At 41.4% G+C, this 103,836-nt stretch overlaps 3 protein-coding genes and 1 pseudogene across 8 annotated transcripts; all 4 read right to left on the bottom strand.

Annotated features, from left to right (window-relative positions):
* Positions 1-20,745: 20,745 nt before the first annotated feature.
* NAAA (N-acylethanolamine acid amidase) lies at positions 20,746-50,254 on the bottom strand. Of its 4 annotated transcripts, none has more exons than XM_082653613.1 (11): positions 50,029-50,254; positions 49,217-49,381; positions 46,399-46,525; positions 43,011-43,101; positions 38,917-38,993; positions 36,232-36,404; positions 36,013-36,075; positions 35,195-35,261; positions 33,838-33,866; positions 30,019-30,127; positions 20,746-21,002 (listed from the first exon to the last, which is right to left on the bottom strand). In XM_082653613.1, exons 1-10 carry the CDS (start codon positions 50,226-50,228, stop codon positions 30,052-30,054), a joined length of 1,068 nt encoding a protein of 355 aa, XP_082509739.1. In that variant the 5' UTR covers positions 50,229-50,254; the 3' UTR covers positions 20,746-21,002; positions 30,019-30,051. The 4 variants fall into 4 exon arrangements, 2 of the variants coding, with proteins under 2 accessions (XP_082509739.1, XP_082509738.1); XM_082653612.1 differs by lacking the exon at positions 20,746-21,002 and adding an exon at positions 29,302-29,391; XR_014296678.1 differs by lacking the exon at positions 33,838-33,866.
* Positions 50,255-55,428: 5,174 nt separating this feature from the next.
* LOC309821955 (mitochondrial import inner membrane translocase subunit Tim17-B-like) lies at positions 55,429-55,944 on the bottom strand (annotated as a pseudogene). The gene has a single exon. The product of its transcript is annotated as a mitochondrial import inner membrane translocase subunit Tim17-B-like (transcript).
* A 3,779-nt stretch (positions 55,945-59,723) lies between these two features.
* SDAD1 (SDA1 domain containing 1) lies at positions 59,724-84,633 on the bottom strand. 2 transcript variants are annotated; one of them, XM_082653467.1, is made up of 22 exons: positions 84,423-84,633; positions 82,054-82,158; positions 81,487-81,585; positions 79,387-79,497; positions 77,356-77,427; positions 77,167-77,267; positions 76,153-76,210; positions 75,549-75,623; positions 74,267-74,368; positions 72,967-73,036; positions 71,861-71,964; positions 70,183-70,240; positions 69,016-69,074; positions 68,328-68,404; positions 66,986-67,083; positions 66,803-66,879; positions 65,864-65,993; positions 64,285-64,379; positions 64,003-64,193; positions 63,811-63,895; positions 62,447-62,608; positions 59,724-60,616 (listed from the first exon to the last, which is right to left on the bottom strand). In XM_082653467.1, exons 1-22 carry the CDS (start codon positions 84,510-84,512, stop codon positions 60,569-60,571), a joined length of 2,067 nt encoding a protein of 688 aa, XP_082509593.1. In that variant the 5' UTR covers positions 84,513-84,633; the 3' UTR covers positions 59,724-60,568. The 2 variants fall into 2 exon arrangements, 1 of the variants encoding a protein (XP_082509593.1); XR_014296663.1 differs by having other exon boundaries at positions 60,589-60,616; positions 62,447-62,546.
* Positions 84,634-98,564: 13,931 nt separating this feature from the next.
* On the bottom strand, positions 98,565-103,312 carry CXCL9 (C-X-C motif chemokine ligand 9). Its single transcript, XM_082652961.1, has 4 exons — positions 103,166-103,312; positions 101,932-102,058; positions 100,579-100,663; positions 98,565-99,331 (listed from the first exon to the last, which is right to left on the bottom strand). The coding sequence occupies exons 1-4, from the start codon at positions 103,227-103,229 to the stop codon at positions 99,227-99,229; spliced, it is 381 nt and encodes a 126-aa protein (XP_082509087.1). The 5' UTR covers positions 103,230-103,312; the 3' UTR covers positions 98,565-99,226.
* Between the last annotated feature and the right edge of the window lie 524 nt (positions 103,313-103,836).

Here is a 103,836-nt window from a genome sequence, read left to right as displayed (position 1 = left end):
CTTCCCCATCTCTCTCTGCCTGTGACCAGCCAACCTCAGTGTTCTCTCCTGTGGCCCTGCATAGTGGCTGTGGTGTACCTCCCTCCTTTTGGGAACTGTGAGTAATCAGCTACCTTTTCAATGGCAATCCTGATCTGTTGGCCTCACCATACCTGAATAAAAATCATATCTACATAAAACATAAATACATAAAAAGTCTTAATGAATATAGACAGAAGTTATCTCTAGAGGAGAGGGCTATCTCTGAGTGGGGAGGAGAAGCAATGGATTACGCTGTTGACTGTCTGGTTCATTTATTGTTATTTTTTTAATATATTTTTTTTGTGGCCATGCTGCACAGTTTGCAGGATCTTAATTCCCCGACCAGGGATTGAACCCGGGCCCCTAGCAGTGGAAGCATGGAGTCCTAACCACTGGACTGTCAGGGAATTCTCTGTCTGGCTTATTTTTATAATACTATGTTACTTGTGTACTTTAAAAGATAGAGCATTTTAAAAAAGTCAGCTCTCTCCATCTTCTATACGATTGCCATAAGCCAAGCTTTCTTCTTTTTTATTAAAACAATTCTTTTTTTTTTTTGCTTTTTTATGTGATAAGAACACTTAATATGAGCTCTATCCTCTTGAAAAATTTAAGTGTATAATTGTTAACTGTGAGCACAGTGTTGTACAACAGGTCTCTAAAACCTATTCCTCTTGCAGAACTGAAACTTTATACCCCTTGGCTAGCAACTTCCCATTTCCCCTTCTTCCTAGCCCCTGGATTCTACGACTCTGACTATTTTAGATACCTTACAATGGAGGAAAAATCTTTTCTTGGCCCTTTTAAGGTCACTGGCTGGGTCTGAAAATTAAACTGACAAAGATGGATTAAGAGGGGGAAAGTATACAAATTTATTCAATGTAGTTGTACATGACATAGGAGCCTTCATACGAAAATGAAGATCCAAAGAAACAGTTAGACCTGAGTATTTTATGCTGGATTTGACGAAGAGTGTATCACGGTGGAGGAATGTCAGAGGTTCAGGAGGGTGAGGGAATTGTAGTAAAGTGGGGGAAACTTCGCACATGAGCATTTTATGACATGTTTCAGGGAAGAAGGGCAAGGACGGGAGGTGGGCAGAGTGGTCTTCCTGCTTCTGACATTTTTTCAAACTCCTTTAGCTTAAAATATTCAATATGTCAAGGTGTGGTATTTTGGGGTCACATGTCCTAAACCCCATCAACTCACTTAAGTGGAATCATGCAGTATTTTTTCCTCTGTGATTGGCTTATTTCACTTAGCATAATGTCTTCAAGGCGTATCCATGTTGTCACATATGGCAGGATTTCCTTCTTTTTGAAGGCTGGATAATATTCCATTGTTAGGTACATATCACATTTTCTTTATCCATTCATGTGTCAATGGACATTTAGGTTGTATACACACCTGCGATCCCTCTGTATTTCTTATCTGTTCTATTATAATGTTAACCTGTTTTTCACTTTTCCATTATCGGCCCCGTCCAACTCACTCTTCATACCAGACACAGAGTGAACTTTAAAAAATAAAAATTGCTCATACAGCTCTTTCATTTCTGGACATTTTGGAGGGATAGATATCTTGAAAAAACATTCCCACTACAAAGCTAGGCACGATAAAGAAATATCTTCCTAGATGCATAATGCTTAGCTGAGCTTGCAAGTGAGGAAGTAAAATCAGAGAGAATAAAGGGAGTAAAGGAGAATAGGAAATAGAGAGGAAACTTGGGAGGTAAGGAGGCATTGATGCCATGGTGGTTCTGAGGACATCTGCTAGTCCTAGTAAGCTTGAACCTTTGGTTCTGTGACAATTGCCTTGAGAGGTGGAGGATAAAGGGACAAAGCCTTGGGTACCTACAAGATGAAGAGTTGAAATGTCTCATCAGGGAGCAGGGCTTATCTCTGGGAATTTGTAACCACAGGCTCGCCCTCAAACAATATAAATTGAGGCTTCAATTTATACTACCTGAGTGTTCTACGAAACCACAAGCTGAGAAATTAACAAACACACATCCTCTCTGGAGGGCACAACATCAACCCAGGCCTTCCGGATTTCCAGAGGAACAAAAGTTCACAATCCAAAATTACAAAACACCACAGAAACCGTCAAGAGGGAGAGTCAGAAAAACAAACAGTAAAATCAGACACCCAAGGACTTGATGGAATTTAGAAGCAGAATATAAAATAAGTATACGGGTTAAGAAGCTTAACAAAAGATATCAAAGCGAGGAACAAAATGTTATCAAAAAAGATCCTGGCAAGTTTGAAAAAGTAGACCATCTAAATAGACCATCTAAAATAAAAAATTTGGGAATTACCTGGTGGTCCAGTGGTTAGGACTCAGCGCTTCCACTGCTGGGGGCCCGGGTTCAATCTCTGGTCGGGGAACTAAGATCCTGCAAGCCACGAGGCACAGCCAAAAAACTAAAACAAAATAAAATTAAAAATTTAAACTCAATGTTAAAAAAAATAAGTCCACTGAAAAAAAATCTGACTTATAGGAAAAAAATCTTTTAAATTACCTGGAATATATCATTGAGAGAGAAATCCACTCCTCTCATTTTTCCCCGCAAAACACTAGAAGGACTAAGAGACAAAAAGGATAGAAGAAGGTGTAACACACATACTTAGAGTTCAGGAGAAAAGACAAGAGGATGTAGTAAAACAGTTCTTAGAGGGATAATAACTGAGTATTCTCCATTGAATAAAAGACATAAATGTGGAATTTGGAGAGCACAACAAATCCCAGGCAGGATAAATATACAGAAATCTGCATCTAGACACATAAGAGTCAAACCACGAGGCACAACGGACAAAGATCTTAAAAGCCACCAGAAATTTAGATTCCCTAAATCACTTTCCTGCTTAAAAGTCCTCAATGACTTGCCTTTGCCTGGTTAAACTTAGGGTATTCTCCAAATTCTCATCCAAAGATCATGGTATATTTTCAAGAACACAAGAATGGAATGTGACTAATGAGTAGCAATTTCTAGTCTCAATTGCAGTGTGCCTGGCAAGAAAGGTAAAACTACTTTTGATATTTGATTTTTAAATTTTTAAAAGGGCATTGGATGATGGATTTTTTTTTTTTTTTTTTTGGCCACACCGTGCAGCATGCGGGATCTTAGTTCACTGACCAGGGATCGAACCCAAGCGCCCTGCAGTGGAAGCTCAGAGTCTCAACCACTGGACCACCATGGAAGTCCCCGGATAATGGAAATTTAACAACGCTGACCCAACACAATCTGATAAGAAACATGAATATTCTGGTCCACTAGAGAGGTGTGCAGTATGGTGGGGCAGGGACGATCTGTACCCAGCTAACATTTTCCTCTAGACATTCCATTTTCCAAATTTGTTCCACTGGCACACTGACACAAGAACATACAATCAAAACTCTTTTGTTCATGCTTTTAACCTTTTCTGACTCCATCCTCAAAGAAGTTTCTGACATGTTTGTGTGAAAAATATCAAATTCTACAAAGCAGTTCTGCACTCCTTTGAATCCTGATACTTAATAACATCCCATGTATGAGAGCTGCTTCCTCAGGACAGTTGTTCAGAACCATACAACTTCAGGGATAAGAAATAGGGAGAATATCACACTGAGTATCTTGGGAAAAAATTTTAATCTCCTTTCCAACATCTCTTTCAGCATTTTGTTAACTATAAGTGACAATCAGAAATAATTTGGCTTCATATTGCTTTCAAAAAGCAGTAAGAAAGTAGCTACTTGGGCTTCCCTGGTGGCGCAGTGGTTGAGAGTCCACCTGCCGATGCAGGGGACACGGGTTCGTGCCCCGGTCCAGGAGGATCCCACGTGCCACGGAATGGCTGGGCCCGTGAGCCATGGCCACTGAGCCTGTGTGTCCGGAGCCTGTGCTCCGCAATGGGAGAGGCCGCAACAGTGAGAGGCCTGCGTACCACAAAAAAAAAAGAAAAAAAAGAAAAAAAAAGAAAATAGCTACTTAAGAAAAAAAGAAGTAGCTACTTAGAAAAAAGGTCTAACAGTTTTTTCAATTAGAAACATTATTAAAAATTGAGTACAGCAGAAACTAACACAACATTGTAAAGCAATTATACTCCAATAAAGATAAAAAAATTAAAAATAAATAAAAATATAAATTGAGAATTCCATCACATAGAAATACATGATCAAAGGTCAGACTAACAAACATTCAAACAGGCTCTATTCAAACGACAGTTCTCCATTTCTTTTAGAAGAATCTTTTTTCTCAGACTTGTTTAACTGGATAATGGAACCCTAATTTAAAATGGTTTCGGGGAACTTCCCTGGTGGCGCAGTGGTTAAGAATCCGCCTGCCAATGCAGGGGACATGGGTTCGAGCCCTGGTCCAGGAAGATCCCGCATGCCGTGGAGCAACTAAGCCCATGAGCCACAACTACTGAGCCTGCCCTCTAGAGCCTGCAAGTCACAACTACTGAAGCCCACACGCCTACAGCCCATGCTCTGCAACAAGAGAAGCCACGACGATGAGAGGCCCGCACACTGCAATGAAGAGTAGCCCCCGCTCGCCGCAACTAGAGAAAGCCCGTGCGCAGCAACGAAGACCCAACACAGCCAAATATAATAAATAAATTTATTAAAAAAAATAAATGAAATAAAATAAAATGGAGTCGGAAAATCATGAAGGAAGAGCTCTCACCCCTCCTATCAACTTACACAGCCAGCAGAAAGATTTCCACATTCCTCAGTAACAGCAAACTGCCAACAACTTGAAACCAATGTCAAACCACCACAAGCCCAAACTCTCATTCTCCTCTAATGGACTTCTGTTCAAAACAACACTCCCCAATTTCCTCCCAGATTCTAATAAAAGCTAACCTCCACTTTGTCTCCTCGGACTTGCTTATGGTTCACCATACTTCTCCGGCGCCAAATTGCAATTCTTCTGCTATTCCCAAATAAACTCATCTTTGCTTAATAAGAACCGCTGTTTCAGGTTGACATTATATGGTGTCAGAGATGGGGTTCAACGCAACTGAACTCCTGAGGAACTAACAATCCTTGGAACCGTGTGTAGTACCCACTTGAGCCCCTGTAATCTCTGCTTCTGTTAGGGAGCCACTGACTGAAACCACCCGCCCTGGCCAGGCATCATAGTAACCACTTGCATGAGTTATTTTAAACAGGAGGTCCTGGTAAGGAATGCAAAACTAACAAGCTACCACCAACCGGAAGAATCCAGGAAAGGTCAAAAGGAGAGAGGAGAATCCAGTCCATATGTCCTATCAACCTCCCAGAATCCTTCACACTGTAATCCATCTTTGTTGAGTGATGCGCATGCCACCAAGAAGGACCCTGAGTCAGAGTGATTAGCCAGAGACAACCCAGAAACTAACCCCATTCCCATAAAACCCAAGACTGTGAGCCACGTGGCAGAGTTCTCCTGGGTTCCCTTCCCCTGCTGCTCACCACCCAGGCACCCCTTCCCCATAGTCTCTTGCTTTGTCAGCATGTGTGTCTCCTCAAACAATTCTTTTCTGAGTGTTAGACAAGGGACTGCTCTCATGCCCTGGAAGGGGTCCCCCTTCCTGCAACACTTCCATGAGTCATCTTCTTCCTTTCAGCTAAGTAAGTGTGCTCTTGGATTTGAGCTCCCTCCTTTTGGTCCAGCCCTCCAAATTTACTCACAGTGTTTTCATAAAGGCATCATCCTCTTTGATGAATACTCAATTTTCTTCTACAATGTCTCTGTTTTTGAGCTACGGGATCCCAGTCCTTGAAAGAATCTTAGGATGGTTCTCTTTCTGTGATCCTGGCCAGTTTTATGTTTAAAAACTACAGTCCCTGCTCCTGCTCAACTTTTTTTAACATCTTTACTGGAGTATAATTGCTTTACAGTGTTGTTAGTTTCTGCTGTATAACAAAGTGAATCAGCTATACATATACATATATCCCCAAATCCTCTCCCTCTTGCATCTCCCTCCCACCCTCCCTCTCCTAACCCTCTAGGTGGTCACAAAGCACCGAGCTGATCTCCCTGTGCCATGCAGCTACTTCCCACTAGCTATCTATTTTACCTTTGGTAGTGTATATACATCAGTGATACTCTCTCACTTCGTCCGAGCTTACCCTTCCCCCCCCCCGTGTCCTCAAGTCGATTCTCTACAACTGTGTCTTTATTCCTCGCATGCTCCTACGTTCATTAGAACCATTTTTTTTTTTTTAAGATACCATATGTATGGGTTAGCATACGGTATTTGTTTTTCTCTTTCTGGCTTACTTCACTCTGTATGACAGATTCTAGGTCCATCCACCTCACTACAAATAACTCAATTGTGTTTCTTTTCATGGCTAATATTCCACTGTATATATGTGCCACATCTTCTTTATCCATTCATGTGTCAATGGACACTTAGGTGGCTTCCATGTCCTGGCTATTGTAAATAGAGCTGCAATGAACACTGTAGTACATGACTCTTTCTGAATTATGGTTTTCTTAGGGTATATGCCCAGTAGTGGGATTGCTGGCTCATATGGTAGTTCTATTTTTAATTTTTTAAGAAACCTCCATACTGTTCTCCATAGTAACTGTAACAATTTACATTCCCACCAACACTGCAAGAGGGTTCCCTTTTCTCCACACCCTCTCCAGGATTTATTTTTTGATGATGGCCATTCTGACTGGTGTGAGGTGATACCTCATTGTAGTTTTGATTTGCATTTCCCTAATGATTGGTGATGGTGAGCATCTTTTCATGTGTTTGTTGGCCATCTGTATATCTTCTCTGGAGAAATATCTGTTTAGGTCTTCTGTCCATTTCTGGATTGAGTTGTATGTTTTTTTGATATTGAGCTGCTTGTATATTTTGGAGATTAATCCTTTGTCAGTTGCTTCATTTGCAAATATTTTCTCCCATTCTGAGGGTTGTCTTTTCGTCTTGTTTATGGTTTCCTTTGCTGTGCAAAAGCTTTTAAGTTTCATTAGGTCCCATTTGTTTATTTTTGTTTTTATTTCCATTTCTCTGGGAGGTGGGTCAAAAAGGATCTTGCTGTGATTTATGTCATAGAGTATTCGGCCTATGTTTTCCTCTAAGAGTTTTAGAGTGTCTGGCCTTACATTTAGGTCTTTAATCCATTTTGAGTTTATTTTTGTTTATGGTGTCAGGGAGTGTTCTACTTTCATTCTTTTATATGCAGCTGTCCAGTTTTCCCAGAACCACTTATTGAACAGGCTGTCTTTTCTCCACTGTATATTTTTGCCTCCTTTATCAAAGATAAGGTGACCATATGTGCATGGGTTTATCTCTGGGCTTTCTATCCTGTTCCATTGATCTATCTTTCTGTTTCTGTGCCAGTACCATAGTGTCTTGATTACTGTAGCTCTGTAGTATAGTCTGAGGTCCGGGAGTCTGATTCCTCCAGCTCCATTTTTCTTTCTCAAGATTGTTTGGCTATTGGGGGTCTTTTCTGTTTCCATACAGATTGTGCAATTTTTTGTTCTAGTTCTGGGAAAAAACGCCATTGGTAGTTTCATAGGGATTGCATTGAATCTGTAGATGGCTTTGGATAGTATAGTCATTTTCACAATGTTGATTCTTCCAATCCAAGAACATGGTATAACTCTCCATCTGTTTGTATCATCTTTGATTTCTTTCATCACTGTCTTAGAGTTTTCTGCATACAGGTTTTTTGTCTCCTTAGGTAGGTTTATTCCTAGGTATTTTATCTTTTTGTTGCAATGGTAAATGGGAGTGTTTCCTTAGTTTCTCTTTCAGATTTTTCATCATTAGTGTATAGGAATGCAAGAGATTTCTGTACATTAATTTTGTATCCTGCTACTTTACCAAATTCATTGATTAGCTCTAGTAATTTTCTGGTAGCATCTTTAGGATTCTCAATGTATAGTATCATGTCATCTGCAAACAGTGACAGTTTTCCTTCTTTTCCGATTTGGATTCCTTTTTATTTCTTTTTCTTCTCTGATCGCTGTGGCTAAAACTTCCAAAACTATGTTGAATAACAATGGTGAGACTGGGCATGCTTGTCTTGTTCCTGATCTTAGAGGAAGTGGTTTCAGTTTTTCACCACTGAGGACGATGTTGGCTGTGGGTTTGTCATATATGGCCTTTATTATGTTGAGGTAGGTTCCCTCTATGCCTACTTTCTGGAGAGTTTTATCATAAATGGGTGTTGAATTTTGTCGAAAGCTTTTTCTGCATCTATTGAGATGATCATATGGTTTTTCTCCTTCAATTTGTTAATATGGTGTATCACGTTGATTGATTTGCGTATATTGAAGAATCCTTGCATCCCTGGGATAAACCCCACTTGATCATGGTGTATGACCCTTTAATGTGCTGTTGGATTCTGTTTGCTAGTATTTTGTTGAGGATTTTTGCATCTATCTTCATCAGTGATATTGGCTTGCAGTTTTCCTTCTTTGTGACATCTTTGTCTGGTTTTGGTATCAGGGTGATGGTGGCCTTGTAGAATGAGTTTGGGAGTCTTCCCCCCTCTGCTCTATTTTGGAAGAGTTTGAGAAGGATAAGTGTTAGATCTTCTCTAAATGTTTGACAAAATTCGCCTGTGAAGCCATCTGGTCCTGGACTTTTGTTTGTTGGAAGATCTTAATCAGAGTTTCAATTTCAGTGCTTGTGATTGGTCTGTTTATATCTTCTATTTCTTCCTGGTGCAGTCTTGGAAGGTTGGGCTTTCCTAAGAATTTGTCCATTTCTTCCAGGTTGTCTATTTTATCAGCATATAGTTGCTTGTAGTAATCTCTCATGATCCTTTGTATTTCTGCAGGGTCAGTTGTTACTTCAACTTTTTCATTTCTAATTTTGTTGATTTGAGTCTCTTCCCTTTTTTTCTTGGTGAGTCTGGCTAATGGTTTATCAATTTTGTGTATCTTCTCAAAGAACCAGCTTTTAGTTTTATTGATCTTTGCTATTGTTTCCTTCATTTCTTTTTCATTTATTTCTGATCTGATCTTTATGATTTCTTTCCCTCTGCTAACTTTGGGGTTTCTTTGTTCTTCTTTCTCTAATTGCTTTAGGTGTAAGGTTAGGTTGTTTATTTGAGATGTTTCTTGTTTCTTAAGGTAGGATTGTATTGCTATAAACTTCTCTTAGAACTGCTTGTGCTGCATCCCATAGGTTTTGGGTCGTCGTGTTTCCATCGTCATTTGTTTCTAGGTATTTTTTAATTTCGTCTTTGATTTTTTCAGTGACCTCTTGGTTATTTAGTAGTGTATTGTATAGCCTCCATGTGTTTGTATTTTTTCAGATTTTTTCCTGTAATTGATATCTATTCTCATAGCATTGTGGCTGGAAAAGATACTTGATACGTTTTCAATTTTCTTAAATTTACCAAGGCTTGATTTGTGACCCAAGATACGATCTATCCTGGAGAATGTTCCATGAGCACTTGAGAAAAATGTGTATTCTGTTGTTTTTGGATGGAATGTCCTATAAATATCAATTAAGTCCATCTTGTTTAATGTATCATTTAAAGCTTGTGTTTCCTTATTTATATTCATTTTGGATGATCTTTCCATTGGTGAAAGTAGGGTGTTAAAGTCCCCTACTATGAATGTGTTACTGTCAATTTCCCCTTTTATGGCTGTTAGTATTTGCCTTATGTATTGAGGTGCTCCTATGTTGGGTGCATAAATGTTTACAATTGTTATATCTTCTTCTTGGATCGATCCCTTGATCAGTATGTAGTGTCCTTCTTTGTCTCTTGTAATAGTCTTTATTTTAAAGTCTATTTTGTCTGATATGAGAATGGCTATTCCAGCTTTCTTTTGATTTCCATTTGCATGGAATATCTTTTTCCATCCCGTCACTTTCAGTCTGTATGAGTCCCTAGGTATGAAATGGGTCTCTTGTGACAGCATATGTACAGGTCTTGTTTTTGTATCCATTCAGCCAGTCTATGTCTTTTGGTTGGAGCATTTAATCCATTTACATTTAAGATAATTATCAATATGTATGTTCTTATTACTATTTTCTTAATTGTGTTGGGTTTGTTTTTGTAGCTCTTTTCCTTCTTTTGTGTTTCCTGCCTAGAGAAGTTCCTTTAGCATTTGTTGTAAAGCTGGCTTGGTGGTGCTGAATTCTCTTAACTTTTGCTTATCTGTAAAGGTTTTAATTTCTCCATTGAATCTGAATGAGATCCTTGCTGGATAATCTTGGTTTTAGGTTTTTGCCTTTGATCACTTTAAATATGTCCTGCCACTCCCTTCTGACTTGCAGAGTTTCTGCTGAAAACTCAGCTGTTAATCTTATGGGGATTCCCTTGTATGTTATTTGTTGCTTTCCCCTTGCTGCTTTTAATATTTTTTCTTTGTATTTAATTTTTGATAGTTTGATTAACATGTGTCTCGGCATGTTTCTCTTTGGGTTTAACCTGTGTAGTACTCTCTGTGCTTCTTGGACTTGATTGACTATTTCCTTTCCCATGTTAGGTAAGTTTTCAACTATAATCTCTTCAAATACTTTCTCAGGCCCTTTCTTTTTCTCTTCTTCTTCTGGGACCCTATAATTTGAATGTTGGTGTGTTTAGTGTTGTCCCAGAGGTCTCTGAGACTGTCTTCAATTCTTTTCATTCTTTTTTCTTTATTATGCTCCCTGGCCATTATTTCCACCATTTTATCTTCCAGCTCACTTATCCGTTCTTCTGCCTCAGTTATTCTGTTATTGATTCCTTCTAGAGTATTTTTAATTTCAGTAATTGTGTGGTTCATCACTGTTTGTTTGCTCTTTAGTTCTTCTAGATCCTTGTTAAATGTTTCTTGTATTTTCTCCATTCTGTTTCCGAAACTTTGGATCATCTATATTATCACTACTCTGAATTCTTTTTCAGGTAGGTTGCCTATTTCGTTTTCATTTATTTCATATTATAGGTTTTTACCTTGCTCCTTTGTCTGTAACATACTTTTTTTGTTGTTTCTTTTTTCTTTTTTTTTTTTTTTGATGGGTGGTGCTGTATTCCTGTCTTACTGGTTGTTTGGCCTGAGACGTCCAGCACTGGAGTCTGCAGGCAGTTGGATACAACTGTGTCTTGGTGCTGAGATGAGGACCTCTGGGAGGCCTCACTCCGATCGATATTCCCTGGGGTCTGAGGTTCTCTGTTAGTCCAGCATTTTGGACTTGGAGCTCCCACCACAGGAGCTCAGTCCCAACCTCTGGCCTGGCAACCAAGATGCCACAATCTTTGTGAAGTTGTTAAAAAAAAGGAAGAAAGAAAGAAAAACAGGGTGGCTTCCCTGGTGGTGCAGTGGTTAAGAATCCGCCTGCCATGCAGGGCACACGGGTTCGAGCCCTGGTCTGGGAAGATCCCACATGCCGCGGAGCAACTAAGCCCATGCACCACAACTACTGAGCCTGCGCTCTAGAGCCCGCGAGCCACAACTACTGAGTCCCAGTGCCACAACTACTGAGCCTGCATGCTGCAACTACTGAAGCCTGCATGCCTAGAGCCCATGCTCCGCAACAGGAGAAGCCACCGCAATGAGAAGCCTGCACACCAAAACAAAGAGTAGCCCCCCCTCACCGCAAGTAGAGAAAGCCCACGCGCAGCAACGAAGACCCAATGCAGCCAAAAATAAATAAATAAATAAAAAAATTTTTTAAAAAAGAGAAAAAAAGGAGCAGTACAATATCAAAGAATAAAAAACAAAATAAAATTAGAAAGATAAAAAATATATTAGGAAAAATGGAACTGTAAATGAAACAACTGCAACAAGGTAAAATAAAACCACATCAGAGAAAGAAAAAAAAAGGGGGGGAGGCAGGGGCAACAAGCCAAAAGGAAAGATCCCTAACAAAATATAAAGAATAAAATTAGAAAAATACAAGATTTATTAGGAAAAATAAAAATATAAAAGAATCAACAACAATGAATCAACAAGGTAAAACCGAACCCCAATCTAAAAGAGGAAAAAAGAAAAGAAAAAAAAAAGCCTTGGCTCTGGGGGTGGAACTTAGGCAGGGCTGGGGTTTAGGGTGGGGTGGGACCTAGGCGGGTGGGGGGGTGACGTTCAAGCATGGGGGTGCAGGGGGCCTCTGCTTAGGATCTACGTGGAAGGGGAGAGGCAGCACGTGGAAAGGAGGGCCTCTGGAGTGTGGAGTTCCAGAGTTTGGAGGTAGGGCCCTGGGTGAGGGTGTATGGGTGGGGTTTAGGCCCAGCTGGTTGGAGGGGGTCTCAGAGGGGTCTCCAAGTATAGAGGTAGGGCCCTGGGTTGGGGTGTAGGGGCGGGGTTGGGCTCTGCACGGCAGGAGGGAGGCTCCGAGGGCAGAGGGTTAGGCCCCGGAGCCCAACAGGCTCCCCGGTGCCTAAGTAGACAGGGAACGCACTGGCCCTCTTCCCTTCCATTCCTTCGCACTCCTCCCCCACCGTCTCCCCCAGGGTCTCCTCCATCGCTGCTGGACCCCTAACCGTGCGTGGGTCCCACTGGGTAGAGGAACTCCTCCCCTCTCCCAGCCACCCCTCAGGGGTGCCGGTCCCGGAGGTCCGGCCTTTACTTTTGCTCCCCCTTCCCCCCTCCCACTCCCTCAGGACCCATGCTGCTGGAGGGGGCCTAGGTGGGCAGAAGATCAGGCCTGGGATCTCAACAGGTTCCTGAGGGTCCAAGTGGGCAGGGGAAACCTGGCCACACTCCTCCTTTGACCCTCTGCCCTCCCAATGGTTCCCCAATTTCCCCCTTCGGGTGTGGGACCTCTTCCCCTCCCCCAGCCGCCCCTCAGGGGCACCAGTCCTGTCCCGCCTCCACTTCTCCTCCCCCCTCACTCCCCCCATGCCCCACGTCCTACTCAGTCCCTGGGGGTTCCTCCCGTCACCTTAGGTGTCCGTGGTCCCCCACCAGTGCCTCGTAGGTGCCCTAGTTGTGAGGAGACGCGAATTCCGCATCCTCCTAGTACGCCATCTTGACCCTCATGCTCATTTTTAACTAAATGGAAGAGCCTAACCAAAGATCGTTTAGAACTTCAGCGGCCATTGTGGGGAACTTTTGACCTCCCCAAACCTGTTTTTCTCAGAACTAAAACAAAAGACCATGGTTCTAAAGCACAACAAAGTGAATGGGATGCCTATTTTGCAGAAGTTTTTAGTGTCGGTTTGCTATTACATGATGAACATCAACGCAAATTTTAATATCTGTCCTGATTTAAAGGTTTAAGTTAGAATTGTATTTGCATACCTTCAAGGGGGTCCACTGCCGATTTCCACAGTGGGTCGTGATCTCTGCAGTGTTCTTTCTGCCATCTCATCAGAAGCTTGGCCCCAGGGCTTTTACACAGAAGAGCAGCTATGAGAGGTTCAGCTGGTATGACGGAGTAGGCCTTTCTGCAGATGGTCTGGAAACCTCCAGCTGGTGGCCCTCTATTTTGAGTTTTGGCTAACAACCATAGGAGTTCTGTTTTTTGTTTTTTATAAATTTATTTATTTAAAAAAAGAAAACAAGGTACCTCAAGGCTTCCAAGTGCAATCAGGACTCTAAAGCTGCCTCTTTACAGAATACTACTTATGATTGAGGCAAATAAAAAATTAAAAGAATGTAAAAAAAGCATCAGAGTCCTCTTCTCCCTTTTCACTTCCTGTGCTAACTTCTCCTTTTCCTACTGTGCCTGTTCTTTCCTCTTTGTACCCTCCTCTTTTTCATTTCAACCCTATCATTGAACTTCCCTTGTTCTCTGAACCTCTCCCTACTTCCTCCTCATCTCAGCCCATTAAAACCTGCACCTTTAAAAATCAAACCTTCCTAGGATCCTAATGCTAAGCTCCTAATTTCCTATGTTCCCTGAACTAAGACTGAACTACAAACCATAGTCAAAGGTTTTCCTAAAGTTACTGAAGCTCCTCATAAATTCACTGAGGAATTTAATATAATTGTCCAGACTTTTCAACCTGGTTTCTCAGACTTAATATCAACTAGTCCACATGCTTTTTGGCAAAGGTGGAACCCAACAATGGATGAAGACTGCTAATTGGTCACGTCTTGAAAAATCTCTAGAATAACAAGTGGGAGATTAACCTCCTGCCTTATTTTGTGACCAGGCTCAGGCAATTGCTAAGGGACTCCACTTAGCAATCCTTAGAGCTTTCCTGAAAGCTGCTGATTGGAACAAAATTCAGGCCTGCATTAAAAAACCCAATGAGGTCCCATTTGTTTGTTTTTATTTTCATTACCCTAGGAGATGGGTCAAAAAAGATCTTGCTGCAATTTATGTCAAAGAGTGTTCTGCCTATGTTTTCCTCTAAGAGTTTTATAATGTCTGGCCTTATATTCAGATCTTTAATCCATTTTGAGCTTATTTTTGTGTATGATATTACGGAGTGTTCTAGTGTTATTCTTTTACATGAAGCTGTCCAGTTTTCCCAGCACCATTTATTGAAGAGGTTGTCTTTTCTCCACTGTATATTCTTCCCTCCTTTGTCATAGATTAGGTGACCATAGGTGCGTGGGTTTATCTCTAAATGTCCATCAACAGAGGAATGGAGGGACTTCCCCGGTGGCACAGTGGTTAAGGATCCACTTGCCAAGGCAGGGAACACGGGTTCAATCCCTGGTCCAGGAAGATCCCACATGCCGTGGAGCAGCTAAGCCCATGTGCCACAACTAAGCATGCATAGAGCCCAAAAGCCACAAGTACTGAGCCCACGCACTACAACTACTGAAGCCTGTGCACCTAGAGCCTGTGCTCCGCAACAAGAGAAGCCACCGCAATGAGAAGCCCGCGCACCATGAAGAAGAGTAGTCCCCACTCACCACAACTAGAGAAAGTCCACGTGCAGCAATGAAGACCCAACACAGCTAAAAATATAAATTAAAAAAACAACAACAACAGAGGAAAGGATAAAGGAGATGTGGTACATATATACAATGGAATATTACTCAGCCATAAAAAGGAACAAATTGGGTCATTTGTAGAGATGTGGATGGATTTAGAGACTGTTATACAGAGTGAAGTCAGAAAGTGAAAAACAAATATTGTATATTAATGCGTATGTGTGGAATCTAGAAAAGTGGTATAGATGATCCTACTTGCAAAGCAGAAATAGAGACACAGACGTAGAGAACAAATGTTTGGATACCAAGGGGAAAAAGAGGGGGGTGGGAGGAACTGGGAGATTGGGATTGACACATACACACAATTGATACTACGCATAAAATAGATAACTAATGAGAACATACTGTATAGCACAGGGAATCTACTTAATACACTGTGCTGACCTGAATGGGAAGGAAGTCCAAAAGGGAGGGGATATATGTATATGTATGGCTGATTCATTTTGCTGTACAGTAGAAACTAACACAACATTGTAAAGAAACTATACTCCAATAAAAATTAAAAAAAAAAATGAACCCATGCATGATTATCATAGTCTACTCCAGATTATTTTTAAGGAAAATTCTGGTCTCCCCATGGATGTCGAATCCACATGGGCGGCCTTTAACTCTATGTTCACTAATGAGCTAAACTGAGACCTCTCTCTTTTGGCAAAGAGAATTAGAATAAGATGGGAAACTATGTGCTTAATAGACGTGGTTAATTTAGCAAACTGGCTAACCCACACCCACAAAAAGTACTAGGTATAAAATAAGCTACAAGGATATATTGTACAACATGGGGAATAGAGCCAGTATTTTATAATAACTATAAATGGCATATAACCTTTAAAAATTGTGAATCACTATGTTATATACCTAAAACGTATACAACGTTGTAAATCAACTATAACTTAATTAAAAAATAAAGTGATGGCCAAAAAAAAACCACCCAAATTGTTCCCTCAAAGCCTTTCCCCAGAATTAATCAATACCCTACAAATAAAGAGTGCTTACAGGGAATCAGACCAATCACAGAGGATTATAAAGCCCAGGGGGTTATAGTCCCTTGTATCAGTCCCTGCAACATCCTTATTTCACCTACCAGGAAACCCAATGGCTGCAGACAGATTTGTCCAAGACCTCCATACTGTAAACAATATTGTTATCCCTCTTCACCTTGCTGTTCCCAACCTTCATACCTTATCAGCTCCCATCCCTACTGAAAGTAAGCTTCTCACCGTGATTGCTTTGTGTAGTGCCTTCTCTAGCATCCCTGTGGATAAGGCCCATCAATATCTCTTTGCCTTTACTTGGGAAGGACAACAATACGTCTGAACAGTAATGCCCCAGGGTTTAAGTAAAAGTCCTTCTTGTTTCTCACAAACACTAAAAGCTTATTTAGACGATGTAAACTCTCCTAGAGGTTCTAAACTATTACAATATGTAGATGAGTTGCTTCTCTGCTCCCCTTCCCAGGCCTCCTCACGGGAAGACAGCATCCATCTGCTAAAGCTTTTAGCCTCAAAGAGACATAGGGTCTCTAAGGAGAAGCTACAGTTTGTTCAAACTCCAGTTTGCTTTTTAGGACATCTGATTTCAGAACAAGGACTATACATAGATCCAGAAAGGCTCCACGGCATCCTGAATTTCCTAAAGCCCCAAACTAAATGCCAATTACGAGGCTTTCTTGGGTTAGCTGGCGATTATCGTAACAGGGTTTCATATTTTTCTCTCATGGTTCAGCCCCTATATACATCTTGTTGAAAAACACTAAGCCTGATCCTGTTATTTGGGAAGATCAGGATGATCTAGGTTTTAAAATCCTAAAGGAAAGCTTAATGAACCTCTCTGCCCTTGGACACTAATTATCAACTCCCCCTTTTCCTCTAGGTCTATGAAAAGGAAGAAAATGCCCTCAGGGCGCTTATTTAGAAACACAGAGATCACCATCACCAATAGGGTATCACAGTCAGCAGCTGGACCCTGTGGCCTAAGGATACTCCCTTGCCTCTGAGCCATTCCTGCCACTGCCCTTTTAGTAAAGGCCAACCAAGAAATACTCATGGGTTCCTCTCTGACCATCTTTGTTCCTCATGCTATTGAAAGCCCTTCTGAACCATATCCAACATCTTTCAGCAACACGTCTTACTCCCTATGAAATGCTCCTGTTGACTGCACCCCATATCACTCTTGCTCACTGTAATACCCCTAACCTTGCCACCCTTCTTCCCTCCTCTATGGACTAAACTCCTCATGACTAACTCTGACAGACAATCTCTTGACTCCCTATTACAGCTTTCAAGAAACCCCTTTAACAAATGTTGATTCTTCATGGTTTACGGATGGTTCTTATTTAAAAGATGAAAATGGTGAATACTGTGCTGGATATGCAACTGCAACTTCTTTGGAAGTTATCAAGGCAGCACCTTTGCCTTTGGCTACCTCAGCACAACAGGCTGAATGATACGCTCTTACTCAAGCCTATAGTTCAGCCATGGGCAAAACAAGCCTATAGTTCAGCCATGGGCAAAATTGCAAATATTCATACAGACAGTAGAAACACTTTTGGAGTAGCTCATAACTTTGGAATGTTATGGAAGCAGAGAGATTTCCTTACGTCTTCCTTATGTCTAACGGGGATAAAACTTAAAATGGCCCATATATTCAAGATTTATTAGATGCCATACTTCTACCAGCCACTCTGGCTATTATTAAAGTTCTGGGCATTCTAAACTTGACGCCCTGGAAGCTAAAGAGAACCACCTCACTGATATCTCCACTAAAAATGCTGCTCTGGGCTTCCCTTGTGGCACAGTGGTTGAGAATCCGCCTGCCAATGCAGGGGACACGGGTTCGAGCCCTGGTCTGGGAAGATCCCACACGGCACAGAGCAACTAAACCCATGAGCCACAACTACTGAGCCTGCGCGCGAGCCTGTGCTCCGCAACAAGAAAGGCCGCGACAGTGAGAGGCCTGTGCACCGCGATGAAGAGTGGCCCCCGCTCGCTACAACTAGAGAAGGCCCTCGCACAGAAACGAAGACCCAACACACCCAAAAATAAATAAATAAATTTACTTTTTTAAAAAAATGCTGCTCTCACAGGAAACAATAACCAAACCTCTGTCATGCTCCAAAAAGATGTTCCCCCAAATGATAATCTAGACAAGTTGACTAGAGATACCCAACAACTGGCCACAGAAAAGGAAAAACAATATTGGAAGTCTAATTACTGTTGGTTTGATAAAAAGGAAGAGCTCTGGTTTGGGCCGAATGACGATCCAGTCCTGCCAGAGACTCTAAAATTCCCATTACTGACTACAGTTGACCCTTGAACCACACAGGATTGAACAGCAAGGGTCCACTTATATGTGGATTTTTTCCAATAAATACATACTACAGTACTACATGATCTGCAGTTGGCTGATGCAGAATCTCGGATACGGAGGGCCAACTGTAAAGTTATAAGCAGATGTTCAGCTGTGCAGGGGGATCAGTGCCCTCACCCCTGTGTTGTTCAAGAGTCAACTATACTGTATATGCATCGAATCACTGATCTACTGATAAAATGATAAACTTTATGAATCAGTACTGGTGGGAAAATATTAATAAAGCCACTAAAAGCACTTTATTTACCACACGCATCCAAAATACAATGCTGGGGAACCTATCCACCACCCAGCACCACCCCACAACTTTAAATTACCCAACAGAGCATCTGAGGTTTGGCAACGGATTTCCTACAGCTTCCCCCATCTCATGGACACAAATATGTTTTGGCAATGGTTGTATATTTTCTCACTGATCTGAAGCTTTCCCTCGTAGATGGGCCACTGCCTCTCCTGTGGCTAAAATTCTATTAGAAAAGATTATCCCTGGCTTCCCTGGTAGCGCGGTGGTTAAGAATCCACCTGCCAATGCAGGGGACATGGTTCAAGCCCTGGTCTGGGAAGATCCCACATGCCGTGGAGCAACTAAGCCCGTGCGCCACAACTACTGAGCCTGTGCTCTAGAGCCCGCGAGCCACAACTACTGAGCCCAAGTGCCACAACTACTGAAGCCCCCGTGCCTGGAGCCCGTGCTCCGAAACAGGAGAAGACACCGCAATGAGAAGCCCGCACACCGCAACGAAGAGTAGCCCCCGCTCGCTCCAACCAGAGAATAGCCTGCACGCAACAAAGACTCAACACAGCCAAAAATAAAATTAAAAAAAAGAAAAAAGCCATTAAAAAAAAATTATCCCTACCCAGCGAACCCCACCTCTAACTTCATGGTGACTGGGGAATCCACTTCACCAGCCAGGTGCTTGGACAAGTCTGTGCTGTCTGGCCAGTTCTACAACACTTTCCCTGTGCTTACCAGCCAAAATCCCCAGGGCCAGTCGAACACACGAATGGCACCATTAAGAGTGTATCGACAAAATTTGTAGAGACTCTTCAAACACCCTGGCCAAAGTCACTGCCACTGGTCCTTCTAAATCTTAGGTTTATCTACCCTTTTTGCAACCCATAAACTCTCACACTTTGAGATAATCAGAGGGTTCTCAATGCTGCTAGCTCCTGCTTCTTTTGATCTACAGCTAATAAGAGAGTATATACTTGAATATTTTAACGACTTCATTGTTTCTGTTGAAAATAACCATGACTTAGTAGAACAATCTTTTCACAGCTCCTGGGAGACAAAGGTCTTCAGCATCGTCCCTTACAACCTACAGATTTCGTCTCCTGGAAGAGACATCTTCAAAGACATCCCTCTAACCTTGGTGGAAGGGCCCTTACCAACTGTTGTTAACCAGTCTGCGTACTGCCAAGATCCAGGAAACAGACTCTCAGATCATGTACCACATCTAAAGAAAGCACCAAACCCTGACTGGACCTGTGTACCAACTGATGACCTAAAAGTAAAGGTTTCCAGGAATTGAAACAGATGACAGGTAAAGGAGACAGCTTTCCCAAGATGACCAGACCAGGCCTGTATACCGTTTCCCCATTGTTTCTTACCTTATTTCCCCCCTTTCTTTCTTGGAAAGACAATGATCTTCCCTGCACTTCTGAATCTGTTTGCAACAGAGGGAAACATCTGATGGTTGGGTTTGCCACCAGAAACTCAAATCTGTACACAACAGCAGTAACTCTCTAGTCCATCCTGTGACCAATTTTTCATTTGTCCCTAATGCCACTGCTAATTTCACTCCATTTCCCCTCAATGTTAACTCCAGAGTGAAACTTCTGTCAGCATCCCTCCCGACGCCGTTTCATCCTGAACACCCCCACTGACTGTAGCAATGATGGTACCACTCCCAATAAACTTAAAATTACGCTACTACAATCACCCCACTCACGCCCTTACTTTCATAGTCTTTGTCCCCAAAACACCTTAAACCCAATTACCCTGTGCCATCACGTTAGAGAATGGACTTCTCGGCTTGGAGGAATCCTCTCCGAATGCTCTCAAAACATCACTGACCCCTGGTTGACGAATGCCAATAGCTCCATTCCCACAAATTCACCACTGAACAATGCCACTTCAGCTGGAGTCCTCTGTGCTCATCCGGTTTCATCTTCGTTTGTGAACGAGGGCATCATCCCTGGGCTTATAAATGTCTGGATAGTTGGCGAATGGGAGGACAATTCTCGTTAGGATATCCAGTTGTTCCGATCTGAAACCAATCTCTGGGCCAACCCCTTAAACCCACTTCAAAGAACCTACTGTTAACTGCCCAACAGGGTCCATAACTCTGGGTCTGTCTCCTTGGCAGATCTTTCCTCCCTTCCTGGTTTGGAGTACACATCAATGAGCACATGATTAGAAATCTATCCATTACCCTAGGTTACACAGCTGATTCCACCCCTAAAGCAATAGCTACCCAACAAAAGGCTTAGATTCCGTCAACTTTAGTAATAGAAGAGCCAGTTGTTTCGCCAGCAAAAGCAAGTTTATTTGGGAATAGCCACAGGAATTACAATTCAGGATATGCAAACTATGGCAGACCATAGGCGAATCCAGAAAACAGGAAAGAGGAGTTTGCTTTCATAGGGAAAAGAGGGAGTTGGGATGGAATGTAATAATGAAAGAGTTCACTGGAGGAGGCTAAGGGTCCAAAGTATGGAGGCTTCTCATTGGTTGGGCAGCTACAGTCTGATTGGCTGCGCTGTCATCAGATGGCGAGTTTTCTTCTTCCTGCTGGATAGTAGAGTAGGCAACACCTTCCTGTCTGAGATATAGGCGCATATCTCTTCCTGTTTGGAGTAATCGATGATGCACTGGTCGGGGGACTCCCCCTACAGGTCTTCCTCTGCTCCAATTTTAGCTGAGGTTTCTTTAATTAATTCCACAATTCCTTAGCTAAGGTGGTATTAGACAAATTGCCCTTAGCTAACTCCTAGCAAAACAAGGTAGTATATGCTGGCAGCAAGAACAACTTGTGGCACATGGATAATTTCCTTTCGGGAAGGAGAAACTCAATTACATGAAATCAGGGAACAAGTACACTGATTACAAGTTTCAACTGATTCCCCATGGTCCTTCAATCTTTAGGACAATTATACAAACTGGATTTGTCATATTATTTTTAATTTTGACTTGTATAATCATTTTAAAACTTTGTACCGGAGGAGAGGGGATTAAGAGTGCTGCTTAAAGGAGCTCCAGAGACGGGTGCGAGCCGCGGCTATCAGCACGGATCCCAGAGACGGGCATGAGACGCCAGGGCTGCTGCTGCCGCCACCAAGAAGCCTGTGTGCGGGCACAGGTCACTATCCACACCTCCCCTCCCGGGAGCCTGTGCAGCCCGCCACTGCCAGGGTCCCGGGAACCAGGGACAACTTCCCCGAGAGAACGCACGGTGCGCCTCAGGCTGGTGCAACGTCACGTCGGCCTCTGCCGCCGCAGGCCCGCCCCGCACTCTGTACCCCACCCTCCCCCCGGCCTGAGTGAGCCAGAGCCCCCAAAGCAGCTGCTCCTTTAACCCAGTCCTGTCTGAGCTAAGAAGAGACGCCCTCCGGCGACCTACACGCAGAGGCGGGGCCAAATCCAAAGCTGAGCCCCGGGAGATGTGCTAACAAAGAAGAGAAAGGGAAATCTCTCCCAGCCTCAGGAGCAGCGAATTAAAGCTCCACAATCAACTTGATGTACCCTGCATCTGTGGAATACATGAATAGACAACGAATCATCCCAAATTGAGGAGGTGGGCTTTGAGAGCAAGATTTATTATTTTTTCCCCTTTTTCTCTTTTTGTGAGTGTGTATGTGTATGCTTCTGTGTGAGATTTTGTCTGTATAGCTTTGCTTTCACCATTTGTCCTAGGGTTCTGTCCGTCCTTTTTTTTTTTTTACTTTAAAAAAAATTTTTTTCTTAATAATTATTTTTCATTCTTTATTTTAATAACTTTATTTTATTTTACCTTACTTTATTTTTTTATCCTTTCTTTCTCTTTCTTTTTCTTTCTTTCCTTCCCTTCCTTCCTTCCTTCCTTCCTCCCTCCATCCCTCCCCTCCTTTCTTTCTTTCTACTTTTTCTCCCTTTTATTCTGAGCCATGTGGATGAAAGGCTCTTGGTGCTGCAGCCAGGAGTCAGGGCTCTGCCTCTGAGGTGGGAGAGCCAACTTCAGGACACTGGTCCACAAGAGACCTCCCAGCTCCATGTAATATCAAATGGCGAAAATTGCCCAGAGATCTCCATCTCAACATCAACACCCAGCTTCACTCAATGACCAGCAAGCTACAGTGCTGGACACCCTATGCCAAACAACTAGCAAGACAGGAACACAACCCCACCCATTAGCAGAGAGGCTGCCTAAAATCATAAGGCCACAGACACCCCAAAACACACCACCAGACATGGACCTGCCCACCAGAAAGACAAGATCCAGCCTCATCTACCAGAACACAGGCACTAGTCCCCTCCACCACAAAGCCTACACAACCCACTGACCAACTTTAGCCACTAGGGACAGACACCAAAAACAACGGGAACTACAAACCTGCAGCCTGCAAAAAGGAGATCCCAAACACAGTAAGATAAGCAAAATGAGAAGACAGAAAAACACACAGCAGATGAAGGAACAAGATAAAAACCCACCAGACCTAACAAATGAAGAGGAAATAGGCAGTCTACCTGAAAAAGAATTCAGAATAACGATAGTAAAGATAATCCAAAATCTTGGAAATAGAATAGAGAAAATGCAAGAAACATTTAATAAGGACCTAGAAGAACTAAAGATGAAAGAAATAATGATGAACAACACAATAAATGAAATTAAAAATACTCTAGAAGGGAGCAATAGCAGAATAACTGAGGCAGAAGAATGGATAAGTGACCTGGAAGATAAAAGAGTGGAAATAACGACTGCAGAGCAGAATAAAGAAAACAGAATGAAAAGAACTGAGGACAGTCTCAGAGACCTCTGGCACAACATTAAATGCACCAACATTCGAATTATAGGGGTCCCAGAAGAAGAAGAGAAAAATAAAGTGACTGAGAAAATATCTGAAGAGATTATAGAGGAAAACTTCTCTAATATGGGAAAGGAAATAGTTAATCAAGTCCAGGAAGCACAGAGTCCCATACAGGATAAATCCAAGGAGAAACATGCTAAGACAAATATTAAACTGTCAAAAATTAAATACAAAGAAAACATATTAAAAGCAGCAAGGGAAAAATAACAAATAACACACAAGGGAATCCCCATAAGGTTAACAGCTAATCTTTGAGCAGAAACTGCAAGCCAGAAGGGAATGGCAGGACATATATAAAGTAATGAAGGAGAAAAACCTACAACCAAGATTACTCTACCCAGCAAGGATCTCATTCAGATTTGATGGAGAAATTAAAACCTTTACAGACAAGCAAAAGCTGAGAGAGTTCAGCACCACCAAACCAGCTTTACAACAAATGCTAAAGGAACGTCTCTAGGCAAGAAACACAAGAGAAGGAAAAGACCTACAATAACAAACCCAGAACAATGAAGAAAATGGGAATAGGAACGTACGTATCAATAATTACCTTAAATGTAAATGGATTAAATGCTCCCACCAAAAGACACAGACTGGCTGAATGGATACAAAAACAAGACCCATATATATGCTGTCTACAAGAAACCCACTTCAGACCTAGGGACGTATACAGACTGAAAGTGAGGGGATGGAAAAAGATATCCCATGCAAATGGAAATCAAAAAAAAGCTGGAGTAGCAATTCTCATATCAGACAAATAGACTTTAATATAAAGACTATTACAAGAGACAAAGAAGGACACTACATACTGATCAAGGGATCGATCCAAGAAGAAGATATAACAATTGTAAACATTTATGCACCCAACACAGGAGCACCTCAATACATAAGGCAAATACTAACAGCCATAAAAGGGGAAATTGACAGTAACACATTCATAGTAGGGGACTTTAACACCCTACTTTCACCAATGGAAAGATCATCCAAAATGAATATAAATAAGGAAACACAAGCTTTAAATGATACATTAAACAAGATGGACTTAATTGATATTTATAGGACATTCCATCCAAAAACAACAGAATACACATTTTTCTCAAGTGCTCATGGAACATTCTCCAGGATAGATCGTATCTTGGGTCACAAATCAAGCCTTGGTAAATTTAAGAAAATTGAAGTTGTATCAAGTATCTTTTCCGACCACAACGCTATGAGACTAGATATCAATTACAGGAAAAGACCTGTAAAAAATACAAACACATGGGGGCTAAACAATATACTACTTAATAACGAAGTGATCACTGAAGAAATCAGAGAGGAAATCAAAAAATACCTAGAAACAAATGACAATGGAGACACGACGACCCAAAACCTATGGGATGCAGCAAAAGCAGTTCTAAGAGGGAAATTTATAGCAATACAATCCTACCTTAAGAAACAGGAAACATCTCAAATAAACAACCTAACCTTACACCTAAAGCAATTAGAGAAAGAAGAACAAAAAAACCCCCAAAGTTAGCAGAAGGAAAGAAATCATAAAGATCAGATCAGAAATAAATGAAAAAGAAATGAAGGAAACAATAGCAAAAATCAATAAAACTAAAAGCTGGTTCTTTGAAAAGATAAACAAAATTGATAAACCATTAGCCAGACTCATCAAGAAAATAAGGGAGAAGACTCAAATCAATAGAATTAGAAATGAAAAAGGAGAAGTAACAACTGACACTGCAGACATACAAAAGATCATGAGAGATTACTACAAGCAACTCTATGCCAATAAAATGGACAATCTGGAAGAAATGGACAAATTCTTAGAAATGCACAACCTGCCAAGACTGAATCAGGAAGAAACAGAAAATATGAACAGACCAATCACAAGCACTGAAATTGAAACTCTGATTAAAAATCTTCCCACAAACAAAAGCCCAGGACCAGATGGCTTCACAGGTGAATTCTATCAAGCATTTAGAGAAGAGCTAACACCTAACCTTCTCAAACTCTTCCAAAATATAGCAGAGGGAGGAACACTCCCAAACTCATTCTACGAGGCCACCATCACCCTGATACCAAAACCAGACAAAGATGTCACAAAGAAAGAAAACTACAGGCCAATAACACTGATTCAGATAGATGCAAAAATCCTCAACAAAATACTAGCAAACAGAATCCAACAGCACATTAAAAGGATCATACACTGTGATCTAGTGGGATTTATCCCAGGGATGCAAGGATTCTTCAATATATGCAAATCAATCAACATGATACACCATATTAACAAATTGAAGGAGAAAAACCATATGATCATCTCAATAGATGCAGAGATAGTTTTCGACAAAATTCACCACCCATTTATGATAAAAACCCTGCAGAAAGTAGGCACAGAGGGAACTTTCCTCAACATAATAAAGGCCATATATGACAAACCCACAGCCACCATCGTCCTCAATGGTGAAAAACTGAAACCACTTCCACTAAGATCAGGAACAAGACAAGGTTGCCCACTCCCACCACACTTATTCAACATAGTTTTGGAAGTTTTAGCCACAGCAATCAGAGAACAAACGGAAATAAAAGGAATCCAAATCGGAAAAGAAGAAGTAAAGCTGTCACTGTTTGCAGATGACATGATACAATACATAGAGAATCCTAAAGATGCTACCAGAAAACTACTAGAGCTAATCAATGAATTTGGTAAAGTAGCAGGATACAAAATTAATGCACAGAAATCTCTGGCATTCATATACACTGATGATGAAAAATCTGAAAGTGAAATTAAGAAAACACTCCCATTTACCATTGCAACAGAAAGAATAAAATATCTAGGAATAAACCTACTTAAGGAGACAAAAGACCTGTATGCAGAAAATTATAAGACACTGATGAAAGAAATTAAAGATGATACAAATACATGGAGAGATATACCATGTTCTTGGATTGGAAGAATCAACATTGTGAAAATCACTCTACTACCCAAAGCAATCTACAGATTCAATGCAATCCCTATCAAACTACCACTGGCATTTTTCACAGAACTAGAACAAAAAATTTCACAATTTGTATGGAAACACAAAAGACCCCGAATAGCCAAAGCAATCTTGAGAACGAAAAATGGAGCTGGAAGAATCAGGCTCCCTGACTTCAGACTATACTACAAAGCTACAGTAATCAAGACAGTATGGTAATGGTACCAAAACAGAAAGATAGATCAATGGAACAGGACAGAAAGCCCAGAGATAAACCCACACACATATGGTCACCTTATCTTTGATAAAGGAGGCAGGAATGTACACTGGAGAAAGGACAGCGTCTTCAATAAGTGGTGCTGGGAAAACTGGACAGGTACATGTAAAAGTATGAGATTAGATCACTCCCTAACACCATACACAAAAATAAGCTCAAAATGGATTAAAGACCTAAATATAAGGCCAGAAATTATCAAACTCTTAGAGGAAAACATAGGCAGAACACTCTGACATAAATCACAGCAAGATCCTTTTTGACCCACCTCCTACAGAAATGGAAATAAAAACAAAAATAAACAAATGGGACCTAATGAAACTTCAAAGCTTTTGCACAGCAAAGGAAACCATAAACAAGACCAAAAGACAACCCTCAGAATGGGAGAAAATATTTGCAAATGAAGCAACTGACAAAGGATTACTCTCCAAAATTTACAAGCAGCTCATGCAGCTCAATAAAAAAAAAAAAAAAAACCCAATCCTAAAATGGGCAGAAGACCTAAATAGACACTTCTCCAACGAAGATATACAGACTGCCAACAAACACATGAAAGAATGCTCAACATCATTAATCATTAGAGAAATGCAAATCAAAACTACAATGAGATATCATCTCACACCGGTCAGCATGGCCATCATTAAAAAATCTAGAAACAATAAATGCTGGAGAGGGTGTGGAGAAAAGGGAACACTCTTGCACTGCTGGTGGGAATGTGAATTGGTACAGCCACTATGGAGAACAGTATGGAGCTTCCTTAAGAAACTACAAATAGAACTACCATATGACCCAGCAATCCCACTACTGGGCATATACCCTGAGAAAACCGTAATTCAAAAAGAGTCATGTACCAAAATGTTCATTGCAGCTCTATTTACAATAGCCAGGACATGGAAGCAACCTAAGTGTCCATCATCGGATGAATGGATAAAGAAGATGTGGCACATATATACAATGGAATATTACTCAGCCATAAAAAGAAACGAAATTGAGTTATTTGTAGTGAGGTGGATGGGCCTAGAGTCTGTCATACAGAGTGAAGTAAGTCAGAAAGAGAAAGACAAATACCGTATGCTAACACATATATACGGAATCTAAGAAAAAAAAAAATGTCATGAAGAACCTAGGGGTAAGAGGGGAATAAAGACACAGACCTACTAGAGAATGGACTTGAGGATATGGGGAGGGGGAAGGGTAAGCTGTGACAAAGTGAGAGAGTGGCGTGGACATATACACACTACCAAACGTAAAATAGATTGCTAGTGGGAAGCAGCCGCATAGCACAGGGAGATCAGCTCAGTGCTTTGTGACCACCTAGAGGGGTGGGATAGGGAGGGTGGGAGGGAGGGAGATTCAACAGGGAAGAGATATGGGAACATATGTATAACTGATTCACTTTGTTGTAAAGCGGAAACACACCATTGTAAAGCAATTATACTCCAATAAAGATGTAAAAAGAAAAAAAAAAAAAGAAAAAAACCCTTTGTACCTGTTGCCTGTCAAACATCTGCAGAAATGATGCACCGAACAGTATTATGTCAACTCAGTGCTTTGAGATGATCTCAAGGCTTAGAACCTCGATAAGACATAATTTAAGAATGGGAGATGCCTGAGAGCTCCTCCTTGTACCTTCCGTGTGGCTCAAATGTGGCCCTGCGGTTTCCAAATGCTACTTGCTCTTTCTTCCCAACAAAACTCCCAGGAAAGGTCCTTTCCAGCAATGAGGGACACAGACAAAAATATTTCAAGCAAAAGAAAAAAAATCAACCTGATGCTGCATCAGTTATGCTTTCAGAGAAAGATCTTGATCAAAGAGGAGAAATGTGAGAATGGATAAAGCACTTGATTTTAAATGGAGTGGGAAAGCCACAGAAGGAGAGTTCTTACGCTTGGTTTCAACTTACACAGCCAGCAGGAAGAAAGAGTTTTGTTTTTTTGTTTGTTACTAGAGCAATGCTGTTTATTTGTTTTCTTTAATTTTTAAAAAAAATTTATTTTGTATTTTTTTACATCTTTATTGGAGTATAATTGCTTTACAATGGTGTGTTAGTTTCTGCTTTATAACAAAGTGAATCAGTTATACATATACATATGTTCCCATATCTCTTCCCTCTTGCGTCTCCCTCCCTCCCACCCCTCTAGGTGGTCACAAAGCACCGAGTTAATCTCCCTGGGCTATGCGGCTTCTTCCCACTAGCTATCTATTTTACGTTTGCATTTCTCAGTAACAGCAAAGGGACCATCACTTGCAACCAATGTGAAACTGCAACAACCCTGAACTCTTGTTCTCCTCTAATGAACTTTTGTTCAAAACAACACTCGCAGGTTTCCTCCCAGATTCCAATAAAAGCTAACCTTCCCTTTGTTCCTCAGATTTGCCTATGGTTCGCCATGGTTTGCTTGTCCCGAATTGTAATTCGTCTGCTATTCCCTCTGCTAAACTCATCTTTGCTTAATAATAACTGTGGTTAATTTTATTTAAGTTTGGCAGACTCTTCCAGAAGCACTTCATAATGAACAAAGAGGTCTTGCCCGCTCATTTCTTTATAAACTCAGGTATGACAAAATAGCTGTTAAGTAATGGTGAGAAACTGGGAATAAAGCCCGAGGATATGGCTCGCCCTCTGAGACCGATTATCTTTGAGTTGTTAAAGCCAGAACAGAAGAAGCTAAGAGACGGCCAAGACAAGCCCTGAAGGAAGGTGAATGAGGACAGCTATCACCCCACTTTACCACAACACGCTCCAAACTCATCCTCCTGCTCCCACTTCACAATGTTGAAAAGTTTAATGAGGAAAGAGCCTGTATCGGTCATAAAATATAATCTTTTCACTTTATTTTTTAAAGTGCAGCTCTTCAAAAATTTCATTTAAAAAGATCATCTGTAAGGGAAAAAAAAGCGCTTAATTTAAACACTGATTTTAAACATCCCCGTAAGTGAATGAACAAAACATCAGGCTAGGTTTATAAACTCCAGGCGATCCCTGCAATAGGAAAAGGTGGCCTGTCAATAGGTGGCTGCCAAGATGATTTGATTTCAGGGACAGCAGAAGGGACTCCTGCTTTTTTCCTCATGTCTTTCCTCTCACCTATGGCCTCACTGATGCCTGAAATAAATTTTGAGTGTCCTGGGTCCTTCATTGTCTGTCTGATCCTGCAAAGGAGCTGGGCCTGCCTCACTGTGACTTTGGAGACACGTAAGTCTTACCAGATATTTGCCCCTCTGCGTAAGTGAAGAGGTAACGCTTTGCCCTGAAAGCAGGTTTTAATCAGGGGCAAAGCGCACTGAGCACCAGAAGACTAGCTTTCATACGAACAATTCAAAATAAATACTTAAGAGTGACATTAACATGACACAAATAACAACCATACACTCAATGCCTGTCAGAAAATATTACCTATGTATAAATGTTAAGGATGCTACTATCTTCTAGGAGAAATACCAGCCTATGTCCTCCTTCCCCCATCCCTAACCGCTGCCCTCCCCCGCAAAAAAAACTTTAGCAAACCTTCACAGCATAGGTGAATTCGCTCTTCTGCTTTTAACTCGGGTTTCTGATCCTAGTCATGTACTTGTCTGGGCTGGCAGCACTCATTACCGTAGTATAAATTGTGTAGCTGAAAATGAGAGGAATTTTAACATATACATCATTTTCTCTAATATTCCAAAGAGGGGAAGAAAAATCCCAAGCTCTTTTCCTAATACTTGGGACCCAGGACAAGAATACAGACAGACACCCACCTATGTCAGGCTATTTAAAAGTTATAATTCAAGCAACCACACTAAGTGTTCTTTCCTATTTTGACAACACTGTGGAAGGCCAAGTTCAAAATTCTCAGACTCCCCAGAGTTTCACACTGTGGCAATGAGGGAGAGCTAGCCTTAGCCTGCAGTCCTGCTCTGCCTACCCCACAAATGGCACATATGTGGACGCTCATCTAGGCTTCATGCACCACCCCCAGCAAACAGCCATCCCTTGGCCACCACCAGGCACAGGACGTCCATGAAGGCTGCACACCGCCACCAGGAGAACACCACCCAGGGAAGTGGACCACGCAGGCCCTGGAAATGGCTTGGGCGCTGTTCAGGACGAGAATTCCAGGGTTCTGGGTACTTGGGCCAGACTCTGAGTGGATTCCTTATATCATGGGAGAGTCAGAGGAAGGCCAGAGTGGGGACCTGAAAGCTCAGGGATCAAGACAGGGGGTCCACTGGCCCAGATCTAAGGATGAAAAGTACAATGTCACTTACTCAACATTCTGCAGAGCAAGAGACCCAAATAACTTGGGCACATGCACATACGCATGCACATACACACTGAGGCTCCTACCCTTCACTCCCTTTTGCCCCAGACACCAGCTGGGATGCCTGCTCAAAGCATTGGGAGTGGGGCAGTTTAGGAATAGGCACTGGCACCCCACAGCTGAATCAAACACTGGGCTGAAGACAGCACTATGAGAACATGCAAAGCTTGTCAAGGGGAACGAAGGTTCCCTGAACAGGACCTCAGCTGCTTATTTAATTTAGTCATAATTCTTTTTTAAACTTTTAAAAAATGTATTATTTTTGGCTGCGTTGGGTCTTCATTGCTGCGGGCGGGCTTTCTGTAGTTGCGGCGAGCGTGGGCTACTCTTCGTTGCCAGCTTCTCATTGCGGTGGCTTCTCTTGTTGTGAAGCATGGGCTCTAGGTGTGCGGGCTTCAGTAGTTGTGGCTCGCAGGCTCTAGAGTGCAGGCTCAGTATTTGTGGTGCAGGAGTTTAGTTGCTCCGTGGCATGTGGGATCTTCCTGGACCAGGGCTGAAACCGGTGTCCCTTGCATTGGCAGGCGGATTCTTAACCACTGCACCACCAGGGAAGCCCTTTAGTCATAATTCTGTTCTCCATCACTGTTTTAATACTGTCTCTGCTTATAGCCACAGCAGAGGATGGAGCTCCACTGCAGGGGACTGTAATTTTGTAGCACAGCACAAGGGGGCAGCATAGAGATCCTTGCTTCTGTTCAGACATTTCTAAATATTAGCCTCACACACTGAACAGACGTAGCTGATGGTAATCATTACATGCAAAAGGCCTGAGAGTCAGGGATCTGTGTTATTTCTGGTTCACTGGTGATAATCATTTAAATGTAGATCCTGTTGGGTTTTCAATTATACAATAAAGAAAAATGCTTCTTGGTAAACTGTTTATAACTTCTGACAATTCTATTTCGACAAAACATTTGCCATTTAAACATATGGCCTTTAACTCAGTAATCCTACTTCTGTGAATTCAGCCAAGGAAAATAATACAAAAAGAGGGGGGAAATGTACAAATATATTTATTTCAGAGTTTTAATAGAGGAAAAACTAACAACTGGAGAATGTTTAATCCAATTATACTACATTCAATTGGTTATGATGCAGCTATTTAAAATTATAAGGGCTGTTCACAGCATGGAAAATGCTTTATTAAAATAAATATTAAAAAACGATTTGATTATACTATTAATCTTTAAATGAAATATTGATCATTTATATAACTATTTAAAAAACTATAAGAACACAAAAATAGGTTAACTTTTTTTTTTTTTTTTTTTTTTTTTTTTGCAGTACATGGGCCTCTCACTGTTGTGGCCTCTCCCGTTGCGGAGCACAGGCTCCAGACATGCAGGCTCAGCGGCCATGGCTCACGGGCCCAGCCACTCCGTGGCATGTGGGATCTTCCCGGACCGGGGCACGGACCCGTGTACCCTGCATCGGCAGGCGGACTCTCAACCACTGCGCCACCAGGGAAGCCCTAACTATTTTTTAAATGATTATTAAAAAGGCAAAATTGTGCCCATCTGTAAAGGGTAATGGTGAGTTGGAGCTAACTCCTACAGGCTGGTGAGAGTCAATGGTTAAATATGCAGGAAGTTTATGAGCCAACTGTAAGCTTGAAATAGGCCATGGTGAGTATTTACACCAAGGAAATCAATAAATGCTACAAATCAGGAGTCTTTTGTTTTTGCTCTCTCTGCCCTCAAAGAACTAGTTCACTGGCATAGTGCTAGGTATCATTTGTGACCCAACTAGCTCATTTGTTAGAGTGGGAAAATACTGATTTGCTTTTCTGTAGAAGACTGTTTTAGCTGTTAGAATATCGTTTATGGAATTAATTATTTAGCAATAATCTTTTTATCTGGACATACTTAAAAAAAATTCAAAGAGATATATTCCTATTACAGTGCAAAGTGAACAGAGTAACACCAGTTTTGAAAATGTCATTGTACCTAAGGAATCTTAGAGCACCCAAATATACAAAAGGTAATCTAGAGGCCGTCAGGAAAACTACTGTTTTATATTTGTGTGAAAGAGGATCATTTCAAAGAAAAAAATCAATTGGGTATTTGAAACTAAAAATCCCTTTACAAGTTTTATCCATATTAGGCTATTTCTTGAAGAATACCATTTTTGATATTCTTGCCTTGAAGAAAGAAGGAAGGATGATGAGAAAGTAGGAAATGCTGGGTTTTGGAATTTATGGAGGTAAGAGAAGGAGATAAGACTCTGTGATGACTTGCTACCTCTTCTATTTTAGGCCCTACCTCACTGAGCTGGTCGTGGGCACAGAGAAGGCAATCAGGCAACACCTTGAGGGGTATGAGGCCACGAAGTGCGGGCTCTTGGCCTATTCAGCCGTGCTGTGATGGTGACGGCGGACCTTCAGAGCTTCCTGTACAAGTTTGGTGGGGTCTGCATCTCAAGTTTAACTAACCGCTTCCTATGGTAGTGGCAGTGGCAGCCCGGCCCAGCGGTTCACCTCATAAAAAAGGGGGTGGGTAACATCCCAGGCTGTGGACCCGAGAAGCCATTGCTCACAGAATGCTGCTATCAAGGACACAGGCTAAAAGAGAAACATTACCTTAGGCACTGAATCAGCTGTGAAATGAGCACGGGGGTAGCAGAAACTCCCCGGGAAGATAAAGGAAAGCCAAAGGTATCTAAAGCTTAGTACTAACAGTGAAATTAGGGAGCTCCCAAGGGGCGAAGGTGGTCCCCAGCTAGCAGACGGATTTAGGATGAGCATGTCATGCCCTCCTCCTTCCAGATCACTCTATCCTCCTCACCTTTGTTTTTCTCCATGGACTCCTCACCTGACTTTTGCTACATTTGTTTATCTGTCCCTCCCTGCCAGTAGAATGCTGGTCCCAGGAGAGCAAAGAGTCTGTTTTGTCACAGCCGGCGCCACGGCACCTAGAAAACCTGCTCTGTGGGAGCCCTCAGATCCCTGCTGAGCCAAAGAGTGCAGGGGAGAGTCTACTGTGCCAGGGTGATGTAGGAACAGACGTGCTTAACATGTCACTTACTTGTTATAAACCGGAAACACTGACAAAACCTGCACAGGAGAAATCATATTAAAAATGATTAGAAATTTGAAAAGGTTCATGCACCCCAATGTTCATAGCAGCACTATTCACAATAGCCAAGATACGGAAGCAACCTAAGTGTCCATCAACAGATGAATGGATAAAGAAGATGTGGTGTACATGTACAATGGAATATTACTCAGCCACAAAAAAGAATGAAATTTTGCCATTTACACAACATGGATGGACTTGGAGGGCAATATGCTTAGTGAAGTAAGTCAGACAGAAAGACAAATGCTGTATGCTATCACTTATATGTGGAATCTAAAAAACAATACAAATGAATGTATACAGCAAACAGAAACAGACTCACAGATATAGAGAACAAACTAGTGGGAGAGAAAGAGGAGGGGAGGGGCAAATTAGGGGTATGGGATTAAGAGATACAAACTACTATGTATAGGGACTTCCCTGGTGGTGCTGTGGTGAAGAATCTGCCTGCCACTGCAGGGGACACGGGTTCAAGCCCCAGTCCGGGAAGATCCCACATGCCACGGAGCAACTAAGCCCATGCACCACAACTACTAAGCCTGCGCTCTAGAGCCTGTGAGCCACAACTACTGAGCCTGCGTGCCACAACTACTGAAGCCCATGTGCCCTAGAGCCTGTGCTCCGCAACAAGAGAAGCCACTGCAATGAGAAGCCCGCGCACCACAACGAAGAGTAGCCCCCGCTCGCCGCAACTAGAGAAAGCCCGTGCACAGCAACAAAGACCCAACGCAGCGGGAAAAAAACCAAAACCAAAAACAAAACTACTATGTATAAAATTAGCTACAAATATATTATATGGTACAACACAGGAAATACAGCCAATATCTTATAATAATTATAAATGGAATATAACCTTTAAAAATTGTAGATCACTATGTTGTACACCTGAAATTTATGTAACGTTGTACGCCAACTATACCTCAGTAAAATAATAATAATAAATAAAAGACTATTAAAAGATAGGAGAAATACATGCAGAATATCAATAGGAATAAAATAACCACTGAACACTTTGGTGTATCTTGGGGTGACAGAGTTAGACTTTTGAAACCTTTTTTTTCTTTTAAACAAATGAACACGTTACAACTATGCTTTTTTTTTAACATGCAGAAAAACTCAGGTGAAGATGATACTTTAACCTAAATGGTTACAAGTTCAGAAAATGTTTTCCTTTTAAATGTTTTCAACCAGGTAAAACCTACTTTAATATTGCTTGATTTCGGAAGAATTTTTTTTTTTTTTTAATCACTATTGAGAAAGACACCAAACATCCTGGGTAAAAGCTGGACATCGTGACACAAGTTACCTGAAAGAGCGTCTCCAGGCTGAGGTTTGCCTGGCCCGTGGCATTAAGAGCTTTGATGGCAGGTGTTCTGTAAGGACAATGGTCAAAGGTCACTCGGTACTTCAGGAAACTCCGAATCCCACAAGCTCTCATTTTGGCAGGCTCAATGCAAGGCCTAGCCTCATTATCTCCCTTTCCCCCAAACAGATTCTGGCCCCCATGCATGTTTGCTACCTTGTCTCAAACCACCATGGTGGAATTAATTCAACCCCGTCTGCTCAAGGAAGCCAGGATGATGAAAATGTTTTCTGTGAATTGAACAGTTGCCACCAAACACACGGGTCAGTAAAGCCAAGGAAAAATATATAACTACTTGCCTTTTGGGGACGCACTGACTTATAATTATAGAATTTTCAAAATTAGAAGGGAAATTAAAGCCCCCCCAAAGTTTATTTATTTAAGTGCAGGGAAATGTTTTCCTTCCCAAAAAGTCTTACATAGAAAACCATGAACCTTGTTCCATCTTTTCCTTTTACAGATGGGTGAACAGAGGCCCAAGAGGCCACCCAGTGAGTCATCAGCAGAGCTAGTGCTGGAATCTAGAACTCCTGACCCTGAAGGCCAGAACCAACCTTGTCTTCCCAACACCCAGCCATCTGCCAAGAAGCTCCTTGCCATGCTCTCCACCACATACCACACTCTCCCATCCTGGCCAAGGGCTAAGGTACATTTTCTGGGAGGGGACAGCACCTATAGTCCTCTCCAGTTCCCGTAGCAAGAGGGGCACATTCTCCTGACAGCAAGAAAACACTGCAAACCAGAAAGTGTTTAGAGACTACCTTCGGTCATCTCTCTTAGGCACTGGCTTCCAATGGTCATAATTTGTCTCAACTCGGAACCACCTGCAACACAGCACATCATCTTGTCTTAGCCAAGGTCATTTGGGACATAGCTAAAGAAAAAGTTAGAAAAATAAAAAAATACCTCTAGTTTCACCAATTAAAGAAAAAAAAAAAGATTATTGATACAAAATGACCAGAGCCTTTAATTCTACTCACGCTCCATTTAAAGGATCTAGAGGCCATATGTCTGCTGGGCCATCTCTGTTCCTTGTGATGACCACTCCCTCCTGGGGGAATGTGCCACCAACAATGTAATAAACATCAGCCATAAGGGGAGTCTTGGCCAATTCGTAAACAGCTGCTTCAAAGTTTTCTGATTCACTCAGGGTCTGAACAAAAAAAAACAAACAAACCTGCATTAGCATCATTATACGCGGCAGTTATCCACACCAACTGATGGACAGCTGGTCCAAAGCACATTCTCCTGCTCTATTAAGCCATGGCTATAATCTTGAACTGCTCTGACCGCATTCTCTTGTCATCAGGGCTCCTGAGATGGAAGAAGCCTCGATGGAAAGCCAACAGCAGCAGGGTTTTTCTCACAAAAGAAGAGAACTTTGACAAGTTCTCTTTGGTGAAGAGACCCGGCTCACCAAACACAGCCTGCATGATTTCGAGGCAGATCACCCTCGCAAAGATCTCCCCATGTTTCTTCATTCATTTGTTCTTTTAGCAGATATTTCCTGAATGCCTGTTATGTGCCAGGCACTGTGCTGCTGTGGGAACAGAGCCATGAATATGATGGACCCAGTCCTTGCTCTCCCCAGACTTCCAAAGATGAAAATCAAGCCAACAGGCAATAGTGACACAATGTGATAAGTGTCAACACAGGAGAAGGAGATGCTGTGGAAGTCACAGCAGGGGACCCATCCTTACCCAGGCCATTGAGAAGGTCCCTCAGGGAGGTATCGCATGAGCTGAGGTCAGAGAGACAAACAGAAGTCAGACCAGAGAAAACGGCGGTTGTGGGGTTGGGAGTGGGCATGGGGAAGAGAGTTGTAGCTCAATGGGATAGACTGGCAAAGGGCTGGAGATGAAAGACGGCGTGCTGCATTAGAACATCGAGCTGAACTGGGCTTCATCAACACCTCCATAGGTCTGCAGCATGGATGGTTAAGGGGATCACTTTCCAAATATTCAGCTTCAAAAAAAAAAAAAAAAAACACTGAGGGCTTTCCTGGTGGCACAGTGGTTGAGAGTCCGCCTGCCGATGCAGGGGACACAGGTTCGTGCCCCAGTCCGGGAAGATCCCACATGCCGCAAAGCGGCTGGGCCCGTGAGCCATGGCCGCTGAGCCTGTGCGTCCGGAGCCTGTGCTCCACAACGGGAGAGGCCACAACAGTGAAAAGCCCACGTACCACAGAAAAAAAAAAAGAAAGAAAGAAAAATATGTGAAAGATGCATAGTTTGTCAACATCTTTAGGGAATATTTAAGTAAAATGTTTAGGAGAGGGCTTCCCTGGTGGCACAGTGGTTGAGAATCTGCCTGCCAATGCAGGGGACAAGGGTTCGAGCCCTGGTCCAGGAAGATCCCACATGCCGCGGAGCAACTAAGCCTGTGCGCCACAACTACTGAGCCTGCACTCTAGAGGCCACGAGCCACAACTACTGAGTCCGTGTGCTGCAACTACTGAAGCCCATGCGCTGCAACTACTGAAGCCCATGCGCCTAGAGCCCGTGCTCCGCAACAAGAAAAGCCACCATGATGAGAAGTCCATGCACCGCAACGAAGAGTAGCCCCCCCCCGCTCGTCGCAACTAGAGAAAGCCCGTACGCAGCAACGAAGACCCAACACAGCCAAAAGTAAATAAATAAAAAAATTTATATAAGAAAAAAAGTTTAGGAGAATTTCAAGTCCACAGGGTCTTGATCATTTAGAGCAGGACAAGGAAGGGCCAAAAAGGCTAAACCCAGGCAGGGCCAGATCCTTTCACCAGAGATGTGCTCCTGAAAATGTGCTTTCTGTGGTCAGATTACAAGTTATATGTGGCCTGGAACCTAAAGCTGATGTTCCTTTTGTTGTGTGTAGAGCTACCTTCTAACGCATTTGTTTTGCTAATTCAGATACTTGCAAATGGAGATTAAGATATCTGCAACTGGAGATTCTAAAAGGAGGGCACATCTATATCTGCAGAAAAATATATGTCTTTTATCTCAATTAGCTGTTGTGGAAAACTCTAGCCTATGACAAAGATTCTCTTCTTGACCGAACTCTATCCAGGCTCCTGGAGCCCTCTTCTCAACTATGCCTTAACCTCAGCCTATAAAGACTTGGACAAACACTATCACAGCTTCTGACAGCTCAAGGCCACGTTCTTACGATGACTGTAGCCCCCTTATAGTGCCTGCCTGAAAAAACTCAAGGCTTCCCAAAGACTTTACAGCTAATACCTGAAGATAGGGCCCCTATGTCACAGTCTCTGCGGGAGGGTAGGAGGCTGACTTACTTCACATGGACAACTCCCTCCTTTCTACTTTTGCTAATTTCTCACTTCTGTGACTCTACTGTGCTCCCCTCACCCCCTCCCCATTCCCTCATTCTCCCTTTAAAATACTCAGTCAAGTAGAAGTTAAGTTCCATTCACGCTGGACACTTTTCCCTATTGCAATATTGTACTACTGATAAAAATCTGTCCTTAACACTTTAACTAGTGTCCCACTTTATCTTTGGTACTTATTATCAAAAAAGGTGACAGGCATTTTGTAAACCTTTAAATGCTTATTCTTGTCAGGAGCTTCTTACGTTAGAAACAACATTGTTAAATGACACAGCATCACAACATGAACACAGTTTAGAACATGACATTAGGGTGAGGTGGGCTCGACAGGAAAAATACTCACAGTGCGGATAAGCCAGCTGACCGGTGAGTGTCTCTGAAAAAGGGCGGCAATCATATTCTCCCACCACGAGCCTTTATCTGCCAAGGATGGAACAATAAGTATATGCTCGAGTTGCTGCCCCAGAGCCACGTTTTAAAATTCCTAAATCTTGTTTCTTTCCCACAGTACAAGTTGATGTGGGAGAAATGGTGGTGGATGAAGAGTGATTTTATTAGCAACCAATTTTCAAAGATGAAGCCCAAATTGTATGGCAACATATAAACATGTATATGTATATGTGTGAGTGTATATGTGTGTATATATGTATTTCATATGTGTGTATGTGTGTGTATATAGTCTTTTACCTGGAAACAATGATAATTATGTTAAAGGAAATCATTCTATTATATTACTTCATGCAAAATGAAATTATGTAGCTAATAAGAAAAGTGACCCAACAGTATTTGGAAGGGCTTCCCTGGTGGCGCAGTGGTTAAGAATCCACCTGCCAATGCAGGGGACACAGGTTTGAGTCCTGGTCCGGGAAGATCCCACCTGCAGTGGAGCAACTAAGCCTGTGCGCCACAACTACTGAGCCTGCGCTAGAGCCCGTGAGCCACAACTGCTGAAGCCTGTGCGCCTAGAGCCTGTGCACTGCAACGAAGAGTAGCCCCCGCTCGCCACAACTAGAGAAAGCCCAGGCGCAGCAACAAAGACCCAAATCAGTCAAAAATAAATAAAAATAAAAAAAATAAATTTATAAAAAAAACACAGTATTTGGAAGACTGTAGAGCACATATATATTTCATAACTTTAAGTAAGATTTGGGCTCATTTATTTATTTTTTTTTTGCAGTACACGGGCCTCTCACTGTTGTGGCCTCTCCCGTTGAGGAGCACAGGCTACGGACGCGCATGCCCAGTGGCCATGGCTCACGGGCCCAGCCGCTCCGCGGCATGTGGGATCTTCCCGGACCGGGGCACGAACCCATGTCCCCTGCATCGGCAGGCGGACTCTCAACCACTGCGCCACCAGAGAAGCCCCTATTTTTTTTAATACTTTTTAACATCTTTAAAATTATCTGTAGGGGATTTACTTCCAAAGAAAAATTTTCATTCAAGGAATAAGCATTTCATTCAAGAAATAAGCATCTACTAGCCACCATATCCAGACTTGGTCCAGACCCTTGGAATTTAACAGTAACCAGAAGAAACTAGTGTACCATGAAATAACAAGGTTTTGATAACCATCATAAAGTAAAACAAGAATGTAATCATGAGTGACAAGAGAGGACTCCTCTGAGAGGAGAGTAAGGATAGCCCCTCTGAGTTGTGGACATCTAGCTAAGGTGGGCAGAGCATTCCAGACAGAAGGCATAGGTGTCAAGCCTAAGGCAGGGCAGCTGTCAAGAAAAGAAAGAACGCCAGTGAGGTCCAGGTGGAGTGAGGGAGAAGGAGAAGCAGAAAATGAGGTGCCGGAGGTGATCACGTAGAGTTTTGAGGTGAGAGTCAGGGCTCTGGATTTGTCACGTGAAATAAAAAGTCAGGGACTTCCCTGGTGGTCCAGTGGTTGAGAATCCGCCTTGCAATGCGGGAGACACCAGTTTGATCCCTGGTCGGGGAACTAAGATCCCACACGCCGTGGGGGAACTAAGATCCCACGTGCCGTGGGGAAACTAAGCCCGTGCGCTGCAACTACTGAGCCCGTGGGCTCTGGAGCCCGTGCATCACAACTAGAGAGGAGCCCACGTACCACAACCAAGAGCCCACGCACTGCAACAAAAGATCCCGTGTGCCTCAACTACGCAGCCAATAAATAAATAAATAAATTTTTTTTAAAAAAGAAGAAGAAATGGCAAGTCATGGTAGGTTTTAAGCAAGGGAACAACCTGACCATGCAGCTGCAGGGTGGAGAAAGTACAGGAGGGTGAGAACAGTAGTGGGGAGATCAGATGGACAGCGAGGCAGCAACACAGGTGTGAGAGCCTAGCAGGGAAGGTGGAGAGAACAGACAGGGAGAGTCTCGTTTTGGTGGTAGAGCTGACAAAACTTAGGGACCAAGGGGTCAAAGAATTCTCCTGGTAGCAATTGGTTGAGGAGAAGTGCAATTCCCTGAGACACGGAAAATTAGGAGAGGTGTAACTTTGGGTGGAGGAGGTTACTAAGGGCAGGAAAAAGGGAAAAGAAAAGAGCAAGAGATGTGCTTGAACATGTTAAGTTTGGGATGCCTAGGAGACATCAGCGTGGAGATGCTGAGCAGGTAGTTGGACACTTCAATCTGGGGCTCAGAAGAGGACCAGCCCAGAGATGTGACAACAACGACAAATACGTCTATGGCCCTTGCTCTGTGCCAGACATTGCTCTAGATACCTTACATACACGGACTCATTTCATCCTACAGTGGTTATTATCGTCTCTGTTTTTCAGATGAAGAAACTGAAGCACAGAAAGGTTAAGCACCTTGGTCGTGATCACCAGCTAGCAAGTGATAGCACCGAGGTATAAACCCAGGCAGCCTGGTTCTGGGGTCTGAGATCTTATCCGCAGGTGGTTAGGTCTCCCACACTCTATGCCATGTGTTAGTCCTCCTCCTTTTCTTATCCTTATTCATATACTAAAGGCACTGTTGGCCCTCTCCATAATATCCAGAAACTTAACTGAGGATCTTAATTATTGCTATTAAAGAAGAGATGTTATTTTATTGTTCAGGCATTTTAACTCAGTCTTCGCAGACTAAAGATATAACTAGCTTTCATTAGCTTAAGGTTAAAAAAATTTTTTTTAAGAAATTCGAAAGTATTTAATTAAATGTGTATGTAAAAGAATAACTCAGTTACTTTTAAACTGCTCATACCATAGCTATCAGTTAAATAATTTTGTTTACACATGTTTACGGTCATTCTCTGTAAAACTTCAGGAACTGTCATGCTGTGGTTTGGGTACCATGGTTGAGAATTAGTCTCACTCATAGCTGACATTTGAGAAAATGATGAAGAAATACATGAGGATAAAGAACTGAGTCCCTTGTACAATGATATATCCTTAACCAGCATCTTCCTGGTCCAGCCTATGTAAAAAGATAAGAAGACATCAAAGGAAACAACAAGTTGGTCAGGGGTTCATCAGATGACCGACACTACACTTTAAGAGACTCCATGTACCTGTCTTTCTCCTTTATTCAGTTGCAATTCCTGAAGACAGAGACCAGAGCTGGCTTATCTCAGGGTTTCCCACATATTGGGAAACTGAGTGGTGTCCCCTGAGATTTAGGGGATGGCAGTGGGGTTATTTAATAGAGCAACCAGGCAAGGACCCAGGAGATCAATTTGAGAACCATCTCTCCCATCAACCAGCTGTCCTTTTATCTTGCAGCCTTAGTTTCCTCCTTTGCATAATGATGTAGTTAATAATATCAACCCAGCCTATCTAATAGGACTGTTGTGAAGGTCTAATGAGAAAACTTAGGAGTAAGTGCACAGAAAACCTTAAAGTGTTTTACTTGTGTAATGCCACCATATATCCTCTGATTACTGCAATAGTTTCCAGTCTTCTGCTTCCATCTTAACCCAACATGATCTAGTCTCTACAAAGCAGCCAATGATAGTTAAGAATATAAAGGTAAAACAGATCTGTTCACTCCCTGGCCTAAACTCTTCCTAGGGCTTCCATTTGGCTTAAAACCCAAACTCCCCCTCATGACCCTGCACCAAGGCCTCAGCCTTCCTCTCTGTCTCTACTGTCACTCCCCACTTACTCCATCCTGTAACCACGTTACACAGTCTTTTGTTTCTGGAATGCACCAGGGATGGTCCTCCCCCAGCTTCTGCACACCTGGGTCATGTGGGTCAGGCCTTCCCTGACCTCATACCTGCAGTACCTGCTGCACGCCCTCCTTCATTCTCTATCACATCTTCCTGTTTTACTTTCTTGGTAGCATTTATCACTAGCCGAAATAATCTTCATTGCTTACTTGCACACTGCCCACCTTCCCCCACTAGAATGGAAGCATGTAGCGTGGGAGGTGTTCCATATGTTCTGCTGGGTGAGTGAATGAAGTACTTGGATAAAACTGAACAGGGATAGGGCTGAAAGTGCTCAGGAGTTTGTTTTGATTACCTCGTTCGTCGCCAGAAACAGTAAACTTGTGTGGGCTCTGACCGGTCCACAATCCTACATAGCCAATAAAGGTGGTTCCCGTGAAAGCAATCTGGAATCAAGAGATAAGGCATCATCTCAACACGCCAACCCAATGTACATTGAAATCACCTGTTTTGTCCCACAATCTCATGGATTGTTTTTTCTTACAAGTTCCAACATAATAGAATAAAAACTCTGAAATAGCCTTCTAGAAGATTTAACTTTGGGGGTCCATGGATAGAAGTCAAGTGGATCTGTGACCTCAGATGAAAAAAAAAAAGGTACATCTTTATTTTCACTAGCCTCTAACTGAAATTTTACTCCCTCTGTAAGTGCCTGTGACTCACGTATTTTCACATACATGATGGCATCATCCCTGTGTTGATATGGTATACATACATATCTTGAAATATCATTCATACTTACCACTACTCTGAATTTATGGTAGTTTCTAGACCCACTGCTAAGTGTTACCAGTTAATGTGTTAAGAAAAAGTATAATATTGAAATGGCTGTATTTCAACGTAACTGGTTTCTTCGCAATCTCGTAACTTTATTTGATGTATTTACGAAACATTATTTTGAGAAGGGATCAATAAGCTCGCAGAAAAAAGAAGCCCATCCTAGAAGTAGCAAATGGGCTTGCATTTAAAAACTCACGTTGACTCGATTATAAGAGATTAATATCATGCATCTCACAAACTCTGTGAAGTAAGGGGAAACAAGTGAGACTGTTTGTTCGGTAATAATCAAATTTAAATTTTAAATATTAAAAAATTCTTTTACATACATCTTTCATTTAATCCTCATGGTTATTCCATGAGTTGTAGGGCTCACACCCACTTTTTTTTTTTCTTTCTTTCTTTTTTTGGCTTTGCTCCCACTTTAAATGAAGGAAATGAACTCTAATGATTACAAGACACCACTATATCCCTGAGGAGAAAAACAAACTCTATCAGTTATTTCAGATACCAGACACCCAGCTCACATGGTTCAGTAAAGATGAACTAATACTTTCGTATTTTGAGAAATGAACAGGCCTAGCTTACTTTTTTCCTAGAAAGCTGAATTTTAAGTCAGTAACTTTTCATTTAATTGTTTATTTCTACCTCGTCTGGTTGTAAAATAAAGTGGCTAAATTACAAGGGGAAAATGCAATGGTCTTAATTTCATAAATGACCTCTTCCCCGAGACTCAATGAGGGTCTTCCATGAATTCTCCCCATTTCCATTCATGGCAGTAAAACAGAAATAAGTCTACCTCACTACTAAAGCCCTTATAAAACATAACTATAGGGGAAAAAGTAATCACACAGTCACTTCAGTCACATGGCACACCAACCCTCACATCAGTGTTACTCTTGAAGAACCAGCAAATTAAAGTTACAAAAATCAAAATCCCTGGTAGCTTCCACGATATTTTATAACACGTAACTACAAATAATTATATTATTTGTAAGATATTGTATCTTGTAGCTCTGAAAAACTGTATTTCTAAATGTCTATGCTTTCCAACCGTCTGTGCCAGGTCAGTTAACATAAACAAAGCCCTAGGTGGGGCGGGAGACTGTGATTTACAATCTGAGTTTTGGGGAGACAGCTACTTGAAGGCTGAAGGCCTGGGTTTTGTCCCACCTCTGCCTCATCTCCTCCTGTGACAGTGGAGCAAGTTAGTCTCTGTAAGTCTCAGCCCTTTCATCTGAAAAATGAGGATAGAAATGTTGACTTAAGCCTGCCTCGCAGGGCTATCCTGAAGATCAAAGGAGGTCCTGTATCTGAAAATACTTTTAAAACGATGAACGCTAGATAAGAATAAGGGCTTCATTATTGGATGAATAACCTGTTCTTAATTTAGCAAAGCAATTTATTAGCCAGGAGCCCTCAGCAGAAAGACAATACCCAAGTGTAAACTGTTAAATTCGGTAATAATAGCCTAAGCACTGAGATAAGCCACACCAATAGACCATTTCCCATGAGAGCTCCAGGAGCAACAGAAACAAATGAAGCAACACCTGTTAGTTAGGGCGAGTCTAGCAGGAACAGGTGAAATTACTTTTATTGCATTTAACCTTTTGCCGATTTTTAAGAATTTTTGCTCATTGTAGAATAATGGAGAAAAGCATAAAGTAGTAAAAATAATTGTTGTCCCCTATTATTATTCAGTAATAATTACGAACATTTTAGCAGATGTCCTTTCAGAACTTATTTTCACGGATATTCTGTCATTGCTACCACTTAAAACCATTTTTGAAGTAAATCTTCAACCACAAATTAAATTGGTAACAGTGGTGAAGTAAATCTTCAACTACAAATTAAATTGGTAACAGTGGTGAAGTAAAATTGGACGCAGTGTGACAAAGGAATGAAATTGAGAAAGTAGAAACTTTCACCTTAAATATTTCTGTACCGTTTGAATGTTTTATGAGAAAGGTTTTGTTTGTAAACGCAGACGACCATCTGAGTATTTCGTAAATGAGTTTCTAGTATTTGTGACTCAACCCCTAAATGCAAAGAACAAACTAAATAAAGTCCTTAAACAGTGTCCCCCCAAAGCCAAGATCTGACTTTTGCATTCTCTGTTCTGTTTCATGCAATGACATGCTTTGTGTACACAATGAACATTGATTACTGCTATCTCTCTAGATATTTACACAGAAATGTGACAACAGTACATACTAGGCTGTACGTTTAAAGGAACTATGATGAAAATAAAATGATGTATATGTATAATTGCTTAAAGATCAAAAATAAGAGTAAAAAAAAAATAAGAGCAGTGTGGGTCAATTATACTTTTAGAGTGAAGGACTATTTATTATTTGGCCACTATTTATCAAGCATCTACCATATGCTTTGCATCGATTACTTCATTTAACCTTTATAACTATCTCCATAAAGTAGTTATTAACCTCTCTGGGCTGTAATCTGCAAAATGGGTTGAAGTAATTTCCCAAGTTCACAAAGGAAGGGACAGAAGCAAACTTCAAAGCCAGGACTGTCAGATCCCCAAATTAGGTGTTCCTAGACATTTACACGACCCAGCCCCTCTATTCTAGAAGCAGCCTGAACGTGGGAAAGCAAAGGAAAGAGCTGATTTAGCATCATAAATGGAGACCAATCATACACCCATAGAAATTTCCCTAGGGAAAAGTGATTGACCTCTGTAAGTAGATTCTCAATAATAATAAATGACCCTTGTTTCTACAAGCATAATTGATGTAAATCTCCCTTGTGGTTTTGTTTTCCCAGGAGGGTGACGTTTTTTGTATCTTAAATTGAAAATACAGTTAAGCTGCAGACCATCCAAGTGACGGCTAACTTGGGTTAGCAAGTCTCTCTGATTTCTGAATCTTACACTGTACAGATTATACCTGCCCATTCTTTATGAACTGCACATCCACTGTCAACTTGCGTAAGAAATTTCCAAAAGAGTAATCCAGGTTCCGGCCATGATAAATGTTGCCTTTGGAGTCCTGAGCCACAATACTGGTGCAGAATCTGGGAAAACGGAAAAATTCAACATAAGTGAACAAGAAAAAGGAAATGAGTTTTTCATTTTAAAAATAAGTCCTCGGGCTTCCCTGGTGGCGTAGTGGTTGAGAGTCCGCATGCCAATGCAGGGGACACGGGTTCGTGCCCCGGTCCGGGAAGATCCCACATGCCGCAGAGCGGCTGGGCCCGTGAGCCGTGGCCGCTGAGCCTGCGCGTCCGGAGCCTGTGCTCCTCAACGGGAGAGGCCACAACAGTGAGAGGCCCGCGTACCGCAAAAAAATAAATAAATAAAAAATAAAAATAAGTCCTCAAAGTAAAACAGTTTTCTTCCTTATAACAGACACATATGCTATATAATCCCTGTGGATCATAATTCAAGATGAAAAAGACAACTGGACACAACAGCGTTCGTTCAGTATTACTAGACCTCTGCCCTCAGCACACAGGACGTTGAAAACATACTGAATGCAAATTTCATCCTAAATCTAAATCTGAAACGGACTCATTCTGGGCTCAGCGAGTTCACTGAACTTTGCTTAGTCCTCTGCTTGGCAGTATGTAGTCTATTTAATACACCATTCAAGGTTGGTTCAAGCTCAACTCTCTCTTCTCTGGATTTCTCAGAGCAAACACCATGGCAGCTAACTATTTTGCTCCACAAATTGTTTCACTTTGTCTCCTTGGAAAAAGGGTGAACTATTTAGGAGCTTGCCACTTTTCCTGTCCCCCTTAAAGCTCCCTGCAGAGAGCTAATAAGAGAAAAGGATCTTTTAAGAACTCCCAGCCAGACAGATATATTTTGAGGAAAAGACGAAGAGGTTTGTTAAGAGGTCTAAAGGTCCATATTCTCTGTGAATATGTAATGTTATGTAAAAAGTACTTGAATATATCATGTCCAATTCTGGGACAGGGGAAAGATATGTATATACACACACACACACACACACGAAATATCCTGAAGGATGGATAGTCATTTCTGAGTAACAGGATTGTGGTTAATTTTCTTTATACTTTTCTGTATTTACTAATTTTCTATGATTACATATTGTCTTTATAATTAAGAGAAAACAAATGTTACCTCCTTTTCTGTTTGTTTAAAAAAGGAAGCTTGGTCACGTTTTAATTTTTTCCAAGGTCTCTGATTTTCAAAGAGTTCACGTCAAGAAGCAAACTGATCAAACACTGGAAGTAGCTAAAGCAAAGTCTGTAGACTCTCAAAGGTGATTTTTCAAAATTGGAGAGACAACAATTCTTTCATGTCATGCCCAAATGTTTTGGTGTGAGGTGGCCCACAGCACAGGGAACAACTAGGGAGCCAGGCTCTGCTTTGGGATATGCACTGCACTGTGCTGGGGACATGTGCTTTTAGCAGCAACTCTGACCACTCACCATGCATCTGACTTTCAGCAAATTGTCCCCTCTGAGGCTTGGTTTCCACATCACAAAAGGCAATACAATCTCCAGTGCCTCATACCCAGTAGGCTCAATAAAGCGTCGCTAGTCTTACTTAACCTGATTCAAAAAGCCTTATACCAGAAATGAGGACAAAACATTTCCTTTGTTAATGCTAGTGGAGTCTGATGGTGCTTTTTCTTGCCAGGCGATTCAGTATATACCTTAATATCAAATCCAAAAGTTAGAATGTTTTTTTACTAGAATTTTTGCTCTAGTTGATTTGAATACAGTGACTCCAACAAAGGAAGAGGAAAATGAAAATAAATTGATTTTTTCACTGAGAAAACCACATGTCAGAATAGGAAAAAGATGGGGTAGGAGACGAGGAATGGCAAAATTAACTTAGGTCAATTGAAGGGCCCTTTAATACATCTGTGTCTTAAAACATTTCCCTGAAGAGGAAGGCAGTCACAGTGCTTCTTAACCTACTCTACCTAGATGTTCTGGGAAGATGGCAGCAGGCAGTAAAGTTTCATTATCCACAGGAAAAAAAATTTTTTAAACATCTTTCGGCAGGGAGAAGCTATTAAGTATCTACAAGATGTTACTAATGAGTCTGGTCTGGTGGCAAAACAGTAAGTCCTGAAGACAGAAACCAAGTCAAAGCTCTCTTAATTCCAGGACCTGTTACTGAGCCAACAGAGGCCCTCCCTGCACTTTGCCTGGGATCAACCACACACTCCGTATTGCTTTCCCCTGTGTGTGCCACAGCTGATCATGTCCACTCCGGGTACCATATACTGGCTTGCCCCTACTAGCCAGAACAGTGTAGCCTGTGACCCCAGCACTGGAGGCAACAGGCTGAGAAAGAGGAATCATGATCGCTAGCCATGATGAACATGGAAAGTTAAATGCAGTGTGACAAATGAATGCTGGGACAGCCCCCTGCATTATAAGGCTGGGCATTAACGTGAGTGGGATTATTCCAAGACCTTCCTGGGAAAGTACATGTCGAGCAGAGTTTCAAAAGTGGGATGCTACCTGGATTGGTGAAGGGAGAAAAGGGGACTTCAGGTAGAGGAACAGTTCAGTGTTGAGGTCAGAGAAGCTGCTTTCCTTCTCGAAGCTTATAATCTGCTGCTCAGTTTTACCCAGAGAAGCAAAGAGGAAGCACTGGAGGTTTCTGGGCAGCCCGGTCACCACCCTGCTTTTATTACACTGAAAACATGTCTCCTCCCACTCAGATGTGGCAGGAATCCGCGTCAAGTCTCAAATTAATCCGCGCTAGCGCGGGGCACTCACGCTGTGGACTCGTAGGCCAGGTTAAGGAGGATGCAGTCGGCCAGGGTGAAGTTCAGAGCGTCGCACTGGCCGCGGATCTCGTCGGTGAAGGGCTGGGGCAGGAAGAGCTCCAGCTCCCAGACCGCCTTTCGGATCAATGCGAGGACCCACTTGGGGACAGTATTCCTAGAAATGAAGAACCACGAGTGTCTGATCTGCTCAGAGGTTCGGAGGGGTGCGTGTGTGTGTACTGGGGGAGAGGGTACCTAAAGCTCTCTCATTCTTAGGGGTGAGTTCTAGGTGCCTCGCTTACCCAGAGAGCTCACAGTCCAGGTCCAGCCGGCATCACCCAAAACGCAGCGTCCCGAAGAGAAAAGAACACTCCGAGAGAGGGAAGTAGGGCGACGGAGAGTGGTCCCCAAAGGGGTGGGCCTGGGGGCCCATGAGGCCTGCTAGGGGTGCGGGGCTGCGTCCCCTACTCGGTAACTGAGCAGCCAGCCGGGAAGACAGCCCGGGCGACAACCCGCGCGGCACCCTGATCCAGAATGGCTGGTGGACTGGCGTGCCACTGGAGACACCGAACTTGAAAGTCAAACCAGCTGTGCGGGATCATCCCCAGCCCCGGCGCTGCCTGGGGCACTAGCAAATGCCAGCTCTGGTCCCCGCCACCCCTGCACACGCCAGACGCCCGGGGTGAGCGGCATGGGGTGGAGGGCAAGGCTGTCCGAGAGGGAGGGGAGGATCACAAATCTCAGTCTGACGCACGTTGGGCAGCAAGCGTCCGGGCTTTGCCGCTCTCCGACCCCCGCCCGCTCCCCCTGTCCTGCACTCACCCGATGATACGCGCCATAGAGGCGCGCAAGAAGTCGCGGTCGAAGTGCTGCAGCACTGGCAGCCAGCGCAGCTCGGGGGCCGCGTCCAGGCTCACGTTGAAGAGCGGCGGGGCGGAGGACGAGGCGGCGGCCGACACCCCGGCCCCGGCCAGCAGCAGCAGAGCCAGCGCCATGCGCGCACTCGGACCGGCGGCTCTCATAACTCGGTCGGCCTCAATTGGACCGCTGCCCGCGCCCTGGGGAAGCGCTGGAGGACGAGGAGGAGGCGGAGCCTGGGCGGAGCCGGGAGGGCTGGAGGCGGAGCCCGCGCGCCGCTTGGCCCGGCTAGTCACGCGGGACCCGTAATGGTGAGGGGAGCCGCCTCCCCAAGTCTAGTATCTGCGCTTCTCGCCCCAGTGGCTCCGTGCCGCGACCCCGCCCCCGGCCAAGGGTGCCGCCCTGCTCCAGGTGCCCCGAGGGCGTTAAATGCGGCCGCTAGCTTCTGGCCTCCCAGTTTCCGCCCCATCCCACCCACGTGGTCGGAGAGAGCGTAATCTGCGGCCTGGAGGGCGTTTACGAAAATGGTTTTCAGCGGCCAAGGGGGAGCCAGCAGAGTCCTATTGCGGTAGGAAGGGCCTTCCCACCCCCGCCTCATTTGCTCTTAATTTAAATTCTTCAAAGGTTTATCTGGATTTTATAAGGAGAAGGAGAGCTTTTTCAGTTCAGCAGTCCCACTTCTTTTCAGTTACTTTAAAAAAGCTAAAAAGGTAGCTAACATTTATGTGCAAAGTGTTTTGCCCACTCTGTCTCATTTGACCATCAAAACAAGCCAGAAGATTCGTTCTCCTGACTCATCCCTGTTTTCCTGATGAGGAGTGTTATGTAATTTGCCCGAGGTCACATCGCTGGTGAGCTAGCCTCAAAGCCAGACTGTCAGAATCCAAATTCCACCTTCACAATCACTAACCTGAAGCAGCCTCACCTTTTCGCGTTCCCAGTTTGGGAGACAAAAGGTGTTAGGCTCAGGAAAACCACCAGACTTAATAAGGGTGGAACATTCTTTAATGGTTAGCACGGTCGTCCGTAGGTAGAGTAAGTGTGTAGGGGAAACTTGGAAAGTTTGCTTTTTTCAGCCCCCTCCCCCAACTAGAATACACCATCGCTACCTTTGGTTTTTTCCCATTTTTTAAATTGAAGTATAGTTGATTTATAATGTGTTAATTTATGCTGTACAGCAAAGTGATTCAGTTATACACGTATACATATGCTTTTTTATATTCCTTTCCATTATGGTTTATCACAGGATATTGAATATAGTTCCCTGTGCTATACGGTAGGACCTTGTTGTTTATCCATCCTGTATATAATAGTTTGCATCTGCTAATCCCAAACTCCCAATCCATCCTTCCTGCACCCTCCTCCTCCTGGCAACCACAAATCTGTTCTCTAGTTGTTTCGTAGATAGGTTCATTTGTATTATATTTTAGATTCCACTGACTTTTCCCATTTTTGTGGCTTACATGTCACTGGGCTAAAGTTTCAAGCCTCTGTTCCCATTTCTTCCTGGTCTTTCTGTAAAATTTAAGACCCAGGTGTTAATTTGCTCATTTGCAAAGCCTGAGTAACAGCAGTTGCAAGACCACCAAATAAGGAATACCTTGCGCCCTCCCAGATTCACCACACCCCTTCCCCTTCTTCCCCTATAAAATCTTGCCCAACCCTCGCCCGGGTGCGACTTCTCTGGCCCCTTTCTCTGGACCAGTGAACCTCAGCCGGGAGCGCTCCCTAATAAAGCTCACTTGAAGCTTTCCTCTGTTTCACGGTACCGTTTGTTAAGATCCGACCTTACAAATATAATTTCATATAATCTATTCCTCTATTACTAAAAAGTTATACATATGTTATAGGACAGTTTAAAACAAAGATTAAAGGGAGATCTGGAATTACAAAACTATGAGCCCTCTCCCTTCTGCTGCTTCCATGCTGTGCAGATTTCAGAGATACTGTACACTGATTTCATGGTTTATTTATGGAACTGAATCTACAGTTTAAAAAATACTTCTGTGGAGCGTGCAAGAAGGTAGATGATATATCAGAAACATGGGATATAATGTTTTTATAGCTGGCATCTCATTTTGTTCAGTTTAAAAGTAGTGTGAGGACTTCCCTGGTGGTCCAGTGGTTGAGTCTTCGCGCTCCCAATGCAGAGGGCCCGGGTTCAATCCCTGATCAGGGAACTAGATCCTGCATGCCACAACTAAGGCCCGGCACAGCCAAATAAATAAATTAAATTAAATTTAAAAAAAGTAGTATGGTAGTTTTAAAATAGATCTACATATTCTTCAATACCCTTCCCTGCCAGTGGTGGAGCCTAATTCCCCTCCTCTTGACTGTGGGTTACATTTAGTGACTTGCTTCTAACATGTAGAATATAGCCAAAGAAGTAATGGTGTCTGATTCCAAGATTAGGTCACAAAAGACATTTTGGACTCCTTGCATTCTCTCTTGGATAGTTCACCCTGAAGGAAGCCAGCTGTCATGTTCTGAGGACACTAAAGAAGTCTTATGAAAAGGTCCCTAACTTGAGGAACTGAGACCACCTACTAAGAGCTGGAGAGGAACTGAGCCTTCTTACTAACGGTCGTATGAATAAGCCGTTTGGGAGTGGATTCTCTAGCCCCAGCTAAGCCACCTGAAATTCCTGACTCACAGAAACTGTGCAATGATGTTCATTGCTTTAAGCCGCTAAATTTTGTGGTGTTTTGTTATGCAGCAATAGATAACTAGTACAGATCTGGGTAATGCAAGTGGAGTGATACGAAATACCTAGAACCGTGGGTGTGGCTTTGGAACTGGGAAGCTAGAAGGAAGATAGTTTGGTGATTTCTTACAAAACTTAACATACTTTTACCATATGATTTAGCAATCATTCTCTTTGGTATTTACCCACAGGAGTTGAAAACTCAGGCCCACACAAAAACTTGCACATGGATATTTATAGCAGGATTTTTAAATGGCAAAAAAAGTGAAAAAACCTAACTGCTCTTCGGTAGGGTAATGATAAATTGTGGATTTATGGATAAATAATGGAAAACTATTACAACAGTTAAAAGATAGAATCTTCATTTATCCAGAATCTAATGTTGAGTTATAGTCAGCAAAAGGATATATACAATGATACTATATATGTAAAATTTTAAGATACTCAATGATACTTTTATTACACACACACACACATACATATACATGCACAAATATAGTAAAAAAAAAAAAACTAAAGGAATAATAGGCATCAACTGCAAAATAGTAGATATCCCTGAGAAAGGGAGAAAATGGCTGAGTGGGGCTTCAGTTATACTCTTAACATTCTATTTCTTTAAAACAAACCAAAAAAGGTAAAAATTAATATTGAATAAATCTAGGAAATGGATATGTTTCATTACTTTCTATATGTTTAAAAATATCACAATTAAAATGGTAAAAGAGGAAGATTCAAGTAGCCTTAAAGTAAGTTGTGAAGTATCATAATTCGTTCTTAGTTTTCATGTCATCCTTTTATACTTCCTCTCCTGTAACACTTTCCACAATTAGGTTCCCACGTCGTCTTAATTTTCCTTTACCCCTTAGCCAAATCCCCTCTTAAAGCACTCCTGGATCTGATCTTACTATCTAAGTAATAGGAATACTAGGTATACCAAAATTGGATCTTGCTGTAAGAATGGGACTAGAGGTGTTTTATATTAAAAAAAAAAAAAAAAAAGGGCCATTGGCACTCCTGATTCTCAGGCCTTCAGATTTGGACTGAATTACACCACTGGCTTCCCCAGTTCTCCACCTTAGAGACAGCTGATTGCAGGATTTCTCGGCCTCTATAATCTCCTGAACCAATTCCTATGATAAAATCTCCTCATATACATAGGATATATGAGATATATATATCTCCTATTGGTTCTGTTTCTCTGGAGAACCCTAATACATGCTTAATACATAGAGAAAAGAAAACCCAGTCAGCTATATTCACACCACACTATTTTCATATTGCATATTATACTTACAAAATTGTAAGTTGTAAGAAGCACCATTATTTTATGTATCTTAAAGAGAAACTTGCTGACATTTAAACTACAACACAATGCTTTCTTATTAGAATTTTAAAATGTGTATGTATTGAAAGAATTCTAAGTCTTTTGTCACAGAGATTTAAAGATAAAATACCTGCTCTTGTACATGTTTGAGGAAGCGAAACAAATTGGTTAACATATTGCACAAGCTTCTTTGCATTCAAAATCAGACTCTTGTGAGTCTGACTTGGCTGGCATCCTAGATGCCCGTGTTTTTCCATAGCACACTTGTGTCATTAAGAACCTTGGTGTTGCAGCATTTCTTGAGTTCTCCACTCAAAAGGGGACTTCTGGGCTTCCCTGGTGGCACAGTGGTTGAGAGTCCGCCTGCCGATGCAGGGGACACGGGTTCGTGCCCCGGTCCGGGAAGATCCCAGATGCCGCGGAGCGGCTGGGCCCGTGAGCCATGGCCGCTGAGCCTGCGCGTCCGGAGCCTGTGCTCCACAACGGGAGAGGCCACAACAGTGAGAGGCCCGCATACCGCAAAAAAAAAAGAAAAAAAAGAGGACTTCTGAGGTGTTGGTAATATTGTTTCTTTATCTGGTTGCTGATAACCAGGGATGTATTATTCAACTTGTGAAAATTCATTGAGCTTAAGTACACTTAACGATACTTGCACTTTTCTTCATGTATATATTATACATCAATAAAGAACTGAAAATTTTAGAAAAATGTTCCACTGTTTTTTTTCTGGAATTTTCTTACCAGCTACTGACTCCCCTTCTGCAAGTTTTGATGCTGGTCCTTGCTTGATCTAAGCAAATGTCAACTTAAGATTTTCAGACCAAGTTCATGAATGTGCATGAATGTACAATTATGTCAAGACTGTCATTTGGCTGCAAAAAATTTTAAGACACATCCCAATTTCATGAATTAAAAATGTGAAAAATGTTTGTCTTAAAATCACGTTACACTGATACTTTGCTTTTGAAAATAATGGCATAGTATTTTTCACATTGCTGTAGTGTTCATACCTTATTATTTTTTTTTTTGGCATTTCAAAACTGGCTTTATTTAATTTATTTATTTTTTAAACTGGCTTTAAATACTCATCAGGGTGCCATGCAAAGGGTCTGGGGTGAGAGCTTGTTACATATGAATGGGGGCTGGGGTGCCTGAGAGAGAAGGGACCCATCCATCAGGGCAGCTAGGGTGCTCCACCCCAAACCTGGGATAAGGCAACAGAGTAGAGGCCCTCTCTGGAGGGTCCCAGGACCAACTGGGAGCCAGCCCTCCCTTTGAGGTAGATCATCAGGGAAGGAACCGAGGAGGAGCTCCCACGGTGGTGGTGACAGGAGGTCACTTCCTCAGTGGTACTGCTGATAGCTGGGGTAGCCTGGGGCCGGGGTACCCTCCTTAGGGGGCAGCTGGCTGGGGTCCTCCAGGAATGGGGGTGCAGTGCGGAACTGCTGCAAGTGAGGAGGATGCCAACATCCTCGATGAGGGCCAACAGAATGCCTCCCATTATTGCCGAGCCCACCATGGCCAATGGGCCACTGCAGGCAGCCAGCACAGCCCCGGTCAATGCTCCACTGGTGATGGAGTTCCAGGGATCTTCCTTGCCCCGCAGCCGCACCAGACCGCAGTCGATGGGGGAGAACAGGCTCCCCCGCACCGCGAAGCTACCTCCATTCTGAGGGGCTCGGATCCTCACAGCGTTGACACCGCCTCTCATTCAGTGCCGAATTCCGACAGGGGCATTGCGGAAGCCCTTAATGGCCTGGAAGACTCCACCGCCGATTACACCCATAGTGAAGGCTCCACCGCAGTCATCCACAGCTCACTATGGGCAAGGCTCCCAAGCGTACTCCTCCATGGCGCCCTATATCTTATTTTTAAAATAACTCTATCCAAGTGCTTAATGGCTGGATATTCCATCTGAAGTTGCTTAACTAGTCCCATATTTTGATATATTTTCTTGCACCCATTTTTGCCGCTATAAATTATGTTGCAATGGATATTTCCCCACACTTAGCTTGTGGTAGACATTGCTGGTTGCCTACCCCAAATCTACTGAATACCTCCCTCTCTTCATTGTGAACAGAAGCCCAGTTCTGTTGGGGTTGTTACAGTCCATTTAAGCTGAGGGGGTGAACAATCCTGTTTCCTGCTTTCACGGCTTCCACTGTTGGTAGCGTAGCCATATAACCCAATTCTGGCTAATGAGACTTAAGGGAAGGCTGTTGCAGGGATCCTGGAAAAGCTTTTTGCTTTCCTAGTAAAAGGGATACATGTGACAATGCCCCTTCTGGTTGCCTTAAACTTAGAAGAAATGTCTATGAAGGTAAGGTATTATCAGCTCCATTGTACAGACAAGGAGACCTGGGCACAGAAATGTTGAGTAACTTGCCTGTGGTCATACAGCTGTCAGTCGGCATTCAAATCTTAGTGTGTGGCTCCAACACACTAAGAATGACAAAGCAGAAAAGGAGCCCCAAGGTCTCGAAGGCATCACTGAGCAGCTGAACCCAGGCCAGCAACTGTTTACCTCCAGACTTATGTGAGACTCCAATGTGGTTAGACTATTTTTATTTATTGGCTGCATCAGGGCTTAGTTGCAGCACCTGGGATCTTCTTTGAGTCATGCGGGATCTTTCATTGCAGCGAGTGGGCTCTTTGTTGTGGCGCGCGGGCTTCTTTCTAGTTGTGGCCTGCAGGTTTTTCTCTCTCTCTAGTTGTGGCGTGCGGGTTCCAGGGCATGTGGACTCTGTAGTTTGCGGCACGAGGGCTCTCTAGTCGAGGTGCGCGAGCTCAGGAGTTGTGGCGCAAGGGCTTAGCTGCCCTGCGGAACGTGGGAACCTAGTTCCCCGACCAGGGATCGAACCTCTGCATTGGAAGGCGGATTCTTTACCACTGGACCGCCAGGGAAGCCCCAGACTATTTTTAGATATACTCTGTTAACTTGCAGCAGAAACAGACCCAAACACATCTTTTGAGCTGCCATATTTTGGACCATTTTCTTTGATTAGACTCTCAAAAGTGGGTTTGAGTCAAATATTATGACTATTTTTAAAGGCTCTTGGTACACAGCACTAATTATTTTCCATAAGAATTGTACTAACTCAGCACTCTCTTAGCACTGGGTATTGCTGACTAAATTCAGAGGGTGTCAAACTAAGGATGACTAGCACCATCAATAAACCAGTGGAAGAAGGTGAGACTGTAACTCCTCTGGAGTATTTTCAAATCAATCCTTGCCTTGCTTTTAAGGTGCATTCCTCTTGTGGTTTAAAAAAAAAAATTTCATGAGTCTTAAGGTACATTATTCCCCAGCCTCAAATAAGTTATTTTGTTTCTTACACAATAACACAAATCAAAACACAGGTACTGTAAAAGACTGAGAAAACAAACTAGAAAGAAAAAAACCCTCACATGTGATCTCAATACCAAAGAAAATCACTTTACTATTTGGTGGCTTTCTTCTTGGGCTTTTATTATTCCCCATTTTCTTACAAGTGTAATTGGGTTACACTGTAAGTATTTTTATATTTTGTTCTTTTATAATAAGCATTTCCTATTGTAAATATTTTAATGGTTGCATAATATTCCATCATATGGATAAATCATAGTTTATTCAACCATTTCTGGATTAACAAAACAACAAAAACAGAATCTGCAGAAGGAAGTAAATTTACCACCTCAGGTATGTGCTATATACAAATATATGGTATTTAAATAGTACAGAATTAGCTATGCTCTCAGTTTTTTTTTTTTTTTTTTTTGGCGGTACGCGGGCCTTTCACTGTTGTGGCCTCTCCTGTTGCAGAGCACAGGCTCCGGACGCGCAGGCTCAGCGGCCATGGCTCACGGGCCCAGTCGCTCCCCGGCATATGGGATCCTCCCGGACCGGGGCATGAACCCGTGTCCCCTGCGTTGGCAGGCGGACTCTCAACCACTGTGCCACCAGGGAAGCCCTAGATATCTAATCTTTGATGAGAAATTTACTGAATGCTTTCTTTGTGGCAAATACCATGCTAAGTGCTTATAAATGTTAGCTGTCAAAATTCTCAAAACAATCAATGAGGTAGGTGCTATTTTATTTATTTATATTTTTGGCTGCGTTGGGTCTTTGTTGTGTCTTCGTTGCTGTGCGCAGGCTTTCTCTAGTTGTGGCGAGCAGGGGCTAGTCTTCGTTGTGGTGCACGGGCTTCTCATTGTGGTGGCTTCTCTTGTTGCAGAGCATGGGCTTTAGGTGCGGGCTTCAGTAGTTTCGGCACACGGGCTCAGTAGTTGTGGCTCGCGGGCTCCAGAGCTCAGGCTCAGTAGTTGTGGTGCACGGGCTTAGTTGCTCCGTGGCATGTGGGATCTTCCCGGACCAGGGCTCGAACCTGTGTCTCCTGCATTGGCAGGCGGATTCTTAACCACTGCGCCACCAGGGAAGCCCTAGGTGGTATTTTATTTACAGCGAGAAGACAGACAGGAGTTATATCAGGTATTCAAATATTTGTTGAGCACCTACATACTGGGCACTGAACTAGCATCAAACAGCATAGAAGTCTGCCTTCTGTGGAGCTTATTTTCTAGAAGAACTTGGTAAGATCACATATATATCAGTATTCTAGATTTACACATTACTTTATATGTATTATGAGTTTGGACAATGTGAATTCATCCCTGAAATGGACCCATTCTCAGTGTTGACAAAAATTTGAGACTAAAAAGCTGAAGTTCAAACCCTGGTGACTTCTTCAATGTATAAGTCACCCTGAAGGTTACTCTGCCTTTGCTGGCAGCATCCTTGTGAGGATCTGACCTCCAAATTTAGAGTAAACAGAAAATATTCTCAAGAGAAGACTTATAAAATAATAAAAGGAACCTACTACAGGATTAAGGAAGTAGAAGTTAAGGCTATAGCTTTTAAAGCCAGATACCTAGCTTCCATATAAACCTCAGTTAAGAGTAGTAGAAGAACAGAAGTCAGAACACAGAACGGACTGGGCTCTTGGCAGCTAAGCGGGGTGGGAAAGTCTAGGGGAAGGATGGAAGTTCCGGGCATCATCACAATCTACACAGCAAAGCTACAGACCCTAGGTAGCTGGCCATTTTGAATTTTATTTACTTCTCTCTGGAGCTAGACACATAAGGAGACACCCAGTTCAAAAATGCAAAGAGAGAAGAGAGGAGTTTCAGGTCTGAAACGTTCAGACGTGCATCGGACACTTCCTGTGAATCGCTGAAGCTGCTGGGGGTTGACTGAGGGCTCCTCTCACTAGGCCAGTGCAATTTAATCAGTAAACCGCAAGGTCTTCATAACTAATCCCCAATGGTATGGGGCGTCTTAGGAAAAGTCACAGAGTTTCATTCAAATAAAACTGAAGTTGAACTGAGGAAGTGAACAGAAGACGCTGGAAAAGGAGTAAGAAAAGTGGTCTTAGAAGCTGCTGAGTGGGCAGAAAATTGCCTTTTCCTCTAGCTTGAAGCAATTTCCCCAACTACCACACTACCTAAGAAATCTGAGACAAAGGGCACCAAACTATTTCCAAACGCAACAACTTGCAAACAGCTGACCACGGCTCTCGCGCGGTGACCCCTGAAATCTACTCAAGCACACCTAGTGAAGGGAGACAACACACACCACTCAGCACAGAGTGCCTATTTGACATTAGAAACCTTTTATTGAGTGAGACATGGCAAACGGTGGGATGAAAATAGTACAGGGTGAAGGAAGGCTGAGGAAACCAATCTAATTTCTTTTTCCTCTATGGAAGAATGAGCAGCCCAAATGATGAACTGAGGCCACTCCAAGATTACTATTTATACGTAAGGCAATGTAAAAAGCAAGGTTTTAACCAAAAAGCCAGTATCTGGCATTAAAAAAAAAATTACATCTTTTGGATGGATGGACTAAAAAAGCTATATTGTCTACCCAAAACCTGTACAGCAGGGACCTGTTTTCAGCAGGTAAGCCTATTTACAAGTAAGATCCTCTTACTCTTGTAACATTGTCCTGTTTTAAGAGAATGTATAACTCCCATCCCCTGCAGAGTTAGTCCATAAGGCCTCTGTGACCCCATAGAAGCATGAACCTATCTCTACTAGAGAACTATTTATACAACACTGTAAATACACAGATACATACTTGCCCCTCGCCCCATCCTACAAACAGGCTATAAATACCTTGAGTGAGGAGTTGTGGCTCATTCAATTTTATATCTTCAGTGACAATTAATAGGCACTCTCTCTCTCTATATATATATGTATTTTTTTTTTTGCATGAACACTAAATGAAAATGATTTTACAACACCATTACTGTTTACATTTCAAACATTCCCACCCCTACCCATCTCTAAAATAAGAACACCAGAAGCTACCAAGTTTACTGTGGTTTTCACAATATAGTGCTTTTGGACTTTTTAATGTAAACATTCTAAATGTACTAGTTTTCAGAGTAATGACACGAATTTAGCATTCTCCCTGGAATGGAAAACTTGCTTGGAAGTTACTTCATCCTTTTTCTCTTTTTCAAGAGAGCATCTCGTAACGCCAGCTGGAAGATTAAAAAAAAAAATGTAAATGTGATCTACCGAGAAAGACCACAGGACCAATGTTCACAGCAAACCTATGAACGTCCTTATAAAGTCTTACAGTTCCCAAAAGAAAACAACAGAATATTAAATAAAAGATTATTAAGAATAAACCCACATTATAAAAAGAAGATAACCAAGGTCAATGTATACATCTTAAGTGTGTGATGGATCTGATTCCATTAATCCCCAAGCAACCACCACTCTCTGAGTCCTAGAAACTTTAAAGCATTTTTTGGGGTGGAAGCTGCCTGGCTCTAATCAAGCTTTTTGAATTTTATGACTTTAAGTTACTGACTCCTTGCCTTTAGCTCAGATCTGGGTCTTGGTATGTCTTTGTAGATATGCAGAGTAACTGGGACGCTTATGGTAGAAAAAAAAAATCAACCAGTGCATTTTAACCTAATTTGCGTGGCTAAGAAGGTATTTCTCAGATTCAGCTATCTATGTCTTATTTTCTCATTTGTAAAGTCGGTTTAATCACAGTACCTGTTCATATTGTTCACGTGAACTACAGCACATATCCAGTGAACTAACTTCCTCTTACAAAATTCTTCAATCTTTGAGAGAAGTATTTTATACTGAAAGAGGTACTGACAGGAACGAAGCAAGGCTTCTCTATCATGCCAAAAAAAAAGCATGCTAAAAATTAGAGGAAGTAGGGGCTGGGGGAACACCCCTAGATAACATGTAGCAAGGTCACAAAAACCTCAAAACGAAGCAAGGCCTGCCAACTGGATGGTCATTATTTCCTCGACCCAAAAATCTTATTAAGGGCAGGGGAAGGATAAACTAATGAATTTAATCAATTCAACCACGCATTTAAATTGAATTGGCAAAATTCAGACTATTTAATGGCACCTTTCCTTTCACCTAAACTTTCAACAAATTCTAATCAAAATTACTGCCACTTTATTACTTACATGACATTGTTGAAGAGCTTAGAACTAGAATGATTAAATAAACAGAGTTAGTCATACTGACTTGGTTCCCACACCTATGGAGCCCTGCCCTGGAGAGCTGGCTGTCACATTCAGGCCTGGCAGGCTCATCCTTGGCTTGCAATTTAGGAACGCTGGTTCAGAATGTGGCACTACTTTTCCCTTGACCTGACTTCCTAGAGATTCTTCCTAGTACATTTAGATATACGCTCTGGTACATTGGCAGTAGAGGAGGATATAAAAACATAAATTTGTTTTACTACAATGAATTATGAAATAAGCAAGCCAACAGAGCAGCACAGGACTACCCATCAAAGACTGAAAATGGATAAAACACAATTCCAAAGGTCTGTAAATATAATGGCTTTGCAGAAGGGTACACAGAGAAAGGATCATGCCAACAACAGAACTGTTAGTTTGTACTGCTTTCCTGAAACTGTTACTGAGATATTACCACATATAATTATTGCTTTTTGGAAAAAAGTACCATATAATAAACACTCAAAAATTATTATTCAGTTAATTTCGATATATTTCACAGATGCAATGTCAAGAGAATTTTAGCATAGGAATGGACCTCAGAGCTCATCTAGTTTAAACTCCTTTATTTACAGAGGAGGAAAATCGCCTCCCTTTGGTCCCTTTGGTCACACAGCTGAATCTCAACAAAGTCAGGTCTAGGATTTACAAGCCCTGACCGCTTTCCACCTCTCCATGCTCTCCAATAATGCACCCCATTAATCCTAAGACACACATAATACAAGGTTTTAGAAGGCACAACTCCACTCAAATGTAGAGAAGTCTTAGAACAACAATATCACTCTACCCAGTCAAGCTTCAAGTTGAGCTCACCTGCTTTTCTCGGAAGGAACGCTTATTTTTTGACCGGACGTTATGACTATACCGCATCATCATGAAGTTCTTCTGCTTTTTCTTCTCCTTATTCGTGGAACTGGAAAATGGATTCATTTTGGTTTTTCTCCTCACAAATTCTTTTCGGTCTGTTTTTCCAGCCTATCAGCACACACACACAAAAATACCACTGCAGGAGTTATCTCATCAACACACACGTCTCCTCTGTGCCAGCTCCGCTGGATGCCAAGGACACTAAGGTGGAGGGAACACACAGTCACTGCTCCCCAGAGACTCAGTTCAGTCCAGGGGAAGAAATGACCATGATGTGTTGTAACTGGGCAAGAGGAGCTCAGTGGAAGAAAAGGTTTCTTAGAGGCCAGAGGAGCCTAGGAGAGAGGGAGACCCTGTGAGCTGTTTTTTGCAGGATGAAGGCCTTCCTGGTGAGGAAAGGAGGGAAGGAGGGAAGAGTAGAGCATTTCAGGTAGGAATAGTATATGCAAAGTTGCAGTGGAGAAAGAACATGGGTTTTCAAACTTATCTAAACAAGTGTCAGTACAAATGGAATAGAGGGTAATGTGGAGCCCATTTGGAATGGCGTCTGAAACAAGTCAAGGTAGAGAAAATGAAGCTGGAAAGGTAGGCAGGCTGCAGTCGCAAACAGCCACAGGACTTGCCTGAGGCAGCTCTAACTGTCTCTGGCTTTTCTTTAATGACTAAACATTCCCCTGCTTTTCTCATAGCTCTGGTAAATGCACTGAGCCTCCCTGAGACCGTGAACATACAACTGTGCCTTTCTGTGCTCTACAGCTTGTCTTAGACGGTGGTTACACATGTGGCTATCAAGTTGTTAAAACTCATCTAACTGAACACCTCTTATCTGTGACTTTTATTCTATGTTAATTATACTTTTATTTAAAACATTAAAATAAAATACTGCAGGGACTTCCCTGGTGGCGCAGTGGTTAAGAATCCGCCTGCCAACGCAGGGGACACGGGTTCAATCCCTGGTCCGGGAAGATCCCACATGCTGCGGAGCAACTAAGGTGCTGCGCCACACAACTTCTGAACCTGTGCTCTAGAGCCCGCGAGCTACAACTACTGAGCCCACGCACCGCAACTGCTAAAGCCCGCGCACCTAGAGCCCGTGCTCCACAACAAGAGAAGCCACCGCAATGGGAAGCCCACGCATCTCAACGCAGAGTAGGCCCCGCTCGCCGCAACTAGAGAAAGTCTGCGCGCAGCAACGAAGACCCAATGCAGCCAAAAAACCCCTGCAGTTCTGTGCCTATACAAGTTCTGAGTCATATTTCACTTTATCTGCTTTCTGTTTAGACAACTAGGCAATGACATGCCCCACTCACCATTGCAGTTGCTAGTCTTGTCTCCTTGTCAGACTTTGGCTTTTTATGAAGGCGTTCAATGTCCCGAAGAGAAAGTAACTCACCCCTGGGGTGAAGGAAAAAATGTAATATGTAACAAGGATGGAATTCCTTTTCCTAATACTTTCATAATCACGTGAGCTGACTGAAGACCTGGCGTACACACTGTCTTACCTGGGCTCCTCATCACTGTCTATTTCGATGTATTTCCTCTTTTGGGCTTTCCCAGGGGCAGCGTCGAGTTCTTTCCTCATTTGGGCCATTCGGATTTTCTGGAAGTCTTCCTGACTTAACACTCGGCTAGTGCTGACGGCCACGGCTTTGGCTTTCCGCTCCTCCAAGGGCATGCTGTTCAGCTTCTCAGACTTGAAAGGACACAACACAGGCTTAAACGGCTATTAGCTCCAGTGAGGGCGTAGCCCCTCAACACTGAGAAAAGGACATTTTAGGACTCACGATTTCTTTCTGTTCTTCATCGGAAGAATGGTACACGTCAACCCATTCGCCATCAGAAACTGCCTCGTCACTGAGACTCGTGTTTTCCCACTCATCTGTGTGAAAAAGAGCACCCCATTAGCACCCACTTTATGTTGAGTGTTCATGGTACACTGAGATAAATCAAGCAAAAGAAAACTTAGGTAATGAACCTCAAATAGATGCTCACCAAGAATTGAGCAGTATTACTGTTAAATAAACCACATCAATTTAATTAAGTCAAGGAACGGAGAATAACCACTGATCAATTATCCACCATGAGCCGAAACTTTACAATCTTTCTCTAACCCTCGTGACTCAACAAAAGAGGAATAGAGTCCAGAGTTAAGTAACCTGCCCCAGGCCACACTGCTAGAAATGCAGCCTACACTGAAATTAGGAAAATCATATATGACTCTAGAGCCTACGTTCTTTCCACCGAACTAGCCATGTCCATCAGAACTGTACTTGTACATTTACAGTGGCCACATACAAGTTATTTAACTTGTCTAAGCACATTTATACGTTTGAGAAATTAGTTAGAAACAAGTCATTCAGAGAACCAAGGTAGAAACTTTTGGTTGTATAAGAAGCTTGTAGACACCTCAGTAAAGAGGTATCAGAGATCCTAACGGAGCTACCACAGTAAGCTTTCAAAATGAAGGACACCTGCAGTCTCTCAGCAGATGCCCATGTTCTGTAAGATAGTGTCCCAGCTCTTAGGCATGGCCTACACAGCCACTCACGTGAGGCCCCACCTCTATCCCTAGTCTCATCGCCTTCTGTGCATCACCTTGTATCCTACATTCTAATAGTTTCCTAAACCCTTCAGTACTTTGCTCACAGTTTGCCTGGAAAGTCTCCACTATACTACCATTGCTCACTAATCATTCCCAATACGGCTCATGGGTCACCATTTCCTTGAAGCCTTTGTTGAACCTCTGGGGTGGACCTGACCTCTCTCCAGCCCTTATACCCCACTCCAATCATAAATCCTGTTAATGATTTATTAGCTGTTTATGAAAGACCCTCAAGGACAAGAACCATATCATTCCTCTTTGCTTTGACAGTGGCTGGCTCATAGCTAATGCTTACGAAAGTTTTGTTGAAATAATGAAGGGATGAACAGGAAGAAGAAAGGACCCTAGCAACCAATGCAGTAAGTGCTAACCCCGGAAATGAGAATGGAGTTCCTCAGGCATTCTTTGACCAGTTCAACAAGCATTCTCCTTCAACAGGAGGATCGCTATAGACTAATCTTCATTATTTTTTCTAGGCAACAAAAGAAACCCATTATCTTTCCCAAGTGTCAAACAGCATGCCCTTGATAAGGGGCAGCCAATCTGAAGGACATGAAAAGGCATTTCCTACACCAGAATGTAAATTCTCTCAGAGCAGGACCATGCCCATTTGACCTTCAGTGCCCGTAACAGGGCGTGGCACATAGTCATTACCAGGAAGCATCTGCTGGATGAATGTCCAAACAATATAAAGATTTCAAGATCAATACAGATATAGTAGGAGTGATTTTGTCCTGAATAATAGTGAAACAAAAATGAACCTTCATCATCTTCAGCATTTTTTTCTTCTTTTTCAACTTCCAGAACTTCTGCTCCTGGAATGTAATCTTTAGCATCTAGTTCTCCATATTCTTGCACTCTTGCTTCTATGGAGGCCTCTGTAGGCTTACCCTAAAGGAAAGGAAGTAGTTTTTAATGAGGTGCTTAAACTGCAAAACATTATTCATGAAAAGGATTCTCCAGGATTATGAATTGAGAGGGAGAATCACAAAAAATGGAAGCAATCGAATGACAAAAACAGTCCACCAACGTCTTGGGTCAAAGTAAATCCCCCAGACAGAACTTTGCCCACTGTTTTCTTGCTTTCTTCTTCTATTTTTTTTTTTTTTTTTTTTTTTTTTGCGATATGCGGGCCTCTCACTGTTGTGGCCTCTCCCATTGCGGAGCACAGGGTCCGGACACGCAGACTCAGGGGCCATGGCTCATGGGCCCAGCCGCTCCGTGGCATGTGGGATCTTCCCGGACCGGGGCACGGACCCGTGTCCCCTGCATCGGCAGGCGGACTCTCAACCACTGCGCCACCAGGGAAGCCCCTTCTTGCTTTCTTCTGATCCACCTCAGGAAACTTCAATTAAGTCTTGAGATCTCTCCTTCTGTTACATACATGCATCTTTCTCTGTCCCAACTTGAAAGAGGTAGTATCTGGTTAGGGAACAGCCTGTTCAATGCTGGCATCAGTTACTGACTTCCAACAGTCTAACAGGTCTATAAGAGTCATTCAACCTCAAACAGCATATACCAACTATAAAACAGTTAAGCAAAAGTATTCAATCAATTTTATTCTGAGCTTAAAGAATAAAACTACATGTATCACCAATACTCCTAATGGAAGCATCAGAAATACTCAAACTCAAATTGTAGGAAATTATCCTCACTTTCTGAGACCAAATCCTTGATCAACATATGTATGCTTCACCTACCCGGAATTTCTTTTGTAACATCTGAGGATTCAGTGTTCGGAAGAGCTGAATCAAAGTTCTAGCAGACATCATCACATCTGGAAAATAATAACTTTAATTAGAAACTTCAGAGCAAAGAGTCTATTGAGGTAAAAACGAACTACTCTGTACTCTTTGATCTACTGAGAATAACACACCACTTACTCTTATCTTTGTGTGTTTTATACTGAGCCAGGTCTTGGAGAAGTTCTTCAGTCATGGCTAGAGGACATCGAGCTGTTATCTCTTTTATAGCATTGATTCTAAAAAAAGGGAAAAAAATAAATTAAAACAAACAAAACACCCCCCAGCAGTTTCATGTGGTTCAACCTAAGAATATTTTCTAAAAAGACTAAATCAAAAGGAATGTAAGTTGGGTTTTATAGGTCTTAGGTCTTTAAAACTGCAGCATGGTAGAGTGTGAGGGTGGGGAGCCTCAGAGGGCTTTCATTCCAGACAGTTTACTGCCATTTCCTCTACTAGAAGAATAAGAAACAGTGTCATCTCTGTAAAATACAGGCGTACCTCAGAGATATTGCAGGTTTGGTTTCAGACCACTGCAATAAAGTGAGTCACACATATCTTTTGGTTTCCTAGTACATACAAAAGTTATGTTTAACTATACTGTAGTCTATTAAGTGTACAATAGCATTATGTCTTAAAAAGTACGTAACTTAATTAAAAAATACTTCATTGCTAAAAATGTAACCTTCATCTGAGCCTTCAGTGAGGCATAATCTTTTTGCTGGTGGAGAGTTTGAAATATTGTGAGAATTACCAAAATGTTACACAGAGGCATGAAGTGAGCCAATGCTGCTGCAAAAATGTCACCGATAGACTTGCTCCACACAAAGTTGCCACAAACCTTCAATTTGTAAAAAAAACGCAGTATCTGTGAAGAGCAATATAGCAAAGGGCAATAAAAGGAAGTGTGCCTGTATATGATAGCAGCATCTATTCGCCAACTCTAGGGGAGATAGTACTAGGTCAAATAAGGAAAAGTTAAAGGTCTTTAGGGCTGTTATCCCAGCAATATTTTCCAAGGGAGATACAAAGCAGCTGTTCAGCATACTGCTTAGGTATCAGGACAGATGAGTCGTCCTTAAATTAGTGTCACACTCATTAAGTGCTTTTGAATTAATCAAAAGGGCCACTGAACCGCCTTGGGATTAAAAAATGATTCCATAACGAATCATTTGTTCCAGGGAAGATAGGAATTCAGGGTAGAAGACAGAAGAAAAACATTTAGATTGCCACACAAGCATTCATTTGAAAGAGGGAAAGCTAGTTAAAAAACAAAATGTTGATTAGAAGGGCAAATATCTTTTCTCTGGCTCAAAATTCTGACCAATAAATTAAAAATACCAAGCCTGCTGAGAAGACTGAAGTGTACTTTAAACTGTTTTTGCAGAGAGCACATAATAGATGAAATTTTACATCCTGGTAATGGAAAGCAAACCCAGTGCGTTACGACCATACCCACTGCCTACAGCCACATTCTACATACCCTACTGTCATGACCTCTCCAGAGTTCTTGTCGGTTACAAAATTGTTGGCCACAGTCATGAGCAATGACTGCATGATCTGAACGGGAGGGAGAGAAAGGATATGAGTGCTGGTAAAACGTCTACACCTACTCAAACGCTTGACGATGAAGGGACCATAAACTATTACAGTGGAAAAACAGCCCTCCGCCTTCGGTTTGGGAGTTGGAAGGATCAAGACTGAGGAAGACTGAAAAAAACATTCCACTCTGGGTTTCAGCCTTCTTCTTAGCTATCCTCAGATTAAATGTGGCTCGCCTTTAATATTAGTTCTCAACATGGATTAAAAATTGCTTTGATCCACGATCCTCCAACACTATTTGAATCAAAGAAAGAAATGATCAGTTTTGAATAATAATCACTATAAATTCACTGATATTCTTGCCCTCCCCAGCATAAAATTTGGAAATTAAACAAAACCAGAATTCTCAACAACTTGTCCAAAATAAACTTTACTTTCTACAGTAAAATGTTTTTACTTCTATGAGTAAACTTCTATGGATATCTCCTTAAGAGCTAGTGTGTCTTCTACTCAGTTTCAAAAAGGCAGGGAGGACGGTAATCCCTGTGGGAAAAGCCACCATGATATACTTAGTGGCAGGGCTACGTATGCACTAGATCCTGACAGAAGTGAAGTTTAAGAGTTCTCACCTCTGGGGGTACTAAGTGATGAGATGCCTGTGCAGCAAACAGAAGGATCTTCGTTACTTCTAAAAAGGTCAGAGATGGGAAAGGCCACAGTCAGTTTATTGCCCTGCCCTCAGGACCACGGCAAACATGGCCAGCACACGCTGGCCGTAATGCTACTGCTGCTTCCTCTGCCCCAACACCCAACCTCCGACATCTGCATAGGTCACTGCCTCGCTTCCTCCTGGCCCTGCTTAACTGCTGCCTTATCAAAGTGATTTCCTGACCACATAATCTAGACAGAACCCACCCCAGCACTCCCTACTGTCCTCACCTGCTTCCTTTTTCCTCAAAATACTTCCCGTCACCTGGACATATTACACACAGCACTCTGTGGATCTTCCTCTAGAATATAAGCTCTATGAAGGTGAGGATGTTACTTTGTGTTCACTGGTGTCTAATGCAGTGCTCAGACTAGAAATCACTCAATCAATGAATAAGTACAAACACATATATACACACACTCCCTTTAAAGGGGCAGTATGGATAAAGAACAAGGCCTCTGGCAAAACAAAGAAGTGAGGTGAAGCCTAATCAGCCACTGTTTGCTGAGTGATCTTGGTCTTTTTTTCTTTCTTTCTACACCTCTCAGGATTGAAGTGAGGATTAAATGAGATGACTGTATGTAAAGTACTGAGCACAGTGCTTGGCTCATGTTGAATGTTCAATAAATGTTCATTTCTTTCCTACCTTGGTTCAAGTTCAAAGGCAAAAACAACCATCTCTTCCTTCCTGCTTTCATGTTGCTTTTAATTAAGAATATAAATGAGGGCAATGAAAGCAGTAAGTTAAACCCTGGTATCTATAATGAAGTTACAATAAATAGTCAAAATTCTTTTTTAGAATCTTTCACATGAGTATTTATAGTATTACAAAAAGACTTGCTTTGAGAAACCAACACTTTGTTTTGGTGTTTTTCCCCCCCCTCAAATAATTGTTTCTTAAAGTTGATAAGGAGAACAATTACCTCATGGCAGAATCTGGAAAGAAAACATACAGGTTTCTCTCCTTGTCTCTGAAGCAGAACACCCTTCACTCCTAACTCTTGTCTTTAGTATTAATTCCAGAACAAAAGACTCTGGATGGTTAACCCCAAGGCCACCAAAGGAACACGGCAAGTGGAAGCCTTACCTCTTTGGTGGGGCTGCAGAAACCTCTGCACAAAGGGGTAGAAGTTGAAGAGAAAAAGCTGTGGAAAGAAGAATGCACTGACTTTAATATATATCTAGCTGAGCTGTGGAGTTTCATTTCTCCATGATGCAATTATATCACCAAGCTCAACTAACTGGGAATCATTTTTTTACTTTCTTTTTTTCTCAACAAGCATTCATGCTACAGGATGATTCAATGTGCTGTATTAACCAAAGAAAGGAAGGCCTTGTTGCTATCCTATTATGTCAAGGAAGAAGAAAGTGTACACAGAATAAACCAGGGGGTGAAAAGGCAGTCAAAAAGCAACTTTCTTTCAAAAAAATTGCAGAACCAATTTTTTAGTCTTCAAAGATAATAGTAACTCAAATCTGAATAGTGCCTAGTGTAATCTGATCACCAAAAAACCCACAGTCTAGTTTTGTTATGGGATATCAGTCCAACCACACTGGAGGAAATACTCTGAGCTCCATATTTTAGACAGAAACCACTAACACTCTGGAGTCTACCTAGATAAAGGAGACAAGGATCCAGTTATTAAAGCAATTGTAATCTTTAACTTCAAGAAGAGAAACTCTGGAGATGGCCTAGCCTTTTTCAAAGTTCATCATGTGAGAATAAATTTTTTTCTATTTTAGCCACAGAGCAAAACCAGGACCAGAGAAGTAAAAGGGAAGACTTGGGTTCAATACAGAGATGAGTGTTCAACTGTAGCCAGCTGTGAAACTCCAGTATCATTTCCATCAAACTATGCTTGAATTAAGAATCACTTCTGCTTTTCCACTGAGCTCAGATTCAGTTGTGACTTGAAATTATTGCACAAATGTAACAAGAATTGACCTGGTAATCCTGCTTTAGAACTGCAGCCCATGTAGAAAAAGCAATTTATTCACCAAAATGTTAATTTTTTCTTAAAGAAATGGAATAAGTACATTTGTTCATTTTTAACTTGATATAGGTCTATACTGTTTGATTTTCAATGAAGGAGCCTGTTTTACTTCTTGTTTTTTTTTTTGAAGAAAGCAACACATTCAGTGATGATCAGAACAGCACTAGTTATAAGAGCAAAACTACAGACAACAACCTCAATGGTCATTTCTTCATGGGCTGAATTTCTGGGCATCCCTCCTTTTCTACAATGGCAGTTAGTCTGAGTATGTGTGTGGTTTCCATATGTATACACAATATATATACATTATACCACCAAGGAGCTCTTGCAGTCTAATTTAATATAAAGTGAATGACCAGAGAATTCAGCTTTGCAAACATGATCCTCCTGCTAGAGTGGGCTGGAAGTCAGGAAAGCTATGAAGGGGTAAACTGTGAAATGTAATAACAGTTGATAAAAATATGTGGGCTCTGTTGGCTCAGGAAAATGTGTAAGTGAAACATAGATACAATAAAATAAAAAGTAGAAAAACAGAAAATAGTCTGTCCATAAACTGAATACATGTACAATTCAACATCCATACTAAGTGACAAGAAAACAAAGTGACAAAAACAGCTATTTTCAGAGTGAAAGATTTTATCCCTTTGTAAACTGTATGGGTTTAAATGGTTTGGGAGGGTAAAATTAAGCCACTGCTCTACCTTACTGTCCTTTTACCAAGAAAAATTCCACTTGTAATATCCATCAAGAGAAACATAATGTAATTCAAACCTCGTGAATTCCCACCAATCTGGAGATGAGGTTCATGAGCATCATCTTCACTTCAAACCTCTCCTTAGAGCTCTCTAGCTGCTTCAGTAGTTTTTCTGCAAAATCTGGAAAGGAGAATATCAGAGAAGTATACTGTGGGCCCATGGTCTATACAACATAATCTAGCAGGTGTAGAGAAAAGCAGTAGTTTGATCACTGACTCTGGTATGGCTGTGCCTGAAATCACTCTGCAGAACCAGGACGGTAAACACAGCGGCATGACCGAAGGTGAAAAGACTCACACACGGGCAAATATACCTTCAGTGGTGCCCAAAGTTAAGTCTTAAGGATTTCCAAGATTTTTAGCATCAACATCTTGAGTTACTGTTGACAGATGCTCCACTTATAGCTCTCTGGGGCCCTGCTTCTCAAAGTGTGGTCGGCAGACCACCAGCAGCTGTCCATCTAATAGCTTGTTAGAAATACTGAACTGCAGGCCCCACCCCCAGACCTACTGAATCAGACAGAATCTGTACTTTAACAGGATCCCAAGGTGATCAGTATGTGCCTTAAAGTCCGAGAAACACGGACCTAGAGGAAGCGTCAGCAAACTAAAACTAAAATACAGAGAGCGTTTAAAAGCCCCACTGCCCAGCCATACCACATATCACCTAATCGGTCTCTGGGAATAACAGGACCCAAGTACCAGTATAGTTTTATAAATTCCCAAAGTGATTCCAATGTGCACTCTAGTTTGAGAACTAGTGTTCTGAACAGGGTTTCCCAAACTTTTGGTTTCCACATACCAGTTGAAAAAAAAGGGACTAATAAAAGATTGTCAATTTTTCATTTGGTCAAGCACAATGTCTTATAGTACAAGTACTGTGTTATTAAAGACATGAATTGTAAAGAGAGCTGTTCCTCTATATTTTTCTTATTTTGCTGTGGATTGGGAATCACTGCTTTGGAATAGAATTCTCTAGGCTGCAACCAATAGGTAACAACTAAGCATTTACTGATTGTCTATTAAGTGCCAAGGATTTTATATTCCCTGGTAACCTTGAAGATAGGAATCTAAATAGGCAGATAAAGCCAACAAGGAACTTGGGAGGTCATAAGTATAGTACCTTGGGGATCATGAATCAAGTGAATAGCTGAAAAGTTAAACACCTCCGGTTTTTTCTTCTTCTTTTGTTTCTGAAAGAAAGGGAGAGGAAAACATTTACATTCTGAATTACAGTGAAGAGGCCCTTGGGATTAAATGTGCTAATGTGCTAAAGGCTGTTATCAAGTCCATTACACTATTTATATTTATTTATTTTCCTTATTTTTTTTTTTGGCTGCATCGGGTCTTAGTTGCAGTACACTGGATCTTTTGTTTAGGCATGCGGGATCTTTTCCTTACGGCATGCAGTCTTCTCGGGTTTCTCTCTAGTTGTGGCACGTGGGTTTTCTCTCTCTAGTTGTGGTGCATGGGCTCCAGAGCATGTGGGCTCTGTAGTTTGCAGCACACGGGCTCTCTCATTGAGGCATGCGAGCTCAATAGTTGCGGCATGCAGACTTAGTTGCCTCGTGGCATGTGGGATCTTAGTTCCCCAACCAGCAACTGAACCCATGTCTCCTGCATTGGAAGGTGGATTCTTTACCACTGGACCACCAGGGAAGTCCCCATCACACTAATTAAAAAGAAAAAACAAAAAATCTTTGTTCCAAAAACCTTTCTTGCAACTAGAAGAACTAAAGGTGGTTTTTAAGATTAAACCTTGGGGACTTCCCTGGTGGCGCAGTGGTTAAGAATCTGCCTGCCAATGCAGGGGACACGGGTTCGATCCCTTGTCTGGGAAGATCCCACATGCCTCAGAGCAACTAAGCCCGTGTGCCACAACTACTGAGCCCGCACACCACAACTGCTGAAGCCTGTGTGCCCAGAGCCCGTGCTCCACAACAAGAGAAGCCACTGCAATGAGAAGCCTGAGCACTGCAACGAAGAGTAGCGCCCGCTCGCCGCAACTAGAGAAAGCCTGTGCACAGCAATTAAGACCCAATGCAGCCCAAAAGTTCTAGCTATTAGCACCTGTGAGACTTAAAGAGATTTGGAAATATGAACATTAAAAAACACACAAGGACCAAATTAATGACTTTCAAATAATTATTACAAAACAAAATGTACTTCATTTGCATACTCTTCTGAGAAGACATCGTGATCAAAACAAATGAATTTAATCAAATTAATTTATTCAAGCCACAGATCTTGCTAGAGCTGAAAACATTTATTCATCTAAAAAATTAGTGCTTAAAAAGTCATCACACATTTCTAAGTCCTTCAAAATGCTATTTTCTCTATTCCAAATGCTTAAAAGCTTTTCTAAAGAACACATATTCTGCATTCTAATGATTCCTATCTCATTTCCCAGCTACAAGTCTCACCTTGAGGACTTTCATAGCCTTTTCCAACTTTTTCTTGTTTTTGGAGCTTTTCTTCCCTGTGGCATACTGCACTAGCAGGTCTCTTGCTGTTGGTCCTTCATCCTGAAGAATAAACTACTTTGTAAAACTATAAACAAGGAAAATCTGCATAGAAGCAAGGAATAACCCTTTCAATCACTTCTTTGTACTTATATTCTTTGCATGCAGCTATTCAAAATAAACACAACTTTAAAAATTCAATAAAAAACAAATTGGCCCATCTGCAGGAACAGGTACATACAAAGATTTTCACTGCAACACTGACTTCTGTTTTCATTTTGCTTTTAGTTTTTATTGAAGTATTAATATACAGAGAGAATGCAACTTTGTTTTTATTTGAAAAAGGAAACTGGAAACAAATATTTATCAATAGGGAAATGCTTAAACTATAGTACATCCATTTTCTGAAATATTATGTGGAGGTTAAAAGAATGAGGTAGATCTATATGTACTAGTAGAAGAATATCTAAATGCACTGGTATATCTATATATGTCATCACAAAGGAAGCAGGTTGCAAAATAATACATATATTATTTATATGTTTTAAAAACAGACCACACACATAAGACAATATGTATACACATCCACACAGAAATGCATGGGAAACGAAATGGTTATCTATGAAGAAGGAACTGGGAAGTGGAATGGGAAGTGGAAATAAGAAAGGATCAAGATAACTTTTATCTATAGTATCTGAAATTTTGTACAGTAAGAATAATGTATTGTTCATACATTATTTACTAAAGTAATAACAAAAGGTGTTATCCCATATTCTAGTATTCTTGTTACCAAAATGCTAAAATGGGAAGGGAGTTTCTTTTTAATATTAATAAAAAATATTTTTTAATAAAGAAAATTTCATGACATCATAAATCCTGTTTCTTCCTTTTAAAGATGCTGTACTACCCTTCTCCCTTTCTCCACTCTAAACTTCGATGATGTCAACACTCAACCTCAAAAATATATTGGCAGTAATTTTTATTCTAAGTTCATATAGTGAGATATAGGTATAGCTTTAGCACCAAGAACAAGGTTGAATGAATCTAAGTTTTATTAGTTACTTAACCAATCTTTCTGAATGTAAGTGACAAGTTCTAAATAGAATAAAATCTCAGCATGGCAGCACTCAATAAAGGATAAAGGTAGCATCTAAGTCTCTTCCCAACTTTTACAATCTGTACTGAAAACAATAATAAAATCTGCTAAACTGTAAAGTTCAGAAGTATCTATGGTTAAACTAACCTCAGATTCTGAGTCACTGTCCTGTTTCTCCTCTTCATCTTTTCCAAGGAAGAACGTCAAAGCAGCAACTAATATCTAAAGACCAATTCAAAGTCAATTACTCATCCCAGCTTACAACAAAGAATAAATACTTTTGTCTATATTTTACACATGCATATGAACTAGGATCTGAAGAAAAAAAAAACAAAGAATGGTAGGATTTGGGCTCATCGGTCTTAGCCCGGCTCTACACAGTTGTTATCCTTCAAGTAGAAAGTCAGGAACTTCTACATGCCCCCACAAGAAAAGTGATATAGCCCCTCTAACAGAAAGTCAAACATGTCCTTAAGTTTCTTTCAGCTGTGCCTGAGTCCAATAAAAGAGCAGTCAAGAATTACAGAGGAAAACAAAATAAACGCTAAGGCTATCGTTTAATACCAAGCATTTTAAAAACTCATAATTTTGCGTGACTCCTCTAAAGCGCAGATAAACCAGGGAAGCAGCCTAAGCACGAGCAGCATGTCCGCACACCACCTCTTCCTTGCATACCCATCTCCTTCACCTTCTAGCTGGAGAAGCGGGCTACTCACAGACAGTGCCTTCACACAGCCATACACGTGCTCACCTTGGTGACCTTAGAGAAACATGCTGTGGTGATCACATTGACAGTTTTGGCATCATTCCTGGGGGAAGACAGTTGAGTGCTTTAAAGTGAATTTTCATTCGACTGTATTTGACAGCACAGACAATGGCACAAAATAAATATTTCTAACATGTTAAAATTCATAGTTTGTAATATTTCAAAAAGTCACGGGTTGCTAAATAGTCAACTACAGGCAAACATTTAATTCAATTTTAGCCCAGTCTTGTGTCAGAAAATTATGCAGCCATTCAGATGTATTTTTTGAAGAATTTTTAACGACATAAAACCTACTCAAGATAACTGGGGGCGGAATAAAAAACCAATAAACAACTACAATACAGCAAAATTCCAACCATGCTTTAAAATTCACATTAAAGAAAAGACAGGAGGAAATAGCATAAAATATTAACTGATTATCTCTAGGGGGTGGGACTATCAATAATTAAAAAAAAAAAACTTTCTAGCTTCTCCAAATCTGCTGCTGCAACGAATATTACTTTTATATTTAAAAAAAAATTAGTGAATAAGAAAAGCAAAAGACATGAGTTGGGACACTGTACCAACAAGCCAAAGTTTATGAAACATGATAATTTAAGTATATAAGGTAAATTGATTTGAAAATCTTCAGAGTAGAAAGAGCCCGAATTTCAGTCAGACAGATCGGGTTTGAATTTCAATTCTGCCTTTTACTAGCTACTAAACTTAACTTATGAACCTATGGGTTTCATTACCTATAAGGTGGGAATAATCCCAAATAAGCTACATTACACTGTTCTGAAGGTTGAATGAGGTAAGGCATAGTGCAAGTGCTCAAGAAATGGTAGTCAATATTGTTATTAGTCATTTGGATTGCCTCCATATTTTTACTTCCAACTTAATCTATGGCAGAGATATATTAAAGGGCTCAAAATCAAGAAAAATATTTGTGTATGTGTTCTGTGGCAATTACAAATGAATAAAAGACTATTTCGAAAGAGACAGGTACATAGATATTACCAGATGTTTCTTCTGTAGAGTTCAATCATCACATCCAAAGATATCTTGGCTGCAGTTGCATTGCTATCTCTTAACATGGTATACATGAAATTCTGCAATACCTGAAGAAAAAGAGGAGAAAGAAGACTTAATAAACTGCAAGATACTGTAGTACAATGCTGCAAACATGGAAAACAAAAGAGTACTTACTACATTCACTTTATTGTTCTTGTGTTTTGCATTTATATTCTTGATATCAGTCACAATATGAGTATATAAAGTCTGAGGAAAAGAAACAAAAACATACACACATTAACCAACATTTCTAACCTTGCCTAATTTGGAGAGAAATATAAATGTACTGGAGGATTTAATTTTGCCCACTTTTCATTCTATCACAAAAGAGACCAAAAACAAATAAAACAAACAAAAAGAAGCAGGTAAAGCAAAATGAAAGTTACCCTCAAAAGGTTAAATATGAAGTTACATGACCCAACATTTCCACTCCTAGTTATATATCCAAAAGAAATGAAAATAAATTTCCAACTAATGTTCAAATATTCATAGCTGCATTATTCATAACAGCCAGAAAGTGAAAACAACCCAAATGTCCATTAATTGATGAGTGGATAAACAAAATGTGGTATAACCAGACAATGAAATATTATTTGGCAACAAAAAGTAATGAATACTTACATATGCTACAACATGAATGAACTTTGAAAACATTAAGTGTTTTCACTTAATTTTCACTTTCACTAAGTGAAAGAAGCCAGTCACAAAACAATTACATATTATATGATTCCATTTACACGAACTATCCCAAGTAGGCAAATCTATAGAGACCAGAAGTACATCGGTGGTTGCCTAGGGCTGGGACAGATGGGAAAATGGAAAGTAACTGCTAAAGGGAATGGTGTTTCTTTTGGGGGTGCTATAAGTGTTCTAAAACTGACTGTGGTGATGGTTGCAAAACTCTGTGACTACATTAAAAACCCCTGAATTGTACATTTAAATGGATGCATTGTATGTGAATTACATCTCAATACATTTGCTTTTTTTGTTTTGTTTTGTTTTGTTTTTACAAAGGAAAGTCGGGGCTTCCCTGGTGGCGCAGTGGTTAAGAATCTGCCTGCCAATGCAGGGGACACGGGTTCGAGCCCTGGTCTGGGAAAATCACACATGTCACGGAGCAACTAAGCCCGTGTGCCACAACTACTAAGCCTGCGTTCTAGAGCCCGCGAGCCACAACTACTGAGCCTGTGTGCCACAACTACTGAAGCCCGTGTGCCCTAGAGCCCATGCTCCCCAACAAGAGAAGCCACTGCAATGAGAAGCCCAAGCACCACAACAAAGAGTAGCCCCCGCTCGCCGCAACTAGAGAAAGCCCTGCACAGCAACGAAGACCCAATGCAACCAAAAATAAATAAACTTTAAAAAAATAAATTAAAAAAATAAAAAGGAAAGTCCAAGCCCCTAACTGCATGCAAGACAATATTGGGATTTTTACAAATATCAATGGTACCCAAAATATGTTCCCCTGGATCACTTTTATTCACAAGTTAGTCCAAGAAGTACAATTGCTAAAATCAAATGGTTGCAGTCTCTTAATATTTTGGAAAAAAAAAAATTTTTTTTTAAGTTAATGTATGTAAACTTTAGTTTCTCTTTCTTAAAATTCTTTCATAAATCTTCAACTTCTGGTTTTACTTATACAAGCAAACACGAAGTCACAGGGAAATATTAATAACAAAAAAAGTCAGTTTTGGGGGGAAGAGGTTGGGAGTGGTTACAGCCACGAGTGTCCAGTCCATGCTCTGATTTAGCTGGTCAGTACAGCATAGCGGAAAAGGGCTTGGGTTCTGGAGCCAGGTTCCCTGGGTTTATGTTCCTGCCTCACCACTCAGAAGCTGTGTGACCCTGGGAACATCACTCTCTCTCTCTGTGCCTCAGCCTTTTCATCTATAAAATAACAACAATAACCCCTATCTCATGGCACTTTGTGAGTAAACGAATACGTAAAATGCTCTGAAAATGGTAACCTAGCAAAAAGTAAACAATAAATGTTAGCTATCACCATTATATTGCATGCACACAACCGTCAATTTTTTTCCTATCAAAATTATTCTTAGCTGTATCCAATAGTATGAAGCATCAAGAGACTCCAAATGCTATACGTTTCATGTCACTGCAAGGAAGAATGAGATATGGAGCGTAGCGGGGAGTGATTTTGCTCTTTACCTTTCGAAGAAGCTTATCGTGGCAACGCAGAAGTTCAAAGAAGAGTTCTAGCAAACTTGATGGATTGATGAGATTCTTATTTCTCAGCAAGATCAAAGCTTTGCAAAATGTCTCAGGAAGGAAAAAGAAACATACTATAAGATAATGATAAAGTTAGGATGAGAAAATGGAGCAAGTATATCCCCAGAGCACTTAATGTCTTCTATTAACTAGGCATTATTCTAGGCATGGGAACAGAACAGTCAGTCTCTGCCCTCATGGAGCTTACACTGGGGGTGGAGCAGAAGAGGGGACAGGCAAGCAAGTAAGCATATCAACAGGTATACCTCATATAGGAAGGAAATAAAACAGGGTAATATCATTGATACATAGTGACTGCAGGAGGGCTCCTTTAAACAGGAGGTCAAGGAAGGGTCAACATAGAAAAACGCGGTGATCAGTAAATCCACAGAGATAAGCAAGGTGGGTTACAATAACATAACACACTAAATTGGGATAATCAAACTGAATTTGTGACCTTACAAGGCATTCTTTTGAAATACAGTTTGTAGTAAGAACGGCCCAATGGTAGTTGTAGCACCCTTGCTTACCACCAACTTTCACAAGTACACTCTAAAGAGGAATGCTAATTATACAGACTCAATCCCTTGCTTCCTAGCAACGTCCTAATTATTTTTAAAAACCCACTAATCATCATAAAACACTATAAAGAAATATACACACACATTTAGTTATTTAATAATGCCTGCAGACCAATCTGGTTGGGTACTGTTAGCACACAAAACTTAAAGAAGACCTAATTACTTGGAAAGACACTAAGTCTTCACACTCAAAATCTCAAATCTGTACGGCCCACAAGGACTTGACCTAAGTCTTGACCTAAGTAAAAGTCTTCTGTAATGGTTCAAGTTTGAAGCCTATTAGGCTGTGCTGCCAGGTCCCATGTCCCAACTGAGAGTTAATCAGAGACTCCAACCTTGGCTTGTCTGAGATGGTATTCTTTTTTTTTTTTGGCCAGAACAAATTAAGATAATCCTAGAAATGTATAAAAATTGAAGAATTACAGAAAGCCTGGGAAAATGCAAGAATAAGAAACAAAGTTGAATCTACAGACTTAGCATTTTTATAAGTTTTGGTAAAGGATATTAGTAGGTTTTGAGATCATAATATTTGTGTAAGTTCTACCAGCTGTAAAGGTGTTTGAAAAGCTGATATATAAAATTTGAAAATGCCTCTGGTTGGGTTCCCTAGAAGCAGAACCCAATTTATTACAGAGGTCGGTCCAGGGTGTGCTCTCTTCTACAAGGGAAGTAAAAGAAGCAGGATAGGGCAGAGAAAAGCTGGGCAAGGATGTGTCCTTGGCTGGAGACTAGCTTTAGTCTGATTACAGAGAAGCCCTGGAGCACAAACTGCAACACAAAGTTGGACCTTGGGAAGGGTTGGGCTTTTGAACCTCTGGGTTAGTCAGATACCACCTGTGGGCTGGGAGGGCCACTTCCCAGGTCCTAGGGCTCCCATTTAGCTGAAGACAGTGCTCCAGAGAAAGGGCAGCTGGGGGCCATTAGCAGCCAACATTCCCCGCGGGTGGGGGAAATGGGAGCACTGGCCTGGTAAAGGGGATCCCAGACAGGACCCAATGTCAATCACTAAGGTAACAATGTTTAAATGCTCAAACTGGCCAATTAATAGATAAATGTCTAAACTAAGCTTTATAAAAACTATAGGTTATAATTAGGGTTCTTCATGCATTTGAGATTTGAATGACTAGAAGGAATCACCTAATCAAAAAAGGGAAAAGAGCATCTTGGCAGGGTTAGCATACTGGTAGAACTGAGAGATCAGAGAGAGGAGTGCAGCAGAAAAGGAAATGAGGTCAAAAACACAGGAAGGAAGCAAATCATGTAGGGACTTACAGGCTAAGTTAATAAGTTTGAGTTTTATTCTGTGTAAATGAGAAGCCACAGAAGGATTTTAAGGTACGGGTGACACACTGATTTACATTTTAGAAAGATGTTTAGATGACAGGCTGTTCTCCTTTAAACACATATTATACGCACACGGGAACACAGCACAATTTATCAATCCAACTACTGGTCCTACCATTCGGAGATCTGGATCCAAGACAGTGTGGTTGTAGGAGAGAAGATCTTTCAGCTCTTGAGGAAAGTTACTTAAATGTTCTGGATAACAGTGACCAATCTGTAACAAAGCAAAAAGGCTCTTCTGAAGTTTTTCTTTCTCTCCTATGATTCATATGCACATATTAAGGATGTTCTGCAAAAGGAGAATAAAAGGCTATGTTTCATAGAAGTAGATGGCTCCAAACCATCTATTTTTTTCCTACATGCTAATCTCTCTGACCCCTTTCATATTTCCTCTAGTCTTAGTAAAGTATGTGACATGATTCAGAATCTGCTTTTATGATGAATTTGAAGAAAACAAATAGTTTGAAAGCTTTTTTGCTCCAGTTGGTTCTGTGAAAAGCTCTAGTGAAATCCTCTAACTGAACATAAGGAGGAAATAAAATCTGCAAAAAGGGAAAATTAATTTTCTTTTTTAAATTAAGTTTCCACTCCCGAATGGAATGAGGTTGGGTGTAAGTGAAAAATATTCTGCAAGCTGTGTGCAACAACTGGTCTTCGTTTTACTCAAAAATTATCTTCTTACCTGTGCCATAAACATCACCAGCTCTGCCAGTTCTTTGCTGGGTTTATTTGGTTGTAATTTGAAAATCTCCACATTGGATTTGTAGTGATTATACTGCTGTAGAAACTGTAGAAAAATAAAATTTAAATTGGTCACCTTCTATTATAAGACTTTCTCAGTAGAGAATTAAAAATTACTTAGAAATCTTTGATAATGGCATTGAGAAAAAGATGTGGCAAAGGTATGTAGAAACACTATGTTTTCCTTATCAGAATTCTTCAAAATGAGTTTTGAAAAATCTGCGCACATTTTGGGTAATCTAAAGACCCTTTCCCTTACCATTAGAAATTTAGGTAGTAAGGTATAAAGAACAGTAAAACAAGAGTCAAAAACTGAGATCTGGCTCTCTACTGCCATTTACTATCTAAATGACCCCCTACTATATTGTCCATGTATATAGAGCACTAATATCTGCAGAAATATGTGAGTCAGAAAATGTAAATTATAATTCAAGTACACAAAGCTCTCCAGTCAAAATTCCCCTTCTTTTAAATAATAATTATGATTTTATCTTGGAGTTCTAGATAAGATGTGTTAACAGGCAAAAGCAATAGACACAGAAATAATAATAGCTTCCATTTATTCAGCACTTGCTACGTGCCAAACTCATCATGTACATTATTTCATTTAATTATGTTTAATCCTAACAACAGCCCAACAATCTAATGTTGGAACTCACAAGGCCTCAGTTCCACACCCTACAGCTACTCTCATGCCTAGGCCACGGCTTTAAACTATGTGTGTATGTGTTAGATAGAGTGATAGGGAGAAAGGAGGAGAGGGGGAAGGAAAGGGGAGGGGGAGAGAGACACTCAGAAGGAGAATGAGTATTTCTTTCTTTCTTTTTTTTTTAATTTGGCTGCTCCAGGTCTTAGTTGCAGCACGTGGGAGCTTCGTTGTGGCCTGTGGGATCTAGTTCCCTGACCAGGGACTGAACCCAGGCCCCCAGCATTGGGAGCGTGGAGTCTTAACGACTGGACCACCACGGAAGTCCCAAGAATGAGTACTTCTTTATATTACCAGCCCTAACTGGTTCAGTGAGCTCCAAATTGAGGTACAATATGTGTGAATTTGCATAAATATTTGTTAAGTGAATGAAACAGTAATCCTCTGTAGGTATTATCTCCTTCTCACAAATTAAAATACACGTAGGCTCAAGTGGTTAACCCTCTCTAGTTACACAATTGGTCAACAGTTGGGCCGGGATACGGAGTTAAGTTTTGAAACCATTGCATTTAAATACAGCGCTGTACAGACTCTCAGCTATTACTTTGGCTAATGGTTTACAGTGCTTTACACATCTGAAAGCCTCACCCATATTACTTAACTTCTTGTATTTGTTCCTTAGTCTTTGTTTCCACTCCCTTGAATCTTTGGAAAGTCTCTCTCTACTGGTGACCTAAACCACTGAGACCGCTATTTGTTAAAATGTATTCACATAAATATTTCTATGTGAAAATCTGGGGGAGGAGGGAAATGAGAAGGGCAATCAAAAGATGAATAATTGTGTTAGCCATCTGCACATACAAGTAACTGAAGCAAATACCTGTTTAATGCCGATCAGAAAAATGGGTGTCTGAAGAAAGCACTTGCCAAAATAATGTAGCAAAATCATCACTTTCATTTTGTCATTTCTCAGCTCAAACACCTTTAATGTTCACAATTTGTATGAGGTCAGTATACAAAGCCCCTCACGGTCTGGACCTAATCTAATTTTCAACTTCATCTTTTCCTGAGGTAAATTCTCACATCCAGGTCATGCCAGCTTCCGATGAGACTGAATCCTGTTTTTTAACTAGATAATACTAAGCTCTTATGTCTGTCCCTTATACTTGAGAATACTCCCTCCTTCCCAACACAGTCCATGGAACAGAGCGCGGGCTCCCGGAAACAGACGTCGGAGGAAAACAATCTAAACAAAAGTTTCATCCACTGTTACAGACTAATTCCATTTAGGGGTTTCAGAAAAGAAAAGCCTTGAGAAACCTGTCTGGAAGTCAGAGGTTGGGGGTGGACCATTTGTCTCTCGACCTCAGTGAGATCGGGAGATAACCCCTAAAGCAAAAATGAGGTCTTTTAAATGGTGTTTCTGTGGCAGCAGGGTCTATGGAGCAGGCAGAAAACCCAGACGGGCAGCAGATTTCAAAAGGTGGGGAACGAACCCTGTGGCATGTCTCTCCCTTAACCCCTTTTCTCCTCTCGAGGAACCCCTGAACTTAAGAGCAGAACACGAGGCGAGCCAGGATCCCTGCTCCACTCCACGCCTCCCTCCAGCCACTGTCTCAACCAGCCGCGTCCCGGCTTCTAGCCTCACCGCGCCGCATTCCTACCTCCTCCACGTAAGCCGGCGGGTCTCGCTTGATCAGATTCTGTAACTGCGGCAGGTTGCTGGGCAGCTTGTTATTGTTTCTGCTAGACATGTTAGCTGCTGACTGGCTCCGCGACGAGCAGTTTTAAGAAAACCCACACCGCTGGCAATTCCCGATAGTCCCAGCTACGGCTGGGAGTCGTACTTCCGAGTATGACCGGAAACAGCACATGGGTAGTTCGGCCGGCGGCGCCATCTTGGCGCTTAAAGCGAGCTGGACTACGGGAGCCTCAGAGTGTCAAACTTACTCTCACGGCGAAATGCTCTATAGTGGTTTTTACGAGGTTTTTGCTTTTTTCCTCGATCAACCGCTGCTACTGTCTAGCGTTCCTGAAATAGTCTGAAATGCAAAGACTTTTTTCACACACATTAGTTTATTTCATCATCCTGACACTCTTATGAAACAGACAGATGAGAATTAATAGTTTTTATTAAAAAACTCACAGCCTAGGGCTGGCTTCCCTGGTGGCGCAGTGGTTGAGAGTGCGCCTGCCGATGCAGGGGACGTGGGTTCGTGCCCCGGTCCGGGAGGATGCCACGTGCCGCGGAGCTGCTGGGCCCGTGAGCCGTGGCCGCTGGGCCTGCGCGTCCGGAGCTTGTGTTCCGCAACGGGAGAGACCACAGCAGTGAGAGGCCTGCGTACCACAAAAAAAACAAAAAACAAAAAAACTCACAGCCTAAAGTTAGATGCTAAAAATATCCCTGGGGAGTTGATAGCACTATCCAATTTTGGAGAGGGGGAAAAAGGTCAATGAGGGGCATAAATTAGTTTTCTTGTATATTTTATTGTTTTTTTTAGTACGTGGGCCTTTCACTGTTGTGGCCTCTCCCATTGCGGAGCACAAGCTCCGGACGTGGGCTCAGCGGCCACGGCTCACAGGCCTAGCTGCTGTGCGGCTTAGTGAGATCTTGCCAGACTGGGGAATGAACCTGTGTCTTCTGCATCAGCAGGTGGACTCTCAACCACTGAGCCACCAGGGAAGCCCTTCTTGTATATTTTAAATAGCTGTTCTTGTGTTGTTTTTAATTGTTTCAACCCAATGTAACCAAGGGAAAAGGGTGTGAACTGAATAAAATGTAGTCATGTTGGTTGTTTTAAAATGCAAATGAATTTGTATTTAAAAGCCAACTATTGTTATAACCTTTGTAAGTGCTGTTCAGCCAGAGTTTTAAATTCAGATCCTGGTCATTTGAAGAGAATACATTTCCACAGTTTCATGGTGTGCAAAAATAAATATGTGGAGAATGAATTAATGAAATAGAGTGTTGTTAATATAAAGAGACGCTTGATCCCTCACTCTGTTTCAAGCCCTTCACTTGTATTTAATCCTGAGAAGAGCCCTCTAAAATAGGTACTATAATTATCTGCACTTTGCAGATGAGGAAACAGGTTCAGACAAGTTGACTGCTTAAGTTCATAGCAGGTGAGGAAGCTGGGATTTCAATCCAGGCAGTCTTGATTGTAAACACATGAGAAAGAAAAATGTAGCCTAACAGTTGTAAGCTGGTAAGCTGGTCTGGCATCTGTAGATGAACCATGGTATTCCCCTGCTTAACAGCAATTTAACACAACACCGACTTCAGTCCAGGTCATCTGTGGCCAGGTCAGAATGAGCCAAAAACAAGGCAACTCTGTAACCACATCTAGGCACAAGCAAATTCAAGCACACTGTGCAAACCACTATTAGTTTTTCTGCCACATTTGGAGAATGACTATTTTATTTATTAATCATTGAATCAGGTACTCATGAAATTATTAAGAAGTAAATGTAAACAATAAATCTTTTTTTTTAAACCCTTTCACAGATTTAAATTAAAAACATTGTTTTTGGTTGGTTGGATTAGTAAGAAAAAAAGCATCCTCAAAACAAAACATACTGAAATTATTTAATATAATTCCTGTCAAAATCGTAAGCTTATGTACTATGAATATTTAAGTCACTAAAATGTGACTTATGAGTAAAACACTCAGGCCATGTCACAAGCTTTTACAGTATTCACAATCTGTCAGGCACTAGGGTAAGCTGTTTTTTTTGTTTGTTTTTTTTTTAAGCGGTACGCGGGCCTCTCACTGTTGGGGCCTCTCCTGCTGCGGAGCACAGGCTCCGGATGCGCAGGCTCAGCGGCCATGGCTCACGGGCCCAGCCGCTCCGAGGCATGTGGGATACCCCCCAGACCGGGGCACAAACCCGCGTCCCTTGCATCGGCAGGCGGACTCCCAACCACTGCGCCACCAGGGAAGCCCCAGTAAGTGTTTTTCTGTTTGCGTGTTTTCGGGGTTTTTTTGGCCGTGCCATGCGGCTTGCGGGATCTTAGTTCCCAGACAAAGAATCAAACCCAGCTGGCAGTGAAAGCGCAGAGTCCTAACCACTGGACCAACTAAGTGTTTTGAGCCGTGGGCGTTTGCCCTTAGGAAACTCACAGACTAATAAGAGAGAGACATAGAAAATACTCTTTTTTTTTTTTAAATAATTTTTTTCTTATTTATTTTTGGCTGCATCGCATCTTCGTTGCTGCTCTCAGGCTTTCTCTAGTTGTGGCGAGCGGGGCCTACACTTCATTGCGGTGCACGGGCTTCTCACTGCAGTGGCTTCTCTTGTTGCAGAACACAGGCTCTAGGTGTGCGGGCTTCAGTGGTTGTGGCACGTGGGCTCAGTAGATGTGGCTTGCGGGCTCTAGAGCGCAGGCTCAGTAGTCATGGCACACGGGCTTATTTGCTCCATGGCTGTGGGATCTTCTCGGACTAGGGCTCAAACCTGTGTCCTCTGCATTGGCAGGAGGATTCTTAACCAGTGCGCCACCAGGGAAGCCCAGAAAATACTCTTAAAATGAATAAATGTGTTCTTACGATAGAGGAGTGGAAGCAATAGGACAACATAGCCAGAGGAATCAGAATGTTTCACAGTTATGGTACCATTTGATTGAAATTCTGGAAGATGAGTTTTTTTGGAGAAGGGAAAGAAAGGCTTTCTACATAAAGAAAGCAACCAGTGTAAAGGTGCAAAGACTTGAAAAAGTCTGGTGGAATTAAAGGATGACCAGAAGTCTTGGTGTGACTAATGGTTGGGAGGGGTGTGTGCAGCAAGGAAGGAGCTGAGGAAAATGAGTCGAGTGAGGTTATGCAGTCCTGATCTAAGGAGGGCATATGGGTCTGCTCATTTTACCCCCCAAACACCCTGAAGCAGGGTTTTTTTTTTTTTTGATAGATGAGAAAACTGAGGCTGAGAGTGGCTAACTAAATATGTATTTTTTAGATGTTAAATAATGGCCATATTATATGCAATGCAATGTACATATGTTTAATGTATGTTAGATCAACACCAAGAAAACTCTATATTCATTTCTGTATTTAGTCTTGAATTGGCAAAGGAACTTTCCATCTTTTTCTGACCCCCAAATGATTTTTAACGTAAAGTGAATTATTCTAGAAAAGAAACTATCCTTTATAACTTTGCAAAAGAGAACCTATTATTATAGAATGGATCATAATATCTGGATTCAGATGAGTTAAAAATTTCTTATTTGAAGGAGCCTAGTCTAGAGGGCTATTTTAAATTGTTTGCATAAGAAGCATACTCTTTTGACTTATATCTCTACTTGGGGTGCCTTTTTGGTAATAGTCTAGACAGCAGCTTGAGCACCAGTCTTGAGCCATTAAATCTTATTCCAAGTACATTAGTAGGAAGGAGGAAGGTGGGGAAGGGCAAAATGGTACACCTCCCAGCTGAACTAGCCCTACAAAATTTCCAAACAATATAGTACTTCTTTTTTTTTTTTTTTTGCTGAGTCACTCACACACTTTGCAGGATCTCAGTTCCCCAACCAGGGACTGAAACAGTGAACTTGGCCACGGCAGTGAAAGACTGGAATCCTAACCAGTAGGCCACCAGCGAACTCCCCCCAAACAATAATGTATAATACTTCTGCATCTATCTCCTTGGTCAGAACTTAGTGAGATGGATAGTACTACAGGCAAGTCTTTGCTGGGTACAATAAGGCTCTGACTAAAGGAAGGAGAGGTCATGTGTGTTTTGAGGAATAAGGAAAGGCTTCATGAGGATGGATGATGTATTTGAGATGTCTTGAAGGATGTGTACAGTTTTGATGAGAGGATACACAGGGAATAAATAAACAAGAACTCAATTGGGACAGGTAGTAATCTCCGTAAGAGTTTATTAGTATCATTTATTTAAGAGAACTTTGTGGCATTCCTTAGGAAATCCTTCCTTCTTTATAAAATGAGAGTGTTGAACAAAGCCAATTCTCATGCCAACCTCGTAACTTTATTATACTTCCACGTGGATGTACGATTCACATGATGATCAACCGAATCTTTCTTCAAATTGATGCTTAAGTATACACTATTCATTTAACCTTATCCAAAGCAATAATATCTGGGAATGATGGGTTTGATGTGCTGGTTATATTTTCTAAATACACATCAAAATAGGATGGAAAATTCCTGAGCCTAGCTAAGACCAGGACCTCTGCTTCCACATGAGGTCCCACCCTTTATTTTTTATGCTAATGTATTTATTTTATAGCTTTATTAAGGTATTAATTTATAAGAAACTGGCCACAAAGTGTACAATTTGATGAGTTTTGATACATGTATGCAACCATGAAATCATCATCACAATCAGGGTAATGAATATATCCATTATCCCCAAGTTTCCTTGTGCTGCACCATCCGTAGACAAACACACATCTGCTTTCTGTCACCACAGATAAGTTTGCACTTGCAGAAATTTTATACAAATGGAATCATACAGTATCTATTCTTTTGTGTCAGACTTCTTTCACTTATAATTATTTAAAAATTCATCCATGTTGTGAGTATCAATCGTTTGCCCCTTTTATTTTTGAGTAGTATTCCATCATATGGATATATTGCAATTTGTTTATCTGTTTACCTGTTGTTGAATATTTGGGTTGTGTCCAGTTTGGGGCTATCAATACTTGCGTTCAAGTCTTTCTATGGATATATGTTTCCTTTTCTCTTGGTAAATGCCTAGGGGTGGAACGGCTAGATCACATGATAGGTTTATATTTAACTTTTTAAGAAATGCCAGTTAGTCTTTTGCTTCCATCATTCCACTGAAACTGTTTTTATCAAGATCACCAATCACCTTGATGTTGCTAAATCCAGTGGTCAGTTTTCATTCTTTAACTTACCTGCAGCATTGGATACAGTTGGTCTCTCCCTCCTTCTAGAAACAGATTTGGTAATTGGCCTTTAAGTGGTCTCTCTGCTCCTTCCCTTGCCCCTGTTGTGTATTTTCTTGTAGTGGTGGCCAGAGGGATCCTTAAATAGATCCAGTTACTCCTCCAGCTTCCCTTCTCTCTCAGATTTAAAGCTAAAGTCCTTCAGGAGCACAGAAGACCATTTATAAACGGACCCCACGTTACCTCTCTGGGCTCCCCTCCCTTTGTCCATTCTGCCCAGGAAAACGGCCTCTTAGCTTCCCTCAACATGTCAAGCCTCAGGGCCTTCACACTTTCTGTCTCCTCTGTCCTAAGCACCACGCATCTTGCTCACTCACTTTCCTGCTCTCTGCTCAAGTGACATCTTATTAGGGAGGCTTTGCCTGACCTCCCATCCTGCCTCCCACCCCACACTTCCTGCTTTATTTCTTCCATTACCCTTGTAAGCCTCTGGCATAATATGTATTCACTAGCTTAATTGTTTGTTGTCTGTCTTTCTGCGCTAGAATATGAGTTTAATAAGTCTCTTTTCTTGTTCACTGCTCTATACTCAACACTTGGAGCAATGCATGGCACATAGTAGGTCATCAGTTAATATTTGTTGAAGGAATGAATTTCTAGTCTTCCAATTCTTCAATTTTGTGATTTATTAAAGAATTTAAAATATCTTAGCTATCCACAGACAAAATTTGTCTCAAAATCAGTGAGTGACTAACACGTGAATTCTAGTTATTGTCTCTCTCATTAGAAACCAATGATGGTGACTGTGTTCAGAAAAGAAAGGCATGTGTCTGTTCTTTGCTAATTAAAATTTTTTTTAATTGTTAGATTAGCCACTGGAGGGAGCTCATGCTTTTCTTTTTAACAAGAAAATTATACCATTTGACAAAATGACTACATACAAACTCAGCAGGAAACTGGTATTGGAAGAAATTTTAGTTTTCATATTTTCATTGGTTCTTTTAATTTTTTTATTGTTCTTTCTTTTCCCTCCTCTTTTTCCAGCTTTATTGTGAGTTTATCCATAATTCCATCTACCCTTCCCTCCTTGTGGACAGTGAGGACTACTGGGTCGGCCTTTGGACAAATCTATCAACCCCAGATTCAATAGGGATTAATTCCATCAACTTTCTTGGATTTTTTCTCTTAAACCACCATAGCCAAGTTCTTAAAGTCAAAATGTTTCTCAAGAACCAGCTAATGGTTTATATCTTCTGTGTGGTTACACTTAAAACCTGAAAGCATGATTTCAGTTGGCTTTGAGCGAATGATTTTGTGAATAGAGAGGAGATAACCAGCTCCTTTGTAGGTAGACCACTGCACATTGTAGCACCATTTAATCTCATAATGGGTAACAGAAACAAAGACTTGCTTTTATCCTTTCGCCAGGTTTCTTGGGTGTGCCAGCTGAACCTGATGCTGTTCACTGCCTTGTTCTGTAAAAATCTACTGTTACTGCTGGATTAATTTAGACTGTAAGACTATTAATGTGATTGACTTTGGGTGTTCCTGATTTTCACTGATTAAGAATTTTCCCTCTTGGGGCCCCAAATCTCCTGATACTACTACATAATTTTTCTATTTCATGGGAAATAGGGTAGGCTGTGGATGGTATTTTTAAAGTTTTTAAGCAAGATATAAGATTTTGGGGTCCTTTTTCAAAAGACAAGTTACAATAAGGGGAGAGAACACGTAATGTGTGTAAATTCCCTGTTTCTTTCTTTGCTTATAAATCATGCTTGCTTGCTTTTAAAAAAATTTCTATAAATTTTTAGGAAGAAAGCTCTTCCTCTGTAACCCAAATGACGTGAAAGTTGTGGAGGGATGTCCTCGAGGATCTACAACCTCAAGGATCTCATTTATTTCAGGAAATAAATAAAAGTGGTAAGACCACCTCTCTCTCCTCCCCTGAAACGTTCTCCTGGTTATATCCTCAGAGACTCAGTTACAAAAGGAATAACATCCCTGCTTTTGGCTATCCCCAACCTGAGGGACCCGCAGGGGTAACTGGACAATTGGAAAATCCCACCTGCGGGCAGAAAGATAGAGCAATGTGAGAACTACCTGGACATTACTTGGCATTGCTCTTGATAGGGAATAAAGAAAGAACGAAACCTTTTTGGAGTCTTCTAATTTCTATCTCATGTTATCAAAATAATCTAAGACTGGAGAAGTGGGCTTCTCACATTTCGGCAGTCCTAAACTCGTTCCCCATGGCAGTTTATCTTAAAATACAAGTATATTTAAAGGAGTACAGGGAACATCATTGTAAAAGGTGGTCAAGTTAAGGTATCCAATTAGCAAAAACTGTGGTGTACTGGGCAGAAAGCTGAAAAGGGATCATGTTTGGGGAGCCCTTAGAGAAACCTTAGAGATCATAGTCTCTCATGCTTCAGTTTGCAGATGAAGAAGAGGCCATGAGACTTAAGGCTACACAGCCCATTGGAAATTCCCTGGTGGTCCAGTGGTTAGGACTCCCCGATCCCACTGCATGGGGCATGGGTTCGATCCCTGGTCGGGGAACTAAGATCCTGTATGCTACAAGGAGCCGCCAAAAAAAAGGAAAAAAAAAATTTTTTTAAAAAGGCTACATGGCTCATGAGTGGCAGGATCAGAAATATCTTCCAGTCTCTTGGTTTTGAAGCTCTTGGTTGTCCTTCCATCTGGAAGGTTTCTCCCAGTGTTAAAAGTCTGTGTTTGGGGTTATAGGAGATAACCATAAAGATAATAGCAGCTAATACTTATTGATTAAAATAAAAAGTATATTATATGTAACCTGTGTCATTTGGGCTCTCTGGGAAGCAGGCACTGAGACAGAATCAGATGTGCAAGAGGTTTATTGGTGGGACCCTTTATAAAAATAAAAGTGGGAGGAAGCAGAATTGAGCAGAGACTGCCTCAGACTTGGATACAGATCTGTCAAAGTTTTAGTCAATCCAGTGGGGAGCTCCTGATGAAAGACTGCCCATCTGGGCAGAAATGACCAGGCCCTAGTATTTCTTCTATACTCAGTCATTGGCTGGAGGCTGCCCAGTAAGAGCGTGGTCTCAAAATCTGTGGTGAGTCCAAGGTGCTGCTGTTGGATGTGGTCAGCTAACCACCCTTATTGCAGCTGAGCAGCAAGTTCTTTGTTGAAGGGTGATCCAAGCAGCACACCTCCATGGCTGCCACATAACCCAAGCAGCCCAAAGTTCTCTGTTTGTCTGGAGTTACCTTCAATATCCAAATAAAGTGACTTAATTCCCCCAATTATTAGAAATCTAAAATCTTTCCCAATATTTTCAGAGTCCCAGCCAGGCTGGCATTTAAAACTGAATGTGTAAGGCAGGGAGGGATAAACTGGGAGATTGGGATTGACATGTACACACTAGTATATATAAAATAGATAACCAGTAGAAACCTGCTATACAGCACAGGGAACTCTACTCAATACTCTGTAATGGCCTATACAGTATGGAAAAAGAATCTTAAAAAAAAAAAAAGAGTGGATATATGTATATATATATATAACTGATTCACTTTGCTGTACACCTGAAACTAATACAACATTGTAAATCAACTATACTCTAATAAAATTTTTTAAAAAACAAACTGTGTTACACAGCAGTGTTTTAAAGCTGGTCATCCCTTAGATGTTCATCTTTTTGGTTAATTCTAAATAGTTTTACCAAAACGGAATAGCAATTTTTGTCCCCACTAACAGTGCATGAGAGTTCCTGTTGCTGTGCCCTGTCATAGACAAGCCATATTGTCTGTTTTATCAATTTTAGCCATTTTGGTAGGTATGTAGTCATATACTGTTCCAACTTCCATTTTTATTTAATTAACTATAAATAAAGTAATTATAGTAAGTAAATCAACTATACTCCAATAAAAATTATATATATAAAAAAAGAAAAGCCAGCAAGCTGGTCATCCCACCACAGGAAATTTCTCACTGGTTTCTATACCTTTACTCCAGCCTGCTGTCATTTTTACAGTGGCATTTTACTCCCATCTCCTTCTTCTGCCTCTCTTTTTGCTGTTTCAGAATTCCCAACACCGTCCCTAGCTGCCAGAGGTCATTTCTATTCCCATACTATTCAGGGAGATTTAGCTTGCATTTGCTTTAACTTCCATTCCATAAAAACCCCCAGCCAGTCTGGCCCTAATCAAAGTCTCCAAACAAGAGACATCTGCCTTGAGGTATGTTCTGCTGCTTTTAATACTGTAGAAGTGATTGCTGGCATTACTCTTTCTAAGTAACAACGCTTTTTCCCTCTCTGTTAATAATTTACTTTGTCTTTTCTCCTCTCACACTTATAGATTTTGATGTTAGTTCCTCCTTCTATTGGAAGCTCAGGTTGTCTACTCAGATGGTTAAGGAAAGCTGATGGTAGGTGACTGGGCCCACTTGGTCCTACACTCTACGCAGAAGGCAGAGGCCACGGCCTCATTCCCTGAAGATAGAGGTCCCAGCAACTTTTTTCTTTTTTTTAAGCAAAAAAATTCCTTATGAAAATAGTCAACTTGAAACAGTAAAGTGAAATAGTATAGTTAAAGGATGAGATTTTAAAATTTGTATAGCAAACTTTTCTTTTTTTAATAAATGTATTTATTTATGGCGGTGTCAGGTCTTCATTGCTGCGCGCGGGCTTTCTCTAGCCGCAGCGAGCGGGGGCTACTCTTCATTGTGGTGTGCGGGCTTCTCATTGCGGTGGCTTCTCTTGTTGCAGAGCGTGGGCTCTAGGTGCGCAGGCCACAGTAGTTGTGGCACGTGGGCTCAGTAGTTGTGGCTTGCGGGCTCTAGAGCGAAGGTTCAGTAGTGGTGGCGCACGGGCTTAGTTGCTCTGTGGCATGTGGGATCTTCCCAGACCAGGGCTCGAACCCATGTCCCCTGCATTGGCAGGTGGATTGTAAAGCACTGTGACACCAGGGAAGTCCATTATATAGCAAACTTTTAAAGAAAGCAAATAGTTATGTATTATAGAACTTGACACCTTTCCCTGTAATCTTTTACCAATTTGCCCCAGTCCACACTCTCATTCACACACTTAGGTTTGATTACTCATTTGTGATTTACTTACTTCCTTAAAATGTAGGATCGGGCTTCCCTGGTGGCGCAGTGGTTGAGAGTCCGCCTGCCGATGCAGGGGACATGGGTTCGTGCCCCGGTCTGGGAAGATCCCACATGCCGCCGAGTGGCTGGGCCCGTGAGCCATGGCCGCTGAGCCTGCGCGTCCGGAGCCTGTGCTCCGCAACGGGAGAGGCTGCAACAGTGAGAGGCCCACGTACCACACACACACACACACACACACACACAAAATGTAGGATCAAAAACTCTCCTGGGAACTTTAAATTAACTTGCCTCAAAATGCCTCAGGTGACTGCCTAGAAGCTAATTAACTCCTTATATGTAAGAAAGGTTGCTTGTTTTCCCTTCTCACCTAATTTCATCCTCTCTATACCAGACAGAAAACAGAGTGACCGTATTCTAAAGCACCTATGATTGCAGTTTCTCTCTTTATCTTCCTTTCTAATAAGAAAGCAACTTTGCATCTTCCTAGGAGGGATAAAGAAACCTCAAATAGCTTTCTCCTAATTAACTGACCAAGAGATCACTGGCATTTCAATTTAAACATATAGCTTACAGATTTAATATTTTCACTGATTACTCATTGCTCTAATATATAAAATTTGTTCTGATACAAACTGCTTTCTGGTATAGCAAAATAATTTAAATTTTAAATCAGAGAACAATTCTTAAGACTTAAGGTCACTTTACAACAGGGCAGTCACAGGGAGAGGAATTCAGTGTGACTGGGAGCATTCTGGGATGGAAAAGCAAGACTTGAGTCATATATAGGCGGGAATCAGTTAGATGGGGGTGGGAGGTGAGTGGAGCAGGTGAATAAAAGAGCGTGAGCAAAGCTGAAGGCGGAAGTGAGCATGGTAAGTTTAGATGTCATGACAAGAGCAGTTCAGATTGATTTGGAAAAGACATGAAAGAAAATGTAGGGTAAAGCATATGTCAATCAACTGAAAAAATACCTATTAAGTGCTTCCAAAGTACCAGGCACTGTTCTAGACACTATAGATGCAGTGGTGAAGAGAATAAACTTTTCTGTAGTCAAGAAAATTATTGTTTGTGGTGGGGTAGGGGACAGGAAATAGCTATATAAATATTTTTAAAAGATAATTTCAGATTGTGATGAAGTTAGATTGATGTTTTTTTTTTTTTTTTTTTTTTTTTTTTGCGTTACGCGGGCCTCTCACTGTTGTGGCCTCTCCCGTTGCGGAGCACAGGCTCCGGACGCACAGGTTCAGGGGCCATGGCTCACGGGCCTAGCCGCTCTGCGGCATGTGGGATCTTCCCGGACTGGGGCACGAACTCGTGTCCCCTGCATTGGCAGGTGGACTCTCAACAACTGTGCCACCAGGGAAGCCCAGTTAGATTGATTTATCTGATAAAGGAGAATGAAACAGACCATAGCTACCAGATTTTTAAAAATCGTGTGCCTTCTAGGTAAAATTGGAACAGGCATCCCCTGTATGGATGTTTTATTCTTTTGTTAGTTTGTTTGCATTATTATTATATTCCACATGAATTTCTTAGTAGGAATCTTTTTCTTTTTTTAAAATATTTATTTGGCTGCGTCAGGTCTTAGTTGCGGCATGCATGTGGGATCTAGTTCCCTGACCAGGGATTGACCCCGGGCCCCCAGCATTGGGAGCATGGAGTCTTAACCACTGGACCACCAGGGAAGTCCCCTTAGGAATCTTTTAAAGCCACTTGCCCATTTTGTCAAGATTGGCTTAGTTAGCAGTCTGTCTTATTATCCCATGATCCTGGTTCTAGTTTAGAGTTAGCCATAGAGGACTGTGCCCACATAAGTGGCAACCCATTGTTGCAAAGTGAAGAAAGTGACTGAATGAGGGCGCATGTCAATCCCTCCCAGGTAAGGAAGTCTCACTTTTCCCACAGGAAATCTGTATGTGACACAGGCTCACCTGACAAATGCATTGAGTGAAGCTGCCAGTATCAATTGCTGACTTCAGATTTATAGTAAATCTTCACTTCTTTCTTATTTTTCAGACAAAATATGTTATAAATACTCTAATTTTATCTACCCCATAGGGTGTACACATCCCACTTTGGAAAGCACTACAACAGACAGGGTCTGGGGAGAGGATGGTTATTTCACTAAGGGTGATAAGGGAAGGAGACTGTGAAGTGACATTGAAGCTGAAATTCAAATGAAGAGGCAGGAACAGCTGTGCAAAGAAGAGTGCTTCGGGCACAGGTGTATCAGTTAGGGAAGCAGAGTCGCTCTGAATATTAAGGGATTAGAGGATTTACTATAGGAATCAGATGTTACACAGATGAGGGAGGATCTTGGGAAATGAAAGTCTGGGAGGATAGTCAAGGGACTGGAGAAAGATTCACTGACCAAACCTTCAGAAGCACTGGTACAGTTATACACATAAGAGTTTGTGAGAAAAATCCAAGAAGCTAAGACTGGCTGGCTGCCAAACTGGGACTGCTAGGGACCTATGGGAAGCTATTGCTTCTATGTAACTGCTGCCTCTCTAGGTCCACTTCCAGGCATCTGGTGGAGGACCTGGGACCATTGTTGGTCACAGGGCCACCAGTCATGAAGACAAAGTGAACTCAGAGGAGAGCAAGTGCAAGCTGGGATCCACTGTGTCTGTCACTATATCTAATCAAGAGTAATGGCCGGGCTTCCCTGGTGGCGCAGTGGTTGAGCGTCCGCCTGCCGATGCAGGGGACACGGGTTCGTGCCCCAGTCTGGGAAGATCCCACATGCCGCGGAGCGGCTGGGCCCGTGAGCCATGGCCGCTGAGCCTGTGCGTCTGGAGCCTGTGCTCCGCAACGGGAGAGGCCACAACAGTGAGAGGCCCGCGTACCACCAAAAAAAAAAAAAAAAAAAAAAAAAAAGACAATGATGGTCTGGACTATGGGTATAAAAATATAGATACAGAGAACTGGTCAGGCAGGCTTTTGATCTCATTTCTCCAACCTATTTTCTCAGTCCTGGAAACATTTCTCTGTGTGTATGAGATGTGAAACACCCTCTGTTGCGAAGAAAGTGCAGCAGAGGTAAATGGTCGGGGGAGGCTGGGACCGACCCTGAGGACTTGCTGTGCACCAAGATCTATGCTGGGCCTGTTCCTCACAGCAATCCTGGAGGAGGAACTTGGTGTACAGGGAGGTTAAAAAGTGTGCTTGAACCAAGGTCACACAGCTAATAAGTGGTGGGATTGATCTTAACTCAGATATCTCAGAAGCCAGAATCTTAGCTCTCTCCACAGCATACTGCTGTGTCTCAGGTTAAGGTCCTTGTGGGCTTTGTCATGTTCACCATCAGCAGCTGCTACCTGCTCAAATATCACACATATCTGGCCTCTCAAGTGTATCTCAAATGTACAAGGCTGGTATTCTCTGTCCACTCCCAACCTTCTTAGAGACTCCATACTGCATCATACCTCCAGCCCAAGTTTTCTGGACTCTGGAATAACTTATCCTATGTTTGGGTCTCCATAACTACTTGAGGCTTTATAATATTTAAACATATATATTTTTAGGTTATGGAAAAGAGTCAGGACATTTTTGGTCTCCTGGGTATATTCTTATTGGAATAGCATTGCCCTTGAGGATTAGGAAATAAATTGCATACCGCATAAACTCTTGTAAGTCAATGTTGTTATAAGGTATTGTCAAATTTTATGCTGAAGTTTTTTTATGTCTCCAAAGAGCACTTTAAAGAGCTTCCATGTCTTTATCTCAATTACACTTTATTTGAGATGAAACCAAATGAATAAGGACACATGAGAATTACCGTTACACGTGCAATAGTTGAGGTACATGTCTGAGACATTAAAAAATCAAGACTTGTTTTCTGATCAGTGGTGCATTTATTGATAGCATTGTCTTTTAACAAAGAAAATATTTCAGACTACAGGGTACATATGTCAATACTGCTTTGCACTTAATTATTTGCTTAGAGAGTGTACATGTATATGTAAATGGTACAGTTATACACGGCACGGATATCTCAGATGCATTGTATGAGAGGCCCACAGGCAGATTCAAATACAGATGCTGGCGGCCATGGCAGCTTGGTGAGGTCCAGCTCGATTCCAAACTGCTCCGCTTACCAGCATGCTCCCAGGCTGGGGCCAGCTGACGTGTGCCTCAGGATATTCTCTGAAGTCCTGGGAAGCCTACAGCTGTTCTCGCAGGCAGCTGTTGTGTGTGGGATGCGGTTGTGAGGACATTTGTCCAGATGTGGGCGTTACGGAGATTGTGGGCTTAAGCATGATGAAATTCAGCTGGTCAGAGGTGGAAGAACAAAGACAAACTCTAGCCTCTAACAATTCTTCACAGCTGGATTTTAAAAGCAACTTTCTACCTTTAATTACAATTTCAAACTAATGCTTTAAATTTTCTAGTTCAAATCAACAAGCTTATGTATTAAGATGCCATCCGTTTTTGGAATTATTTCAGTATAGTTAAAAAGAAACTTTTTAACACAAAATACTTGCTGGTAAAATGGTAGCTCATGCAGTCTTCTTTTGAGGAGGATGTAGAGATTTTTTAACTTTTGGAACTTTCTTGGTTTTTTTATATTTTCTCCCTTTTTTTTGCTTTTTTTTTTGGTTGACCTGTGAGGAGACAGAAAAAAAAGGGTAATGTTTCTCTATCTTACCATTTTTCCTTCCTTATATTATATTTGGACTCTCCAGACTGTGGTCTTTCTTTATCCTCAGAACCGGTTTAAAGTTGCTTCAGTCTCAGAGGGGCTCTTTTTGATTCTATTTCACTCACTTTGATGAGGAGGCAGTAGCCTTCTGACTGGTTCTCTTCTGTCCATTTTCTGGGCTCATTACTACCCCCACTGCAATCTTGCTTATGACCCACCTGTCCCAACTATAGTTTTCTGAGGTTGGTACTGTTATCATCCAATGTTTACAGATGAGGAGACTGAGGCTCGGAGCGGGTGACTTGCCCAAAGTTGCACAGCTAGTATGTGGCAGAACTGCTAGTCTGTCAGAGTCCAGAACCAAGTGCCCAACTACATATTCTGTGGCCCTCTTCAAACTTAACCCTTTAGCACACCATGCAGGATTCTTCCCCCTTTCCTGGTCTACTTTTCTATCTCAATCCCTTCACTCGCTCCGCACAAACTCCAGCCACATTACCCGAGGTTCCTGGAGCACAGTGAGCTCTCTCATGATTCTAGTCGTTTTTTTCATGCTGTCCTTACCCTCCTGGTGAACTACTTATCCTTCAAGACCCAAATCAAATGTCACCTGATATAAAAAGTCTTCCTTAACCCTTTCTTCCTGTCCTCTGGCAAAGTTAATTACACCTCTGGCAAAGTTAATTACTCCTTCTTCTGTTATCTTCAAGATTCTTGTACATATATTTATTTTATATTTTTCACATTGTACTATAATTAATTGTTAGCAAATTTGCTACAGAAGGAAGGGACTTTATCTTATTACCTTTTTTTCTGTTTTTGGTTGTGCCATGCGATAGTTCTCCAACCAGGGATTGAACCCGGGCCCTGGCAGTGAAAGTGCCAAGTCCTAACCACTGGACCACCATGGAATTCCCTACCTTATATCCTTTCTATCCTCACTGTCTACCACTCAATACGCATTTATTGTATTGGATAAGAAAGACAAGCTGCCTACCCTCATGGAACACACATTCTAGTGGGAGAGATAGACGAGTGATACTGTAAGCAGGACTATCATTACACCTCAAGGTGATGACATCATTCTACGAAAAAATAGGAGCACAATAACATGAATGAAGAACGTATCCTTAAAGGAACTACATGATTCTTTGTTTTCCAAAGTTAATTTCTAAAAGAAAGAAAATTTTGTTCCTTTTTTTCACCAACCTGTTTCTCCCACTCTTTAATCAATTCTTTCACATCTGTTGAATTTGGGTTTAGACAGGTTTGAGCCCCATTCTTCATTGTAGCACTACCAAAGAAATAGCAACAAGATTTTTCTTTTTACTTTTAATAATTTAAATGCTTCATCTTATCCACAGAATTCAATTCCCCAATTAAAAATGTGCTTGTGTCATCACTATAAGCATCTGAGACTTCCAGTCTTTTTCCTGCCTTTTCATTTTTTAAGTGACTGAGGGGACTTAGATACATTTCTAGGATAGCACATAACTCTAAGTTAAAAAAATCCAACAGGTATATGCAATAGGAGAAAGTTAAATCTAAAGATAATATTGGTTCTGTTATGATGGAAAACGCTATTTAGGTTTAAGTGAAAATATAAAATAGACAAGTTGCCAATATATCTACTTTCTTTTCCCCCAAAACAATGAAAAGGAGCATGAATTTTGCTAAATTTTCTAGTGAAACAACTTAAAACATAAATAAAATGTTTTCTTAAGACAAGATTAACAGACTGGTTGAATTTTTAAAATTACATCAGACTCTCCAGGAACAATTTAAAGACTATTTTCTTTAATTTCTGTCTAATCTAAGAATAAGAGTAGTCATTCTATACATCATCCTTGATTTAGGTTTCAAAAAACTTACAATAGGCATATCCTTTAATCTAGCAATTCTAATCTCTAGAAAGGTATTACTAATAGGAAAGAATTAAAGACACAATATTGCTACAATAGCAGTTTGTTTTCAATAGCAAAAAAATTGGAAATAACCTACATTTAGGTGTTGGTCATATAGATTATGGTATGTCCACATGATAGAATAAAATTTGGCCATTAAAATTGACATTATTAGGAGAAAATGATGTTATTACAGAAGATTTACTGACAGGAAATGTTCATTATATAGTGTTAATGTAAAAGCAGATTACAAAACAGTATGTAGTGTATGATTTTATTTTTGGGTACATATATTGTGTGTATAAATATATATATATAGCGTCTATATATGTACACACAAAGCCAATGAGGGAGATTTGGAAGACTATATGCAGAGAGATTAACACTACCTATCACTGAATGGTAGGATTACAGACGATTTTTAATTTCTTCTTTTGGGTCATTTACATTAAACATTTTCTACAATGAACATGTCATCTTTGGTTCCTAACCTCTACCAGATATTGCTTGTTGTTTTAGAAGAAAAGGAAGAAGTAGACTGCATTTATGGAGGGGCAACTATCTGCATTTTAAGTGTCTGAATGGGCAAGTATTCTGAGGGTAATACTCACACTAAACTTATTGCTGGAGCCTATGTGTTGGATGAGTTTTTACTTACATGATTTCAGTTTTCTCACAAGAAGGGCTTGGGGCAAATTGTTTAAGGTCCTTTAAGGATTTTGAATGGATCGTCCCTGGGCTGGTGTTGATGCAGGAACAGCGTCCATTCCTCATTGTTGGAGTTCCTAAGGGGGAAAGAGAGGTAGAAAACATCGATTTAGAGCAATGTCTCAATTTAGGCGATCCACCCAAATGATACATTTGACTTAGTCATGATTATTACTATCACTTACTGAGTGTCTGTTAATCATTACCACGAGATTTTGAGTAGGTGTTATCTCCGGTTTATAGATAAAGAATCCAAGGTTCAGAGAAGTTAAGTAAAAAACAAAGCCTTTCAGCTTTTAGGGGACAAGTGCAGGGTCTCAGCACAGGTTTCTTTGGGTCCAAAGGCATTACTCTTAACTACCATATTTTACAACCTTAGGAAAAGGGATTTTTATAATATTCAATAAATGTCTATCACAGGTCAGATACACAGATACCTAATTTGTGTGTGCTATGCAGACCATAGTATCTCAAGCAAATCCCAAAGCCATTTTTTATCTGACCTTAGTGAAATGGAGTTGGTACTCGTTTCAACAAAAAGCTCCACTTACAATAACTAATTACCACCACCATCCTGATCTTTCCCACTGCCTTGGTTTTCAGTAGTACTTTAAACTTTTGAAAATTCTTTAAAATACACTGTCTTCATTCCTTAATTTTTTCATTTATTCAACATACATTTACTCAGTACTTCCTATATGCCATACATTGTATAGTAGGTAGAAAAAGCATAACTATAAAATTTCCATTTTACAGCTGAGGAAACTGAAGTCTAGAAAAGTTCATTAATTTGCCCCAAATAACAAAGGAAGTAAGTAAACAGATTAGGGACAACCTCTCTGATTATTGGATACTTAATTTGTCAACCACAGACATACTTATCAAGAAACACTGTCAGGGTGACAAAAATAATTTAGGAGACAAAGTCTTCCATCTCATTATCACCCAGTTCAACAAACATTTATTGAACACTTACTCTGTGCCAGGAATTCACATACGTGGACTGAGAAGACTTGTATTTGACTTGGCAGGTCCAAGATATGAACTTTGGATAACTGACAACAACTGACTCACATCACTTTCTGATGCACACAAAGCAGTTACCTTTACTGGCAAATCAAGAGACTTTCCTAGCAGTTCACATCTCTGACTTTACTAACCCAATATAACTCAGAATCCCTTACCTTGAACTCCAATCAGAGTCAGGAAGATGATACCCAAAAGGAGAGGAACGCCACTTTTCTTCATAGTGGTAGAATGGAGTTGGTCCTGTATTTGTTCTACTGAGTCACTCCTGTATTTGTTCTACTGAGTCACTCCTGTATTTGATTCTAAGCCTGAGAAATTCTTTAGAGAACATGCTCTTGGAAATCATATTTATTTAGGAAATCCGTTTCCCTCCTAAAATCTGATTGGCTGGTTGTCTTAGCTGATCCAGCTAAACTGACCACAAACTTAATTGTGCTGGGGGAAACCCTACTCTCTGATCCAAGGGAATTTCTGCATGATTTATATGTTTCCATTTCACATAAATGGGTAGTTTATCATAAGAGATGTGAAACCATCATCACTGGCAGCCTTTAGCACACTAACAGCTGCTCACCTGGATGAAGAATAAGTTATATAATAATATAATAACATCATACAAGAAGGGCTGGAGATGTGGTTTCCAGATGGGAAATATTAAAGTCCAGATAAGTAAAACACTCTTCAAATTTTCTTACTATTTGTAGAATATCTTTATGTATAATATATGGCCACATTTATTTTTTCTTATATTGCTTACCCAACAATCTTAAACAATCAAAATACATTAAAAGGCATCTTAATTAATTCAGGGACTAGGTCATTTCCT

Source organism: Grampus griseus (genome assembly GCF_964374135.1).
Source record: "Grampus griseus genome assembly, chromosome: 4".
NCBI classification, from domain to species: Eukaryota; Metazoa; Chordata; class Mammalia; order Artiodactyla; family Delphinidae; genus Grampus; species Grampus griseus.
Note: the sequence above shows the minus strand (reverse complement) of the source record. Positions and strands in the feature narration are given on the sequence as shown.

Bases quoted from the DNA above. Each gene is read 5' to 3' on its own strand.
- SDAD1 (XM_082653467.1), bottom strand. From the start codon at position 84,512: ATGTCTAGCAGAAACAATAACAAGCTGCCCAGCAACCTGCCGCAGTTA. The intron at 67,084-68,327 runs GTATGTAGAATG...CCCTTTTTTTAG, and splicing joins GGAGAGGTCATGACAGTAGG to AATCAATGCTATAAAAGAGA. The intron at 64,194-64,284 runs GTGAGTCCTAAA...TGTCCTTTCAAG, and splicing joins ATGAAGAACAGAAAGAAATC to TCTGAGAAGCTGAACAGCAT.
- CXCL9 (XM_082652961.1), bottom strand. From the start codon at position 103,229: ATGAAGAAAAGTGGCGTTCCTCTCCTTTTGGGTATCATCTTCCTGACT. The intron at 102,059-103,165 runs GTAAGGGATTCT...TTTCCCCCTTAG, and splicing joins GACTCTGATTGGAGTTCAAG to GAACTCCAACAATGAGGAAT. The intron at 100,664-101,931 runs GTAAGTAAAAAC...TTTCTTTGGTAG, and splicing joins TGTGAGAAAACTGAAATCAT to TGCTACAATGAAGAATGGGG.
- NAAA (XM_082653613.1), bottom strand. From the start codon at position 50,228: ATGAGAGCCGCCGGTCCGAGTGCGCGCATGGCGCTGGCTCTGCTGCTG. The intron at 35,262-36,012 runs GTAGTCTCTAAA...TTGTCCTTACAG, and splicing joins CCTAAGAGAGATGACCGAAG to AACACCTGCCATCAAAGCTC. The intron at 33,867-35,194 runs GTAACTTGTGTC...TCTCCTGTGCAG, and splicing joins GCCTGGAGACGCTCTTTCAG to GTTTTGTCAGTGTTTCCGGT.